General features: G+C 46.5%; 2 protein-coding genes across 2 annotated transcripts in view; both read right to left on the bottom strand.

Annotated features, from left to right (window-relative positions):
- Nucleotides 1–28,537: 28,537 nt before the first annotated feature.
- EPHX1 (epoxide hydrolase 1) lies at nucleotides 28,538–88,878 on the bottom strand. Its single transcript, XM_068232863.1, has 9 exons — nucleotides 88,773–88,878; nucleotides 72,595–72,779; nucleotides 67,773–67,953; nucleotides 49,679–49,906; nucleotides 48,998–49,127; nucleotides 44,177–44,391; nucleotides 33,426–33,534; nucleotides 32,318–32,443; nucleotides 28,538–29,023 (listed from the first exon to the last, which is right to left on the bottom strand). The coding sequence occupies exons 2-9, from the start codon at nucleotides 72,772–72,774 to the stop codon at nucleotides 28,822–28,824; spliced, it is 1,371 nt and encodes a 456-aa protein (XP_068088964.1). The 5' UTR covers nucleotides 72,775–72,779; nucleotides 88,773–88,878; the 3' UTR covers nucleotides 28,538–28,821.
- Nucleotides 88,879–112,455: 23,577 nt separating this feature from the next.
- Nucleotides 112,456–127,046, bottom strand: part of SRP9 (signal recognition particle 9) — a 21,755-nt gene continuing 7,164 nt past the window's right edge. The window contains exons 2-3 of the mRNA XM_068279681.1: nucleotides 116,844–116,912; nucleotides 112,456–112,991 (exon numbers count right to left, since the gene is read on the bottom strand). Coding sequence (XP_068135782.1) covers nucleotides 112,872–112,991; nucleotides 116,844–116,912 — 189 coding nt within the window. The 3' untranslated portion in view covers nucleotides 112,456–112,871. The remainder of the gene's footprint in view (nucleotides 112,992–116,843; nucleotides 116,913–127,046) is intronic.

Raw genomic sequence — 127,046 nt, 5'->3', positions numbered from 1 at the left:
TACCTCCTCCAAGCAGTCACAAAAATTGCCAATGTGTTTGTCAAATACAAGAAGTTTATTTACATACTCTGAGGGACAACGCAACGCGTTTCGCAGGTTGGATCCTGCTTCATCAGGCAATAACAGCGGAGCAATAGCATATGTGGTCAGTAGCAGGCACCTCCGCCTGAAAATTTGGGCGCCCATGAAATCTGATAGTAGAATATTGGTAAATTTACCACTATTCTACTATTTCACTATTAAAGTGTAAAGTAGGGTTGTAACTAGAGATGGCCCGAACCTCAGATTTTCCGCAAAAGTTCGATTCGCGCAAACGTCCGCGAACCGCAATAGACTTCAATGGGGAGGCGAACTTTGAAAACTAGAAACATTTACGCTGGCCACAAAAGTGATGGAAAAGATGTTTCAAGGGGTCTAACATCTAAGTTTTTGCATGGATGAGTGGGATAGATGCCAAAAGTCCCAGGGAATCTGGATTTGACGCAAAGCAGACACTCATATAGCTGTCAGTCATTGCTTCATTGTCATACGCTAGCCTCTTCACCGCGGCAAGGTAATGATCACGAAGGGGAATTGACACATGTACATGCCTTTAGTTTTGTTGCTGCAGCCGCAGTGCAGGCAGAAAAATTAGGCAGGCATGTACACACACCAAAAAAATTATTATAGCGGCCGCTCCTAGCAGCAGCCTTAAAAATTCAGGAATCTGCCTGAGGTCCTGGTGGACCCTGTTGGTGGTGGTGGAGAAGGCAATCAAGCGGCCTGCAGGCAGAGATGCTGTGTGGGGACCGACTTAGTCTTGGGGCAGGCAGTCACATGGCGTGCAGGCAGAGATGCTGTGTGTGGGGACTGACTTAGTCTTCGGGCAGGCCTGAGCGTGCTTTGCAGACCAGGCATCCGTGGTCAGATGGACCCTTGACCCAACGTTGTGTGCCAGAGATGTCACGGGTCTTGGTCTTTCCATGGCTCAATTTTCGGTGGCAGAGAGTACAGACGGCATTGCTCTCATCTGAGGCAGACACACAAAAAAATTTCCACACCGCTGAGCCCTGGGGTGCCAGAATCTGAGCAGGAGGAGGAAGATATGTCACGCTTCCGTGCGGAAGCTGAGAAAGATGAGGTGTTCTGTGTTAAATAGTCAACTACGTCCTGACAATATTGCGGGTTGATGGCACGTGCCTTCTTCTGAACACTGTACTTTGGTCGAAGGCCGCACGAAATCACGACAGCGTAACCTCGAACAGACCTGTCAGGTGGCCTGCCTCTGGCTCTGCCTTTTGTTTTGTCCATATTGGGGGGGGGGGGGGGATGAAGTGAAAGGTATGCACTGACTTGACTAATACAATGTATGGTTACACAGGTGCAGTGAACAGGTATGCAGTGACTGGTATTACAAATGTGCAGCTGCCTGTCACACACACACACACAGGTACCCTGAACAGGTGCAATAACTGGTGGTATTAACAATGCGTGCGGTCACGTAGGTATAGGTAGGTAGGTGCACTGAACAGTGAACAGGTGCAGTGATTGGGAACACAAATGTGCAGCTGCCTGTCACACACACACACGGACTGCAATGACAGGTGCACTGACTGGTGGTATTAACAATGCATGCGCTCACGTAGGTAGGTAGGTAGGTGGACTAAACAGTGAACAGGTGCAGTGATTGGGATTACAAATGTGCAGCTGCCTGTCACACACACACACACGGACTGCAATGACAGGTGCAATGACTGGTGGTATTAACAATGCGTGCGCTCACGTAGGTAGGTAGGTGGACAAAACAGTGAACAGGTGCAGTGATTGGGATTACAAATGTGCAGCTGCCTGTCACACACACACACACGGACTGCAATGACAGGTGCAATGACTGGTGGTATTAACAATGCGTGCGCTCACGTAGGTAGGTAGGTGGACAAAACAGTGAACAGGTGCAGTGATTGGGATTACAAATGTGCAGCTGCCTGTCACACACACAGGTAGTCACTGAATATGCTGGGCTTGGCAGTGGCACAGTAGGAATTAAGGTGCCAAAGGCCAGCTGCGACTGACTGACAGGGCTGAATATCATGCAAGTGGGCCACACAAAAAAAAAAAGATCACAAGAACAACATTAGCTCTAAAAAGAGCTGTTGAGGATGAGGAGTGCTTTTTAGCAATAAGTATCAGCAAGAAAGAGCAACCTAACAAGCCTAACTGTCGCCTAAGTAAGCTTTCCCTATAGGTCTCAGCACAGCAGCTCTCCCTTCTCTAATTACTGCAGGCACACAAGTGAGTCCAATGCCTGACGCTGCCTGCCTTTTATAAGGGGGGTGGGGGGGGGCTCCAGGAGGGAGTGTAGCCTGCTTGGCTACAATGTGCCTGCTGACTGTGATGTAGAGGGTCAAAGTTGACCCTAATGATGCACTATGGGGACGAATCGAACTTCCGGAAAAGTTTGTGGTTCTCCGCGATCACGAACCACGGAAGTTCGCCAGGAACCGTTCGCCGGCGAGCAGTTCGGGCCATCTCTAGTTGTAACATTTTGGTATTGAATACCGATATTTTACTATAGCTAAACCTAACCCTACTATCACACAGAACCCATCCCCCTGATGCCTAACCCTAACCGCCCCCCTTTCCCCACACACACATACACCCTTCCTGCCTGGTGCCTAGCCGACACCCCCCCTTCCCCCGCACAAACACCCCTACCAAACAGCCCAAACCAACCGCCCCCCCCTCCCCCCACACAAACACACACAAACACCCTACCTGACCCTGACTCTTACCACCATCCGTGCGAACACTCTGATGCCTCGCTTTAAGCACCAAACACACACCCCCACCCCTGCAGCCAATCACCGCCCTCCCCCCAACTTGCCATAAAAAAAACAAAAAAAAAAACAATGTTTTTTTGGCGCCCATTGAAATAGCGGCATTGAGGGCTATTTTGGGCGCCCTAGACCCAGGGCCCGCTATTAAATTTACCATCAACACTGCTATTTCAATGGGCACCCGTGGTGGCATCCAAACTTCAGCCGCTTGCGGGGCACCCAAATTGCCTGCTATGAATGAGCGTAGACCAAGGCCTGCTAGGAGAGTCTACATATTAACTGACACACTGGTTCTGCCTAGAAAAGACAAGCTGTTACCTACTTATTAGAAAGCTACTCCTGGTGGTTCTCTGGCCTGACAGCTGACTATCTCTGGCGTAGTGATGAAGTAGACCTCCTACCAGCACACCTCCCAGCACCAGGTCACAGGCAGGGCCGGGTTTACCACACAGGAGCCTATAGGCACAGATGTCATGGCACCCTAGACTTGACCCCCCCGGGCTGGCCCAGCTGTCACTTTTCCCTTACTTCCCTTGCCCGTCATAGGTAGCTACAGGTGCCCCTTAGTATTAGGTAGCCAGAGCTATCGTCAATATTTAGTAGCAAGAGGTGACCCCAAGTATTAGGTAGCTAGAGGAACCTCAGTATTAGGTAGCTAGAGGTGCCCCTGACTGGAGGGAGATCTCATCTGTGGAGTGAAGAGAGCAGAGTGAGTAGCCTCTCATTTACACTCTCATCAGGACACTGCATAGGGAAGGAGGGAGGTTCTTGGGGAGGGGAGCTAGCCACCTTTCCATCATCAGGCGCCTGTAGGCACGTGCCTACAATGACTTATGGTACATCCGGCCCTGGTCACAGGTGTAACCAACCAATGGACGGCAGAGTGACACCCTGCATTCACTTGCCGGTCGCTTAGCAACCTAGACACAGAGCGCGGAAGCTTCTGGAAACAGCGTGACAGGCCGCGCAAGCGCAGAGGACGGCATGGCGCGCGACAGAGGCTTAGGAAACTGGTTATAACTAGTTCTCCTCACAGCATTCAGTCAGTCAGGCAGCGGTGACCGAGGGGAGCGGAGACCTGCAGCACAGCAGCCATAGCAGCTACCTCAGGATGACAGAAATCTGTGCGGTAGACTGTGCAGAAAAAATCTGCACAGCAGAGCCATCAGAATTCGCACACCGCAAGGCTAGTGTGCGATTCGCCTGTAATGTATTTAATAGGAAATTCACCTGCGTTTTCGTTATGCGAAATTTCCATGCAAATTTGCGTAAGTTTTCCCTTAAAATCAATGTAAAAGCACACAGGCACTGACATGGTTAAAGTCGCATACTTACAAACACATGCAAATTTTAATGCGTTTTTGCGTTAAAATTTGCAAACAAATGCGTATGGATTCGCATCCGCATGCAAATTCATTTTCATGTTTTCCACAAGGGAATCGCACTGCACTAGTGGAAACAGGCCCTTACTCTGATGATTGAAAGCATTTTAAACTTTTCCTTTAATGTAAACCACACAAACTTCTTGACCAATAAACCCGCGATTGACGGTCTGTGGACCCGACTCAATCGCCAACTCCAGGTAAATTATCCACAACCGTCCATACCATACCCCCAATAAAAGAGAGGCCCGCAACAAATTATCATAAAGGGGCGGGTGTCGGGTGAGCATTGCAGCTGCACAGGTCTGCCTCAAGTGACACTGACTGCTCTGACAGGAACAGTTTTATTTCACCTCATCCAACCTGCTGATTGGCTGAGGACTTCTGGAAGGAAAGAAGCTCTGCCCAATCATATTCCAGCTGCACCTGATTGGTTCACAGCCCCAACATCTGCTTGCAGGGCCGGGCCGAGGCATAGGCTGGAGAGGCTCCAGCCTCAGGGCGCAGTGTAGGAGGGGGCGCAGAATTCATTCAGCTGTCATTCCTAATTGTGTTTGAAGCAGAAATAAATAAGAAAAGGGCATACATGGCAGTGACTGCAAGCCATATAACTAGATATTAAGGTGTTGGGGAGGTTGTGGGCCCTGTGGCGCCTCTTAGTCTAATAGCAATCAGTGTGTGATGGCTAGGGTGGCAGGGATGGAGGGGCGCACTTTGGTGTCTCAGCCTTGGGTGCTGGAGGACCTTGTCCCGGCTCTGTCTGCTTGTCAACTGCTTCTCTGAATTAAGCTACCCACAGCATCTGTAAGACAGAAAAGACTGAGGCAGGGGTCACACTTATCGGCTTTTGTACGCGTTTTCTGCACAGAAAAACTGACTTCAACTGAGAACTCATGTTAATCAATAAGCAAGGTCACACTTTAATGCAGATTTCGCATGCAGAAAAAAAACTGACATCTTGCGCAATTTGTCAGTTTTCTCTATAAATTACATTAGCTGCTGTAAGGCAGGGGTCACACTTGTCTTTCAGTTTTCTGCAAAGTGTAGAAAACTGAAAGACAAGTGTGACCCCTGCCTCAGAGTCCCACCCACAGCTTATATATAACAGTATACATAGGTACATAGCTCTATAGCAGGGATCCCCAAACGTTTTGGGTCGAGGGCCGGATGAACATACTTCAGACGTCTGGGGGGCCGGAGTATACATAAAATTATGTAGAAGTCTTTGTGGGCCAGACAGTGACAACCTGCAGTCCCATTGGAAAGCAGTGTCATCTGATGTGGAATTTGATTGGAAACCAGCGAATTACTGCTTTCTGGATTCCATGTGGAAGGGGGGTGCCAGCACTGCTATATGCGGAACACCAATATGTAAAGATGGAGCTGACCGCATCTATAGTACATTTTGCGTGGGGGGGGGGCCACATTCGGCCTGCGGGCCTTAGTTTGAGGACCACTGGTCTATAGTCTCAGCATGCCCATGTTCGCTGCAGCCCTAACCGTACTGCAGCTTATTCATAAGTTACACACAAAAAACCCAATATCATTTATGACCACTAGAGGGCAGTATGGTAACACCGTTGGGCCTTAATATTTCGGAATGGAGAGGGTCACATTATGGACTCAGGTTCTCTATATCAGTGTTTCTCAACATTTTATTGGTATGTACCCCTTTTAAAGCCCTATACTCACCAAATACCCCCTAGCAAAATAAACATTATCACAAGTACCCCTCGACAAATATATATTTAATTGTAGTATGTGATAATTGGTTTTAAACAATGTCCAAGCATTTACTATTGCTTTAAATTAGCAAAAATACTAATTTGGTGTTGTTTAAATAAGATTTTTCATTTTCTAATACTCCAAATTTGTTTTTCTTGGTTAAGTATATCAAGCCCGAGTACCTCCTGGAACCATCAGAAGTACCCCCTGGGGTACACGTACTGCATGTTGAGAACCTAGGCTCTATATGATTTTGCTGGAATATTTTCTGCATTGTACCATTTCCCTTTGTGGATATATTTGGCTCGGACATACCTCATGCTGCGATGGTGAGACAAGACGGACACTTCACGCCGAGATGTTAAGTATTTATCACAGTAATAGCTTAGCAAGTCCAACTGCCAAACATGGACTGCTCACGACTCTTCACTTAGGACATTGCAGCAATGACTGGGGACCAAATCACTCCGCCAATCAATACTGCTCACAATGAACACCGGGGTCATTGGATTAGCTCCGCCCAATTTATTATGGCTTCACGACAACACCTTTGCATAGTTCCCAACTATCCCTCTTTTGGAGGGTCTGTCCCTCTTTGGGAGCCCTGTCCCTCTGTCCCACTTTCCTCCTCATTTGTCCCTCTTTCAGGACTTTGTCCCTCTTTCTTTGTAAATATATATATATATATATTTCTCTACTAAATATGTGTTTGATTGACTCTAAACTTTATTCCCATCTTTTAAATTGATATATTACTAATTTTAAAATGTTACTATGAAGGAAAATGAACCAGGAGAGAAAGGACCAGTGTGGTTTCAATTATAAAACAACATATTTTTCTTATGAAATCTTTATGTGTGACTAGGGGTGTGCCTGGGGCGTGGTTAGGGTGTGGCTTAAGTGTCCCTCTTTCTCATCTCAAAAAGTTGGGAGGTATGCCTTTGCAGTCATTTTGTAACCCTCATAAAACCCTTATATACAAGCAATAAAAAGTTGCCCTACCCAGTGGCGTACCAATAGCGGATGCAGAGGTTGTGACCGCACCAGGGCCCTTGGGCTAGAGGGGCCTACTAGGGTCCCTCCCTCAACCACAGTATTAGCTCTTCAATAGTGCTGTGCTGGTAATGATCACTTTTATATGTGCATTGAATAGTGGTAATTATTAACATACTGTTCCCCTTCTCTGCTTACTCCTCTCGTGGTGGATATCCTTGACAGGTTTTGTTGTGCAACATGAATATGAATATTCCTTGGGGGGCCCAATGGAAAACTTGCACTGGAGCCCAAAGCTCCCTAGCAGGGCAGTTTCTAGGCTAATTTGGTCCCCGGGCGAAGCTATGAAAATTGCGCCCCCCCCCCTTGCACCCTGTGGGCTGCAAGAACGTTATTTGCATTGCAGTTGCAGTATTTAGCCCCTCAGTATAGGTATCCAGGTATAAGAGTCCCCAGTATAGGTTAGCCAGGTATACAGTAGGTAGTCAGGTATAGGTGCCCCAGTATAGGTTGGTGAGGTATAGGTGCCCCCACCCCAAATGTACTCTATAAAGTGCTGCAGAAGATGTCAGTGCTACATAAGTAAATAATGCCCGGTTCACACTTGCGGTCCGTTCGCTGAATGGATACTATACAAACGGACGCGAAAGGATCCAATGTTAACCTATGGAACCGTTCACATCCGTCTGTTCGAACTGATCCGTTCTGTCGGTTCCGCTGAAGGGACCGTAAGTTTCTCACAGCACAAATTTTTCCGCAAACCGCAGCCCAACGGACCTGAAACGGAAGCTGAAGCGCTGCATTGGGGGCAATGAGAAAACAGAACGTTTCCTCACACTAGTGAAGAAATGGACTGTTCTAAATATGGACTGTTCGAAATGGAATGGAAGCAGGGAACAAAAACGGAGTGGCAATGGATTCGAATGGCCGGTGATCAGAACCGTTTTCACAGATCCATTTGCCAATCCAATGCAAGTGTGAACCGGGCCTAATAATAATATGGTACGATATTAGACTAAGTATGACTAGGATTAGATTGTGAGCTCCTCTGAGGACAGTCAGTGACATGACTCTGTAAAGTGCTGCAGAAGATCTCAGTGCATTATAAATACATAATAATAATAATATGGTAGGACATTAGACTATGACTATGGCAGGGATTAGAGTGTGAGCTCCTCTGAAGATAGTGAACATCACCGGAGGAGGGAGGGTGGTGGTGGTAAGGATGTGTATGGCGATACAGTCTAGCGTTCTATCCACATAGCATGTTGCTGGGAGTGTGTGTATATATAGCAGGGCACAGCTGCAGCGTAGAGCGCTCCCTCTAGGGACAGGTGCAGGTGACAGCCATTGTAGTTCAAAGACAAGTGTCTGGACTGAACTCTGGGCCCCCAGGACAGCTGTGTATACATGTGCTGCCAGCACCACGACACCAAGTCTGACAGACACTGTCCTGGGGGAAGGGGGGGGGGGGCGTATGATGCAGCTGTACTGCCTTCACAATCTCCATTGCTGGTTATGCTAAGTGTGCTAATGCAGAGCTTTCCCTCTGCACAGCATAAGTCTGCCCACCACCAGATGCAGCTCTGATGATTGTGCAGGGACTCAGAGACACAGCATGTTACAATCTGCATACCTCCCAACTTTTTGAGATAAGGAACGGGGACACTTAAGCCATGCCCCTGTCACCCCCCTAACCACACCATTGCCACACCCCTAGTGACACATACCTTAAAGATTTCATAAGAAGAATATGTTGTTTCATAATTAAACCACACTGGTCCTTTCTATCCTGTTTCATTTTCCTTCATATTAACGTTTGAAAATAAGAATTATATCAATTTAAAGAGGAACTCCAGTGAAAATAATGTAATAAAAAAAGTGCTTCATTTTTACAATAATGATGTATAAATGATTTAGTTGGTGTGGGCCCATTGTAAAATCTTTCTTCTCCCTGATTTACATTTTGACATTTATTACATGGTGACATTTTTACTGTTGGCAGGTGATGTCACTGCTGCATGATTTTTTGGCAGTTGGAAACAGCTATAAACAGCTATTTCCCACAATGCAGCAAGGTTCACAGACAGGAAACTGCCAGGAGTACGTACTTTTCTTGTTTCTTGTGGGAGGGGTTTCACCGCAATATCAGCCATACAGCACCCCCTAATGGTCTGTTTGTGAAAAGGAATAGATTTCTCATGTAAAAGGGGTTATCAGCTACTGATTGGGATAAAGTTCAGATCTTGGTCAGAGTTTCTCAAGGATGGGAATGACGTTTAGAGTCGATTAAACACATTTTTCAGAAAAACAAAACATATATTTACACAGATCTATACATCAGCCCTGAAAGAGGGACAAATTAGGGAGAAAGAGGGACAGGGGGACAGGGTTCCCAAAGAGGGACAGTTGGGAGCTGTGCTATCTGTGCAGAGGCCACTTATAGCGGATGTCACACAAGTCACCTTTGGGCTCTGTGTACACCTAGGATGACCAGGTGGGTTCAGCTGAAAAGGATGCAGACAGTCAAAAATAACCACATATATTTTCCAACTCCATGGTTACCATATGTGACAAATACTCATACCTTCCAACTTTCTGAGATAAGAGAGAGAGAGATGCTTTAAGACACGCCCCTGTCAGACCTCTAGCCACTCCCCCACCAACCCCTCACCATGCATATCACAAAGAATTCAGAATCAGAAACATGTAGTTTCATCATACAAACCACACTGGTGCTCCTCTCTATCATCAGTAGTTTTTCTTAATTGTAACATTTGAAAAGGAGAAATATATTGATTTGATTGATGGGAATAAAGTTCAGAGTCAATTAAACACATTTTTCTATAGGAAAATAAATATAGTTACATAGATCATTCTGTACATCAGTCCTGAAAGAGGGACAAATGAGGAGGAAAGAGGGACAGCGGCACAGGGTTCCCAAAGAGGGACTGTCCCTCCAAAAGAGGGACAGTTGGGAGCTATGCCAATATTGGGTAATCTAGTGCGAAATTTAAAGGGAAGGTCCAGGGAGAATAAAAATAAACACTCCCCTTACCTCTGGCTTCCTCCAGCCCCTGGCAGCCGTCCTGTGCCCTCACCGCAGCTCTGGTGGCTCCCAGTCCCATCTGGTGCAGGTGCCGACCTCGCCAGGTCAGCATCTTCCTGTGCTCCAGCATGCGGCTCATGAAGTCGCACTGACGTCATCCGGGCTGTACTGCGCAGGTGCAAAACTACTGCGCCTGCGCAGTACAGTCTGGATGATGTAAGTGCGACTCTGAGAGCCACTCGCGCAGGCACAGTGAGCATCCTGCGCCGGAGGGGACCCCGGGCCATCCGCGGGGAGCGAAGCTGCGGCGAGGGCACAGGATGGCTGGCAGGGGCTGGAGGAAGTCCCGGGTAAGTCGTTTTTTTTATGTTGCAAAAGTTATCGAGCGCTCCACACCGATACAACTATCTGCCAGAGGAAAATTCCAATCCACAATGGAACCGCAAAGAATGTAATCTGTAATCCTTAGCGCTGAAAACATCACCCTCTTCTGTTGCTACAGCCTGTAGTCACCCAGTGCTCATTAGATACACAGTGTCCACCACCAAGGGACTAGGGACAAACAACAAGCCAGGCTTAGTGGTTTCCAGCAACAGGGGGTTACAAGCTTTATTCCACAAGCTTTATTCCACAATCTTCATCAAATAAAACACATTACTTACATTGTGGGTCCATGCAAACTGGACCCATACTGCATAAAAGCGCATATAAGGTTTTTGCACTGACCAGTGTCAAAGTGCACTAAGTGCAATAAGCGGCCTTCCGTGTTTCGCTTACCTCGTCGCCATGGTGACGAGCGGAGTGACGTCATGGACGTCAGCCGACGTCCTGACGTCAGCCGCCTCCGATCCAGCCCTTAGCGCTGGCCGGAACTGTTTGTTCCGGCTACGCTGGGCTCGGGCGGCTGGGGGGACCCTCTTTCGCCGCTGCACGCGGCGGATCGCCGCGCTGCAGCGGCGATCAGGCAGCACACGCGGCTGGCAAAGTGCCGGCTGCGTGTGCTGCTTTTTATTTTATTAAAATCGGCCCAGCAGGGCCTGAGCGGCACCCTCCGGCGGTGTTGGACGAGCTGAGCTCGTCCAGACCGCTCAGGTGGTTAATCATCTCACATAATAAATGCATTTATCACCCCTATACACAATGCAGCAATCACCCCACATATAAATTGCCCTAATCTACTACCATAGCAAATGCATTAATCCTCTCACATAATAAATGCCTTAATCGCCCCCATATACCATGCGGCAATCACCCCACATATAAATTGGCATAGGTGCGCCCCAGTATAGGTGCTCCCAGTGTAGGTAAGGTAACCAGGCATAGATGAACGCAGTACAGGTAGCCAGGCATAGGTGCACTCCACTATTGGTGGCTAGGCATAGGTGCTCCCAGTATAGGTAACCAGGCATATGTGAATGCAGTATAAGTAAACAGGCATAGGTGTCCCCAGTATAGGTAGCCAGGCATAGGTGCACTTCAGTATAGGATAGCTAAGCATAGGTGTCCCCAGCATAGATTTCCAGGCATAGGTGAATGCTGTAAAGTTAACCAGTCATAGGTGTTCCCAGTATAGGTAGCCAGGCATAGGTGCACTCCAGTATAGGTTAGCTAAGCATAGGTGCCCCAGTATAGGTATCCAGGAATAGGTGAAATTAGTATAGGTAACCAGGCATAGGTGTCCCCAGTATACGTAGCCACAAATCAGTTCATCTTGGCGCGTGGCTCTGAGAGCCAAGCGCCGAAGCTGGGCGCCATCATAGCAGCAATGCTATGATGCGCGCCCCGCATAGCAGTAATTCAGGGCTCTTGCGGCTGCCAGACCCCGAATTACATCTCCCTCCGAGTTGCGACAACTCGGAGGGGGAATAGTATTTAACGCCGCCTGTGAATTTAGTGGCAGTAGGGAGAGCCGTCATTCGGCTCTCCCCGCGATGAACTGAGTGGCTCCGAAATAATATGTACTCAAGTAGTCAGGCATAGGTGCACTCAAGTATAGGTTAACTAAGCATAGGTGTCCCCAGTATAGGTAGCCAGGCATAGGTGCACTCCAGTATAGGTTAGCTAAGCATAGGTGCCCCCAGTATAGGTATCCAGGCATAAGTGAATGCAGTATAGGTAACCAGGCATTGGTGTCCCCAGTATAGGCAGCCAGGCATAGGTGCACTCCAGTATAGGTTAGCTAAGCATAGGTGTCCCCAGTATAAGTAGCCAGGCATAGGTGCACTCCAGAATATGTTAGCTAAGCATAGGTGCCCCCAGTATAGGTATTCAGGCATAGGTGAATGCAGTATAGGTAAACAGGCATAGGTGTCCCCATTATAGGTAGCCAGGCATATGTGCACTCCAGTATAGGTTAGCTAAGCATAAGTGTCCCTAAAATAGGTAATCAGACATAGGTGAATGCGGTTCAAGTAACCAGGCATAGGTGTCCCCAGTATAGGTAGCCAGGAATAGGTCTCCAGGTGTCAGTGTGTGTGTGTATGTGTGCTGGAGTCCCGTGCTGCCGCCTGGGTAAACCAGCTGCACAGACTCCAAGGGCCAGCTATCAGCCCCCCTCCACGCTAACATGCTCCACCGCAAGAAGATACTCACTGCCAGCTGCCACGACCTCTGTCTCAGTCGTCTTCATCACTGCTGCAAATACGTCCTCACGTGGATTGAATCCATCCGCCGGTCGCACCAGAGGACGAGTGGGACTATTTTGTCCCACGGAGGGGGAAATCGGGACCAATCCATTCCACAGAAGAAACAAAATGCTGCGGAAACCCTTAGGGATTCTCATGGAACCCCGGCTGAAAAACCCTGCCCTAGACGGTTCATTTCTGTGAGTGGAACTCTGTGTAAACCCCCAGATCTCTCAGCTCAGGCTCACTCTCCCAGTTTCTAGCAAATTCCCTGTTCTCTGAGCTAAGACTTTCTCTCACTGGCTAGAAAATCTCCACAGTATAAAAGCTGCTCTCCTATTGGTGAGAGGAATTCTCCACCTAGATGTAGGAGGGAAAGTGCAAGCAGAGCAAACTATCAACTGTTTCAGAGCTGAATTTCATAGAACTACAAATCCCAGCAATATTATTACACAGAAAATAACACTTTGTACAGGTACTGAATAGCCATGTAGGCAGGATGGCTGCACAGTATACATATAAAATTTCCTCCACATAAATACAAGATGAGGCTCAATTGGCTTTCGCTAGCGTATAATACAATACATGGGCCACGCAGAGGAGATTGTTTCCCTGTGCAGTGCTGGATATGAACACTGCAGAGATTTTGGCAGTTTGTACTCCGGCCTCGTTTCACTGACTCTGCAGAAATGTAATGCCCTCTTTATGTCTGCCTGCCAGTAAATAAACGGGCCCATTCACCTAACGATTTTCCCACCGATATACAGCAGATTCGATCACTGTGATCGAATTTGCTGTGAAATCGTTGCACAAACGCTGACAGAACGATCAATTTCCGTCCGAAATCAATCGTTCCCGTCGATTCCCGTCGATCCGGCTGTGCGGAAGATTTTGCTCGATCGCCGGCGGGTCGGGAGTGCGTCGATAGCGGCGTTCGAATGCCAGACGACCAACGCTAGCTGCAATACATTACCTGTTCCGCTGGCGTGTGTCCCCGCCCTCTCCTTCTCCACGCTGGGCTTCGAGTCCGGCAGGCTTCATTGAACTTCCTGTCCTGGCAGATTGTTTAAACAGTAGAGCACCCTCTACTGTTCCCCGGACAGGAAGTTCAGTGAAGCTAGCCGGACTCGGAGCCCAGCGCGGAGAAGAAGACAGCGGAGACCAGGGGACTCACGCTGGCGGAGCAGGTAATGTATAGCTGGCAGGGGGGGCAGCGGCAGCTTCACAGATGGTGAACCGATTTCATGCAGAAATCGAATCACAATCTGCAGGGCCGGATTTACAGCTCAGGAGCCTATAGGCACAGATGATATGGTGCTCTAAACCCCGCCCCTAAACACAGGCCACACCCCCAAGTTACGCCAACTTTCATTATGAAATAAAATCTGTCAAGTAGAGAATACCAACAATAAGCAGTATGCCCAGCTGCCCGCAAGTATACAGGTAAATGATGGCTGGCCTGTCCCCATGCGCCTCTTGCTCTATCCCTACTGCATGTGTCCTCTCTAACTTTATTGAAGCCTGTGCATTTAGGTATGAAATATTTACCCATTCAGCAACAACTACAGGTGACACAGGCTTTAATAAAGCCGGTGAGAGCAAACGCACAGCAGGGATTGAGGAAGAGGGGCACGGGGACCAGCCAGCGTCAGCTTGTAAACAGAGGCGTAGCTAGGATTTTCAGCGCCCGGGGACAAAGACTATTAATGCGCCCCCCCCCAAAGTCAAGCGCGCGCCGCGCCAAAAAGGGGCGTGGTCACATATTAAATGTGGGCGTGGTTATGGGTGGAGCCAAATGTATATGGAGGTTAGCAGGCTCACGCTCACCCACCCTCCCTCAGTATGTACCTTCTAGCATGTTCCAAGACAAATTCAGCAATCATGAGCCCCCCCCATCAAGACAAATTCAGCAATCATAAGGCCCCCAACATAACCAACTCAGCAATCATGAGGCCCCCAACAAGAAAAATGTAGCAATCATGAGGCCCCCAACAAGACAAATTCAGCAATCATGAGGCCCCCAACAAGACAAATTCAGCGATCTTGAGGCCCCCAACAAATCATGAGGCCCCCAACAAGACAAATTCAGTAACCATGAGGCCCCCAAAAAGACAAATTCAGCAGTCATGAGTCACATAAATAGACAGCATTTCACATAAATAGGTAGAATGCCCCCTTAATATGGTAGACACCTCTCACCTGGCAGCAGTTCTCCAAAATACACTCAATCTGACGTGGTTCCCCAAAAATAGGTAGCCCCAGGTCTATAGTTGTCCCCAGAATAGGTGGCCAGCAGTATAGATGTCCCCAGAACAGGTAGCCAGGGGTAGAGATGTCCACAGAACAGGTAGCCAGGGGTATATGTGCCCAGTATATGTAGGCAGGGGTATGTGTGCCCAGTATATGTAGCCAGAGATATATGTGCCCAGTATATGTAGCCAGTGGTATATATGCCCAGTATATGTAGCCAGGAGAATAATATGTGCCCAGTATATATAGTCAGGCGTATATGTGCCCAGTATACGTAGCCAGGGGTATATATGCCCAGTATATGTAGCCAGGGGTATATATGCCCAGTATATGTAGCCAGGGGGTATATATGCCCAGTCCACGTAGCCAGGGGGTATATATGCCCAGTATATGTAGCCAGGGGTATACATGCCCAATATATGTAGGCAGGGGGTATATATGCCCAGTATATATAGGCAGGGGTATATATGCCCAGTATATGTAGCCAGGGGTATATATGCCAAGTATATGTAGCCAGGGGTATATATGCCAAGTATATGTAGCCAGGGGGTATATATGCCCAGTATATGTAGCCAGGGGTATATATGCCCAGTATATGTAGCCAGGGGTATATATGCCCAGTATATGTAGCCAGGGGGTATATATGCCCAGTCCACGTAGCCAGGGGGTATATATGCCCAGTATATGTAGCCAGGGGTATATATGCCCAGTATATGTAGCCAGGGGTATATATGCCCAGTATATGTAGGCAGGGGTATATGTGCCCAGAGTAGGTAGCCAGGGGTATATGTGCCCAGAGTAGGTAGCCAGAGGTATATGTGCCCAGAGTAGGTAGCCAGGGGTATATGTGCCCAGAGTAGGTAGCCAGGGGTATAGGTGCCCAGAGTAGGTAGCCAGGGGTATAGGTGCCCAGAGTAGGTAGCCAGGGGTATAGGTGCCCAGAGTAGGTAGCCAGGGGTATAGGTGCCCAGGGTAGGTAGCCAGGGGTATATGCCCAGTATATGTAGTTAGGGGTATATGTGCCCAATATATGTAGGCAGGGGTATATGTGCCCAGAGTAGGTAGCCAGGGGTATATGTGCCCAGAGTAGGTAGCCAGGGGTATATGCCCAGTATATGTAGTTAGGGGTATATGTGCCCATTATATGTAGGCAGGGGTATATGTGCCCAGAGTAGGTAGCCAGGGTTATATGTGGCCAGAGTAGGTAGCCAGGGGTATATGCCCAGTATATGTAGTTACGGGTATATGTGCCCAATATATGTAGGCAGGGGTATATGTGCCCAGAGTAGGTAGCCAGGGGTATATGTGCCCAGAGTAGGTAGCCAGGGGTATATGTGCCCAGAGTAGGTAGCCAGGGGTATATGTGCCCAGAGTAGGTAGCCAGTAGCCGGGGGTAAGGTATATGTGCCCAGAGTAGGTAGCCAAGGGTATATGTGCCCAGAGTAGGTAGCCAGGGGTATATGTGCCCAGAGTAGGTAGCCAGAGGTATAGGTGCCCAGAGTAGGTAGCCAGGTCAGCCAGGTGTCCCCCTCCCCAGCAGGAGGGGAGCAGCGCAGAGAAGAGCTGCTCTCTCTCCCTCGCTGTCCCCTCCAATGTCTGTCCGGTGGCTGGCAGCGGCGGGCGGAACTTACCTCCGTCTCGTCGCAGCGCCGGATGGATCTGCCGCTACTCTGGTCTGATCCAGACCAGAGCAGCGGCTGCGCACCCGAACTTCCGGCCGGCGCTGGAGCGAGACGGAGGTGAGTTCCGCCCGCCGCTGCCAGCCACCGGACAGACATTGGAGGGGACAGCGAGGGAGAGAGAGAGCACCTAAGGTGAGGGAAGGAGGGGGGAGATGGCCCCCCTTCCCCACCGTCCGCACAGCTCTCTCTCTTCTCTGCGCTGCTCCCCTCACCCCCCCCGCAAGAAAAAAAACAAAAACCGAAGCTCAGCTGGGCGCCCTTGGGGACCCGGCGCCCCGGGGCACTTGTCCTACCCCGACCCCGCCTAGCTCCGCGCCTGCTTGTAAACACATGCATGTGACAATAGCAAGGCCAGTCTTTCGAGCACCACCCTGTATACAGTAGAGATGCGAAGTTCGGATCTTTTCAATGATCCGGATGATTCGAATCGGATCATTGAAAAGATCCGGATCTTTGATCCGAATCTCGGATCATTTTACAAGGGAAGCATTCGGGGGTGAAATGACTAGCAGGACAGGAGAAGGGGACACAGAGAAGGGGAGAAGATGGACAGAGGGCAGGGAGTGGACAGAGAAGGGAGGCGGGGCGAGCAGAGAGCAGAAATGTTTGTTTGCACGCAATACCCACATGCTGCAATCATATGCTTTACATATATTTCACCTATATGTATATATATCCATCTGTACACTCCCAACTCCCATTCCCCAAAGCATTCCCAGAAGTGAAGTGCAGCTGTATAGAGCAGTGCAGGAGGATCATATTGCACAGCAATCACAGTGCCTGCCCTGTCCTAGCCCAGCATGCTGCCTGTAACGTTATTGAGCTGTGCCAAAAGTTTCCAATGTGTTCACTGTGCACAACTACGGAACAGCCTATAATGAGCAGCACATTTCAGCCAGTATGTGTGCTCTACACATATCTGGCAGTGGCATCGATGTCCCCTCTCTCTCATCTACCTGTGGCTGTGCAAGGCTGCCTCCCCTTCAACAGAGCGATCCATCTCTGTTCTGCTTCCAGGACCCCGCTGCCCGCTGACAGGGGGCGTGTCGCTCCTGGCCCCGCCCCCTTTGCGATCCGAATCACTCATTTTGATGATTCGGATGATTCGACTCACAAAATAGATTCGGATCAAAGATCCGAATCGTTCATGATCCGGACAACACTAGTATAAAGCTTACTTAAAGCCTAGGCAAGAACCCCCCCTCCCCCATAAAGCCTAACACTCCCTCCCCCCTTCTACCAAGCAGCCTCTGGCCTAGACAATGTGATTGAGGAGCTGTGCTGGCATGCACAGTAGTCAGCCTGCAGAGGGACAAAGCAATGCTTGTAAGCCTTCTTTTTTAAGTCTCTATTCCTGTTGATTGACTATGTTAGAACAAACAATCAGAAGGAGGTAGAGAAAGTTTTTTGCATATATAAGTGACATCCAGTTACAGTAATTACAAGGGATTTTGCAAGGATTGTAAGGTGTTTATGGCAAATAGATAGAACCCTTGGTTTACTTAAAGAGAGTCTGGAGCGAGTAAAAAAAAAAATCACTTTTTAGCTTATAATCAACATGGGCATGCTTGCCCCAGCTTTTTACAGACCCTATCCTGTTCAGTGTATGCTGCTGGAGACTTGAAACAGTTAACTGTATGTTACTTGAGGGGCGCAGTGATTCACGGAGGGGGCAGTGACCCAGCATGCCCCAGTGTAGCGCCACCCATGCCCAGCAGCTAAATGAGCACTTGTCGCGCAGATCAGCCTCGCAACTGCTGCCCACCGGGTGCTTTCCTGCTGCAATTTACCATGGCTGAATGGCAGAGTTTCACACACAATGTGGTCACTCAGCTGCAAGAAACCGACTCGTGTCTGACTGCGGTCATGCTCTGATGTGTCTCCATGTGATGTGTGTCTGTGACTTGTGACATCAGACAGACATGACCACCTGCGCCGATAGCTAGTATGTGTCCGACTTTTACATGGGAACAGCTGACAGATGGCGGTGGATGCGCCCCCTGCAGGTGTCCAGGCAAAATGCGCCTAATACTCCTAGATGCGCAAAAACAAATTTTGCTGCCTTGATCTCACCGAAGGCAACCTTTGATGATGTAATTTATTTTAATTTGCTATTTTTATATTGCCCAAGGGTCCCTTTAAGCCCAGGACCCTGGGGTGTAATAGATTGTAGCGTATGTGGATGAAGCATTAGGATGTGTGCTCTATGTGTAGCACTGCAGCTGCCACATAAGCAGGATCTGCACAGAACGCTCGCAGACCATGCAGTCTACAGTTACAGTCAATGAAAGACGAGAAGGCCTCTCGGCACCATATGTTTCCCAATTAGCGGGATCCGGGTTGGATTAAGTCATAAAGCTGAGAATGTGTCTATTGTACTCTGTGCTACAGCGACCCCGACTACAGAGTAACAGCTGTAGCCATACAGTTACCGCTCACAGCCGGAGGGTGCCGGGGTCAGGAGAACAGGTGTATAATGAGGGGTGTCCCCATATGTCGCTGTGTTATATGGGAGATCTTATGTCTCATAACTGTCATTGCCAATATCAGCCTCTGTATATACAGTATGTCCTCTGCAGCTGTTTGTACACACAACTCAACTTGGCCATTAACGGTACAATGTTCTTCTTAGATGGGATCATTCAATCTGATATTTAGAAGAAAGCCCACAAGGTGTGGAGAAAATAAACATGAAATCAGAAAAGATTTTATTCGCCAAGTACAGGATATCGTACAAGGAATTTTTTGAGCACAAGTACAAAAATCATATCTCCCAACTTTTTAAGTTAAGAAAGAGGGACACTTTAGAACACACCCCTGCCCCACCTCTATCTATTCACAGCCACACCCCCAGTCACGCATGTCACAAACAATTGAAAAGCAAAAGCTGTTGTTTTATCATTCAAACCACACTGACCCTCTCTATCATCAGTAGTTTTATTTCTTAACTACTTAAGCCTTTTGGACATAGCCGCTACGTCCAAAAAGCTGCCCCTGCTGCTGCCGATCCCGTGCACTCTCACACGCGTTCTTGCCGCCGCTCGTTAGCCCGGAGATCAATTAATGGAAATGCAGTTCCCATTCACTGATCTGAGGCCGTTACAATGATCACTGGCTTCTATGAGAAGCCGCGATTGTTCTTAGTTACACATCCGCTCTTTACTTCCTGTAAGCGTAACTAGTACGCTTACAGTACGCCTAGAAAAAAAAAATGACTGAGGCCAAATAGTAAAATTACACCTACAAACATATTTTTAGTAAACATACCCACACTTACATTTCTAATTAGCTACTTACTTCCCCCACTCTCCCAAAAATACCCATATAAAACTTTTAATAAAAAAAAAAAAAATTACAATTAAAACCCCATAAATAGTTACCTTGGAGACTGAACTTTTTTTAATATGCATGTCAAGAGGCTATATTACTATTTTTTTTTTAATTATGAGCTTGTAAATAGTGATGGACGCAAAACTGAAAAAAATGCACCTTTATTTCCAAATAAAATATTGGCGCCATACATTGTGATAGGGATATAATTTAAATGGCATTATAACTGAGCCAAATGCGCAAATAAAATGTGGGTTTTAATTATGGTAGCATGTATTATTTTAAAACTATAACGGCCAAAAACTTTTTTCTTAATAATCCCATTAAAATGCATTTAGAATAAAATATTTTTTAGCAAAATGTACCACCCAAAGAAAGCCTAAAGGGTGGCAGAAAAAACAAGATATAGATAATTTCGTTTTGATAAGTAGTGGTAAAGTTATTGGTGAATTAATGAGAGGTGAAAGTTGCTCAGATGCATAAGGTGAAAAAACACTGAAGGATGAAGTGGTCAATAACATTTGAAAGTAAAAAATACATTGATTTAAAAGATGGTAATTTTAGTCAATTAACTAATATATAGTTGATAAGCAAAATCACCCAGAGGTGCTCAATGAAGAGCTTCCTGCAGGGTTTGAACCCGGGTTCAGTATATAGCTATAAGTAGTGATTATAGTGATAGTAGTACCAAGTGACAGATGTCATAATGAACAAAAGTGAGATCAAAAATGTGCCATCAATATGATGCAATAGTAATCAGATGCAATATGATCAATACAAAGTGCACACAAACCCTGTGAGGCTGAAACATACACAACCAAATACTGTGACTATGATACTGCACTAGAGAGACAAGTGAAGGAAAGGCAATATACTTATCCGGATTAGGGCGCAAGCAACAGGCAGGTAGGGAAAGAGAGAGGACCCCGGGCGGATGTCTCTACCGGTTCCGCAGCAATTACGCCGCTTTATCAAGAGCAGGGGGAACTTCCTGCTTTTGATAAAACGGCGTAATTGCCGCGGAAACCCCGGGTTCAAACCCTGCAGGTAGCTCTTCATTGAGCACCTCTGGGTGATTTTGCTTATCAACTATATATTAGTGTTATTGGGTGCTTAAAGTGACACTGAAGCGAAAAAAAAAATATGATATAGTGAATTGGTTGTGTACTATGAATAATTACTAGAAGATTAGCAGCAAAGAAAATATTCTCATACTTTTATTTTCAGGTATATAGTGTGTTTTCTAACATTGCATCATTCTATAATATGTGCACATTACACAACACTCAGCATTAAAAATGAGTCTTTCAGAGCAGTCTGTGAAGTAATGACCTCTCCTCTAGCAGAGGAAAAGTAAATAGTCCAGGAACAGTTGAGATAATAAAAGTCAGATAACAGCCCTCTCCACGACTAACTTAGTCGGAGAGCTTAAAGAGAATCTGTATTTTTAAAAATCGCACAAAAGTAAACATACCAGTGCGTTAGGGGACATCTCCTATTACCCTCTGACACAATTTCGCCGCTCCTCGCAGCATTAAAAGTGGTTAAAAACAGTTTTAAAAAGTTTGTTTATAAACAAACAAAATGGCCACCAAAACAGGAAGTAGGTTGATGTACAGTATGTCCACACATAGAAAATACATCCATACACAAGCAGGCTGTATACAGCCTTCCTTTTGAATCTCAAGAGATCATTTGTGTGTTTCTTTCCCCCTGTTCTCATGCACTGAAGTTTCAGGCTGCTTGTTTCTTCCTGCAAACAGCTTTGCCATTGTCTGTAATTCTTCAGTATGTAAAAGCCCAGCCAGCTCAGAGGGCGATTTATCCAGCTTGTAAAAGATAAGAGAGAAGATAGAGGGGCCTGGAAGGGGGAGTTCATAGCAGAACCACAACACTGAAGAACTTGGCAGCCTTCCAGACACAGGCCGACAAATCTGACAGGGGAAAGATACATTGATTTATTACAGAGACAGTGATAGTATAAAGTGCTGCAGTAAGCCAGAATACATTAGAATAGCTTTTTGAACTTGTAGGATGATAAAAAACAGGATGCAATTTTTGTTACGGAGTCTCTTTAATGGCTTGTTTGCATAGAGATAACAACTGGAGTTTCTCAACTCTTCCTGTACTGGAAACAATTACACTGATGTATCTGATCTTAATGTTTTATTTCTTAGCTGTGCTACACATACAAATCATAATATCATCATTTTTTTTCGCTTCAGTGTCTCTTTAATACCTATGCAAATATTTTCATGCTATTTATAACTGATGCTACAGGCGGTATGACTGTTTTAATTGTTTTTATGTTTCTATAGTGATGTTTGATTATTGATAAATAAAACTTGCCTAATCCTTTTTCCCTTCTAAATACGTCATTGACTGTCTGAATATCTGCAGTGAAAACTGCATGCCAAAACGATTTGTAGTTTCAGACAAGGGATGATCTATTCCAGACTTACAAGTGCTTGAGTAGTATGCATAATTTCAACTTTACTTGCAAAAGTCAGCATAAGGGCTGTTTTACACGGAAAAACGGAAAATTGCCAAACGTAATTACTAGCAATTGCCAATTTTCTTTAGCAAGCAAGTTTGCCTTTTACAGTGTTTTGTTTTTGTTTTTTTACTTTTAACACAATCACAGTTGCTGTATCTGTCCGTATTTGCTGTATACATCCGGATTTCGCCAACAGGTACGGAGGCAGACACACATGAACATCAGAAGTGCTGTCTGATGTTCACATTACATGCGTTGCATAGCTTTGCAATGCATGATCGCACTGCTGTACGCATTTTTTGGCAAAACGCATGGCTGCCCCATTCACTACAGTGAATGGTATCAGCCACGCAACACATGGAAACGCAGATGGCGTGCGATCGTACCCTTTGCATTCCAATCGCATGGCAATCTGCGCATTATGATGTGAACGAGGTCTAAGGGCTATTTCACACTGAAAAATCACAATCCTAGTCACAAACACAAGGCATTTTTACAGCGATTTTGCGTTTCCATACGTATAACACAGTCGCAATCCCTGTAGAAATGCTATATGCCTTACTTTAGCGATTTTTCGTTTTGTGGAGCCCAGATCTGTGTTTGCAGCCATTTTTTAATGCAAATGGGGGTTTACTTTAATCGCCAATACCTTCATTTTTAAGAAGGCAAATTTCTGTTTTTCATAGCATTTTAGTAATAGGGCCTTTTGGGTCCTGTGGAGGCGTACGTTAAAAAGGGGCGCTGGGAAAAAAGGGCGCGGGGTTTTAAACGATAAGCATGGATAACGTTTAAAAATGTATTGTACTGTATTTCGTTTAAAATTAATGTTTTATAAAGTTATAAATCATTAAATAATGTGCATTAAATCGGCAATTGTAAAAACGTTAATCTTTCGTTTAAATAGTGAAACGTATAATAACGTTTAAAAAAAAAATTACTAAGTAACCCTCCCTGTACCTACCCCTAACCCCTAGACCCCCCTGTTGATGCCTAAACCTAAGACCCCCCTCTGTTGGTGCCTAAGTTACCCTCCCTGTACCTACCCCTAACCCCTAGACCCCCCTGTTAGTGCCTAAACCTAAGACCCCCCTGTTGGTGCCTAAACCTAAGACCCCCCTGTTGGTGCCTAAACCTAAGACCCCCTGTTGGTGCCTAAACCTAAGACCCCCCTGTTGGTGCCTAAACCTAAGACCCCCCTGTTGGTGCCTAAACCTAAGACCCCCTGTTGGTGCCTAAACCTAAGACCCCCTGTTGGTGCCTAAACCTAAGACCCCCCTGTTGGTGCCTAAACCTAAGACCCCCCTGTTGGTGCCTAAACCTAAGACCCCCCTGTTGGTTTTTTCGTTTAAAAATAATGTAAAAAAAAATTGTACTGTTTTTCGTTTAAAAATAATGTTTGAAAAAAAATATTGTACTGTTTTTCGTTTAAAAATAATATTTAAAAATGTATAAATCATTAAATAATGTGTAATCATGAGAAGCAGTAATAAAACATTAAGTCTCCGGGCGCCGCTTTTAAAACGTTATTTTTCTCCGGCGCCCTTTTTTCCTATCGGGCGCCCATTAAACGATATTTATTATAGGAGTGAATGGCGGCGCCCGATTTGTCCACTAGCCTCCTGCGCCCTTTTTTACTGTTACCCCTTTGTAGCCCCTTACACACTCCTGGGAGTTCTGGTTCACCATGAGCTTGCTGGGTATGCTGTACTTTGATAAAAGAGAATGCGATTAGGCTAAACAATGGAGGAGTGATTGGAGCAGAGCTGTATACAAATCCTGGGGTTTAATCATCATCAGTGTTTAGATGTTCCTCCGGCAGGCTGGTTAGGTGCCAAGCCGGGGTCCCAGGTCAGCCATTACATTAGGAGAATCGCTCTCTGTTTATAATTAGTGTACAGTCTCTCCATAAATGGCCATTACATGGAGGAGACATTGTGTTCTGCTAAAAGCAGGACAGCTCATCATTAACATGGGCTCTACTTCCTGTGCCAGGCAGCGCACAGAGGAACTCCGCACTAAACTGTTAGTTTTCTATAGTTTGGGAAAGGTTAAAGGGAGTCTGAAGTGTACATAAAATTAAAAACAGATACTCACCTAAGTAGAGAGAAGGCTCTGAGTCCTATAGAGCTTTCCCGGTCTCCTTGCGGTATCCGCGTTCCCCGACAGGCTTTCCGTTAGTCTTAAACCGATTGGTTGTAGACTGTCTTCCGCCTTGGCTGTGCTGGGAGGGCAATCAAGTAGACTCATGACCAGGGCTGCACATGCTCAGTTGGGGACTTTACCAGGGTAGACAATGGCAGAACGGATGAACATAGAGGGAGCCCAGAGTACAGGAGGGTGGAGGACGCCCCAGGTTAGTATAAATCATTGTTTTATTTATCTCCGGCACACTTTAACAGTGAAAAGGTGCCAATTATTTCAGGTTTCATGCAAATAATTCTGACCTGTCTTTACGGTAAATGTAATGCAGATTGTAAGCAGCTTAGAACAGTTATACTGAAATAAGTAGAACAAGTTAACCAGGTAACTTCCACTTCTGATTATCCCTTTCTAAAGTTGGAAGTGTGAATGGAGGTGTGACTGGAAGCTTGATGATGTGATTGGAGGTGTGGCTGGATGTATAACCAATGAGTGACTAGAGGTGTGGCTGCAAGGGAGACAGAGAATTGACTAGGGGTGTGGCTGGAAGTGTAACCAATGAGCGAATGAAGGTGTGGTTGGAAGTGCAACCAATGAGTGAGTGGAGGTGTGGCTGGAAGGATGAAGGAGTGACTGGAGGTGTGGATGGAAGAAAGCATTAAAGGAGTACTGAACAGGGGTAAAAAAAAAAAAAAAGTTGAACTTAATTGGGGCTTCTAATGGTTCCCCACAGATGTCCTGTGCCCGCGCAGCCACTCACTGTTGCTCCGGTCTCCGCCTCCAGGTCACTTCCAGAATAAAATAGGGCCTAATATTAAAGCAGGCCCTACATGGGTCTGTGGCAATCCTGCAAAGTTAAATTCGGTCACAATTTACTTATTCATGCAGGTTTTCTGTCATGACAGGGAATTGTATTTTCCCTCTGTGAGGTACTCTGCCTCCTGATTGGCTGAAATTTGGTGCAGCATAGAAAAAAAATTACAAATGCGATGTCAGTTAAGGTTAGAGATCTGTGATTGGTTGGGCAGTCAGGTAAGGTCATCTCTACCAGGTGTTGCATGGGTCAAAGTAGTTTATCCTGACCAATCAGGATTGAGTGAGGACTATATAAGAAAGGTCCGTCCAGCTATCTAGCTGCCTGTCACCTCCGTGGCTATAAGGTGAGCTCCCCACCCTCCCACACCCCTCTTGTCCAAAAGGGTCGTCGTGGTCAATCTTTATTTACTTATGTCATGCCTGGAGACATGGTCAGTGTAATTGGGGTCTTGAGTTTGTTACCCAATTAAACATATCTGGACTGTGGTACTCGGATATGCACCTGAATTACACGTATTGATATATGTATGTGTTAATAAAGTTGATTTACTTAAACCCAATTACTTATTAAAAAAATAAACGTTAAATTGAATATAAATAAAGATGGCCACGGCCTTAAAATGCCAGCTGGGAGTGTCCTGTGTCTTTTATTTCTAGCTATTAAGTTTAGCTGGGTAAGTGTTTTTTTTGCAGTGTTGCCTACAGTCCCATTTCCGACTTTTAAGTCGAAAAACCACTGCACCTGCTCAACCATGTCCTCGCAGTACGCTCCCGATGAGGTCAGGACGTGGCCAGACAGGCGCAGTGGTTTTCCGACTTTAAAGTCGTAAATTCTGGAAGTGAACCGGAGGCAGGGACTAGAGCATCGGTGAGTAGCTGCGCGGGCACAGGACATCTGTGGGGGACCATTAAAAGTTCAACTCTTTTTACCCCTACCCCCGACAGTAGTCCTTTAAAGAATTCAGGTTACAATCATATCTATGAAAAAAAATCTGCCATGCCCATCAATCATTTGCATTAACCAGTATAGGTTCCTGGCCATTTTTATTTACAGGAAAATTTCGGCTTTCTCCGGGTAATAAAATAATTTTTTTTATAGGCAAGTACGAAACAGAAATGAATGTAGTAAATGCATATTATTTTAAGGTTTCACCCCTGCTAATTTTCATGTTACACGTACCACTATTTCTTACCTCAAAATATATTCATTGTCTCTTCCCGGTTAAAAGACCACCTATGCCTTAATCCGTTACTAGTTGGGCATGCGGCGGACCACTATCCCTAGCCTGTGCATCCATAGCGATCGGATCTGATCGTTAGGATGAATCGCTAGGCAACAGCATCTGTACAGCATTGGGGTCCCCGAACTGTAGCCATAGCAATTGCATCTGATCGCTATGGAGGACAGAGGAGTGTATGCATCTATAAGCCAAGTACAGGTGACACAAGCAATTGATAGGCTAGGAAGGGGTTAAAAACCTCATTGTAGAAAAAAACCCCACCACTATATATTTGATAATATGACAGTATTTGCCACTTTTTTTTTTTACTTACTTTTTTAAAAAAAACTTTTAACTTTTTTTTTTTTTTTTTTTTTTTAACTTTTAAATGAATGATTGCTGCCATTTGCAATAGCATCAATAATTCGCTTTTGAAAGGGTGACATAAGTGTTACCTGCAGTCACGTGCATGTATGGAGGGGGCACGCACGCATGTACGGGACCACGCAACGGTGGCTTTCATGCCTGGACGTAGAATCTACATCCAGGAATGGTAACTAGTTAAGGAGACTATCGATAACGGGTTCATTCAGGATCGACTGCGTCCACCAGCTTCTCTACTTTTATACAGTGCGCTCTGAATAGTCTGATTGCTTAACAAAATTTGCACCATTAATGGCCCCTTTTCGAATGAGTGAACTCAAAATGGACACTAGATGGCGCAAGCTCCAATGTAACAGCCCAGCTGCTACTGTACTGTATGTGGGGTCATTCATTCTATTTCTGTGGATGGAGATACAGTTAAAGAATCCCTTTGCACAAAATTAAATTAAAAACTGGGAAGGAGTGGGGGGCGTAGGAGGAGCAGGCATGTTTAGTGTGCTCTCCTCATGCCCACCGGATAGCTCCCAACTGTCCCCCTTTCGGAGGGACAGTCCCTCTTTGGGAGCCCTCTGTCCTACTCATTTGTCCCTCTTTCTATGTAAATATACAGTATGTATTTTTCTACCAAAAAAATGTGTTTGATTGACTTTAAACTTTATTCCCATCCTTTAGATTGATATATTACTCATTTTAAAATGTTAATATAAAATGTTGAATTATAAAACATTTTTCTTCTGAAATCTTTATGGCATGCGTGACTAGTGGTGTGATGGGGCGTGGTCAGGGGTGTGACAGGGGCGTGGCTTACGTGTCCCACTTCCTCATCTCAAAAAGTTGGGAGATATGCGATCGCTCCCCCCGTCCTCCTCCAGTACAGCCCAACGACCCCCTGAATTTACTTCCTGGTTGTTATGGTTGTGTCTGACTGCGCAGGCGCTGCCCGGCAACGCACATCCTTGTTCCCGCAACCGGGACGTGTTGCCGGGCAGCGCCTGCGCAGTCAGACACGACCACCCCGATCAGGAAGTAAGTTCAGGGGGTTGTTAGGCTGTACCAGAGGAGAACGGGGGGGGGGGGGGGGGAGCGGTGGGCATGAGGAAAGCCCACTAAGCATGCCTGCTCCTCCCGTTTTTAATTTAATTCTGTGCTAAGCTATCCCTTAGTGCAAACCTGAACTAAAAAAATCAAAACATACATACACACGTCATACTTACCGTACCTCCCGCATAGTCTACTCATCAATGTTTTTCTTCTCTCCAGTGTCCTGTTTGTCCACTGTGATTTATGGCATTCTCTGTCCATTTTAAATATGGTGATGACCCCGTGACAGTTTCGGGGTCAGCACTCCATTAACCTGTAGTATTGCTTGAGCTATAGGGAAACATTGACATTACCTTGCACATCATTTGTCTTTTCAGTTATAACTGACAGCAACTGATATTGTGAAAAAAGGCCCTAAGGCCTACAGCTTCCAGAGAGACAAAAACGACTAGATCTAGTCAGAACTGGAAGGAATCATTGTAAGAAGAAAATAGTGAGCTTCTGAGAGGATCTGAAGGCGAAGTAAGTATGTGATATTCATTTGCAGGTACATCATGTGTTTATTTTAAATATTTGTACTCAGTTCAGGTTACCTTTAAAGCACTTTTTTTATTCAGAAAAACTGTTCTAAAAATACTACAGTTTCAAAAAGAATACATTTGTTTCCCAATACTTTTTTTTTTTAGATCTCCAAATGTGATATAAAGGTACAAAAAATTGCTTCTAATCTATAACGAGATAATTATTCTTATTTTTGTAGAACAATGCAGAGAGAAGTCAGGCAGACAATAGTATGAAAGCTGTGGTAGTAGGGTCTTCTGTACAGAGGGGGTCCTCTATGTGGTCTCCAGTATTCTGTTATTTAGGCTGTAGTTATTTTTGTTCCACTTTTGCTACAAATTGTAGAAAGTCTTTTGCCAGAATTTCCGGCTCTTCAAAGGCGGCGAAGTGTCCCCCTCGGGGCAGGTAGTTATAGGAGACGATGTTGGTGTGCTTGAGCTTGGCCCACATGAGAGGACAATGCAGCAGCTCGTTGGGGAAGGAGGCGATGCCTGTGGGGACCTTCACTGGTACTCTGAAAGACATCAGCAGAGCGCAGTGTTCAGTGACAGACATCAGCAGAGCGCAGTGTTCAGTGACAGACATCAGCAGAGCGCAGTGTTCAGTGACAGACATCAGCAGAGCGCAGTGTTCAGTGACAGACATCAGCAGAGCGCAGTGTTCAGTGACAGACATCAGCAGAGCGCAGTGTTCAGTGACAGACATCAGCAGAGCGCAGTGTTCAGTGACAGACATCAGCAGAGCGCAGTGTTCAGTGACAGACATCAGCAGAGCGCAGTGTTCAGTGGCAGACATCAGCAGAGCGCAGTGTTCAGTGACAGACATCAGCAGAGCGCAGTGTTCAGTGACAGACATCAGCAGAGCGCAGTGTTCAGTGACAGACATCAGCAGAGCGCAGTGTTCAGTGAAAGGCATCAGCAGAGCGCAGTGTTCAGTGACAGACATCCGCAGAGCGCAGTGTTCAGACATCAGCAGAGCGCAGTGTTCAGTGACAGACATCAGCAGAGCGCAGTGTTCAGTGACAGACATCAGCAGAGCGCAGTGTTCAGTGACAGACATCCGCAGAGCGCAGTGTTCAGTGACAGACATCAGCAGAGCGCAGTGTTCAGTGACAGACATCAGCAGAGCGCAGTGTTCAGTGACAGACATCCGCAGAGCGCAGTGTTCAGTGACAGACATCAGCAGAGCGCAGTGTTCAGTGACAGACATCAGCAGAGCGCAGTGTTCAGTGACAGACATCAGCAGAGCGCAGTGTTCAGTGACAGACATCAGCAGAGCGCAGTGTTCAGTGACAGACATCCGCAGAGCGCAGTGTTCAGTGACAGACATCAGCAGAGCGCAGTGTTCAGTGACAGACATCCGCAGAGCGCAGTGTTCAGTGACAGACATCCGCAGAGCGCAGTGTTCAGTGACAGACATCAGCAGAGCGCAGTGTTCAGTGACAGACATCCGCAGAGCGCAGTGTTCAGTGACAGACATCAGCAGAGCGCAGTGTTCAGTGACAGACATCCGCAGAGCGCAGTGTTCAGTGACAGACATCAGCAGAGCGCAGTGTTCAGTGACAGACATCAGCAGAGCGCAGTGTTCAGTGACAGACATCAGCAGAGCGCAGTGTTCAGTGACAGACATCAGCAGAGCGCAGTGTTCAGTGACAGACATCCGCAGAGCGCAGTGTTCAGTGACAGACATCAGCAGAGCGCAGTGTTCAGACATCAGCAGAGCGCAGTGTTCAGTGACAGACATCAGCAGAGCGCAGTGTTCAGTGAACAATGAAACAAGCACAGTCTCCTTACAGTATTCTAAGTACTCGTATACAGCGGTGTACCGATGGGACAATAGCTCATAGACTGATGTGACTGCAAGGCAATCCCTGACAGATATGCATGACAGGAGGGGCAACATGTACTGTATTATGGAAAGGGAAATGGGGACATGAAGCAGTCCCTGTACTGTAAGAGGAACAGCATGCAGTGTATTATAGAGAAGGAAGGAAAGGTAAAAGCAGCTTTACTATGGGGAAGGGGACAGATGATCAGCATGGATGGAGAAGCAACATGTATTGTGCTATGGAGATCGAGACATAGAGGGACAGCATATACTGTGCTTTGGAGAGGGAGAGAAGTAGCAACATGTACTGCAATATGGAGAGGGGAGGGGGAAGCAGCATGTACTATACTATAGAGTTAGAAGCAGCATGTGCTGTACTGTGGAGTGGGGGTTGAATGAGCAGCATGGACTGTATTATCTAGTGAGGGAGGAGTGTATAGTATTATGGAGTGGGGGAGGGATGAGCAGCATGCTTCTTTAATTGGAGGGGGGAGAATGCGTGGGAAGGGGAAGTGTGTAGGTGGGTTGCATGCGTGGGGAGTGGGGATGTGCGTGGAGAAGGGGAGGGAGCGTGGAAAAGCGGAGGGAGTCTCTGGTGAGAAAGGGCTGGAGTGTGCGCTGGGGAAGGGGAGAGAGCGTATGGAGAGGAGGGGAAGTATGTAGGGAGGGGGTTTAGGGGCGTGGGTAAGTGGAGGGAGTGTCTGGTGAGAAAGGGCTGGAGTGTGCGCTGGGGAAGGGGAGAGAGCGTATGGCGAGGAGGGGAAGTGTGTAGGGAGGGGGTTTAGGGGCGTGGGGAAGTAGAGGGAACGTGAAGTGGGGAGAGGAGGAAGCATGCTTGGGAAAAGTAAAGTGTGGGAAGAGGAGAAGGGTGCATGCGTGGGGATGTGCGTGGAGAAGGGGGATGTGCGTGGAGAAGGGGGAGGGAGCGTGGAGTGGGGAGGAAGAGCAGAAATCTTCCATCTAGAGTTCTGCAAGTATCTTCTCCAAGTCCATCTCAGCACTTCGAACTCAGCTTGCTGGGCAGACCAAGGCAGATTACCACTATGGCTGACTATCCAGCAGAGGGCGCTCTCATACTGGGCGCATATACAGAGCAGCAGCCCCAGCACTTACCACCATAAAGCCTCACTGAGCCAGGGGGGCGAGGCCATACCACGCGCTTTGAAACAAAGCGTCAACAGCCAGCCCAGCCAAGGCCACCAACACAGTCTGACAAAAGCCCAAATAAAAGGAATGATAGAAAGCTGCAAGGACCGATACATAGAGGAATGGAGAAGTGACATAAAGAACTCCCAGAAACTCACTATCTACCAATCACTACAGAGGGAGTACACAATGGCTCCATATCTGGAGAGGCTACACCACCACAAAGATAGACAGGCCTTGAGCCTGTACCGTCTGAGCGCCCACAACCTGGAGATAGAGACAGGACGACACAGACAGACATGGAAGCCCCGGGAGGAGAGACTGTGCAGGCAATGTGACCAGGGGGTCCTGGAGGATGAGGCCCACTTCCTGCTACACTGCAGCAAATATACACCATTGAGGACCGCCCACTTCCAGAGACTCTCCGCCCACATCCCAGATTTCACCTCCACAGATGAGGAGAGGAAACTCTATATCCTACTGGGTGAAGAGGAAAAAAAAACTGTGCAAATAGCAGCCCGATATATCACTGCCTGCCACCAACTGAGAGGAACATGATACCACATGGACTGTATAACCCCATACTCCCCTCCCCTATGGACTGTATGCCTATACCCCCCTCCCCTATGGACTATATATCTCATCCCCCCATACCATCCATTACATCCTCCACCCTCCTATGGACTGTATACCTATATTCTTCCCTTATACCTATATCCGTCCCTTATACCCACAACCCCCCCCCCCCCACACACACACACACACACGTTAATGTTTTGTTTTGCTTTGGCAATGCTAAAATGTATTCATCGCCATTGTTTCACGTTTCGCTTACTTCTCATGTTTGGCCACGCCGATTCCTCTTCCAATGTTCTCTTTGTAGAGTCTCATGGAGGTGACGATGGAGCCGGTCAGCCAGTAAATCATAACGTTGGTCAGAAGATCGTCCAAAGTGTATTTTCTGAAATAAAGCAAAAATATCACATAAGATGGAGAGGAGACTGTGACACCAAATATGGAGGCAGATGGAGAGTCTGGCCAAGCCTGGCCCAGCTCTGTACACAATAAGTGGCCAACTCTACCAAATACTGGCATGGGGATGGTTAGATCCCATCTTGGCCCTTTCGACTGCTCCAGAGCTGCTATGGAAGATTGTGAGCTTCTCTGAGAACAGTCAGTGATATGACTATGTACTCTGTAAAGTGCTGCCGAGGATGTCAGTGCTGTATAGATACATAATAATAATAATAATAATAATAATAAGGTTGGACATTGGACTAGGACTATGGTAGGATTAGATTGTTAGCTCCTCTGAGGATAGTCAGTAACATGACATAAAAATATTATATCAAATCACACTATCATCTTAATGTAGTAAGTAATACTTTATTAGGGACTTATCCATACATCACAACAATAAGTTAAAAACAATAACCCCTGACTCCCCAGGGACTCTGCAGAGTCTTTGGCAGAGTAGCGTCTCATCTGTGCTGGCTGGCAGGTAAGACACTACACTGACATAGACACTGCAGAGGTCCTACGGAGCAGTTAAGTTGGGAGGTGATTGGGGGGAGGGTCAGCAGCCAGCTCAGGGGCCCAGGAGGGAAATTTAGCTGCAACAAAGGGCCCCTAGTGACGCTTTTTGGTCGGGGGGGGGGGGGTCTGTTGGGGGGCCCCCAAGGCTAATTTTGCCCTAGGGCCCAATTGTTACTTGAACCGGCCCTATGCAAAGGAGAGCCTGCCAGTCCACTGCAGACATCACATGCCACTACCAATGAAAACAAAGTATTTCTCAGCACTTTCAAGAATCATTGGCTATGGGAATCTTACACACACACACACACACACACACACACACACACACACACACACACACACACACACACACACACACACACACACACACACACACACACACACACACATGTATTTTCTGTACGTACTTCTCCAGACCGCCATCCTCATAGTCCCGAAAAGCCGGATCTGTCCAGGTGGAGAATTTCTCCAGAATGTAAGCTGCCAGCCCAACCGGAGAATTATTCAACCCACAACCTGCAGAACAGATAGAAAATCATCCATTTCTATGTCTACCCATGCATTTTATATCAAGCTGATTTACTGTATAATGGCATAAACAGCCTCTGTTCCCACTGGTGGTCTTAAAGAGAACCGGGGGTGGGTTTTACAAATCCCAATTGCATACAGAGGCTGGGTCTGCATATAATGCCCAGCCTCTGTTGCTAGATTATCTCCCCCTGCCCCCCCTGCGCTCTGCTATGCCCCCCAAAATAAACCGCCGTGCTAGTGACACACAGCTTGTCGTCAGCAGTCTGTTTACATGTATACTGTCATTCTCGCCGCTCCCCCGCCTCCTCTATGTCGCCGCTCCCCGCCTGCGTCCCTTCCCTCCAATCAGCGGGGATCGGCGACATAGAGGAGGCGGGGGGGGGGGGGGTGCGCCGAGAATAACAGTATACATGTAAACCACCTGCTGACGACACGCTGTGTGTCACTAGCACGGCGGTTTATTTTGGGGGGCCAGGGGGGGGGGGGCAGGGGGAGATAATATAGCAACAGAGGCTAGGCATTATATGCAGACCCAGCCTCTGTATGCAATTAGGATTCGTAAAACCCACCTTGGGTTCTCTTTAAAGCAGCAGGGACAGCCATACTATCCCGGGGGAAAAAAAAAAAAAAAATCACATCTATAAGTAGATAAAATACTTGTTCTACTTACATAACATATGTATTGTACTGTCCACATTTTGATTTCAGTAAATTGAGAGAATTCTGTTTCAGGCATTTTCCATCTTTACTGCCTCTGACTGAAGCCAATCCTAATGTAATTTCCTCAGTTACTATTTTTTTTCCTTCAAGAAACTGCACTGTCATATCAAGCTTGCTTTGTAAACACGTTTGAGCTTAACATAGATCGTATTTTAGCAGCTTAGTGTATTTTAATTCTCAGCCTCCTGTCACACTGAACTGCCCTCAGCCAATCAGTGAGGATTAGGAATGTGGGAGGGGCGATGACAAGGTTCCTTCTGGTCAGCAGTGTGTACCAAATAGAGCCAGGCTGATTGAGATAAGATTTATTACAGCAGAAACGTTTATGATCATATTGGCGTGCTTGCAATGCAGAGTCACGTTACCGTATGTTCTCCTTGCGAACAAAATGGCTGTGCACTGGAAGATGGCTTGGATACCGGTCTGTTAAACAAAGCTTGTATTTTTGTGGCAATTTGTGAAGCAGATTATGAGTAGGCACAGACACTTACATAAAGATACTATATATACACACATGGAGCCAGCCAGCCATTTGGCTCACATCCCTGTTATTTCATTAATAATTGGCTTTAAACTAGAGCAGATGCCATTTAAGAGAGAGAGAGAGATCAAAGTCCCACTAAGCAAAGGATTAGCAATTAGGTGAAATAGCCAGCACTAGCATCTCCCTCTGATGACACTATTATTCAATGATGTCTCTTAAAGGAGCACTATTGCGAAAATTGTAAAATTGAAAATACGTCTAAACATACAAATTAGGAAGTACATTTCTACCAGAGTAAAATGAGCTATAAATGACTTTTCTCCTACCTTGCTGTTACTTTCAGTAGGTAGTAGAAATCGGACAGAACCGACAGGTTTTGGACTAGCTCTTCTCCTCATGAGGGATTCTCAGGGCTTTCTTTATTTACAAAAGCACTTAGTGAATGTCAGTTGCTCCCTCCAACAGCTAAAAAAAAAACCCTGTGCAGCGAGCAAGGAGGCTGGCCGGCATCTTTATATAAATACTTTTCAAAAAGTAGATTTATAAAAGAATAAAAGGCCATGCTGAGAATCCCTTATGAAGAGATGGATTAGACCAAAACATGTTGGTTCTGACACATTTCTACTACTTACTGTAAGTGACAGCAAGATGGGAGAAAAGTAATTTATGGCTCATTTTAACCTGAAAGAAACGTACTTCTTATTATGTGTATATGTTACGGCCAGAACCCGAAGTGTGGCCACTTCTAGTTCTGGCCGGCCACTTCGGGTTCTGGCCGGCCAATGCGCGAAGTGGCCGCAGCGCTGCGGCCAATGTGAGAAATGTTTTGTTGACGCCGTCTCGCCGCGGCCAAATTGATGATGCTTAATTGTAATGAAATGTAGCCGGCGGCAATGTCATAGATGAAGCCGCCGGCTTTCGCGCACTGCCTCTCCCCGATCCACCCTCCCTCCTCTCCCCGCCTCCCATTACAATACATAGCAGCCGGGCGGGGACATGCAGCCGGAGAGTCGTTCGTCGCGGCAGGGGAATCCTGCCGTTCCTGCAGAGCGGGGTGCTGGCAGAAGCGATGTCTGCAGCCTCCCCCGCTCTGCTGCCCCTGCTGCGACGAACGACTCTCCGGCTGCATGTCCCCGCCCGGCTGCTACGTATTGTAATGGGAGGCGGCGGCGAGAGGAGGGAGGGGGGGATCGGGGAGAGGCAGTGCGCGAAAGCCGGCGGCTTCATCTATTCTATGACATTGCCGCCGGCTACATTTCATTAAAATTAAGCAAGTTTGTCATCAATTTGGCCGGGCGAGACGGCTGTAAACATTCCATTTCTCACATTGGCCGCAGCGCTGCGGCCACTTCGCATATTGGCCGGCCAGAACCCGAAGTGGCCGGCCAGAACTAGAAGTGGCCACACTTCGGGTTCTGGCCGTAACATATACATCGAATTTACATTTTAAATTTTTTCGCAATAGTGGTCCTTTAAAAGGGGATTTATATTTTGGACAGCATGTTCTTAGGAGTTTTTTTTTCCCTTTTGTCTACAGGATGAAAATGGTTGTTGTATGTAAGGTGGAAAATTTACTTTTTTTTTAATAAAAGTTAAAAAAAAGTCAATATAGGGTGCATCCTCTTGTAAATGATCAAGCGTCAATTTGGCTGCTAATATGGGCGTTTGCTTCTCCTGTATGCCTGCTGAGTGAGCGCGCAAGTCTGATCTTTTGGCTGTCATGGTCCATTTTAAAGTGTCAGGGCACTTTTACGTAAGTGTTGTTAAAAGGTCTTAAAATGAGGTCATCAATGATGCAGTGTATTTGGTTTGCTGATTTGTGGATTAAAGTTAAAAGCTTGTCCCTGCTAAGGCTCGGTTCACACTGGATGGATCAAAACCGGATCCGTGGAAAAACAGATCAGCTTTTAATAGTCATTCGTTTTTGATCTGTGACCTTCCGTTCCACGTGGTCAACGTGACAAACGCGTCTATCCGGGGGAGGAAAAAAAAATTGCTGCAGACCAAAAACCTGGGTTATGCCGAACGGATCCGTTCTAACGGAGTAATGTGAACAAATCCTATCGATTCACATAGGATCTGTTCACCTCCAGTCCATTTAGCTCTGCTAAACTGACCTTTTTATGCTCAATGTGAACGGGGCCACATTGTTTAAAGGGAACCAGAGATGGAACGTTTCACACAAAATAAACATATCAGTTGATAGCTTGTAAAGAATAAATGCTCTATCTGATAATTTCGCCACTCTGGTGTGCCTTTTTGAGTGTTTTTTAACCATTATTGCTCCAGGAAATATCCAATATGGCCACCGGCTTATATTTCTTCTGCTTCCAGGTTATAAACTGTTCTGGATGTGCTGTCTAGGCTATATAAGACTATAGACAAGCAGGGCTGCTGCAGGCTTTCATCTGTCTGCTTTCATTATTCTGGTATGCTGTGTGGCTGCCTGTAGGAAGTGTCTCTCATAGAAATGAAACTGCATACAGTAGATAATGACTGGCTGCACACTGCACACAGATACACTTGTGTGTGTCAGAGCTTCTTTCTCAGCAGCAGCAGCCCCTCCCATGTCAACAGCTCTGAGTAGGGGGCCAGGAGGTGGCAGGGTTGGGCTTGAAAAGACTCAACAGAAGAGTGGCTCAGCTATAATGATTCCAGGTCAAACCTCGACTGAATCAGTCGGTGGATTCTTATCACAGTTGATAACAGATAGATTAGACTGAGAGGAATAAAAACTAAAAGCAGGGTAGGTGTTTACTGTCATGTTCCCACTGATAAATGTAATAAAATACATGAGGGTGCTTCGTCTCTGGTTCTCTTTAAAGAGGAACTCCAGTGAAAATAATGTAATAAAAAAAGGGCTTCATTTTTACAATAATTATGTATAAATGATTTAGTCAGTGTTTGCCCATTTTAAAATCTTTTAAATCCCTGATTTACATTCTGACATTACATGGTGACATTTTTAGTGCTGGCAGGTGATGTAGCTGCTGCTTGCTGTTTTGGCAGTTGGAAACAGCTGTAATCAGCTATTCCCCACAATGCAGCAAGGTTCACAGACCGAAAACTGCCAAAAGTACGCACTCAGAATTTCTTTGTGGGAGGGGTTTCACCACAATATCAGCCATACAGCGCCCCCTGATGGTCTGTTTGTGAAAAGGAATACAATTTCTCATGTAAAAGGGGGTATCAGCTACTGATTGGGATAAAGTAAAATTCTTGGTCGGAGTTTCTCTTTAAATAAATAACAGTTCAGTAGTCATATATGCCGGCTCACACTCAAAAGCTAAATCGTTTATTTACCCGTTTATTGGATAATGTCCCATCGGGTCTTTGCAGTTCGTATGTTTATATTCGGACTCTGTCAATAAAACTATTTGAAACTAAAACGCAAATCATGAATTTTGCGCAGCAATTTTGCCATGATTTGCATTTTGATTCCCGTTCAGCAGAATGAGAATCACAACGCAATCACTGCAGGCAGCGTGTTAACGATTTATGCTAATCGCAAACGCTGTAGTGAGAATGATCCCATAGGGATACATTAGCAGCAGCACTGATCGGTGGCGATCAGCAAAGTGCTCAATTGTGAACCAGCCCATACTCCTGCCATAATCAGGTTTTTCTTCCAAAGCATTCACAAGCTGTACAAATAAGCTGGTATTTCTGATGGTGTGCACCCCCTGCTGGTGAGTTTCTAAATGTGCAATATTCATAAATAATATTTCACGTGGACAGCTGTAAAAATAAATAACTGAATAAAATATAGATGCAAAAAAGGGCTGTGGAGTCAGAGTTGGAGTCAAGGAATCGGAGCAATTTTGGGTACCTGGAGTCGGAGTTGGAGTCGGTGGTTTCATAAACTAGGGAGTAGAGACTCGGATGATTTTTGTACCAAATCCACAGCCCCGGTAAGTATTATGCTGGGCATACACAGCTCGATTTTTCCGCTCGATTCTCCCACTCGATCGATTCCACTTATCTTCCGCTCGTTTTTCTTATCTTTTCCCATTGTCCTCCATGCGGAATAAAGCGCAGAAACGATCGGGCCGGAGATCGGATGTGTCGGAAATCAACTATCGAGCCATCTAAATGGCTCAGAATCGAGCCGTGTATTCCCAGCATTAGACTAAGGAGTCGGAGCAATTTTGGGTACCTGGAGTTTTGAGAGCCGGTGGTTTCATAAACAGAGGACATTTCATAAACGGTGACGGTCGTTAAAAAAAAAAAAATATATATATAAAAATCGCCGCTTGTCGGGAAATTCGCGACGTGGGTGCATACATCAAAACTGACCATTTTGATGCCCTGCAAACCAATGCCAAGTTTGCCAAAAACAGAGGAGCCGGGCTGCAGAAATTCCCTTTCAAGGGCTTTAGAAATGTTAATTGAATTATTACGAGGATATGATTCACAGGCATGCATGCTAATCAGCACTGATCCCCTATAATGGCCTTCCTGTGTATGAAAGGCCTGTAAATTGCATTTGTGTGAAGGAACAGTAAAGATGTCAGCTAGCGGCAGTCACTGTACATCGCAAAGCACTCTATTTCCCTTAAAGAGAGGACCGGAGAAAGCAGAATCCATTAACAGACTGTTTATTTGTCAAAACACAGAATGGTCTGAAACGAACGTCTTCCCAGCCTCAAGTACCTCCTAATGATCCATCCAGAGAGACGTCATGTTACGGTTTAGTATTTGCTTCATTTATCCGGCAAAAAAGGAGGAAAAACAATATGATGCACTTACCTGACTATTGTCACCTCTGAATGTAGAGAATGCGGCGCATTAATAAAATGCTAAATGTATGCGGGCAGCGGTGGTTGTGGTTCTCCATACCACCGCCGCTGCCCAAGACTCTCTGGAAGTTAAAGCGGACCCAAACAAAACTTTTTTTTTAATTCAAAATATTTTGTTGCACAACTCTGACAAATACAAAGATAAACACTCCTTTAAGCCTATGAGCATTTCAGTGCATGCTTTTCACCCTTCTCTTTTCATAACTAGGGTTATACAGGTGGCAGCCATTACTTCTGAGCTTAGTAGGAGATTGCAGATCATGGGTGTGTTTGTCATCAGATACCCTCCCTCACAGGGGCGTCGTCTATGTGAAATCTCACACAGGCTGAGATCACCTCCCCTGTGACATCAGCAGCAGCAGCCTGTGTTTTGTTTGTTTCTTATCTCCTCCACCAGTCTGCTGGATTCTGTTCCTCCATTAAATGTAAAATATTTTATATTTGTCATCATGCAGCTGAAAAAAAGGCTGCTATTTCTTATTATAATTTAGAAAATAGATTTCTAAAATCTTGTATTTTTAATTTGGGTCCACTTTTATAATCTCTACTGCAGACTCCACCCACCAACACTTAGTGTCCGTTTCCCCGGAGGCAAAATTTTATTTCATAGTCGCCGTATCATCCCCAGTCCACACTTGCATGCATTTTCCAGCATTAATACTACAACCGGGTTTTCTCATTAAGAATCATTAGGTACTGTGGAAAACCGTGCGCGTTGTTAGACAATTGCGCTTAAATGTCCAAAAATTCACGTGCAGAAACACATTCACAGTTTCCGTGCAGGCAAGGATGGAACCTGCCTAACCCATTACTTAATGTGGTGTTGAACATTTAAAAGTGTAACTGTCGGGCGTAAAATCAATTCTTTATTTTAACTGGTAAACAAGTAATAAGGATGCTAACCAGGCAATCCAAAAGTAAAAAAAAAAAAAATCACTCTTCGTTTTCTTCTCCATAAAACATTCCCCAGTTTCCACGGCTCTTATTTGGTACATCTGCCGCATAAAGGAAGTTGCTGGGCATGCTGGGTTGTCTTTCTGCTGCTTTACTTTCCCCTCAGACTCAACTAGTGCAGCCTGATTGGCTGAAGCCTCTTTCCCTCCTGTTTTACCCTCCCACGCCTCTGTTTCTCTCAGATCGGCCAATATTTCTCATGCTGAGACAATGCATTTTCTATTGCAGAGCTGGGTGGGAGTGCCTGAAGACTGGGAGGAGGACGGGCAATGCATACACAATCAATCAGAGGAGAGTAAGGGAGGAAATGACATCAGGATTGGCTTCAATAGACACAGTTAAAATGGAGAATCCTATGAAGGATTTTTTTTTTTTTTTTTACTATAGAAAAATCACTAAAATCAAAACGTGGACAGTGCAATACATAGGTTATGTAATTAGAGCAAATATTTATCTACTTATATATGTGGGTTTTTTTCTGAGATAGTATTGCTGACAGCTCCTCTTTAAAAACATACTTGAGTGACATGTGGCCTGATGAGATTAACACATGTACATATAGTATTAGTCCTACTAAGAAATTGTCTGATGTTGCTTTCTAATGCTGGGCATACACGGCTCAATACCCCCTTATCAATCGAGCCGCTGATGGCTCGATTGATAATATACGGCGTGTCTGATCACCACGGGGATCGATTCCGCGCTCAATACCCGCGGCCGGACAATAGCGGCGAATCGAGCGGGAGATAAGAAGCGCCGGCGGGGACGAGCTAGAATCGATTCGGGTGCACAAGCGGGGACACAGCGGGAGTCGATCCGGCGGCTAATCGGCCACCGGATCGACCCGTGTATGCTCAGCATTAAAGACAGAAAGAGTTGTTAGCTATTATTTAGCTATGTAAATAAGCATGTGGAGCAGCTTGTCAATTCAGTACAATGTCCTGAAAAGTAAATAGAAGGTAAAACACTTCTGACTGAGGAGGCAATGCTGATTTAATTGCTGAAAAGTTCAAAGGGTCATTACTTCAGTTTATATTGCAGCAGAATGAGGCCGTAAATAAAAATGGCAGCCTCTATATCCCTCTTGTTAAGTTGCCCTTTAAACCGAAAAATAAAAATACGATACTCTGTTCTAGGTTAGCAATGTTGTATTTACCATTAGTACTAAATATACAATTACCTTATAAGCTTATGCTCAGTTCAGGCTTGCTTTACTATGAAGAAATATTACATTGGTTATATCTGTTCTGTTTAAAGTGGTAATCTAGCCAAAAGCAAATTCTGGAAAGAGCGAGGGTTAAGGGTTAAACGTTCTGTCTTATTCCCTCACTTCCTGGGTATTACCTAAGGAACAAGAAAGAAAGAAAGAAAGAAAGAAAGAAAGAAAGAAAGAAAGAAAGAAAGAAAGAAAGAAAGAAAGAAAGAAAGAAAGAAAGAAAGAAAGAAAGAAAGAAAGAAAGAAAGAAAGAAAGAAAGAAAGAAAGAAAGAAAGAAAGAAAGAAAGAAAGAAAGCTCTCAGCATGTATAGTGAACAATGAAGCTTTGTTCATATTATAAAATCGCCAGCACTGTCGCCAGCGCTGGCGATTTATAGGGTGATCTTGAAAGCAATCGATTTCAGAGCGATTTCGGCTTGGAAAAGCGTTTTTTCTAAGCGCTTTTGCGGAGCGATTCATTTTTCACTTCCTGACATCAGTAAGGAAGTGAACTGTTTAACCCAGAAATGAATAAATACAATGTATTTATTCTCCAAAGCGCTCAGGAAATCGCAATACAAAGTGCTTTTTCAAGCGCTTTGCAATTTCCCTATACCTGCCATTGAGCCAAAACGCTCAGAAAAAGGGTACAGGCAGCACGTTTGAGATTTAAAAAAAACAAAAACAAAAAAAACGCAAAGCTCAAATGTGAACACTGTCATAGGAAATAATTACACAAGTGCTTTTAGAGCCATTTCCAAAATCGCCAGCGCTTAAAGGACAACTGAAGTGAGAAATATAGGGAGGCTGCCATATTTATTTCCTTTTATACAATACCAGTTGCCTGGCAGTCCTGCTGGTCTATTAGGATGCATTAGTGTCTGAATAATGCCAGAAACAGGCATAAAGCAAATTTTTTAGATCTGACAATAATGTCAGAAACACCTGGTCTGCTGCATGCTTGTTCAGGGTCAATGGCCAAAAGTATTAGAGGTAGAAAATTAGCAGGATAGCCAGGCAACTAATATTGCTTAAAAAGAAATAAATATGTCAGCCTCCACATCCCTCTTGCTTCAGTTGTTCTTAAAAATAAATAAATAAATAAAATAAATCAGCAAGCACTGATCGTGTGAACAAGTCCTTACTGTCCCGATCCAGGACAGGTATCACCTCCTTACTTGTGCCAGTGAGGAAAAACATCCCGTAGTAGCATGCGTCCAACTTTAATAACCGGGGACAGGGTTTACCGTCTGTGGTAAGCGATACTCCCTCAGTATAGGCTTCCAGCGGTCCACTGTATGAAAAGGCGGCATCAACGCTTCGCGGCCGCCAGCTTTCAGAGACGACGCATCACAGAGGTACTACCTCTTTCCATTAAGTCTGGGGACTAGCGTTTCACAAAGGTACTACCTCCATTCCATTAAGTCTGGGGACTTGCATTTCACAGAGGTACTACCTTTTTCCATTAATTCTGGGGACTAGCGTTTCACAGAGGTACTACCTCCGTTCCATTAAGTCTGGGGACTAGCGTTTCACAGAGGTACTACCTCCATTCCATTAAGTCTGGGGACTTGCATTACACACAGGTACTACCTCCGTTCCATTAAGTCTGGGGACTTGCGTTTCACAGAGGTACTACCTCCGTTCCATTAAGTCCGGGGACTAGCGTTTCACAGAGGTACTACCTCCTTTCATTAAGTCTGGGGACTAGCGTTTCCCAGAGGTACTACCTCCGTTCCATTAAGTCTGGGGACTAGCGTTTCACAGAGGTACTACCTCCTTCCATTAAGTCTGGGGACTAGCGTTTCCCAGAGGTACTACCTCCGTTTCATCGTCATCTAATTGAATAAGAGAACATTGATTACCTTCACCCACGCTCATGCACTGATCTTAGCGTCAGCCACCTGCCTGCCGCCGCCTAGCAACCAAGCACCGGGAGCAGCTTTGTTAAACAGTGGCTTGATGCTCGCGGCTACGCCTCTCCCTTTTCAATGAGAGCTGGTGGCCATGAAGCGTGCATGCTACCTTTTCTTACTTGCTGAACCTCTGCCACCAGTGGACTACTGGAAGCCAATACTGAGGGAGGATCGCCTACCACAGAAGGTGAGCCCTGTCCCTAGCTATTCAAGTGGGATGCATGCTACTACAGGCTGTTTTCCTCACAGCCAAAACTCAGGAAGTGATACTTGTCCTGGAAAGGGACATTCACTGTTCAGTATCCATGCTGAGAGCACTCTCTCCATTTTGTTCCTTTTTCCAGCAGATTCCTGAGCAGCATAGCCTTATATAGCACCTGATCGCACTACACTGGAAGCATATCCAACTCCCCCTAATCGTATTGGGTGTTACCTAGGCACAGGAACTTGAATCTGAGATATTTGAGGCCATCTTCTAAATCAAAAAAACTGTTCTGTGCCAACGTACATCAGTATGACTCCGCCCCAAACATATAAGTGGCGACAGTAGGGTCTTACCGCCGGTGTCCGGCTTGGTGGCCTGGAGGTGCATGTAGCCGCTCTCCTTCATAACGTGGCCGATCACCTTCTTCCCAAAAGGAAACAGCCTCCTGACGTCCTCCTCCTGGAAGCCGAACAGGCCGGGGAAATACTTGCCGAGGAGTATGGAGAGCAAGAACACCGGACTATTGCTGGATGCAAACACCATGTTCAAATGAAGACCCTTCACATTGCTGAAAGACAAGCACGTCTGCGTCACACAGGAGCTCTCACGGTGTCCTCTTCTTTACATGTACCCCCTCCTCTTGTCATGTGCTCCCTTTTTGGCCTCCTGCCTTACTGTTCTTCCTCCTAAAGGTGGCACTAATGATACAACTTATATGTACGGTTACCACTGAAAAGCCAAGCCCGAACATTAAAGAGAACCCAGATTTTCATACTTCTAAGCCTCCTCCTGCAACCCCCTTTCCCAGCCTTTCAGCAGCCTTTGCCCATCTCCCGCATGGAGGTGTGGAGGCTGTTGAACATATCCTATCTTGTGCATCCGATTTTTCGGGTGTTCAGATTACATTTTTGTGTACATTATTGCAGATGCTTTTGACTAAGAATTATTTTCTAGTAGAGGACCAGTTTTACTTACAACTTAGGGGCACTGCAATGGGCTCGAATGTGGTCCGTCCTACGCAAACGTCTTCATGAATGCATAAGAAGAGACTTGTGTATACAAGTGATATTTTAACTAAATTTGCATTCTGCTGGATGCGATATATTGATCTATTGATCCCTGGTAGTCAGTTTGAGAGGGTACGACGTAAAGTTGACAATTACCAACTTAGAGACACTAGACTAGATGAGATGACTGACAGATTTAAAGTTAGACATTATCCTGGACCACTGTTGGAGAGAGCAAGACGTGACTTAAAGAGAACCAGAGATGAAGCACCCCTTTGTATTTTACCTTATAAATTAGTGGGAACATGACAGTAAACACCTAATCTGCTCTTTGTTTCATTGTTCTCTGTTTAATCTGACTGTTATCACCTCTGATAAGAATCCCCGACTGAGCACTCAGTCTAGCTTTGCTACGGAAAGATTATAGCTGAGTCTGTCTTCTCTGGTGTCTTTTTAAGCCCAAGCCTGCCCCCTTGTGGCTCTGCTATAATGACTCAGCTATAATTATTCCCTGCAAAGCCAGACTGAATGCTCAGTCCGGGATTCTTATCACAGCTGATAACAGACACTTTTAGCAGTGAGGATGAAACAGAGAGCATGGTAAGTGTTTTCTCTAATGTTCTTACTGATATATATGGTAAAATATACAAGGGTGCTTCGTCTCTGGTTCCCTTTAATTGTAGATAGATCGGATAGGACCAATAGAAGACGAGGACACAATAAAAAATTTCCGATAGCCAATACAATGTTCATAGTGACAGTGTTGCCAAAATTATACGGACCAATTGGCATCTGGTGAAGGATAATTTTCCTGACATACCAGAATTTCAGGCCCCCCTCTCCCCCTTATGGCATACAGACGAGCACCCAAACTCCAAGATAAACTGGTACACGCTGACCTAGGGACTCAAAAAAGTTTGGTTACCTCCAGGAGACACAATGGTACTTATCCATGTTTAGGATGTATACACTGTAATAGTGTGATCAAAGGGAGTAATTTTGTTCATCCACATAATGGTACAAGTTTTAAAATTAATGGTCAACATGATTGTAATTCTAGATTTGTGATATACTTGCTTAAAGAGAATCTGTATTGTTAAAATCGCACAACAGTAAACATACCAGTGTGTTAGGGGACATCTCCTATTACCCTCTGTCACAATTTCCCCGCTCCTCGCCGCATTAAAAGTGTTTAAAAACAGTTTTAAAAAGTTTGTTTATAAACAAACAAAATGGCCACCAAAACAGGAGGTAGGTTGATGTACAGTATGTCCACACATAGAAAAATACATCCATACACAAGCAGGCTGTATACAGCCTTCCTTTTGAATCTCAAGAGATCATTTGTGTGTTTCTTTCCCCCTGCAGCTATCTTCCACTGAAGTGTCAGGCTGTTTCTTCCTGCAGAGTGCAGACAGCTCTGCCTGTATGTAATTCCTCAGTATGTGAAAGCCCAGCCAGCTCAGAGGAGGATATACCCAGCTTGTAAAAGATAAGAGAGAAGAGAGAAGCTGTCCTAATGTAAATAATACACAGGCAGTGTGCAGAGAGGGGCCTGGAGGGGGGAGATGCATCACAGAACCACAACACTGAAGAACTTGGCAGCCTTCCAGACACAGGCTGACAAGTCTGACAAGAGAGAGATAAGTTGATTTATTACAGAGACGGTGATAGAACGTGCTGCAGTAAGCCAGAACACATTAGAATAGCTTTTGGAACTTGTAGGATGATAAAAAACAGGATGCAATTTTTGTTACGGAGTCTCTTTAAAGTGAACCTCCGGACTAAAAATCGACTCAGCAGCACTGAAAAGGCCTGGTGTTTCTTTAACAGTTTCACAGCATCAGAACTTTGTTTCTCTTAACCAAGCCTCATTTTTAGCTGCACAGAAGGAAACTACCCGGGCTTTTTTCCCCTGATGCTGTGCAAAGCATGATGGGATTTCTGATGTTGTTGCTCTCGTTCTGCTGTTTTGGTGAAATTTTTTTTTTTACATTTTGAATTTGACATTTGTAGCCTAGCGTGTACAGCTGGGAGGGGTTATCAGGATAGTTGGAACTGTGTCTCATGCTCCCTGTCACCTCCTTTCAACCAAAAAGATGGCTGCCCCCATGACAAAGATGGCAGCCCCCATGAATCACAAACATTTGCCTGTTCTTTTAAAACAGGGTGGGTAAAAAATTATATTACCCATCTATTCTAATTAACATAACTAATGTAACTTAATGACAGTATGTTTGTTTAGGCTGAAGTTCCCCTTTAAATGTCCTTGTGGCCTGCTTTATATAGGCCAGACCACACAGAGAATGAAAGATAGACTGACAGCTCACAGAAGTACAATTAGGACCAAAAAAAAAGTAGAATTACCAGTACCATTTCATTTTAGTACAGCAGGACATACTACTAGTCAGCTGGGGTTCCAAATTATCGAGCAGGTTAAACCCGGGAGGAGAGGTGGCAATAGAATGCAGAAATTGTTATATCGCGAGGCGTATTGGATATGTAGATTAGATATGATTGAGCCTAAAGGTATGAATAGGGAATATGATATGACCCCTTTCTTATGATGATGTATATATCAATATTGTTCTTTTAAGGTCTATTTATTGGTCACATTATTGAGAATATTGATATTTTTTCTACTATATTAGCTGTTCTAGTGTGTATTTTATACATTGTTACATTTTGTCTATCATTTGTGTGATTTATGATAGCTTTGCTAGATGTTTAGCATACATGTGGTATGATTATTCAACACAAGATGTCCTACTTTCTATTTTTCCCTTTGGTCTGTTGACGCCTGCGTAGAGCGGGTTTTTGTCCAGACAGCAGGGCGGAAGGCGTACTTTTGTCTGTGAAGCGTACTATGACGTGCATGGGGGCGAGTTACACCCACCATTTCCCCATCAGGTCCGCCTCTGCTAGGGGCGGGTCCTGATGGACACGTCATCGCGGGAGCTCTTCCTATAGGTCGGCGGTGCGCCGAGTGGACATGGGGTGTGCCTTTCCGCCCTGTTGTCTGGTGAGTTCACTAGTTTGTGCGCATGCTGTGTACGCATATAATAGTTCTCCGTCAGGTCCGCTAGAGCGAGACGGGAGGGGATTAGTCGTCATAGGCGACAATAACAGCGTGATTGGTGGATTGTACATGGTGTTTAGTATATAAAGAGATTATTGTGTGAGGTTTTCAGACACTGACAGGAACTTGAAAAAGGAGGATTATCCTCCGAAATGTCGTTCAATATGTCATGATGTCCAATAAATTTATTTGAGCTATATCTACTGGATGGTGCCGGTCTTCATCTTCGGACAAGTTGGGTCTTGAGTGCTGCTGGACCCTTTGACCTGGCACATCATTAATTCTGGGGAGTGCTGTCTGATACAAAGTTTCTAGTTTAACATACAATTACCCTTAAAGGAATACTGTAGGGGGTCGGGGGAAAATGAGCTGAACTTATCCGGGGCTTCTAATGCTCCCCCGCAGACGTCCTGTGCCCCCGCAGCCACTCACTGATGCTCCAGCCCCACCTCTGGTTCACTTCCGTAATTTCCGACTTTGTTGGAAAACCACTGCACCCGCGCAACCGTGTCCTCGCTCTCGCTGATGTCACCAGGAGCGTACTGCACAGGCCATACTGGGACTGCGAAATACAATCCTGGTGACGTCAGTGGGAGCAAGGGTGCGGCCGCGCAGGTGCAGTGCTTTTCCAACAAAGTCGGAAATTCCGGAAGTGAACCAGAGGTGGGGCTGGAGCATCGGCGAGTGGCTGCGGGGGGCACAGGACGTCTGCGGGAGACCATTAGAAGCCCCGGGTAAGTTCAGCTCATTTTCCCCCGACCCCCCTACAGTATTCCTTTAAGTGCAGAAATCATACCACACATAAAACGTAACAATTACCCCAATATGAAATGTACCAATGACTTCCCTATGAAATACAGCAATAACTCCAAATAGGTAAGTATCTGTTTTGTATTTTTGCTTCAGCCTCCCTTTAAAGACTGTGGTGGGGACCTCAGATAGTGATCCCTAATGAGGGACAGTAAGTGATGTCACTTCTTCAAAAAACTCATAAAAACATTGTGGAAAAAGTAATGGTGCTGTATAAATGTGTAATGGTAACAATAATAATAAATAGGTCACACACAATGCAGATGTAGGCTCCTCACCTGGGGGCGATTTGGGCGAGGTTGGTACAGATCTGGGAACCCCAGTCTCCCCCTTGTGCGTAAAACTCTCGGAATCCCAAACGCCGCATCAGCTTATAGAAGATTCGAGCAACCTCCACCGTGTTACATCCTGGTAACAAAAACAAAAATAAAATGTCAAACTTAAAAAAAGTACCCTTTGTATAGCTGAGTAAAGGTGCCCACACATTACAAGATTTGCAGCATCAATATCCGGCAGATTCAATCATAATGATGAAATCTGCCACAGATTGATGACCACCCAATTGTAATTTTCAATTGATTTGTGGACAAAATGGAAAAAAAAAAAAAAAAAAAAACAGATTCGGCTCACTGGAAAGATCTCGTTTAAAAAGGGTCTCCGTAGGGTATGTGGCGGCAGTGGTGTTAGGTTTCCCCGACAATCGATGGACCCCCAGCCGGTTTTTCCCCCCCATGTGTAATATGTCCTGTCATTCCCTTAATTCTGTATGTATGTCTTAGTGATCGTGAATGGAGAGGCAATCTCTGTAGGCCACAATGTAGATGGTTCCTCCCAGCAAACGGTCAGGCTAGACTAAGTAAATTTTGAGAAAGAGGGACTCTTCTATAAGCACCAGTATACCATAGCGAAGCCAAAAATGGAACCCAGAGACCACGCCCGCCCAGTCAGATGAACCATACCTTGCTTGTGAGAAGCCTCTGAGAACCCGTAACCAGGAATGGAAGGGCAGACCACCTCAAATATGTGCTCGTCGCTCAGGCCGTGGCTGGCGGGATCAGTCAGAAGCGGGATTATCTTGTAGAACTCATAGAAGGAGCCGGGCCACCCGTGTACCATGATAAGGGGCTTGGCTCTGCGGCCAGGTGGGAGGTTCTGTGGCTTCACATGAAGAAAGTGAATGTCGAGGCCTGAGGGAGGAAAGAAGACACAGGGATGGGCCAGTCAGATTACGATAATTCCAAGAAGGTGCCAATTTCATGTAGTTTGGAAATGGACCAATCAGCTGGTGGATTTGATTGATGGGTCCATTTCCAAGCTGCTTAAAAATTCATCAACTCAGAATTATCAGCATTTCACCGACCATCCATAGTGAGACATTTTACTGTTCGAAGATTAGAATACAGTATATGGAAAACAGACTGAACATAGTTTGTGTTCTTTTGCCTACAAACTAGAGCAACAACAAATGAAAAGTAAAATTGCTTTTATTTTGTTCTTATTGTTTTTCATATGTAGGAATTTTTTTTTACCCAAAATATTTAATACTGGCAACACCTATGATGCCCGGAATATTAAACATGCTCTGGTTTCTTAGAAGGATAAAGTCCAGCAATGTCTACAAGAGATTTTGCTTACCTGGTAATGCTAAACCCACACGATACAATTTCCTGTCAGATCCATGGAGATCAGACGATGACTTCCGTCACGTCCGATCTGCTCCTGTTCAATAACCGGGTACATTTTCCAACGTTATCATGGGAAAATCTATTCAGTTATCAATCAGCAGCAGCTTGGATATGAAAACACGACACAACTTCCCGTCAGTTTACCCGTTGATCAGATGGGTAACATTTATTTAAGTATTTAGTAGTAGTTATAGCGCCGCCATATTACGCAGCGCTGTACAGAGTATATAGTCTTGTCACTAAGTGTCCCTCAGAGGAGCTCACAATATAATCCCTACCATAGTCATATGTCTATGTATGTATCATGTAATGTAGGTTTTGTAGTCTAGGGCCAATTTAGGGGGAAGACAATTAACTTATCTGTATGGTTTTGGGACGTGGGAGGAAACCAGAGTGCCTGGAGGAAACCCACACAGACACCGGGAGAACATACAAGCTCCATGCAGATATTCGTGTGTACCCAGCATTAGGAGAGAAGGACTTGGCCCCTCCTAATTAAGTCACACTGATTGGATTTCTATCAATAAAGCCAAACGCTGCCTACAAGTCTGAATGCATGCTGTGTATAGTACAGTAAGCTGCCTAAAGGTACTTTGTGTATAGCTGAGAGCTGGTTCACAATGCAAGAGCATTTTCTAAGCGCAAAATCTCTTGCTAATGTAATATTGAGGGAGTGCCGCGATTGGCCCCAATGACGAGCCCTGATCCCGCCCTTGTGACTGTCAGCACCTATTAAAAAGGAAGCAAGTAACAGTAAGCAGCGTGATTGATGGTCTGGGGCAGCGCCCCCTCCTGATTGGTTTATGGCTCCGCAAAGCTGTGTGGCAACTTAGAGATGGGAGCTGCGCAGCTGCAAATAGTTTACCGGTACGTATTTACCACACTGGAGGACAGAGGACATGGGGTATAGAAGGAACATTATGAGGGATAGAAAGGACAGGATGGGGGATAGAAGGGAAACGATGGGGGATAGAAGGGAAATGATGGGGAATAGAAGGGACATGATGGGGAATAGAAGGGACATGATGGGGAATAGAAGGGACATGGGAACAGGGGGATAGAGATGCATAGCTGCATGTCTGTATCTAAAACAATGGAGGTGCAGGTTCGAATATGTATTATTCGAACTATAAGACGCACTGACACTTTTGGGGGGGAGGAAAAAAAAGTGTTTCTTATAGTCCTAAAAATATGATAGTGCTGCTGTAATTTGTATTGATGGCCACTTGTCACTAGGGGGCAGTGTGAGACAATAATTGAGGCCTTCTGCTTTCAGTTTCTATAATTTCTGGCAGCGAGAGAGATCAAAGCATTCCAAGAACTTACAGCACAATGACTTCTGCCGACTGAGGTAAAAAGCAGCGCACTTATCTCAAAACGAAAGAACTCTATTGAAGCTGCTAATGGGTTAAATAAGGTATAATGAAAGTGCCAAAGGGGGTGTGGCCAAACAAAATAGCAAAATGTAATAAACCCTTTGCACACTTATATATACAAATGCTTTAATACAAATCAAACATCCAGGAACCACTGCTATCCCTACAGCCAAGTTAAAAGCCGGGGGCTTCGTTACTAAAAAATACATACCCTTGTGTAGTCACATATGCCGCACAGAGGCTCCCCAGAGTTCGTTTCCTAAGGCCCAGTTCACACTTGCGTTGAAATGGCAAACTGATCCGTGAAAACAGATCTAATCACCAGTCAATTGGATCTGTTTTCACTCTGTTGCCACTTTGTTTCCATTCCGTTTCCCCGTATCCACATCCCCAGTGGATTTTCCCCCTTAGAACAGTCAGTTTTTTCACTAGTGTGAAGAAATGTTCCGTTTTCTCATTGCCCCCAATGCAGCGCTTCAGCTTCCGTTTCCGTTCCGCTGGACTCAGCGATTCGAAAAATTGGTGCAGGAGGAAACTTGCGGTCTGTTTAGCGGATCATGGGGAACGGATCCACTTGAGTAGACGGATGAGAACGGATCCATCGGTTAACCTTCCTGGCGTCAGGATTATTTCCAGATTTAAGGTATAAAAGCCATGTAATTTTTTCACAAGCTTTTAGACCCTAAAAACAAGAAAAGAAAAAAAACACCACAGAGAGATCTGCAGCAGCACCTGCATATAACTCGCTCAGGCACAGGATTACCGCTCTGAGCTGCGGATTTCCTCCCCGAGCCTGATTTAGGTTTACCGCTAAGGAGGTTAACATTGGATCGATTTACATCCGCTAGGATCCGTTCCATTCCACAAATGGAACTTTTTTAAAAGCAAAGTAGAAGGAAAAAACGGGCACCACTTCTTAAAATCCCTTTATTCCGGTGGGGGAAATAGCAGGTACACAGCAGTGGGGGTATCAAGTGCCTGACAGCTGTTTTCCTGGTTTAAACCAGCTTCTTCAGAGGCAGAATGTACAAAAGTCACCATTAACCCCCTTGCCGTTCTGATTCTTTCCAGATTTTAGGGTCTAAAAGAGGTGCAATTTTTTTCCACTCTTTCAGACCCTAAAACCTGAAAAAAATCATTTTGGCAGGGAGATCTGCAGCAGAATAAAAAAAAACAAAAACAAATTTACCTTCCTGGGCTCCAGCGCTGCAGTTTTCACTTTGTCCACTGTATGGCACTAATATACATATAAACGAACTTCTCTATATTTCTCTAATATAGAGAAGTTCGTTTTACATATTAGCCCTGCCCCGATGATGTCACGCCTCTCCGATTGGCCGCCGGAAGAATAGCGGGGACATGGGGATCCTGGTGTCCAGGGAAAGAACCAACACTGCCGGGAAGAGAGAGGTTGGAGTCCCGCTGTGCAGCGTGGTCGCGCGCGGGACTCTACATTTGCAGGTAAAGCGCTGCACTCCCTACCCCGACCTAAGCTCGAGATCACCGCTAGCAGCTTCTTTTTCTACCCTGAGCTCAGGTCGGGAAAACCGCCAAGGAGGTTAAAAACGCTTCTTTAGTACTGCGGTGAAAGCCGGTGACCCCTCCTATCGCCCCCAACAAGGTAAGCCATCCTATTGGATAGTATGCGACACGGGCTGCCTCCTTGCCTATCAGAATGGTAGCCACCTGGCGCTCAGCCAACCACTGATCTCCGCCGCGGCTCACCCAGCAGGCTGTGTGTCATCGGAAGTCCAGTCACCCAATCGGCTTAGCGCGGGGCGGGATCGCGGCTTACCGCAGTCAGGAAGAGGGCGAACAGTGAGAACCAGTATGGAACGCATCTGACGCGGACATACTTCCGCAAGGGGAGACCCGCTGCTCACCATTGGCTAGAGCTGCTCATGTGACTCATTGAGGTAGGCCAACATCTCCCCTTGCGGAAGTATGTCCGCGTCAGATGCGTTCCATACTGGTTCTCACTGTTCGCCCTCTTCCTGACTGCGGTAAGCCGCAATCCCGCTCTAAGGCGATTGGGTGACTGGACTTCCAATGACACACAGCCTGCTGGGTAAGCCGCAGCGGAGATCAGTAGTTGGCTGAGCGCCGGGTGGCTACCATTCTGATAGGCAAGGAGGCAGTCCGTATCGCCTACTATCCAATAGGATGGCTTACCTTGTCAGGGGCGATAGGAGGGGTCACCGGCTTTCACCACAGTACTAAAGAAGCGTTTCTAATGGGGTCTTTTGTACATTCTTCCTCTGAAGAAGCTGGTTTAAACCAGTGAAACAGCTGTCAGGCACTTGATACCCCCACTGCTGTGTACCTGCTATTTCCCACATCCGGAATAAAGGGATTTTAAGAAGCGGTGCCCCGTCTTTCCTTCTACTTTACTAGATTACAAAGTCTTCGGATGTGCACGCTCTGTGTCCCAGCTCCTGTGCGTCTGCCCTGCTGCATTTGGTGCCAGGTACTGTCGTTTTCTTTGCACATTCCACTGGGTTTTTTTAAAGCAAGTGTGAACCGGACCTTACTCTGGCCCTGTAACATGCATAGTGCAACCATGAAAGCATATAGTCTGTCCTTGCGGGCAGAAAACTGCAAACATTCTGAAAATAGAATGAAAAAGCTTTTAATGTGAAAGGCCCCCTACAGAAACCACGCACTTCATTTAACATTATACTTCATATATGGTTCAGACACCCTTTCACTGGCAGCTGCTATGTGGGTTTATTTTCTTGTTCCTCAGCCGTGTGACTTTAAGTGCTCTTGAAGTGCTGAGAGCAGCGCCAGCGTGACAAATACACACATCAGCCGGAGATGACAGGAGGAGCGCGGCATATTAGATGTAATTATGCTTGATCTATTTTTATGAGACCAGGCCATCTCTAATTCTGGGTGAATCATGTTTAATTAAAATGCCTCACATATCCCACATGCATTATCCCCTCCTGGATGGAGAAACTAGGACGAGAATAACAGATGATAGCGGAGACAGGAGCGAGAGGATCAGCGAGCGCGCGGTCGCCTGTGAGATGTCCAAGCAGCGCCGCGCACACAACTCAAACCTTCAATCCAGCAACAGATCTCAGCTCTGCAGTTAAATAGAACATGACTTTAATAAAGTGGAGCGGAACTCAGAACTTCCTCTCTGCTCTAAACAGCATAATAACCTTTAAAGAAAAAATGTCTTTGTTGCAGCTGATACAAATCCTGCAATAAATCTGCAGTGTGTCTACTTCCCGCTTTCATGGAAGCAGACATGCCTATGGTCTCAATTCACTAAGCTCATCTCCTGTCTTTAAAAATTTATCTTGGATCCACTTTACTCATTGCATAATTGTGTTCCTTACAGGGGCGTAGCTAGAAATGACTGGGCCCCATAGCAAAAAAAATTATGGGCCCCCCCCCCCCCCCCCCCCAACGACCTTCCAACCCCATGGACCTCGGACCTCCCACCCAAACATTTTGTGGGGAAATCTGATTTCCCCACAAAGTGCAACCAGATTGTCGGCAGATTTCCCTACAATATGCAACCAGATTCTCTGCAGATTTCCCTACAATATGCAACCATATTGTCTGCAGATTTCCCAACAAAATGCAACCAGATTGTCGGCAGATTTCCCCACAATATGCAACCAGATTGTCGGCAGATTTCCCCACAAAATGCAACCAGATTGTCGGCAGATTTCCCCACAAAATGCAACCAGATTTTTGGCAGATTTCCCTACAATATGCAACCAGATTGTAGGCAGATTTCCCTACAATATGCAACCAGATTGTCGGCAGATTTCCCAACAAAATGCAACCAGATTGGCGGCAGATTTCCCCACAAAATGCAACCAGATTGTCGCCAAATTTCCCCACAAAATGCAATCAGATTGTCGCCAGATTTCCCCACAAAATGCAATCAGATTGTCGCCAGATTTCCCCACAAAATACAGTATATGTAGTTAGGTCTATAGTGGGCTAACATTAATTACCTGGAGGGAGGGTGGTTGGGCAGGCTGGTACACTATTTGCGGTGCAGGCGGCACTGCACTGGGTAGGCAGTTAGATAGCTGGGTGGGAGGGTAGGCAGATAGGTAGACCGGTGGGCAGTTAGGTAGCCGGGTGGGGAGTTAGGTAGCCGGGTGGCAGGGTGGGCAGTTAGGTAGCTGGGTGGGCAGGTAGGTAGCCAGGTGGGAGGGTGGGCAGTTAGGTAGCCAGGTGGGAGGGTGGGCAGTTAGGTAGTGGGCAGCTAGGTTGCCGGGTGGGAGAGTGGGCAGTTAGGTAGCCGGGTGGGCAATTAGGTAAACAGGTGGGAGGGTGGGCAATTAGGTAGCCGGGTGGGAGAGTGGCCAGTTAGGTAGCCGGGTGGGAGGGTGGCCAGTTAGGTAGTGGGCAGTTAGGTAGCCGAGAGGGTGGGCAGTAATTAGCCGGGTGGGAGGGCGGGCAGTTAGGTAGTGGGCTGTTAGGTAGCCGGGTGGGAGAGTGGGCTGTTAGGTAGCCGGGTGGGAGAGTGGGCTGTTAGGTAGCCGGGTGGGAGGGTGGGCTGTTAGGTAGTGGGCAGTTAGGTAGTGGGCTGTTAGCTAGCCGGGTGGGAGGGTGGCCAGTTAGGTAGTGGGTAATTAGGTAGCCGGGTGGGAGGGTGTTCAGTTAGGTAGTGGGCAGTTAGGTAGCCGGGTGGGAGAGTGGGCAGTTAGGTAGCCGGGTGGGAGGGTGGGCAGTTAGGAAGCCGGGTGGGCAGTTAGGTAGTGGGCTGTTAGGTAGCCGGGTGGGAGGGTGGCCAGTTAGGTAGTAGGCAGTTAGGTAGCCGGGTGGGAGGGTGTTCAGTTAGGTAGTGGGCAGTTAGGTAGCCGGGTGGGTAGTTAGGTAGCCGGGTGGGCAGTTAGGTAGCGGGCAGTTAGGTAGCCGGGTGGGAGGGTGGCCAGTTAGGTAGTGGGTAGTTAGGTAGCCGGGTGGGAGGGTGTTCAGTTAGGTAGTGGGCAGTTAGGTAGCCGGGTGGGCAGTTAGGTAGCCGGGTGGGCAGTTAGGTAGTGGGCAGTTAGGTAGCCGGGTGGGAGGGTGGCCAGTTAGGTAGTGGGTAGTTAGGTAGCCGGGTGGGAGGGTGTTCAGTTAGGTAGTGGGCAGTTAGGTAGCCGGGTGGGCAGTTAGGTAGCCGGGTGGGCAGTTAGGTAGTGGGCAGTTAGGTAGCCGGGTGGGAGGGTGTTCAGTTAGGTAGTGGGCAGTTAGGTAGCCGGGTGGGCAGTGAGGTAGTGGGCAGTTAGGTAGCCGGGTGGGAGGGGAGGTAGCCGAGTAGTTAGTGGGGTAGGGGCCCGACCCTTATCCCCTCCGCCTCACCTGGGGTCCCCCCTCCTTCCATCAGCGGCGAGAGAGCGGCCGGCATATACAGGAAGCTCCGGCAGGGTAATCAGCCTCTAGAGGTTCAGCTGCCTCCAGGCTACGGTGTCCCCACTGTATTGCTGCTCGCAATAAACCAGGAAGTGGTGCGAGCAGCAATACAGTGGGGACACCGTAGCCCGGAGGCAGCTGAACCTCTAGTGGCTGATTACACCCGCTGGAGCTCTCTGTATATGCCGGCCGCTCTCTCGCCGCTGATTAAAGGAGGGGGGACCCCAGGTGAGGCGGAGGGGGGGCGCCAAGGTGAGGGAGGGGGGCCCCGCCCGACCGGACGGCCAGCGGGAAAAAAAAACAAAAAAGTCCTCTCAGGCAGCTGCGGGCCCCCTGTGACGTAGCGCTGCCGCGGGGCCCCGTAGCAGCGCTATGGCTGCTATCCCCAATGCTACGCCACTGGTTCCTTACATATAGTTTATAGGGCATTCCTCAAGCCAAATACTTTTTTTGTTTTTGTTGTAATACTCTAATTCCCTATAAACTAAACAAGCCTCGCCCACAGCTCAAAGTGCCTTGGCACTCCATGTAGAAAGGGCTTATGGGAGCTCAGTGTGGGCAGGAGGAGGTTACTAGCCAGAGATTTCACAGGCAGAAGGGAGGAGGGGGCAGGAGAGGGGAATGAGCTGAGGGCTGGAGATGCAGTTGCAGCTTGCCTATGTGTAATGTGACAAACAAAACATGGCCACTCATATCACAGGAATAAATAAACTGTTGAAGCTGTTTGCAGCTAAATTTGCTGTGTAAACTATCTAAACTTTAGATAAGATATATAGACAAGTTACTCGTCATAGTTAGTTTTTCATCTCGGATCCGCTTTAATAATGTTTCTGAGCTGTTCCCACAGTGTAATATCAGAACCGTGGTCCTGACATAACACTATCACCATCGGGATAAGGCATGTAGTATTCACTAAACATTTTACCTCAGGCAAACCTAAAGTTAACTCTTCTGTCTTTAAAGAGGAACTCCAGTGAAAATAATGTAATAAAAAAAAAGTGCTTCATTTTTACAATAATTATGTATAAATGATTTAGTCAGTGTTTGCCCATTGTAAAATCTTTAAAAATCCCTGATTCATATTCTGACATTTATTACATGGTGAAATTTTTACTGCTGGCAAGTGATGTGGCTGCTGCTTGCTGTTTTGGCAGTTGGAAACAGCTGTAAACAGCTATTTCCCACAATGTAACAGGGTTCACAGACAGGAAAATGCTAGAAGTACCTCAGTACTCAGAGCTTCTTGTGGGAGGGGTTTCACCACAATATCAGTCACACAGCGCCCCCTGATGGTCTGTTTGTGAAAAGGAATATATTTCTCATGTAAAAGAGGGTATCAGCTAAGGATTGGGGTAAAGTTCAATTCTTGGTCTGAGTTTCTCTTTAAGTTAAGGAGAGATCTCTAAATTTAACGGTTCAATCCTTAAAATAACTACAGAATTCTCCATATATACTGCATATGAAAATAACGAGAGGTGATAACTTAAAGAGGAACTCCAGTGAAAATAAATAAAAAGTGCTTCATTTTTACAATAATTAAGTATAAATGATTTAGTCAGTGTTTGTCCATTGTAAAATCTTTCATCTCCCTGATTTACATTCTGACATTTATCACATGGTGACATTTTTACTGCTGGCAGGTGAGGTCAGTGGAAGGAGATGCTTTATGGCAGTTGTAAACAGCTGTTATTTCCCACAATGCAACAAGGCTCCCACAGTGTAATATCAGAACCGTGGTCCTGACATCACATTGTGGGAGGAGTTTAACCACAATATTAGCCATACAGCGCCCCCTGATGATCCGTTTGTGAAAAGGAAAAGATTTCTCATGGGAAAGGGGGTATCAGCTACTGATTGGGATGAAGTTCAATTCTTGGTTACAGTTTCAGAGATACTGAAGCGAAAAAAAACAATTATGATATAATTAATTGGTTGTGTAGTACGGATAATTACTAGAACATTAGTCGCAAAGACAATATTCTCATTTTTATTTAGTTTAGTTCTTTCTTAAAGTAATGATGGCCACTCGTTTTTCTTTACTTAGCTGCCTTTTTCTTGCCATAATACAAATTCTAACAGTCTATTCAGTAGGACTATCAGCTGTGTATCCACCTGACTTCTCCACAACGTAACTGATGGTCCCAACCCCATTTATAGGGCAGGAAATCCCACTTATTCAACCTGACAGGGCACACCTGTGAAGAGAAAACCATTTCAGGTGACTACTTCCTGAAGCTCATCAAGAGAATGCCAAGAGTGTGCAAAGCAGTAATCAAAGCAAAAGGTGGCTACTTTGAAGAACCTAGAATATGACATATTCAGGGCCGGCACTACCATAGAGGCAAAGGAGGAAGCTGCCCCAGGGCCCCAGAGCTTGTAGGGGCCCCCAGTGGCTACAAGAGGAAAAAAAAATTTCAAATCGGCCTTATAGTTTTTGAGAAAATCGATTTTAAAGTTTCAACGGAAAAAAAATACACATTTAAAAACTTGCCGACTTTAATGGTTAATAGCAAATCCACCTTAAATGCTAGAAACCCTAAATTTGCAGGATATGTTAAGGAGATCATTAGGAATAAGAGGAAAAAACAATTTTCTCAAAAACCTTATAGTTTTTGAGAAAATCAATTTTAAAGTTTCGAAGGAAAAAAGTATACTTTTAAATGCGGTAAATGTCACTTTTAGTAGCAAACCTAACGGTAGTGTAATTTTACATGCATCAAACGAAAGCGCAATACATTTCCTGACGGGGTTTCCAGGGGGTCTATACGCAGCCGCAGAGCTTTGGCCAGGGATCGCTATACAGCCGCAATATGGCTGTATGAAGATCCCTGGCATTTTTTCCTATTTTCCCAATTTTTTTTTATGTTTAGAGTGTGGGAATTAAAAAAAAAAAAAATTATGTGGGGCCCCCCCTCCTGAAACTTTTTAACCCCTTGTCCCCCATGCAGGCTGGGATAGCCAGAATGTGGAGCTCCGACCGATTGGGACTTCACACCCTGACTATACCAGCTGCAAAAAAGGTCCCCTAATGCCGATTTTTGTTCCGGGGTATATGTTGGGTGGGCCCCCCAGGTTTATTTTGCCCTGGGGCCCCATTGTTGCTTAAACCAGCCCTGGACATATTTTCAGTTGTTTCACATTTTTTGGTTATGTACTATACTTCCACATGTGTTCATTCATAGTCTGGATGCCTTCAGTGTGAATCTACAATATATGTATATGTATATCTGACTTTAAAAATACGGAGACTGCTTTATTGAAGCTGCACAAGTAACTATTTTTTGATTGGTTTATTTCATTTTTGTGGACTAAGCAGAGCTATTACTGTATATATACATTATTTATGATGACTATTATCTGAGAAATAGAACATTTTATCATATTTCTATTTTAATTACAGTTTAAACTCATTAGGAGTCGGAGTCGGTGCATTTTCTCTCGACTCCGACTCCAGGTACCCAAAAATTGCCAGACTCCACAGCCCTGTTTTTTTTTTTTTAATTTGCCCGATTTTCCATCCGATCGATTTTCCACTCGATTCTCTTATCTTTTCTTATCAATTTCGATTCACTTCTATGAGAAATCGACCAGAAACCCGATTGGAAATAATATCTGACATGACAAAAATTATCTATCGAACCATCTATCTAACACAAAATTGTTTGGGGTCTACCTAGTATTAAACAAATAAGAAACAGTGAGACAGGTTAAGATGAGTGCTTCAGAAAACAGCATTGCTCTCTGACTACATTAGTCAGAAAGCTCAGAGAAGCTTGTTTGCATAGATAACTGAAGTTTCTTAACTCTTCCTGTACTGGAAAGAATATGAGACTCATATCTTTGCTACTAAAAGCTGGGACAAGGAGCACCAGCGCCCAAGGCTGAGACACCAAAGTGCGCCCCTCCATCCCCCCCCCCTTCCCAGTCATCACACGCTGACTGCTATTAGACTAAGAGGCTCCCCAGGGCTCCCAACACCTTAATCTCTAATTAACTGGCTTGCAGTCACTGCCATGTATCATCTTTTCTTATTTCTCTCTGCTTCAAGCACAATAGGGGAATGATAGCTGAGTGAGTTGTGCGCCCCTCCTACACTGCGCCCTGAGGCTGGAGCCTCTCTAGCCTCTGCCTCGGCCCGGCCCTGTTGCTACTGATGTTCTATTTCTGTACTACACAGACAATTCATTATATCATAAGTTTATTTTCACTTCAGGTTCCCTTTAAACAGCTTGAACATCTTATGAAATACAGAGGCATCAAAGGAAAAGTTCATACATAAAAAAGGACCACTCCAGTGAAAAAAAAACAAAAAAAAATAATAAGCACTTAAAATCGGACAGGACCAACAGGTTTTGGACTAGTCCATCTCCTCATGAGGGATTCTCGGGGTTTTCTTTGTTTTCAAAAGCATTTCCTGAACAGCAGTTAAACTGACAAACTAGCACGATATCAGCCGGCCTCCCTACTCACTTGGACACTATTTTGTCAGATTTAGCAACTGCTGTTCAGGAAATACTTTTGAAAACAAAGAAATCCATGAGAATGCCCCGCAAGGAGATCGACTAGTCCAAAACCTGTCAGTTCTTTCAGATTTTAACTGCTTATTTTTTTGTTGCTGGAGTCGTCCTTTGATCCGAATTTTTTTTTTCATTTTTGCCCAGTTTACGGACCGACAAATGGACAGATCCAATGTTATTAATAGGATCCAAAAACACTCGTACAGCGCTATTTGATTGGAAATTACCGTAGGTATTACATAAAAAAAAAAAAAAAAAGCTTTCTCAGCTCATTAACCCCCTTGGCGTTATGACTCTTTCCGGATTTGGATTTTAGGGTCTACAAGCACCCTTAAAGAACTTGGAAGATACCTGGAGGGGAGTGCAGGTGGGCCTGGACCTCTCACACCCAGGCTCTGGACCTCTCACATCTAGAAAACCCACCAACACTGCCTCCATACTGAATGCTTAATTCAACACACACAAGCAATAGAACACAGCAGTACATGCATCCAGCTACATTTGAAATTGGTCAGCAGGTGCTCGTCAGCCAATCAGGATGCACTGTCATACACCCTTTACCTGCCATACCACATCCAGCAGCCATTAGCATTCAGGTGGGAGGCTTTAGTTGGACGCCATCGCAAGATTGCGTCGCTAGCAGGACCGCCCCGTGGCGGACAGGTGAGCGGTTAGGGAGGGACCCCTGTGGCAGGGATGCCTGCACGGGGCGGTCCTGCTAGCAACGCAATCTTGCGATGGCGTCCAACAGTTCTGCAAACTCCTTGGCTCCAGTGCTGCAGTTATGCCTCCGTCCTCCAGGTGGCACTGCAACTCTAAAGTGAAATTGCCGGCTGTCATCATGACAACAGCTGGCAATCTCACCAGCAGGAAGCAGAGCCCCGGAGGAGAGGAAGAAGAATGTAGGCCGACGTCGGGATCCCCCGGGAGGTAATTAAAACCGCCCGCTGCACGTAATACTCTGCACAGACCTCCCGGCCTCTAGCCCGAGCAGATGTCGGAATTACTACTCTTAGCTGCGGTTTTCTGCCCCGAACCGAGCTCGGGATTACTGCCAAGGAGGTTAACCACTTCAGTACCAGCAGTCTCTGGCCCCTTAAGGACCAGAGACTGCTGGTACAAAAAAAAACGGGCTTACCGATGACACAACATCGCTGTGAGATTGGATCACAGTAATCAAAGGGTCAGGAGCCAATAAAATCGGCTCCTGACCGGCTCACAGAGCTCAGCTGTCATACCGACGGCATGGTGTGTGAGCTGCTGTGGTGGGAGAGCGGTGTGATCAGTGGTACCTGCGGGTCCATGCAGCATGTGGAAGTTGAAGTCTACGCCTCGGCAGGCTTAGGAGAACATAAACAGGGCGTAGATTTCAGCTACGCTCGTCCGTAAGTGGTTAAGTTAGCACAAACAACAGATTATCAAGCAGTCATTCACCTAACCTTTCACACCTGGGCTTCCCCTTTAAAGGGCAACTGAAGCAAGAGGGATATGGAGGCTGGCATATTTTTGTCCTTTTTAACAATGCACATTGCCTGGCTGTCTTGCAGATCCTCTGCCCCTAATACTTTTAGCCATAGACCCTGAACAAGCATGCAGCAGACTGGCGTTTCTGACATTATTGTCAGATCTGACAAGATTAGCTGTATGCTTGTTTCTGGTGTTATTCAGACACTTCAGCAGCCAAATAGATCAACAGGGCAACTGGTATTGTTTAAAAGGAAATAAATATGACAGCCTCTATATTCTTCTCACTTCAGTTCCCCTTTAAGTCACTGTTTAATTTACAGATAAATATATCGGCACAACGGTACAATGGGGAGTCATAATAGTTAATGTTCAATCTGAAGCCTGCAGGTTGGAGGTTGCGAGCGACACACCCCCATGTCTTTCTAATGGTGGCTATACATGGTACAATTTTTTCATCCAATCTTACCATTTCTATGTAATATAAAGGGAACTGCCTAAATTATCCTTTCAGTTTATTCACTTAATAAACCCTCATATTACATAGAAATGGTAAGATTGGATGAAAAAAAATGTACCATGTATGGCCACCATAAAACTGAGTGGTCATGCCTCAATTGTTTTTCAGAAATGTGTGGGTAGAAACATGGTGAAACCATACCAGCGGGGCTTAGATTGAAAAATAACTATTGTGACTATTGTACCACAGTGCTAATACTCTGCCAATACTCTAGGCCAGGGGTCAGGAACCTTTTTGCCTGAGAGAGCCATAAACGCCACATATTTTAAAGTGTAATTCCGTGAGAGCCATACAATATGTTTCTAACTGGGACAGAGGCACTAACGCCCCTGTTGCCATGGTGATGTGTATACAGATGATCCGCCAGGCAGCAGCAGTGTCAGACACGTCTTCAGCTTCTTTTGGGTTCAGCAACATAAGCAATTTCCCAGAGAGGAGAAATACAGACTAACAGCTTGTACAATTAGCTAGCTGACTTGGGGGTTGATTCACTTTGTAGGAGCACTTTGGCCCAATAGGCTGCCTGTCAAGTGACAGGCAGCCTATTGGCCCAATCAAAGCGCGGGGGTCCAGAGTGGGACAATTGGAGCAGCCGTTCGTTTTGGGGTAGTGCAAGTTAGTAGTGTATGCTTCAGCAGTAGCGTGCCTTTGAAATTTTTACTTGCCCTTCCACACTAAGCTGCGCTGCTTGAGAAATGTAGCTTAGTGAATCAACCCCTACTGATTTGTCTGTGAGCCATATGTAGCCATCAAAAGAGCCACATCCGGCTCCCGAGCCATAGGTTCCCTACCCCTGCTCTAAGTACTTTTATTTGAATCACAGCCCCACTAAGAAATTCTCTAAGTCCCTTTGTGTTTTCCAGTACAGCAAGAGTTGTCTATGCAAAATAATTTGAGAAACAGCTTGTGGAACTTAGTTTGGTTTTCTGAAAGGTAAATAGAAGCTGAAAAAGGTTATTGTGAAAAATTTCCAAGGGTATTTACCTCAGGAGGTGGAAGCCTCTGGATCTTAAAGTGAACCTCCGGACTAAAGATCTACTCAACAGAACTGAAAAGGCTTGGTGTTTCTTTAACAGTTTCACAGCATCAGAACTTTGTTTTTCTTACCAAAGCATAATTTTTAGCTGCATTTTTAGCTAATCTCCACTTATCAAAGAAAAAAAAGCCTGGGCTTTTTTTCCCCTGATGCTGTGCAGAGCATGATGGGATTTCCTATGTTGTTGTTCACGTTGCCTAGCAACTGGGAGAGGTGCTCAGGACACAGGACAGTTGGAACTGTGTCTCACGCTCCCTGTTACCTCCCTTCAACCAAAAAGATGGCTGCCATCATGAAATCAAATCTTTTGAAACAGGGTGGGTAAGAGATTACCTATTTTAATTAACATAACTAATGTAACTTAAAGGGATACTGTAGGGGGGTCAGGGGAAAATGAGTTGAACTTACCCGGGGCTTCTAACGGTCCCCCGCAGACATCCTGTGTTGGTGCAGCCACTCACTGATGCTCCGGCCCCGCCTACGGTTCACTTCTGGAATTTCAGACTTTAAAGTCTGAAAACCACTGCGCCTGCGTTGCCGTGTCCTCGATCCCGCTGATGTCACCAAGAGCGCACAGCGCAGGCCCAGTATGGTCTGTGTCTGCGCAGTACACTCCTGGTGACATTAGCGGGAGTGAGGACATGGCAACGCAGGCGCAGTGGTTTTCTGACTTTAAAGTCAGAAATTCCAGAAGTGAACTGGAGGCGGGGCCGGAGCATCTGTGAGTGGCTGCGCCAACACAGGATGTCTGCGGGGGACCATTAGAAGCCCCGGGTAAGTTCAACTCATTTTCCCCCGACCCCCCTACAGTATCCCTTTAATGACAGTATGTTTGTTTAGGCTGGAGTTCCTCTTTAATGAGGCTTCCCCCATCCTCCTCTGTCCCTTGTTTCCAGCGCCAAACAATGGACATGTAAATATTTACCTACCGTGATCCAGAGCAGGCGCAGTAGCAGCTTTCCGATCAAGCTCAAGCGGAAACACCCGAGCCCGATCGGGTCCTCTCTGCTTCACAGTGTAGGCTACTCGTGCCTGCGCAGTACATTGGACCTGATTGGGCTCAGCTATTTCCGCCTAAGCCCGATCGGAAAGCCGCTACTGCGCCTACACTGGAGCCGGGAAAGGTAACTATTGCAGGGCCTACTGCGCCTGCACCAAAGCCGGTTGTGTCGGCTGTGGTTTTGGGGGAGCCGGCACTGGAACAGAGGAGGACGGGGGAAGCCTCATTAGAATTCAGAGGCAAGTATCCCCCATGGGGTGGTCTTACAGTTCCTCTATAAAAATTAAGCTATAAAACTGAAAATAAATATTAGACTTTTCTATACGACTAATGTTCTATGTATCATCCGTACTACACACACACACACACACACACACACACACACACACACACACACACAATTCATTATCTCACGTTTATTTTCACTTCAGGTTCACTTTAAAATGGAAGTAGCATTGTCCTTGTGTCAGTATATTTTTAGAAATGTTTTTGTAAGTTATACAGCCCTCATTTATGTACTGCTGCTGCTTTTGATTAGTATTGCTGGTAGTGCTGTGAGCGCAAAGTGCCAACCGGCACAATTTATCCAGACAAGCGGATACGTTTCCCATGGAAATCTATGGTGTAAACACATCTGCTCCAGGCTCCAAACAGATCACTGAAGTGGGTACTGTGCTGTCTGCCCCGGCTGGCCATCGGAGATCAGGCCAGGGGCGTAACAATAGACCCTGCAAGGGATGCAGCCGCAGGGGGGCCCAGAAGCCACCGGGGGGCCTGTTTTGTGAGACTGACAACTAAGGATAAGGAGAGGTGGGGAAAAAAAAACACAACTTTCTGCTCTTTGCACAGTTGTTCTAATGAGTGCATCTGCTCATCCACTGATAAGGTATCATACAAAGTTTTGCAGACAAATATTTTTAGACAGTCCCTATTCAGTGTTCAGCAGGCTCTTGTGTACAGCCTGTTCTAGGCCCCAGCCCTTCTACCCCTCTAAGTGATGTGTCCTGTAGTGATGCTTGAAAAGTCTGGGCACAAAGAGAAGGTGGGAAGGGGCCCCATACAAAATTTTGCAGGGGGGGGCCCCGTGATTTTTAGTTATGCCTCTGGCTCTAGTGTGGCCCCACACGTTACAACCAAGATTAAATTTTACCACAGTCAGGCCCGGATTTACCTCACAGGAGCCTATAGGCACAGATGTCCTGGCACCCCAGACTCCGCCCTCCATGAACCTTCAAACCCCCACCTAACTGCACTGCAAGTGTGCTGGCTGGCCCCGCTGTCACTTATCCCTTACTTCCCTTGCGTGTTATTGGTAGCTACAAATGCTCCTTAGCATTAGGTAGCCAGAAGTATCCTCAGTATTAAGTAGCTAGAGGTGCCCCCAAGTATTAGGTAGCTAGAGGACCCCGTAGTATTAGGTAGCTAGAGATGCCCCTGACTGATGCAGACAGCAGGGTGAGCAACCTCTCATTTACATGTTCATCAGGACTCTACAAAAGGAAGGAGCGAGGGAGGCACTCCTCAGGAAAGGGAGTGAGCCACCTTTCCACCATCAGAAGCCTGTAGGCATGTGCCTACAGTGCCTTATGGTAAATCCAGACCTGACCACAGTGCAATGACCAAAAAAATGGACGCAAAAAATAAACGTGTGTGGCCACCTTGCAATATAAATGCAATGGGATCCAACTTAAAGGGTACCTGAAGTAAACTGCTCGTTTTGATGTAAAATCCCCGGTTAGTTGTGGCCAGGTCTCAGCAGCTAACATCCTTTATTGGGCTCCTGCCACTACAAGTGCTTTGCGCATGCGCACTACAAAACGACTCTTAGTGCACATGTGCAGAGAGCTCTCGGCCATGAAAGCGCACTCATGGATTTGCATCACGGGGCCAACGCTTTTACACAAGGACGGAGGAACAGGGGGAGAGGACTCTTATCCAAACATGCCTGTAGCCTCCATTTGTACAAAGGAGTTCACCTCGGGTATCGTATAAGACAAGTATTTCCCATCTCCAAAGTGGGCGGGGACGCAGCCAGACTCCATGTTACTTAGATGTGAGGTGACGTTATTGTCAGACTTGCCCTACCTTCGATTTTGGTCTTGAAGTGAGGGTAGCGGTTTAGAATTTCCAGCTGCTTCCTCCAGTCAAATTTGTTCCTCCAGTAGGACACCACCTTCCGGAGATGAGTGGAGTTAAAGCCGTAGTTGAAGCGGCTGCCCTCCAGGGGCTCCGTGTAACGGGTCTGGTCGATCAGATGGAACAGATCCTGCAAGAGACAAACCAGATATCACTGCGAGTGATGTGAAGGATGGCAGCAGATTACAGCAAAGCAGGTGGTTTTGGCGCATGGTGCTCAGCGCCGAAACTAGACGTTGCCATAGCAGTAATGTTATACTGCACGGGGCGCATAAGGGTAATTCAGGGTTCCAGCCAAATTACTCCTCCCTCCCAGTTTCTTCAGCAGTTCAAAGGTGGCTGATGGCGGTACGTTTGTTTCTTGAACAACTGACGGAAATTCCAGTCGAACAGATTTAATTCATAAGTCAGTCAATTTGGTACATTTTGAAAGCACAATTATTTTACCTCAGTTTTTTCTGCAATGCTTTGGGATTGCGATGGGCATGAGGTTCGCACCAGGGTTTGCGAATTTATTTATGGCCTACTGGGAACAAACATGTCCTATGGAGCCCGGAGGGTCCATGTGCGAACCTTGTGCTTTGGAAAAGTTTAATTGATGATTACTTTTTTTTTTTATATGGCAGGGGAGAGCCTGATTAGACTTTTGGCACGGTTTAACGAGAATGGCTATAACCTCAAATTCTGCAGAGACTTTAGAAAGGTGAAAGTCAATTTTTAGACTTAGTTTGCATGCTATTTTCTTGAATATAAATTAAGACGTACAGTATTTTAAATGTTGACAGCAACAGTTTCATTTTTTGGAGAGTTGCCACCTGTTAAGGTGGTTGGGCAACGTTTCAAAAAGTCAGTATTTGAGAATGAGGAGAAACTGTTCTGAAGATGCAATATTTGAGGAACAGATGTCTCTAATGAGGAGTAGATTTCTGGAAAGTCATGAGGAGAGTGATCTGTTACAACTTGAAGAAGAACTCAGACAATAGACAAAATGAACCATCTTTAAAGGGATACTGTAGGGGGGTCTGGGGAAAATTAGTTGAAGTTACCCGGGGCTTCTAATGGTCCCCCGCAGGCATCCAGTGCCCGTGCAGCCACTCACCGATGCTCCAGCCCCGCCTCCGGTTCACTTCTGGAATTTCAGAAGTCTGAAAACCACTGCGCCTGCGTTGCCGTGTCCTCGCTTCCCTTGATGTCACCAGGAGCGCACAGCGCAGGCACAGGCACAGACCATACTGGGCCTGTGCAGTACACTCCTGGTGCCATCAGCGGGAGCGAGGACACGGCAACGCAGGCGCAGTGGTTTTCAGACTTCTGAAATTCCAGAAATGAACCAGAGGCGGGGCCGAAGCATTGGGGAGTGGCTGCGCGGGCACAGGATGTCTGGGTAACTTCAACTCATTTTCCCCTGACCCCCCTACAGTGTACCTTTAAGTGTAACCCCAAAGCAACCCCAGCACCTCCCATCTGCATAAATATGCAGTATTCGCAGCAGGCCTTTAAGGTTAACCCCTCTGCGACTGCTTATTGCAGAATCGCAGCTACAGAGTGGCTCTCCTGGGACCGCCTAACCTAGGATTGTGTCATCTCGCGATATGCGAGATTGGCAGGGAAACAGATCCCTCTCATAGGCTGATATCTATGAGAGTATTCACTTAGTGTAGCGCCCACACCTCTAAGCCGCTAGTCTGTCAAAGGTTCCCCAACCCCTTAGAAAAATGGTACATAATAATAAAAAACAGGCTGCGCTAAAAACAATGGTTGATTTATTGATATAGATTCAATTGCCCTCAAATTAATGTACATGCATGTACAATGGGCTAGGTAATGTTGTTTCTAAAAACTCAACAAATAAAAAGCTGGGCTGCTGCAGACCCACTATAGAATTAAAGTGCAGGATGCAAGTAGATTTTCACTGCTTAGTGCAAATCTACTTGCATCCTGCACTTTAATTGTACATGCATGTACATTAATTTGAGGGCAATTGAATCTATATCAATAAATCAACTCTGATTTTATCTATTAAAGCCATCCATTGTTTTTAGCGCAGCCTGTTTTTTATTATTATGATATCTATGAGAGGTGATCAGTGTGATTGGCTGTCGGGGTGAGAGGGAAAAAATGTAAAGAAAATGAATGTTTTTTAATTAAAAAAAAAATATTTAAAGAACAACCGAGGTGACATGTAGCCTGATGAAATAGACGTGTATGTACAGTGCACACTAATAACTAGGCTAGGTTTCTTTTTTTCTTTCTCTGTCTGAAACATCAGGTATGCAAGGTTGGAGTGGGTCAGACTATAGCATAACCCTCACTAATAAGTAATTACAGCCATAAAACACTTTCCTGTCAGTAAATGGCTTCCTGGAGCAAGAAAAGATAAAAAGGTTCAATAATTCACATATTTGAGCTCTAGCATACTTCAATGAAGGAGTCATTGAAAACTTAAAAACTTGATTTAAATATAAAATAAAAGGATACCTAAAAACAAAAAGTCATTTTTAGGAGAAGAACAGATACAATTGTTTTCCTTATCAGTTTATTTTCATCTCGGATGCCCTTAAAAAAAAAAAAAAAAAAAAAAAAAAAAAAACACAACATGGCAGCAGCAATCAGATGCCACCAACAGAAAGCTCTATTGGTGGCAAGAAAAGGAGGCAAGATTCATTTGTGTGCTTCGTTGTATGGCACTGCAGCCAGCTGTTAAAGCTGCAATAGCCTGAATTGTAAAAAAAAAAAAAAAAAAAGCGCCTGGTCACTAGAGGGGGGTTAACCTGTGGTCCTCAACTGGTTAAATATATACACTGTAGTCACCAAGTACGGGCATATCTTACAGCAGGATAAGACGTTGAATGTGATCATACCCAACAGACCTAAATTTTTTTTTTAGGAGGGCCCCAAACCTCAAAACTATTGCATGGCCCACAATACCAGGGACCACCAGTAAGAAAAAGGGAGAAGGGGTATTTAAAAAGTGTGCCTTCTGTGAGTACGTGAGCTGCTCCGCCTGTCACCAGTTTAGTTCAGCCACTACAGGGGAGGGATTTGAGGTGCAGGGGTCTTTATGATGTAACACTAGGGTAGTCACAGGCGCAGTACTATTTTCCACCAGAGGGAGACGGAGGAACGCACTGCTCATGCGTCAGACTGGCCTCGACTGCCGAACTAACGTGACCCTGTGAGGAAGAGGGAGAAGACTGAGGATGGCTGCGTGGGAGCGATCCGTGCAGATGGGGCTGGAGGAAACCCCAGGTATGTATAAGTCTTTTAATTACATTCGTCTCTGGTACACTAAGGTACCCAGTTTACCTTACCTGGGGCTTCTTCCAGGCCCTGAAGTCCTTCTAAGGCCGGGCTCATGTACCACTCTTCTCCATTTAGGAGCGGTCCCATGCGCAGCCCTGGGTCGGTTGCCAACTCAATCTCGCTTCCGTGGGCGGAAGCGTTCTGTGTTTGCGCAATTCATAAAAATTGCATGTGTGCCGAACGCTCTCAACTGCTGGAGCACACATGGCCGCACATGCGCAATAGTCAGCAACTGGCTCACTCGGCCAGCTCTCGCAGGGGCACAGCTGCTGAAAGAATCAGACCAGGAGTTCAGCAAAGGGCCGGAAGGACTGCAGGCAGGGATGAGCAACGGATGAATTGCAAATAGGTTTTATTTGGAATTCATCCAGGTAATTAGCACACCTGAGGTGGGGGGGGCCTGGTATGCGGGAGGGTTAAACTTAGCCAGGAGCCTTCTTCTTTAATCCGTCCCATGGCGCGTCCCACGCTGTGTTCCAACTTACAGTCATGTGACTACCACACTTCCTCCTTTCGGGTTGAAGGAGGAAGTGTGGTAATCACGTGACCGTGAGTTGGAACGCAGCGTAGGAAACACGCCATGGGACGGATTAAAGCAAAGAGCTCCTGGGTAAGTTTAATACCGAACCCCCCCCCCCCCTTCCCCTGCCCGCTCAGGTGTGCTAATTATAATTACCTGGATGAATTCCAAATAAAACCTATTCGGGATCCATCCGTTGCTCATCCCTGCTGTAGGCAAGGCCGGATTCATACTCTGTGTCCCTAGGCCAAGTATGTTGTGGCTCCCCTTTCATGTGCAGCCGTTCCCTCCCATTCCATGTGCAGCCCCCTCTTCCATGTGTAACATCCATGTACAGCAGCCTCCCTCCCATTACATGTGCAGCCCCTTCTTCCATGTGTAACATCCATGTACAGCAGCCTCCCTCCCATTACATGTGCAGCCCCTTCTTCCATGTGTAACATCCATGTACAGCAGCCCCCCTCCCATTACATGTGCAGCCCCCTCTTCCATATGTAACATCCATGTACAGCAGCCCCTCTCCCATTCCATGTGCAGCCCCCTCTTCCATGCGTGACATCCATGTACAGCAGCCCCCCTCCCATTCCATGTGCAGCCCCCTCTTCCATGTGTAACATCCATGTACAGCAGCCCCTCCCATTCCATGTGCAGCCCCCTCTTCCATGCGTGACATCCATGTACAGCAGCCCCTTTCTCTAATGAACAGCTTCTTTGAGCATCAATTTCCCTTTTTCATATGACGCTCCCAATTTTCAGCCTCCCCTTTCATATGTAGCAGCCCCTCTTTTATGTCCAGGTGCCCCTTTGCCTGCAACCACCCCAGGCCTGGGCCTTTTTAGCCTATCCAGAAATCTGGTCCTGGGGCTGGTGGAAGCCTCGGGTAAGTTTTCTGGGTACCTCAAGTTCCCTGTAAGGTTAATATGCTGCAGGCTTTTGCAGTTGGCTTACGTTTAGCTCTTCCTCGGTGGTTTCGATTTTGAAAGGCCGGATATCTTCGTTGTCATCGTCTTGTCTCTGCCCCGCCCCCCACCATCCGTCTCCCATAGGCAAAGTGTCATCTCTCTTTCTGAAAACAAAGTGATAGAGGAGCCCTCCAACCACCAGGGCGGCAATAATCTCCAGAAGCATCGTGTCTGCAAGAGAGGAGAGAGTTTACTCACACACCAGACAAAACTTTTCTAAAGATTTGTGATAAAAGGACTATAGAGGCTGCCATGCGTATTCAGAGCTTTCCTGGTATCAGCCAAACTTAGCGGTGCTTTAATCCTGGTCTGCAATCCAATCTGTCCCTATGAGTGCCCCTCCTACTTCCTGTGTACAGCCAAGGCAGAGAGCAATAATCAGACCTGACTACTGATCACAGATATGCAATGGGGCCCATACACCTAACGATTTTCCCGCCGATATACGGCCGATTCGATCACAGTGATCGAATCGGCTGTGAAATCGCCGCGCACACCGCTGACAGAACAATCGATTTCCGTCCGAAATCGATCGTTCCCGTCGATTCGTCCCTGCGGAAGATTTTTCTCGATCGCCGGCGGGTCGGGAGTGCGTCGATAGTGGCGTTCGAATGCCCGACGACCGACGCAATACAGCGGGTATACATTACCTGTTCCGGCCGGCGCGAGTCCCCTGGTCTCTGCTGTCTTCTCCGCTCTGGTCTGGTCTCCGGCATGCTTCAATTCTACCTGCCCAACTGGAAGTTTAAACAGTAGAGGGCGCTCTACTGTTTAAACTTCCTGCCGGGCAGGAAGAAGTGAAGCATGCTGGAGACCAGACCAGACCATGTATCTGTTGGTCGAATCTGATGGCAAAATCGACCAGTGTATGGCCACCTCAACAGAAAATTGTGAGAGTGTAAATGGGCGGTGGTTGGAGAGTGTAAATGGGCAGGTAAGGGAATTTACACATCTGTTTTGTGGGTGGAATGGGGGCTAAATTACCAATGCAATTCTATCAGGTTTTCAATCAATAGCAACAGAAAACGGTTTAACACAAACCTGAAATGATTTTTACATTAAAAAAAAAAAAAAAAAATAATAGATATACTTACCTAAGGAGGGGGAAGGCTCTGCGTCCTACTGAGCCTCCCCATTCCTCTCTCAGTCCCCACATTCCAGCGTTGTCTTCCCTGTTCAAATCTCTCGCCGTGGGAGGTTTTGGAGGTATTCAGGAGCCCAAATGCTCCCGACAGCAGGCGGCTCCGTACTTCCCATGCACGTGTTTGCATCGGAAGGGAGCAGTCCTATCGGTCTAAGACTGCTAACTGGGGAGCCAGCGCTGAAATGAGGGGACCAGGAGAGGAGCAGGAATGCTCTATAGGACCCCAGAGCCTTCCCTCTCCTTAGGTAAGTATCTGTTTTTCTTTCTCTCCATTTAAAAATACAATAAAAAAATCACTTCAGGCTCACTTTAAAGGGAACCTAAACTGAGAAGGATATGGAGTTTTCCTTTTAAAATAATACCAGTTGCCTGACTCTCCTGCTGATCCTGTGTCTCTAATACTTTTAGCCACAGCCCCTGAACAAGCATGCAGATCAGGTGCTCTGCCTGAAGTCAGACTGGATTAGCTGCATGCCCGTTTCAGGTGTGTGATTCAGCCACTACTGCAGCCAAAGAGACCAGCAGGACTGCCAGGCAACAGGTATTGTTTAAAAGGAAACATCCATATACCTTTCAGTTTAGGTTCCCTTTAAAAAGCATTTATAAAATACATTTACCCATCTCTCTGGGTTTACACTGCACTAGATGCACAATGGTGCGTTCAATACATATCCTCTCAGGACACGCTGGTGAGGATGAGAATTTTCAGGGAGGATTTTCATTGGTCCACCAATCAGTGAGCCAATGCTAACCCTACCTGGGGAACGAGGATTCCCATTGGTCTGTTGCAATCCAATGGAAGCCCCATAATGCTTCTGCTGGGGCTCTAATCTGCAAACAACCGAATTTGTATCAGAAAGGGATTAACATCAAATAGGGCCTTAAGCAAGATAGCAGTTTTTGCCCAATGCTGATCACCTGGCTTCAGAGGTGTAGCTAAGGAGCTGTGGGCCCCGATGCACTGTTTTACATTGGGCACCCCAAGCACACTATACATAACAATTGGTATGGTGCACCAAAACCTGCCAATGGCAACTACAGTGTCAGAGGTGCAAGAAGGGAATGGGGAACAGTTTGTTAATAATTACCACTATTCAAAGCATCTATAGAAGTGATTATTATGAGCACAGGACCAATACAGAGCTAATAGTTCAGTTGAGGGAGGGCCCCTCTGGCCCAAGGGCCCCGATGCAGTAGCAACCTCTGCACCCCCTATTGCTACGCCTCTGCCTGGCTTTTTTTTTTTTTTTTTTTTTAAGTAAGATGTGGTGTATGTGGGGGATGCGAGAGGATGGGGGGGGGGGGGGGGAGTTAGTAGCATGCAGTAGGCCCCTGGACTTTCTCCAGGGCCTAGGCAACTGCCTAGGGTTGCCTTGTGGATGACCCGGCTCTGACTAACACCCATTCGCATGTCTGTTGATCCGTTCCTAAAAGTGGAACGTCTGTTCTGCCAGCGTGGACACAGCCTTAAGGCATTAGCATACAGAATAAACAGTGCCAACACCAGCGAAATCCAAATGTTTGTTTCATGTCTCATGCTAAGAAGTCTCAATAGATTTAAGGACTGCAAAATAAAACATAACAGAACAAAAAGCACATCAAATAGCTTGGGGGCCAACACACACATGAAACACAACAACAAGGCACAAAATGTCGTGATCTCATTCTTCTCTTTGTTGGGGAATGTGGCGCTGGTACGGGGAGCAGCGTAACCCACCCTGTAGATCGGTTACGCTTCGGTTTTTACAAGCAGGAAAATATGAACATCTCTCGGCTTGTGGGTTTTATGATGTGACTCATACGACTGACATGTCCTGACTCCAGCAGGAAATGGGCACGAAGTGAGGAAATATATCCTAAAAACTAGCAGGCAAACTTCACTGTGGGATGTATAACCAGCTTTAGCAAGCAGAATCCTGCAGCCCATTGTGCCGACCAGTTTCGGCTTTTGCCGAGAGCAATCCCTGACTGAGGTTAGCAAAAGACGAAACCGGTCGGTACTGACTAGAGAGAGTGGCATCTCAAGATTTTTATGAGTTGTATGATTAGCACTTTTAGTACGTCAAGGCTTTTATTAACTGAAAGGGTCCCTGTTGTGCAGGACGCACACTGTAAGTGATTGCTTCTACTTTTGTGTTTTTACAATAGAGGTTTGTGGAGAACTTACCTGCATACTCCTGGAGAGTGGAACCGTAAGGCTCTATGGGATCCAGAACCTTCCCTCTCCATAGGCGAGTACAGTAAAGTCTTGCTTATCTGACACAGACGGGGGATCGGCTGTTGCCGGATAAGAATGCTCTACTCTACCATACTTTATAAATACTGTATTTTTTGGACTATAAGGCTCAATTTTTCTCCCAAAAAAGTGGGGGGAAAAAAGTCACTGCGTCTTACAGTCCAGATGCAGGGAGTTCCTGACTTGTGAACGCCTGCCAATATGAGCCTCCAACCCGCTGCAATGTAAGGGACTCCCTGTGCTGTGCTCATGCAGAGGAGGACACAGGGACAAATGGAGGACACGAGGGACACAAAGGGGCCTAGAGGAGGACACAAGGAGGACAGAGGCGGACATATGGGGTACACAGGAGGACACAAATCCTCCTTCTACTCTATGGGAAGGGGTGGGGGATTGAAGAGGCAAATGTGGCACCATGTTGCAGGAACTTCCTTTGATAGCTTTTACAGGAAAAAGAGATCTGGGAACGGGCGGATCTCTACAGCGACTATGGAGGAGGGGGTGTCTCCTGGCTGACACAACCAGGTACAAAATCTAAGCAGTAGCTGTGTGCCTGTGGGGTGCAGTGTGTCCCAGCAAAGTAAAGGCGCCACAGACTGTGTAACTCATTCCAGACAAACATAAAAAGACAACGCGCACACCACAAGAACATACTTGTACAATGTGTTGTAGGCATGATTTGTACTGAATTGGCCTCTATGCAGGGGGGGGGGGGAATCACAAGGGAGTAAAAGAACATATAATTAACCGGTCTACCTTTTAGATCGTGTTTTAGTTTAAGCTTATGGTAATCTGCCAGTTTGAAATTCCATATCAGCCTGTTAAGCGCTGAGGAATGCCGGGCCACACACTAACCCCAGAGGTACACAGATCAAATGATCCACTCTGTACAAACTCCATGCGCAAGCAACAGAATTCATTCACTGGATCAAATGTAAAGACCAAAATTCCTGAGACTCCATTGTTTCCCCAGCCTTGAGCAGTCCTAAGCAGGGCTGTGGAGTCGGAGTCGGGGCAATTTTGGGCACCCGGAGTTGGAGTCGGAGTCGTTGATTTCATGAACTGAGGAGTCGGAGTCAGATGATTTTTCTACAAAATGCAAAGCCCTGTTAAGTATTAGGCCACATACAGACATCAGACCATAGTCTTTGGAAAATGAAAGATCACAGACCAATCTTACCACCCTTCCTGTAGTATAAGATCCATACTCTACACAGTCTTTTCTATGGAGCTGAACTCCACATCAGAAAAAAATCATTGCAAGATGCTGCACACACAGATGCTGTACAGACACAAAAGATCAGTATCTGCAAAAGATCTGTTCCTGCCAAAAATCCATTCCTGCAAATTGCAATGATAGTCTATGAGATCTGCAGATCATCATACACACATGATTTAACTGACATTCATCTGCAGATCAGATCCACCAGGATGGATTTTCAGATCTGCAGATGAATGTCAGTTAAATCATGTGTGTATGATGATCTGCAGATCTCATAGACTATCATTGCAATTTGCAGGAACGGATCTTTGGCAGGAACAGATCTTTTGCCGATACTGATCTTTTGTGTCTGTACAGCATCTGTGTGTGCAGCATCTTGCAATGATTTTTTTCTGATGTGGAGTTCAGCTCCATAGAAAAGACTGTGTAGAGTATGGCTCTTATACTACAGGAAGGGTGGTAAGATTGGTCTGTGATCTTTCATTTTCCAAAGACTATGGTCTGATGTGTGTATGTGGCCTTAGACTAAGGAGTTGGAGTCAGAGCCATTTTGGGTACCTGGAGTCGGAGTTGGAGTCGGTGGTTTCACAAACTGAGTCGGAAGATTTTTGTACCGACTCCACAGCCCTGGTCCTAAGTGACATTGGCCCACAGTGCTCTCCCCAGAGTCTTTTAGCCAGGTGCTCCACCCGGCTTATTTTGATGAGCACCCGGCTGTCATTGGCTCGCCCCCTCATCCTCTTCCTATGCTGTAAGCAGAGGTGCACAGAGAAGCAGCGTCACTGCATTCTGCCGTCGGGCCCCACCCAGCCACTTTTTCATGCCACCCGGCTGGAAATAAGTTCTGGGGAGAACATCTGGGCCCATATGCAATTATTTTTTCTCTTGAGTTTTCTCCTAGGAGATTATTTTCATATTATCTTTAAAGGACACCTGAAGCGAGAGGGAAATGGAGGCTGCCATATTTATTTCTATCTAAGCAATACCAGTTGCCTGGCTCACCTGCTGATCCTCTGCCTCTAATACTTTTAGCCATAAGCCCCTGAACAAGCATGCAGTAGATCAGGTGTTTCTGACACTATTCTCAGATCTGACAAGGATTAGCTGTATGCTTGTTTCTGGTGTTATTCAGACACTACTGCAGCCAGATAGACCAGCAGGGCTGCCAGGCAACAGGTATAGTTTAAAAGGAAATAAATATGGCAGCCTCTGTATACCTCTCACTTCAGTTCCTCTTCTAGCACTCTGCGACCGGCTAACACAGGATGGCGGCCGCAGAGTGGCTCTCTCGTTCCTCCACCATGCACTCGTGCGTCATCTCGCGATGCTCGAGATTAGCAGGGTGCGAGCGCCCGTTCACTGCAGGAGAAACGGGGAGATGGCCCCGAACAGCCTGCCAGCCAAGATTGGAGCTGGCAGGCTGTAAATATAGAAGAAGAAGGAAAAAAAAAAAAAAACGGGCAAAAACATATGTACAGCGCTGCGATCTATTATTATCCGGGTAATTTGGCCAGTAGACGCAGGCGCAGTCTGGCCGCGAACACTCCCTTGACAGGGCATGTGCGGCCGGGCATTCGCACTATGCCCCTAGCAGAGGATCCAGGCGGCGGAGGATGAGGAGGGACCGATTAGCCTGAAGGGGGCTAGGGGGAAGCCCCAGGTATGTATAATTTTTTATATTTCTATCCATCTCAGTCTTCCTTTAAAACATGCCCCACAACTAATCATAACCGTCCTTAACCCTTAAAAACACGCCTAACCTTAACCCCCCCCCTGCCAATCTGGTGCAATTATGAAAATATTAGGGCACCACCACTGTAAATTGAGGCTATACTGTTACATTTGGGTGCCCGCTAAATATGGGGTGGCACAGACACCAAAATGTCACAGTATAGCCGCAGTTTACAATGGCGGCGCCCTAACATTATCGCCTATGGCCAGTAGTGTCACCCAAACTTCTCGCTTCGCTGTTGTCTACCTGCTGACTCACACCGGAAAAAAATTACTTTTCTCACGAAAAAAGGCTTTTTAACAGTTTTTTTTCCTCTTTTGTCTGGAATTTTTTTTTTCATTTTTATCTGAGGCCTTCTCTAGTATGGAATCTGAATCTTTCCTAAAGAGACGCTCTCCATGAAATTCCATCACACAGAGGCAATGCTGTGATGAGAAGTCTCCCCCTCAGGTGTTTAGCCGATTGGCTCTCCAGGTGGAGATTAGTAGGCCATCTGTCTTAGAGAATGACTTCAGGGATTCAGTTGCCGCATCAGGAAGGAAGGTCCCGGATTTGGACATCACAGGAAGCAATGCTATAATCTTTCCAATATAAAATAAAAAAAAAGAAGTGTTTCCTTCTGAACCAATGCCCTATGGGTCTTTAAAACTTTAGGGAAATGCATGGGGGAGGGGCACTAGACACCACTGTATTGGGAAGGGAGGAGGACCAAAAGACAGCACTACATAGGGGAGGGGGAGGGCACTAGACACCACTGTATAAGGGGGGGGCACTAGACACCACTGTATGGGGAGGGGGTCGCTAAACACCACTGTATAGGGGAGGGAGGAGGACCACAATACAGCACTGTATAGGGGCGGGAGGAGGACCACAAGACAGCACTGTATAGGGGAGGGAGGAGGACCATTAGACTCCACTGATTAGGGGAGGGAGGAGGACCCCTAGACACCACTGTATAGGGGAGGGAGGAGGACCCCTAGACACCACTGTATAGGGGAGGGAGGAGGACCACTAGTCACCACTGTATAGGGGAGGGAGGAGGACCACTAGACACCACTGTATAGGGGAGGGAGGAGGACCACTAAACACCACTGTATAGGGGAAGGAGGAGGACCACTAGACACCACTGTATAGGGGAGGGAGGAGGACCACTAGACACCACTGTATAGGGGAGGGAGGAGGACCACTAGACACCACAGTATAGGGGAGGGAGGAGGACCACTAGACACCACTGTATAGGGGAGGGAGGAGGACCACTAGACACCACAGTATAGGGGAGGGAGGAGGACCACTAGACACCACTGTATAGGGGAGGGAGGAGGACCACTAGTCACCACTGTATAGGGGAGGGAGGACCACCACTGGACACCACTGTATAGGGGAGGGAGGAGGACCACTAGACAACACTGTATAGGGGAGGGAGGATGACCACTAGACAACACTGTATAGGGGAGGGAGGATGACCACTAGACACCACTGTATAGGGAAGAGAGGAGGACCACTAGACACCACTGTATAGGGGAGAGAGGAGGACCACAAGACAGCACTGTATAGGGGAGGGAGGAGGACCACTAGACACCACTGTATAGGGGAGGGAGTGGTACACAATACTTTAGGGAACTGTATAAGGGAGGGAGGGGGCCCACTAGATACTAGGGAACTGTATAGGAGATGAAGGGGGTCACTAGACATTATGCAACTGTACAGGGTAGGGAGGGGGGCAACTAAACATTAGGGAACTGCATAAGGGAGGGACTTGGCCCCACCGTTAAGTTTCAGCCCACTTTATATTTGAGTTTGACACGTCTGATCTAAAGATAAGCTTAGTAAATCAGACCCACACAACACAACTGTAAAACAACCAGAATGTTGCATAATATAATATGTGTAGTAGCAGAATCAATAAGTCCGTCGCACCTGCGGCTGATAGTCCCTATAGTGTAGATGCAGGACAGAGGTTATGGGACTGAGTCACACAGATAACAGACAGGTCAAAGACCGAGGAGCTTTCCAAAGTCTGCAGCCGACAAAGAGAGTTACTTAACTAGGCCACATGTCAGAGACCGAATTCTGTTTCAAAACTTATGTTAAAGGCAAACCCCATTCAGAAGCAAACTTAATTTAAAGGAAACATCTGAGGGGGGGAAGAGACCTACTTACCTGGGGGCTCCTCCAGCCGCAGGCAATCTATCTGTCCCTAGCCGCAGCTTGTGTCCCCGGATCCCCTCCGCAGCAGATGACGACCTCGCCAATGCGCACACGTAGCCTGGAGCGTTCTGTGCAGGAGAAGAAGGATCGCGATCGGCGATGTAGATGCCAACCAACGGAAGGGATCCGGGACACCCGAGCTGCGGCGAGGGACAGTGTCCTATAAAGTGAAATTTCACTTTCGTCGTCAACAAAAACGCAATCCCTTCACTTCAGATTGATACCTTAAAGGAAAACTGAAGTGAGCAGAATATGGAGGTTTCCATATTTATTTCCTTGTAAGCAATACCAGTTGCCTGGCAGCCCTGCTGATCCTCTGCAACTTTTAGCCAGAGAACCTGAACAAGCCACTGGTATTGTTCCATACCTCCATATTCTTCTCACTACAGTTGTCCTTTAAAGAGAAACCGTGAGCAAGAATTGAACTTCAGCCCAATAAGTAGCCGATACCCCCTTTTACATAAGAAATCTATTCCTTTTTACAAACGGATCATCAGGGGGCGCTGTATGGCTGACAATGTGGTGAAACCCCTCCCACAAGAAACTGAGGACCATGGTACTCCTGGCAGTTTCATGTCTGTGAACCTCGTTGCATTGTGGGAAATAACTGTTTACAGCTGCCAAAAAAAAGCAAGCAGCAGCTACATCACCTGTAAGCAGTAAAAATGTCACCATGTGATAAATGTCAGAATGTAAATCAGGGATTTAAAAGCTTTTGCAATGGGCAAACACTGACTAAATCATTTATACATAATTATTGTAAAAAGGAAGCACTTTATTACATTATTTTCACTGGAGTTCCTCTTTAAGGTGTCCATTAATGATTCAATACACTGATCGACTTTCTCCGATTGTCACGGTAATCGGAAATGATCAGTCATGCCCATTAACGGCTAGAATTACCGCTAGCCAATTCAATCAGATCGACGGGACCCAATTTGCAATGTGCCATTTTAAAAAATAAAAAAAAAACCCGCACAGCATGTTGGTTTACTGCATTTTTCTGTGGCTGAAAGGGTAGATTGTTAAAAGATGCAAAGGCTTGAAAAAGTCAAGCGCAAATGTATTATATATATTAAAATAAAAAAAAAATATTAAATCCAAAAACAAAACAAAAATGCAGAACCCCCCCCCCACAGAAACGCACATAGTGATCTTCCAGCTGTGTCAGCTAGCTGCCTCGGGCAGAATAGCTATTTTGTGAACACAGGCTGTTAACCCTATGTCTGCTTACATGAAAGCAGGAAGTAGACACTGCAGATTTACTGCAGGATTTGTATCTACAGTAATAAAGAAATGTTTTTCTTTAAAAGGTTATTACGGTAAGCTGTTGCTTATCTTTTACAGCAGAGAGGAAGTTCTGAGAACAGGTTCGCTTTAACAATCATTAGTTAGGGTGATATTTAAGGTAATGACTGCTGTACAGACATGCTTAGACAGGGCTTCACTGTGATTTGCTGTGGGGCATCGATTCTCAGTCCGGATGGCCCATAGCGATTGCCAAGTTTTCTCTGGCACACGCACAAGGCTTTAGAGTTTCGCAATTTCCTTATCTTAAGCAGAGCCGGCGACATGCCAGGACATGCTATGACCTCCGAGGCCCAGAGAATGTGGTGATCGGGGGACAGAAGCAGGAGGAGGTCAGGGAGACTGCCCAGAATCCACCACCATCTACACATGGGTTGGCTTTTCTGACAGATTCGGTCACTGTTTACCCCAACATAACCAATCCATAAACGTCCAATCAACTTTGGTGCAGTTCTTCAATCTAAAAGCAAAAATCAATATACATGACATGACTATATGACTAAGGCCCAGTGCACCACGAGCGGTTTTTGATGCGATCCGCCGGCCGCATCCGCCTGTCAAACCGCTCGGTCAATGTATCAATAGGCGGTTTGAGGATTGTAGCAAACCGTAAACGTGGGTCCTGAAGCATGTTTGCGGTTTGCAGAAGCGTTTCTGCCTCAATGTAAAGGGTGGTAAAAGCTCAAACCGCTCTGAAAAACGCTACTTCAGAGCGGTTTGCCAGGTGTTTTTGTTACAGAAGCTGTTCAGTACAGCTTTTACTGTAACAATTTGTGTAATCTGCTACACAAAACCGCTAGGTATGTTTAGAAATCCTCTCTAAACATACCTAGAATCGCTCTGAAATCTGCTCCCAAAACCTCTAGCGTTTTGCAGATCTGCTAGCGGTTTTGGTGTGCACTGGGCCTAAAGTCATAATCTAAAACGTAAAACCCCAGCCAAAGTCCAGTTCTGTCAGTAAAGACTCCTCTTCATGTATATATCGTATATTTCAGCGCAGGTACTATAATCCACCACCACACCGAAGATTGGAAACTCTTACCGGATCCCATTAAGCCCAAATACAGTCTAATTAGGCATAAACAGCAGCGGACTCCATTGCTGGTAATACACAATGAGTTTTTTCAGCAGATTTACCAGCCGATTGATTTTTCAATCGTTTTTCATTTACTTCTATGAGAAAAATCTATCAGAAAACGGATTGGGACCTGTCAGACATTATCTATCGAGCCATCTATCTGCTAAAAAATCCTCATGGTATATTCCCAGCATATAGCCTGGTATACACATTCAATTTTGATTGACCAATTTTCCCACCTCCATGTAGTATGAGAGTCAACAGATATTTAATACTATAGATTGTGTAGGTAAACCACCACACTACTTGGAGGTGGTAATATTGTTCAGTGATTGGCCAATCACAATTGAAAGTGTGTACTAGGCCTATTTCTACTGGTCCCATCATAAGCCTGCGTCTCCACGGTGCTTGGCTCCAAAGAGATGGTTCAGAGTTGCACCATAAACATTAAAAAAGGAAAGCCATTTGGCCTCAAAGTGTATACCTTTTAAGGATATATTAAACTTACATATGGGCACTTGTTCCAGGGACCCAGAGGATGTATAGGGTTTTATGTTAATATACAGGACGCCGTCCACCACCAGGGCATGGCAGACATATGACGGTGGACGGCATCCTGGATTTTAAAGGGGAACTGAAGTAAGAGGTATACGGAGGCTGCCATATTGATTTCCTTTTAATCAATACCAGTTGCCTGGCAGCCCTGCTGGTCTATTTCTCTGCAGTAGTATCTGAATAACACCAGAAACAAGCATGCAGCTAGTCTTGTCAGATCTTTAAAGTCTGAAACACCTGATCTGCTGCATGCTTGTTCAGGGGTTATGGCTATGAGTATTAGCAGAGGATCAGCAGGGCTGCCAGGCAACTGGTATTGCTTAAAAGGAAATAAACATGGCAGCCTCCATATACCTTTCTCTTCAGTTCCCCTTTAACATAAAATGCTATACGTCTGTTGGCTCCCTGTAACAAGAGCCCATATGTAAATTTCTTAATTGTAATTTTATGGAATTTTGCAATGAGGTGCTAATAAAGCGTACCTATGAATTGACTGCCGGGAGACTTGGGCGCAGGATACAGCCAGTATACGGCTTCCCCCGCTCCTGCACAAGTCCCGGCGGCGTTAATTACTATTCCCCCTCCAGGTCCATGTGGATGGTGCAGAATTATGCAATTTGGCTTCCAGCTATTGCTGGCAGCTTAATTACAGTGTTATAAAAGTAACTTAAGCTCCGCCTTCTGACAGCGCCGTAATTATTCACTGTGCCGCTGCAGTGTTCTCCCCAGACATTTTTTCCAGCCGGGTGGCATGATAAAGTAGCCGGGTGGGGCGAGAGGAGGGAATGCAGGGCCAGTGCTTCTGTGAGCAACTCTACTTACAGCATAGGAGGAGGTGAGCCGATGACAGCTGGGTGGTCACCAAAACTAGCCGGGTGCAAAAGAGCCTGGGGAGAACACTGCGCTATAGCCGTAATTCCTATTACAGCCTACGGTGACGCTGGCTGCGCCCAAAACTATTGCGCTTTTTTAACAGTGCTCGCTTAATAAATATCCTTGAAAGGTATACACCCCTCTGGGTCATATAAGAACACATTCTGTATTGGCTACTGTCATACAAAATCTATATATCGTACATATCAAATTTCATCAAATTGAACTGCAGTGGCGAAGGATTTTTATATTTTTGAGCCTTATAAAAAAAACAAAAACAAAAAATCAAACATCATTACCTCACGAATGTGCGGCCTGTGTATACGTAAAAAAAAAGGGGGGGGGGGGGAGGGGGAACGAGGACCCAGAGATGGCAAAAGGTACAAAAACATTCCAATCACTATAGCGCTAAAAAAATAATAGGCCCCATATTCATTTTTCACCTATAAGTTCACAGAGGTGCGATGCAGCGTAACGGCCACTTTATAGCATCAGCTTTCCACACGGCAGCGCACACGTTCCCAGTGCGGCAGGGTTGTTGAGGTATAACTTATCATTGACGGTATGTGACATAACGTGTGGATAGCCTGCGGCGCAGCTTTCCTGTTTCATTGTGTTGCTGCTGATACAGGAGACGCAACTGTCACTGTGAGCCCAGCCTAGCATTCCCTGGGGGCAGTATTCAAATTGCTGTTGGTAATAAAGTACAGTACTTTCATAGTAGTGTTGTCCGGATCATGAACGATTCGGATCTTTGATCCGAATCTATTTTGTGAGTCGAATCATCAAAATGAGTGATTCAGATCGCAAAGGTGGCGGGGCCAGGAGCGACACCCCCCCCCCCCCCTCTCAGCGGGCAGTGGGGTCCTGGAAGCAGAGCAGAGATGGATCGTTCTGTTGGAGGGGAGCCAGCCTTGCAGGGACAGGTAGATGAGAGAGAGGGGACATCGGTGCCACTGCCAGATATGTGTAGAGCACACATACTGGCTATAATGTGCTGCTCATTATAGGCTGTCTGTTCCGTAGTTGTGCACAGTGAACACATTGGAAACTTTTGGCACAGCTCAGTAACGTTACAGGCAGCGTGCTGGGCTAGGACAGGGCAGGCACTGTAATTGCTATGCAATATGATCCTCATGCACTGCTCTAAACAGCTGCACTTTACTTCTGGGAATGCTTTGGGGAATGGGAGTTGGGAGTATACAGATGAACATATAGGTGAAATATATGTAAAGCATATGATTGCAGCATGTGGGTATTGTGTGCAAACAAACATTTCTGCTCTCTGCTCGTCCCTCCTCCCTTCTCTGTCCACTCCCTGCCCTCTGTCCATCTTCTCCCCTTCTCCTGTCCTGCTAGTCATTTCACCCCCCGAATGCCTCCCTTGTAAAATGATCCGAGATTCGGATCAAAGATCCGGATCTTTTCAATGATCCGATTCGAATCATCCGGATCATTGAAAAGATCCAAACTTTGCATCTCTATTTCATAGTATAATTCTGGGCGCTAGTTTACTTTAGCGAACCCAGCAGGAAACCTCATAGGAAAATTCCAGTAATGTGATTGGTTGAATAACACCCTCTCAAACTGCTAGGTTTCCTATAGGTTGTAGTAAAGTACGCCTACATTATTTGGCCACTCACAACACTTTGTGCTGTAGATGGGTCCGGGGGTATTTGACATAGTTAAAGGATACCAGAGCCCAAATCAATATGAGAAAGGGGGGGGGGGGGGGAGCAGGCATGTATGGTGAGCTTTCCTGATGCTCATTAAACCCCCTGTTCTCCATCAAGCCCCTCCGACCCTCCTAAATGCCCTCCGGCCCGCTCTTCCTGGTCGGCAGGGTCAGGCATCCCTGCGCTGGCCCAGCTGCGCACCTCCTACAGCGTGCTCCCACGGCTGGGAGCGTTCTGTGCTTGCGCAGTACTAATGTGCAAGCGACGAACGTTCCCAGGGTCGGGAACGCAATGGGGGAGTGCATCTGGCTGGGCATGCAAGAGAAATCGCAACTCGGCCAGGCTTTCGGCCCATAAGGCACCTGCGATAAACTTTCCTACAAGGGGCAATACTCAGCCAGCGCAGGCTTTAAAATGAGCCTACCGAAATAATGTTGAGAAACGGTGGTTTGAACACCTATCCTAACTGGAGAGAATGCAACCTACTGTACTCATTGTATATCTGCTCTGCATGCATCTATGAAACTTATTACCGCATGGCATACAGTATTACATACAGAAAAGTGTGTAGAACTTATGTTGTACCAGGACTACTTCCCAGCAAGCAGAGACTGTAAGGGCCCATTTCCACTATCGCGAATTCGCATAGCAATACAAGTGAATGGGACTGTTTCCACTTGTCAGGATTCCTTTGCGTTTTTCTGTGCAGAAAAAAAAATTCGCATGGCGGAGCCATCAGAATTCGCATACCGCAATGCGAATCGCATACAATGTATTTAATAGGAAATTCGCATGCGGTTTGGGTATGCGAATTTTCATGCGAATTCGCATAGAAACAATGGAAAAATCACACCAGCACTGCCATGGTTAAATTCGCATACATCATCATCCATGCGAATTCGCATGAAGACTCGCATAGACCCGCATGCGAAATTCGCATCCGCATGCAAATTTTTCCCACGACGATTCCCACCGCACAAGTGGAAATGCAGCCTAAGGTATAGACTAGAGCAGTGTTTCTCAACATTTTATTGGTGTGTACCCCTTTTAAAACCCTGTACTCACCAAGTACCCCCTGCCATAGTAAACATTATCTCAAGTACCCCTTGACAAATATATTTTTAATCATAGTACATAATAATTGATTCTAAACAATTTCCAAGCATTTACTATTGCTTTTAATTAGCTAAAATACTAATTTGGTGTTGTTTATATAGGATTTATCATTTTCTAAAACTCTAAATTTGTTATACTTGGTTAATTATATCAAGCCGAAGTACCCCCTGGAACCATCAGAAGTACACCCTGGGGTACGCGTACCGCATGTTGAGAACCTAGGGACTAGAGTATGCTGAGCCTTGTAGTTCCAGATCCACAGCAAGGGGCAAGCTAAGCTCACCAGGACAATACACAGTACACTCAAATGTGACAACACACCGTGCAATCAGAGATCACCAGCACAATACACCGTGCAATCAGAGATCACCAGCACAATACACCGTGCAATCAGAGATCACCAGCACAATACACCGTGCAATCAGAGATCACCAGCACAATACACCGTGCAATCAGAGATCACCAGCACAATACACCGTGCAATCAGAGATCACCAGCACAATACACCGTGCAATCAGAGATCACCAGCACAATACACCGTGCAATCAGAGATCACCAGCACAATACACCGTGCAATCAGAGATCACCAGCACAATACACCGTGCAATCAGAGATCACCAGCACAATACACCGTGCAATCAGAGATCACCAGCACAATACACCGTGCAATCAGAGATCACCAGCACAATACACTGTGCAATCAGAGATCACCAGCACAATACACTGTGCAATCAGAGATCACCAGCACAATACACTGTGCAATCAGAGATCACCAGCACAATACACTGTGCAATCAGAGATCACCAGCACAATACACTGTGCAATCAGAGATCACCAGCACAATACACTGTGCAATCAGAGATCACCAGCACAATACACTGTGCAATCAGAGATCACCAGCATAATACACAGTGCAACCAATGATCACCAGCACAATACAATGTGCAATCAGTGATCACCAGCACATCAGAAAACCAGTGTGTCATCATTACAGCACAGCATACAGTCAGCATTACCTGGAGGTCCTCAGTATCTTCTGCTTGTGACAGTTTCCCCAACAGCTCCCTGTCTGCACTGTGCAGTCCGCTCAGCTAGAAAAGATAAACAGCGAGGCCGCGGTGCATGACGGGACATGCAGTCCAGCCTGGGCCACAAAGTTTCCAGATTTCCTGATAATAATGAGGGGCTGGGTCTCTGTGCTGCTAATCCAATCTGCTTCCTCTGTGTGCTGAGTCATTCACGTGCTCAGCAGCACTGCCAGTACTATGCACAGAGCATATCATGTAATGTGGGGGGGAGGGGGGGCAGACTGGGCAGAGGATACACAGCTCCTAAGTGCTACCCCTTGGACACTGAACTCAGAACTTCCTCTCTGCTCTAAAAGATACACAACAACATAATAACCTTTAAAGAAAAACATTTCTTTGTTGCAGCTGATACAAATCCTGCAATAAATCTGCAGTGTGTCTACTTCCTGCTTTCATGGAAGTAGACAAAGAGTTAACATATGTGTTTACTAATTAGCTGCTCTTACCGAGGCAGTCAGCTGACAAAGCTGAGAGATCAAATTACAGTTGTGATTAGACGCAGATGAGGGGGGATTAGACAGGCTAAACTTTTGATACATACAGTGTGCATTCCTCAATGTTTCCCTTCTGTCCCGTGCAAGAGTTCAGGTCCGCTGTAACTTGCTTCAGTCAGGACTCGTTCACACTGGAGGCGTTTTGTGATCTTTTTAAGCACTTGTGCAATGATTCCCTATGAGAGAGTTCACATCTGAGCGGTTCGTTTCCGATACCGACGGTATAGGAAAAACACAAAACTCTCACAAAATTGCTTTGTGCAGTGATTGCGTTCGCCCTTTTAAGAATAAATACAGTGTATTTATTCTTTTTCAGGGAGTGGAGTAAAAAAACGCTTGGGAAAGGCTCTTAGAAAAGCGCTTATCACAAAAAATGCACCGCCCACGCAAGCGCCGGAAATCAGAAATAAAAATCGTGTCAAAAATAACAAAACGCAAACGCAATGAGAATGAGGCAAGGAGTAAAAACAGCCCAGGAAAGAGGCCTCATCCACTAACAGGCTTATTAGTACAATATGTATGTATTGATGTACTGCTGACCCAGTTTTCTACAGCTCTTTGTAGAGGGCATGTAACTAGAGTCACACAGGCCACTTTTTAAGGTTCCCATAAATGGTACAATATTTTCCTCAAATACAATCATTCGATCAGATTTGTAAGATCAAATCCTACAGAAAACCATGTAGAGAAAATCGACCTGAAACGATTCTAAGGTTGATTGGCATAGAGAATTTTGTTGATTGGAATGTTGGATTTTACAATCGTATCTGAAGAGAGAAAGTTCCCTAGTTGACTTGTTTATGGCAACAATCAATGATCGCCTTCCAATTGCATACGATCCCGCAAATCTGATCGAATGATGGTATCTGAGGAATAAATTGTACTGTTAATGGGCAACTTTATACTGGTAGGGATCTGCCAGAGATTTGCTTGGCATGGGCAATACAAGTGGCATCTGACCTCTGCAGGTATATCTAAAGCCGGCCATACACCATACAACTGCTTTGCTGATCGGCATCGCCAAGAACCGCCACTGCCAATCACGTAACGCCTATGTCGATAGAAAACATAATTTTTGCACAAAAAGTTGTTTTTGTCTAATCGAATGTCTAATTGGGCAAACAAAATTGTATAGTGCATGCAACAGCAGTCCCACCACATTACTAATTGAGCTTTTGCTGCGGATTAACAGCACCATGTTAACTGCTCCCCACGTGGGTAGCTAACACCTAATCCAATCAGACTAGAGTCAGATCACCTGATCTTCATGCTTGTTCAGGGTCTATGGCTAAAAGTATTACGGCCAGTGCACACCATTTCTCACATCGATCTGTAAGTCTATCATACAAAGAAAGGAATGGATTATCAGGAGACCGTTATGATTGATCCTGATTGTTTTAACACATCAGGAAGTGAGAGAGAGATGCAGGGATTGGGGAACTCTGAAATTCAGCTATTAGTGCAGAGCAGGGCGCTGGATGGCTGCGCTGCGGGACCAGAAGAGATGATTTACTTTGACATATGACCTCTTCTCTCTCCAAGTCATGCCGCCCTTCTTATCTTATCTAATTTTATCGCCCTAGGCCGTGGCCTTTCTGGCCTTTCCAGAAATCCGGCCCTGCACACCAAAAAGCGCTATCGTAATCGCAAACGCTTATCAATTTTTGAAGTGATTTTTCTAGGCATGTGCCTAGCGATTTTCTAATCATGCCTAGCGATTTTTGGAGCGTTTTGGTGTAGCGTTTTTTATTTTATTTTTTGGTGTAGCAGTTTTTATTTTTTGTTACAGTAGAGCTGTAACTGAACAGCTTCTGTAACAATAACGCTTGGAAAACCGCTCTGATCTAGCATTTTCAGAGCAATTTTCCACTTTCCTATACTTAAAGGGACTCTGAGGAGTAAATAAAAACCAAATCGGAACTTACCTGGGGCTTTCTCCAGCTCACCGTAGGTCGGGAGTTCCCCTGGTGTCTTCCTGGCTCCTCTCCCGGTCCCTCTGCAGAAATCACGACTGGCGACACCAGGACCGAGTGTGGGCTGGCACTTCCTGAATGGTGACGCTCGTCGTCATCATGCCGCCCGCTACGCGTCATCACAGCAGCCATCGTGACAGTACTGCACATGCATGGTTTTCTAACTGTAAACCGCGCATGCGCAGTACTGTCACGCCAGTACTGCGCATGCCGGCATGATGACGAGGAGCGTCATCGTTCAGGAAGTGTCAGCCCGACACTCGGCCCTGGTGTTGCCGGTCGTGATTTCTGCGGAGGGACCAGGAGTGGAGCCAGGAAGACGTCAGGGGACCTCCCGACCTACGGTGGGCTGGAGAGAGCCCCAGGTAAGTTTCGATTTTGTTTTCTTTTACTCCTCAGAACCCCTTTAACATTGAGGCTGAATTGCCTCAGAAATCAGCAGAAATTGCTCTGGTGTGCTCCATCCCATTCAAATACATTAGCCAAGCGCTTTTCAAAGCGCTGGCATTTTTAAAAGCGTTCAGAAGCGCTCTTGGTGTGCACCAGCCCTCCGTCAGGACTGGGTCAGACTACAGAGTGACCCTAACTGATAAGAAATTACAACTATAAAACACTTTCCTAGCAGAAAATGGCTTCTGAGAGCAGGAAAGAGATAAGAAGGGTCAATAGTTCATAGATTTTAGCTCTAGAATACTTCAATGAATGTGTCATTGAGCAAAAACAATAAAACTGTAAAAACTTAAGAAGTAGATTTAAATATAAAACTGTGGAATATCTTAAAAAGTAATTTTTAGGAGGCGGATAGATACAATTGTTTATTTCAGTAGTTTATTTGCACCTCGGGTGTCCTTTAGCTGCTTAAAGAGAACCTGAACTGAAAATTAAAAAGTCAAAATAACCATACACAGGTCATACTTACCTCCTGTGTTGTTTACTCCTCAATCTCTTTCTCCTCTCCTGCATCCCATGTGTCCACTGTGATCAATGAATTTCTCCATCCTCCATTTTAAAAATGGCCATTACCTCATAACAGCTTCCTGGTCAGCACACTGTTAAACTGTAATATCACCCACTTTTCTTGAGCCATACGAAAACATGGACATTATCTTGCACATTTAGTTGTAACTGACAGCTGCTGATATATAACTGACAGCAACTGGTATATTTCAGTTATGACAAAATATTGTCAGAACTGGAAGGGATCACTGTAAGAAGGAAATAGTGAGCTTCTGAAAGGAACTGACGGTGAGGTTAGGGTGTAATATTCATTTGCAGCTACGTCATGTGTTTATTTAAAATAATTTTCCTCGCTTCAGGTTCCCTTTAAATCAATCCCCTAAGTGCTGAATTGACACTGTTTAAAGGACACCTGAGCTGACACTACATTTATGCCACCGTGTGTAGTTTGCGATCCTTCTACTTACTTGTTCTGTTTTGGATGGGCTTCTCTCCATTGCGCCGTCCTGTCACCCGTTTGTGGCTCTAGCTGTGGTGAGTCGCACAGAGGACAAAGTAAGCAATGCAAGCTTTGTCTACTTGTGCTCCTTGTAATTTTACGCTCCTGCCTGGATGTGCTGAGCAACCGAGGCCGGTACAGTGTTATGCATACTTGGCAAGTGCTGCTGATACATGAGTATCATTTCTTAAGCATGCATGTCCAGAGCACTATCGGCTGCTGCACACATTCGGACAGGAGCGCAAAAGTACAGGGAGCGCGAGTGGACAGAGCCAGTGCTGCCCGGATACACCTTTTCAAAATCCGGATCCGATTCAGAATCGGATACCCAGATATCCGAGATATCCGGGCAAATTTGGATATATATGGGCAGCACGGTGGCGTAGTGGTTAGCTCTCTCGCCTTGCAGCGCAGGGTCCCTGGTTCGAATCCCAGCCAGGGCACTATCTGCAAAAGAGTTTGTATGTTCTCTCTGTGTCTGCGTGGGTTTCCTCCGGGTACTCTGGTTTCCTCCCACATTCCAAAAACATATGGATAAGTTAATTGGCTCCCCCTAAAAATTGGCCCTAGACTACAGTACTTACACTACATAATATAGACATATGGCAATGGTAGGGATTAGATAGATTGTGAGCTCCTTTGAGGGACAGTTAGTGACAAGACAATATATATATATATATATATATATATATATATATATATATATATATATACACTGTACAGCGCTGCGTAATATGTCAGCGCTATATAAATACTAAAAATAATAATAATAATAATATTCGGATAGAAAAACCGGAAGTGGCCTTTAACCACTTCCCTACCACGCTATTTTGTGCTGATCGGTGCTGCGTGGGCTCTCCAGCCCGCAGCACCGATCAGCTAGCAGCCAGGCCGATCAGACTTCCCCCCTTTTTTCCCCACTAGGGGGATGTCCTGCTGGGGGGGTCTGATCGCCGCCGGCTGCTTGCGCTTGCGGGGGGGGGCTCTTCAAAGCCCCCCTCCGCAGCGCTTCCTGGCCTCCTTCCCCTTCCCTCCCTCTCCCTCCCCCTGTGAGCGGCGCAGGACAGATTTCCGTCCTGCGCCTGATGGGATAGGCTTTAGCCTATCAGATGACGGTGATCCCCGGCCAATCAGAGGCCGGGGATCGCCGATCTCCTCTACGGCGCTGCTGCACAGCAGCGCCGTATACATGTAAACACCGGGGAAGGTCTTCCCCGTGTGTTTACATTTACCCTGCGAGCCGCCGATCAGCTCGCAGGGTGTTCATGGAGACACCCTCCGTGAGCTGACATGGAACGGCCGCTCGTACGAGCGGCCGTTTCCATGGTATACACTTCAGGATTCAGGGGCGTGTATATACGCTCCGAGAATCCGGAAGTGGTTAAATTGCTTTAAAACGTTTTTTAGAGTATATGAGGCATGTAGCATCATTATTTTGTAAAGGGGAACACTAATTGATGATGTGGGGACTTAAAATCCCCCCCCCCCTTCCCCAAAAAAATGGCCAGGACTCCTCCCAAAAATTGCCCGGCAATTGTGTTTTGGGTTAAATATAGGTGGTATCAGTGGCCTGTAGCACCCTGGCCTGGCGGTGGGAGCTGCACAGGCAGCAGGAGCAGGCAATGCAGCAGCGGCAGGTGTAATGTGTGCCAGGAGCATGCCGGACGTGGCACATTGCAATTGGCACTTGGAACTTGGAACGTCACTTGGAACGTGTCATGTGGCACTTGGCACGTGTCACGTGACACGAGGCAAGTGACACATGCCAAGTGACGACAAGTACCACGTGACACGTGCTCTGTCAAAATTTTCCTGTGTGCGAACACAGGGAAGACATCTCTGACCGAAGGGGAAACGCTTCCTGCTGCTGCTGCCACCCTCAACCTGATCACGTACTTCACGTGCTCCACCAACACCACCATCACTCCATTTTCTTTTAGGAGTGGCAGGAAATTGCTGTTGCTCTCGCTCCATTGCTTTGGGGCCAAAAACTTTATTGGGGAAGGGGTATGAGCGACAGAACCAAAGTAAAATAAATAAATAAAATAAATCAAAAACAAAATAAAGAAAACAAAAACATAAAAAATGAACTTAGAAAACAACAACAAAAAAAAACTTGCACTACACTCTCAATCACCTCTCTCACTCTGTCAAAACGTTTCCACTGTAGCGTTACATTTTCGCCTGCAAAAAATCGTATAAGATTTTTCTGATTGGTGAAAATTTGCATGTAAATTTGTACACGTTTTATACGAAAATTCGCATTAGTTACATATTCATAATCTGCCTAGTAACAGCTTAGTACTGACTGCTGACAACTTCCTGTAGCCATGGATCTAATGCGAATTTTCGGGCAAGTAACGCATTGCCTTTACAAAGCATTGTACGCGAATCGTACGCGATGTCCAAAAAAATGATACAGGACCTCAGATTTTTCCACGCGTACGAACGCGTACGAAAATTTGCATAGAGTGGAAACGGCTGCATTGACTAACATTAGTTTTAAAATCTATGCGAATTTTCTGAGCAGAAAAACTGACACAAAACGCACAAGTGGAAACCTAGCCTAAGCCTGCGGCCTGGCTGGCTCTGTCTAACCCTCTCCACCCAGCAGCTACTAGTACACGACACTACAATCTATCGCTCAAACTAACAATCTACTTTCACTCTCTCACAAATACACCTAGTTAATACTACTAATAGTTCATACTCAATCTAATTCTCTCTCACAGTCTTTTTTGGTTTATATACAATCTTCAAAAAAGACTATTGTTTTATGTTGAAATTACTAATATGGGTCTGTCTCTCCTCTCTCCAACACCAGACTGAAACCCACAAGCTTTGTGACTGTCACACCTCTCTTATATACAAAATGGGTGGGATAGCTGATGATAGGTAGCTAGGGAGCTGGTTGCTAACGTAGGATTGGTTGGTTTTTGTTAAGACTCTAATTGGTGCAGAAATTCCGTTTTTAATGCAGAAATCATCATGTTTAAGCTTCTGTGATGGGTCTATCCCTTCTGATTGGCTAATGCAGCTTTTACACGCTTCTGTTTAAATTCCGACGGAATTCCGTATAGAAATTCCGCTATTTCCGTTTACCGCTATAGCTTTTCCGTTCCGGCTCAATGGAATGGAATTGCCAATTTCTGACCGGAATCGCGGAAATTTCCACTGCGCGAACATCCCTAATAGAATCGATTTTTGATCATTCGATTCCATAGAATCGATCGATCGATGGCTGAAATCAACCAGTGTATCAGCCCCTTTAAAACGCATATAGTGTGAACTGAGCCATTGGGAAACATGGGACTTACTTTAATAAGTTATAACTGAGAGCAACTGATCAAGGGATCATTTCCACTTGTGCACGGCATGCGTCTTGCGAGACGTGATGTCGGCACAGCTGTGACGTGTCTCGCAGACGAATCCCTCTAGCTGCGCTATGCACGGCTATGGGATTCGGACGGTTGACGCGCTGATTATGCTGCAGGGCCTCAGATTTTTCCCCAGCCACAAATTCGGATGCTCTGCATAGGCTTCTATAGGCTGCCAAATTCCATCCGAAGTGTAAATGGGGCCTAAGGGGCGTTTGGCGTCAGTGGTACTTGGACGCTGGAAAGTACAAATCTAGCCCTAGTTATACATATAACATCTATTTCTGCCATCCACACCATAATCCAGGATAATACAGCTTTTTATTTGCGTTGTACACAATGCTGTCCTGTTTCTGAATCAGATATCATGTTGGTGTGAAGGCCAGATCATAATACTTTCTTGTGTCACTTCAGAGAGAAGTAGCCACTTTGTTGCAGGACATTCCATTGCCTTCCTGTGGACGGAGGATTCAGCTTAGACTGGTTCTCTGATGTTGTCCGGCTGCCAGACAAATGAACAGCCCTTATGCACGCCTTCTGAACTATGGACGTTACTACTAAATTCATTTCATTGTGCCACACCTTAAAATGGACATGAAGATAATAAAGTTATACTTACCTGTTGCTTCTGCCAGCCCCCCCTGCAGCCACTCTCTGCCTGCGCATACTCCTGCTCCTGTGGTGGCCAGGAACAATTTGCCATTTACTATTATTTAGTATTTATATTGCACCGACATCTTCCGTAGCGCTGTACATACTATATATTGTTTTGTTACTAACTGTCCCTCAGAGGAGCTCACAATCTAATCCCTACCATAGTCCCATGTCTATGTATGCATCATGTAGTGTATGAATTGTAGTCTAGGGACAGTTTTAGGGGGAAGACAGTTAACTTATCGGTATGTTTTGGGGCCCATGCACAGTTACAAGTCTGTACGGACTGCCCACGCCCAGAATGTTCCCGACATCGGGAGTACCATCGAGGAGGCATGCGGCCGGGACAGCGCATGCGCAAGTAGCAAGTAACTCAGCCGGTCACGGACTTACAGCAGCACAACAGATCAGACCGGGAGGACACAGAGGGAGCTGACTGATTACAGGGGGCTGGGAGAAGCCTAAGGCTGGGAACATACTTAGCAGAAACGCTAGCGTTGCGTAAAACGCAGTATTTTTGCCTGCAATAGTAGTCAATGGGCCGCATCAAAAAACGCATATGATCGTTCCCCGATCATTTCAAACGACGATCATTTACAAAAAACATCCAACAATTATTAAGTCAAACGATGGACGCGTTAGATCGTTAAAAACGAAAGACCTGGCTTGGCGGATTTTTTTAAACGATGATCGTTTACAAAAGTAGTACATCATTAGAAAACGGTCATTCGTACTAGGCTTGACATGCGCATTTCGTTATATCTCCATAGAGCCTTTCATTTTTATGCGCAAGCGCAACAGTTGCTTTTCGTGATGTAACGTTCGTTCTTTGAATGTGTCCTGTGACACGTTAATTGCTACATGATTATACCATAATTGTCATTTTAACAGGACAGAGTATATTTTTGTATGTTTTGTAAACGCTATATTATGTAAATGCTCTACCTACATACCTACAGTATGAAATCTTGTACTGTAATGTCATATACGTAACGTTAGTTTTACAGTGTAACGTACGGTTTGAACCGTTCGTTACGTAAGGGCGGAACTTGCTATGATGTCACTTCCAGGGACAGTATGTGCCATTGTTCCGGATCGTTCGTTAACAAACGATCAGATCGTTACACTCCTTTAAAAGCTAACTTTACTAAGGTCGTTCTTTCGTCAATTAAAAGATCGTTCGTCGTTCACAACGAACGATTGTTGTCGTATGTGTGTACGTATCTTTAGGGCTGGTTCAGACGGGCGTTTTTGTGGCGTTTAACGCAGCGTTTCAGACGCAGCGTTTTTTGGGATCTACTGCCATCCCATGCAAGTGAATGGGAGCGTTTAGAGCTGGCTTTTGCAGGCTTTCATGAAAGCCTGGCAGTAGATCCCAGCGTTGCGTCTAGTCTCAAAAGCAACATGCTGCTTTCAGAGGCAGTAAACGCGAGGAAACAATAGCAGAGACCAGAACTGCTAGCCTTGAACGCTTTTCAAAAGCCTTCAAAAGCTAGCTTTTAAACGCTGGTGTTTGAACGCAATGCCAAGCAAAAGCTCAGCAGACGCCCGTGTGAACCAGCCCTTAGTATTGCCAGAACAGCTGAGCCTGTGGGTGTGGAGCTCCACCACCTGAACAAAACCAGTCAACATGGTCCTTGACATTAGGTTTTCTCTGCAAGAGGGAGAACATCATCCTTCCCTTTGCCATGCAAAATACTCTAGTTCATGGTGAAGGACAAAGAACTCATCTACACCTTCTTGCCCAGTAGTAGTGGGGGAAACTACCCTCACAAGTAATGATAACCTTCAGGGGTGACTTATGGTGGAAGTTAGAAACCTCCTATACCACGGGGGCTACCAAATATCAGTCCCCTCCCCCAGGGGTTTGGGTGGATTCTCCCTTGACAAGGGATCAATGGTATTGCCTGGTAGAGTTGGGCCGAACGGTTCGCCTGCGAACGGTTCCATGCGAACTTCCGTGGTTCGCGTTCGCGTCCCGCAGGCGAACGTTTGCGGAAGTTCGGTTCGCCCCATAATGCACCATGGAGGGTCAACTTTGACCCTCTACATCACAGTCAGCAGGCCCAGTGTAGCCTATTAGGCTACACTAGCCCCTGGAGCCCCACCCCCCTTATATAAGGCAGGCAGCGGCGGCCATTACGGTCACTCGTGTGCCTGCATTAGTGAGAGTAGGGCGAGCTGCTGCAGACTGTCTCTCATAGGGAAAGATTAGTTAGGCTTAGCTTGTTCCTGGCTGCATACCTGTTCTGTTCAGTGAGCCCACTGCATACCTGTTCAGTGAACCTGCCACTGCATACCTGTTCCTTGAACCCACCACTGCATACCTGTACTGTGAACCCACCACTGCATACCTGTTCAGTGAACCTGCCACTGCATACCTGTTCTGTGAACCCACCACTGCATACCTGTTCAGTGAACCCACCACTGCTGCATACCTGTTCAGTGAACCCACCACTGCATACCTGTTCTGTGAACCCACCACTGCATACCTGTTGTGTTCAGTGAACCCGCCACTGCATACCTGTTCTGTTCAGTGGACCCGCCACTGTATACCTGTTCAGTGAACCCGCCACTGCATGCCTGTTGTGTTCAGTGAACCTGCCACTGCATACCTGTTCTGTGAACCCACCACTGCATACCTGTTCTGTGAACCCACCACTGCATACCTGTACTGTGAACCCACCACTTCATACCTGTTCAGTGAACCCACCACTGCATACCTGTTCAGTGAACCCACCACTGCATACCTGTTCAGTGAACCTGCCACTGCATACCTGTTCTGTGAACCCACCACTGCATACCTGATTGATGTATACACATGCAAGATGTTTTAAAGCACTTTAGGCCTGTCATTTAGCATTCAATGTGATTTCTGCCCTTAAAACGCTACTTTGCGTTAAATCCAGATTTTTCCCGGGGACTTTGGGCATGTATCCCACTCCGCCATGCCCCCCTCCAGGTGTTAGACCCCTTGAAACATCTTTTCCATCACTTTTGTGGCCAGCAGAATTTTTTTTTCCCAAAGTTCGCCTCCCCATTGAAGTCTATTGCGGTTCGCGAACTTTTCCGCGAACCGAACGTTCCGCGGAAGTTCGCGAACCCGGTTCGCGAACCTAAAATCGGAGGTTCGGCCCAACTCTATTGCCTGGCAGTACAGGCAAATATGTGTTTTCTGACACTTATTTAGTACGTCAAAAATATCTTTGAATTGGCCACCAGGGCTACCCATTGCTTCTTTGTTTTGACCAATGGAAATCCTCGGTTGAAAGAATTCTTATTGGTGCAGATCAATGGATATATGTATGGGAAGCTTCGGCAGATTTAAAGATGCTTTTGCTGAAGCTCTGGGTGTTCAATCAATTTTTTAAAGGGAACCCAAAGTGAGAAACATATGGGGGCTGACATTTATTTCCTTTTAAACATCCGCATTGCCTAGCTGTCCTGCTGATCCTCTGCCTCTAATACTTTTAGCCATAGACCCTGAACAAGCATGAAGATCAGACGTTTCTGACTTGCCTTTGAGACTGCAGAATGCAGGGTCACAATGCTTTGAGTTCCCAGGGAGAAAAGCACTATAAAAATATTATTATTATTACTGGATTAGCTGCATGCTTGTTTTAGGTGTGTGATTCAGACACCACTGACTAGAAAGATGAGCAGGCAACCTCCATATACTGTACCTTTCGCTTCAGGTTCCCTTTAACTACTTAACGACAGCGTCACGCCGATGGGCGTGAACGCGGCGGCAGCCCCAGGACCAATTGGCGTTGAGTACTGGGGCGGGGTTTTGCAGGAGATCTCGCGTGCCGTTGCATGCACATCTCCGCTTGAATGACGTAGCTTTATTCCGCCATCAGTCTCCTAGCGGCAATTGCCGTTAATAGACTGTTAGACGGCGAAACCGCCATCTAATTACACTGTACAGCGATGCAATCTACGGCAGCGCTGTACTGGGGACAGCCGTGTCACTCGGCTGTCCCCCTGGGAGACACAGGAGTGATCGGCTCTGATAGGCCGATGCCAATGACAACCGATCGCGCTGATTGGCTGACGGGGGGGGATACAAAAATTAATAAAAAAAAGTAGATATATTTTTTAACCACTTTACCCCCGGCGGTACGAATTTCTCCGTCCCTTTTTCCCCCCCTAAAAAACCAGGGACGGAGAAATCCGTACCTTCCGCGCTACCGCCGCTGTCCGCGCTCCCGCCGCTCGTGCGCGCGCGCCCGCCGCTTGTGCACGTCGCCGCCCGCTCGCCCGGAGATCAATGAACGGGAAAATCCATTCCCGTTCGTTGATCTAGCCCCCGCAATGATCTGCTGCTTCTTTCAGAAACAGCGAGATCATTGTGAGTCTCCCAGCCTCCTACTGCTTCCTGTAAGCCATCTTGTGGCCAAATAGTAAACTACACCCTAAAAGCATTTTACATATACAAACATTACATTTACACAATAAATTAACTCATTACCTCCCACACTCCCCAATTTTTATTTTATTTTTTGTAATTAAAAAAAAAAAAATACAATAAAAAAAAAAACATAAATAGTTACCTTAGGGACTGAACTTTTTAAATATTTATGTCAAGAGGGTATAACACTGTTACTTTATAAACTGCGGGCTTGTAATTAGGGATGGATGCAAAACTGAAAAAAATGCACCTTTATTTCCAAATAAAATATTGTCGCCAAACATTGTGATAGGGACATAATTTAAATGGTTTTATAACCGAGACAAGTGGGTTAATACATTTCATGGGTTTTAATTACAGTAGAATGCTTTATTTAAAAACTATAATGGCTAAAAACTGAAAAATAATAATTTTTTCCCACATTTTTTCCTATTTCCCCATTAAAACACATTTAGAATAAAATAATTCTTGGCATAATGTCCCACCTAAAGAAAGCCTAATTGGTGGCGAAAAAAACAAGATATAGTTCATTTCATTGGGATAAGTAATAATAAAGTTATAGACGAATGAATGGAAGGAGCGCTGAAAGGTGAAAATTGCTCTGGTGGTCAGGGGGTAAAACCCCTCAGTGGTGAAGTGGTTAAAAATAGATATACAAACAAACATCCCAGCAGTGATCAGAGCCCACCAACAGAAAGCTGTTGGTAGGCAGAAAGGGGGGGGGGGGGGAGAATCACTTGTGTGCTGAGTTGTATGGCCCTGCAGCGAAGCCTTAAAGCTGCAATGGCCTAAATTGTAAAAAAAATAGCCTGGTCACTAGGGGATGTAAGCCCAGGATCCTCAAGTGGTTAAAATAAACATGTGAGATTCTCTTTCAGAGCAAAGGGAAGAAACTTACTATGGTAGAGTAATTTCTCTGAATCCTCCTCCACCAGGCCATTCTAGCAATAGGACCATTGAAGCTCGCATCCACGCTTCTGTGTGGGAATGAGCAAGGCCGCACTGTGCAGGCCAGCTTGCTCCTGCACTGGCGGAAAAATCTGAGCCCGTTTAGCTCCGCGCTAGTGTCCAGGCGCACGGTCTGCGCTTGCGCAGTGCAGCTGGGCTTAGGGCCAAATTTCTGGAAAGGCCGCAAAGGCCCGGGCCTTGAGCGGCTGCAACCCAGAGGGGCGCCTGGGTGTGAAATAAGAGGGTGCTACATATGAAAGAGAAAGCTGCAAATGGGGAGCAACATATGAAAAGGAAAGCTGATGCCCAAAGGAGCTGTTCATGAAAGAAAGGGGCTGGAGCTCTAGGAATGTTGCACATGGAAGAGGGGGCGGTACATGGAAGGGGAGGGGCACTACTGCACATGGACGGGGATCCCCAACATACTTGGCCTAGGGGTGGAAAAAGAGTAAATCTGGCCTTGGCTGAGCTTTGCCGAAAAGCCCTTTGGGGGTCCCCATGCTGGATCTGGGAGAAGGGGGACAGAAAAGCCTCTACACTATTCAGAGAGGCTTCACTCTACCTAGGGCAAGTGCTGTAATTACAGCGCAGAAGATTTGGGCGCAGCCAGCGCCACCATAGACCATGATAGGAATTACAGCTATAGCGACGCTCAGTGAGTAACGTCGGCGCAGACAGAAGACGGAGCTGAAGTTACTTTTAAAACACTGTAATGCGACCTCCAGCAATAGCTGGAAACCGAATTACATCATTCCCCAACATCCACGTGGACCTGGAGGGGGAATAGTAATTAATGCCGCCGAGACTTGTGCAGGAGCAGGGGGAGCTGTATACCGGCTGTATCCTGTGCCCAAGTCTCCCGGCAGCGATTTCATATGTATGCACCTGGGGCAATTGTTTTGCTCCAGGTACACATATTAAGAAGCGTTAGGAGGATTACACTGACTGGGACAGCACAGTAAACCTAATATGGTACCCCTTACTCCCCCTCCCCCTGGAGTAGTCATGGCCACATTTGTTATATGACCTGTAGAGGTGCCGCCAGGCTGTGGGGTGTACCATGGGTAGGGTTGAGATCAATGGTAGGAGGCCCCCATCCAAATGTTGCTGGGTAGTAGGGATCTTCCAAAGTGTTTTTTTTATGGATGTTTTGGCACCGCATAAAGAGGTGTAAATCAGTGGTTTTCTACTGGCTACCGAGTTCCAAAGATCGGCGGAGGTGGGCTGGCCACGTACAGATCCCATTACACATACATATGGCAGAATACATGGCGGTTCAGGCATAATTGTGGGATTAATGCAGCTTTTGTCCTGGGTGATAAAGCTCTGTGGGAACCAGTTCCTCTGCTTCGCATTGCTGGCACCTGGCCTTGAGAATGAACCTGGTCCCGGTATTGTCTTACACCTCTGTATGGGGGCCGGGTGATGAGATGGCCCTTCTGGCCAGAGATCTCATTGTGCAGCTGCAGCGGTGGGCCGATTACACGACTCTGCAGAAACTAATACCAGCCTGGAGGGACGATGCAGAGAGTATACTGAGGCCGCTCTCAGCACTAGGTTCCCATTGTCCTCTGGCAGAACCTACTGTAAGCAGAAACAAGGGGAACCCAGAGAGGGACTAACAGGCAGACAATGGAGAGGGCCTGTCCAGTCAATCACTCAGTAGGGTTGGATGTTCATTCCAGCAAGAGTTATTTAAAGGGAACCTTAACTGAACGGGGGGTATACAGTTTTACTTACCTGGGGCTATTACCAGCCCCCTGCAGCAGTCCTGCGCCCTCGGCGCCGCTCTGGAATTCTCTGGTCCCCTGCTGTCACTTAGTTTCGTTTTTGACGACTCACCAGTCGCCGGCCGCCATGCGTATTATTGGACGCATTCACCAATGCAATTAGCGCTATTGCGGACCGCAACGCGTACAAAAATACGCGTTGCCGCATATCTACGCGCGCGGAATGCGGCAACGCGTATTTTTGTACGCGTTGCGGTCCGCAATAGCGCTAATTGCATTGGTGAATGCGTCCAATAATACGCATGGCGGCCGGCGACTGGTGAGTCGTCAAAAACGAAACTAAGTGACAGCGGGGGACCAGAGGATTCCAGAGCGGCGCCGAGGGCGCAGGACTGCTGCAGGGGGCTGGTAATAGCCCCTGGTAAGTAAAACTCTATACCCCCCGTTCAGTTAATGTTCCCTTTAAGGAGCCGTCAGCCATACAATCTCAGGAAAAAAAAACATATATAAGTAGATAAATACTTGCTCTACTTACATAGCATATGTATTGCACTGTCCACATTTTTATTTTAGTGATTTTTCTATAGTAAAAAAAGAGAAAATCTTTCTTAGGACTCTCCATCTTAACTGTGTCTATCTTGAAGCCAATCCTGATGTCATCTCCTCCCTTACTCTCCTCTGCCTAATTGTGTAATAGAAAGTGCATTGTCTTAGCATGATAAATATTGGCCAATCAGAGAGGAACAGAGGTGTGGGAGGGGAAAACAGGAGGGAAAGAGGCTTCAACCAATCAGACTGCATTAGTTGAAACCCTCCTTGCGGTAACCCCGACCTACACTCGGGGTAGCCACCGCAGAGGATTTCTCTGCCCCGGGAGGGTTTTTTTTTTAAATAAAAATTGTTTTATCCGTTGTAGCTAGCAGTTCGCTAGCTATCATTGCCCCCCAAGTCCCTCCGCTCTCTACCGATCCCCCCCGACCACCGCCGTTATACGTACCCCCAGGAATGCCGTGATGGCGCAGCCTCTCCAATCAGCGCCAAGCTTCGCTATGGGGAGGATCGGGATTGCGCATGACGTCATGACGACGTCAGACGTCATGTCCGATCCTCGCCATTGCGACAACTAAAGCACATTGGGGAGGCTGCGGCTCTCGCGGGATCGCGGCTAGGTAAAGTATAGCGGTGGCGATTGGGGGGGGGGGGGGGTATCAGAAGGGTGCGGGAGGACTTGGTGAACAATGGTAACTAGCCTAGTGCTAGCTACAAAGGATAAAACTAATTTAATTTAAAAAATCCCTTCTGTGGTCGCAGTCTCAGAAACTGAGGGGAAAGTAAAGAAAGCGCAAAAAGACAACCCAGCATGCCCTGCAACTTCCTTTGTGTGGCAGATATACCAAATAAGAGCAGAGAAACTGGAGAATGTTGTTTTATGGATAAGAAAACTAGAGTGGTTTTTAACTTTTGGGTTGCCTAGTTAACATCCTTATTACTTGTTTACCAGATAAAAACAAAGAATGGAATTATGCCCGACAGTTACACTTTCAAGGGCAACTGAAATGAGAAGAATATGTAGACTGCCAAATGTATTTCCTGTTAAACAATGCCAGTTGCCTGGCAGCCCTGCTGATCTATTTGGCTGCAGTAGTGTCTGAATAACACCAGAAACAAGCAAGCAGGTAATCTAGTCAAAATCTGATCTGCTGCCTGCTTGTTCAAGGTCTATGGCTGAAAGTATAGGGCCAGTGCACACCAAAAACCTCTAGCAGATCCTCAAAACGCTAAGGCTAGAAACCCACTATGAGAGCTTTTCTGAGCGCTTTGTGATTTGAAAAGCTCTAGCTAATGTAATGCTATGGGTGTGATCCCACTTGAGTGATGTGATTTTATAAAAATCCCCCATAGCAATGCATTACCAGGAGCTTTTTCAAATCACTCACGCTTACAAAGCGCTCCCAGTGGGTTTCTGGCCTAAAGGTTTTTGAAGAAGATTTTCAGAGAGATTCTAGGCATGTTTAGGGCTAATTCACACTACAAGAGCTTTTCCAAGGGCTTTGAGATTTGAAAAGCTCTAGCTAATGTAATCCTATGTGTGAGTTCACACTGGAGTGATGTGATTTTGTAAAAATCCCCCATAGCATTGTATTAGCAAGAGCTTTTTCAAATCACTAGCGCTGAAAAAACTCTTGCAGTGTGAACCAGGCCTTAGAGAGATTTTCTAAACATGCCTAGCGTTTTTTGGAGCGTTTTTGTGTAGCAGATTACAAATATTGTTGCAGTAAAGCTGTTACTGAACAGCTTCTGTAACAAAAACGCCCGAAGAACCGCTGTGATGTAGCGTTTTTCAGAGCGGTTTTCCACTCTCCTATTCTTTAACATTGAGGCAGAAACCCCTCGGAAATCAAAACAATGCTGCAGGACCCGAGTTTGCGTTTGTGTTAAAAACGAGCCGCTCTGGTGTGCACCATCCCATTCACTATCATTAGCCAAGCGGTTTTCCCTCTGCGTTTTGAAAAACGCTCTGGTGTGCACCAGCCCTCAGAAGCAGAGGATCAGCAGGACAGCCAGGCAACTGGTATTGTTATCTTGAGGCTGAACCAGGTACAGTGGTTTGCAAAAGTATTCGGCCCTCTTGACGGTTTCCACATTTTGTCATATTACTGCCACAAACATGAATCAATTTTATTGGAATTCCACGTGAAAGACCAATACTAAGTGGTGTACACGTGAGAAGTGGAACAAAAATCATACCTGATTCCATTTTTTTTTTAAAATAACTGTAAAGTGGGGTGTGCATAATTATTCAGCCCTGAGTCAAAACTTTGTAGAACCACCTTTTGCTGCAATTACAGCTTCCAGTCTTTTAGGGTATGTCTCTACCAGCTTTGTACATCTAGAGACTGAAATCCTTGCCCATTCTTCTTTGCAAAACAGCTCCAGCTCAGTCAGATTAGATGGACAGCGTTTGTGAACAGCAGTTTTCTGATCTTGCCACAGATTCTCGATTGGATTTAGATCTGGACTTTGACTGGGCAATTCTAACACATGGATATGTTTTGTTTTAAACCATTCCATTGTTGCCCTGGCTTTATGTTTAGGGTCGTTGTCCTCAGGGCAGTTTCTAGGCCAAAATGCACCCAGGGCGAGGGTGTAAATTGCGCCCCCCCCCCTCCCCGCGGAGCCAGGTATACGTGCCTGCAGTATAGGTTAGCCAGGTCTAGATGCACTCAGTATAGGTAGCCAGCTATTGGTCCCCCAGTATAGGTAGCCAGGCATAGGTGCCCCAGTATAGTTGCCCCCCGTATAGGTAGCCGGTATAGTTGCCCCCAGTACAGGTTAGATAGGCAGGTGCCCCCAGTACAGGTTAGCTAGGTTGGTGCCTCTAATATAGGGAGTCAGAATAGTTGCCCCCAGCATAGGTTAGGTAGGTGCATCCAATATAGGTAGCTAGTATAGTTGCCACCAGTATAGGCTAGGTAGGTAGGTGCCCCCAATACAGGTTAGATAAATAGCTGCCCCCCAGTATAGGTTAAATTAGGTAGCTCCCCCCAGTGTAGGTTAGATTAGGTAGGAGCCCCTCCCCTCCAGTATAGGTTAGATTAGGTAGGTGCCCCCCAGTATAGGTTAGATTAGGTAGGCACCCCCCCTGGATAGGTTAGTGCCCCACATCAACTCTGACCAGCTATCCTGTCCCTGCTGAAGAAAAGCACCCCCAGAGCATGATGCTGCCACCACCATATTTGACAGTGGGGATGGTGTGCAGTGTTAGTTTTCCGCCACACATAGCGTTTTGCATTTTGGCCTCATCTGACCAGAGCACCTTCTTTCACGTTTGCTGTGTCCCTCACATGGCTTGTGGCAAACTGCAAACGGGACTTCCTATGCTTTTCAGTTAACGGCTTTCTTCTTGCCACACTTCCATAAAGGCCAACTTTGTGCAGTGCACGACTAATAGTTGTCCTATGGACAGATTCCCCCACCTGAGCTGTAGATCACTGCAGCTCGTCCAGAGTCACCATGGGCCTCTTGACTGCATTTCTGATCAGCACTCTCGTGGGGCCTGTGAGTTTAGGTGTACGGCCTTGTCTTGGTGGAGTTACAGTTGTGCCATACTCCTTCCATTTCTGACGTTCAAGGCTTTGGAAATCTTTTTGTAGCCTAAGCCTGCTTTAAATTTCTCAATAACTTTATCCCTGGCCTGTCTGGTGTGTTCTTTTAGACTTCACGGTGTTGTTGCTCCCAAGATTCTCTTAGACAACCTCAGAGCAGATGTATTTGTACTGACATTAGATTACACACAGGTGCACTCTATTTAGTCATTAGTACTCATCAGGCAATGTCTATGGGCAACTGACTGCACTCAGACCAAAGGGGGCTGAATAATTACACACACCCCTTTGCAGCTGTTATATATATATTTTTTTTTTTTAAATGTTTGGAATCATGTATGATTTTTGTTCCACTTCTCACATGTACACCACTTTGTATTGGTCTTTCATGTGGAATTCAAATAAAATTGATTCATGTTTGTGGCAGTAATGTGACAAAATGTGGAAAACTTCAAGGGGGCCGAATACTTTAGCAGTTTACCACTGTATTTTAAATCACATATTGCTGCATCAATGTGGTCTCCTCCTCCTGCCTGACACCAGTTGATTCATTTGGTTATTTACAAAAAATTAGGGTCAGAGGAATGCACTGTTACATTCACTTCTCTCTTTATCTCACGTGACTGTCTGGGGAGTGAGGGGAGCACTCACCCACAGAGTTTGGGACAATTGATTTTTGTCCCAAATTGATTGATTTTGGGACAATTTTTATTTAGCATCTTGCATATAATCTATTTGCATACAGTAAGATGAAACTCAAACTTCATCTATGATCTAAATATTAAGCACAGCATAAAACTAATAGGAAACAAAAAAATAATTGTTTTAAAGCTACTGGTAGGATAAATACTCAAACATCTACTTCAATCAAAAGCCAATAGATGAAAAGATTTCCTTTGCATACCAATCATTACGGGCAGCCAGGGTAACACAGAGGAGGACCGGGGCTGCAGCGAGGCTGCTAGGGGCTAGAAGAAGCGGTTAGGTGAGTAAAGATTTTTATCCTCCCTGGCCTCGGAAGTCCCTAATGCTTAGATCTGTGCCTTTTTAGGTTTATGTCCATTTGGTTTTTTTTCTGTGTTTAATGTTTTAAAGAAAAAAAATAATCATTTTGAGTTTCATACCACTTCAATGTGGCTGTCCAGCATAAGTTAGTGTTAGGGACACTACCTCTATTGGTTATAATACATTGTGACAGCAGCAATTGTAGTCACTCTTACTCCCTAGGCCAGGGGTCTCAAACTCAATTTACCTGGGGGCCGCAGGAGGCAAAGTCAGGATGAGGCTGGGCCGCATAAGGAATTTCACAATCAGCAGCAAACTATTACCATGGAGTTAGTGTGCCTGGCATTAAAGAGGTGTTCCAGAGACCGCTGAAATGCAAGATTTTTTACTTACCCAGGGCTTCCTCCAGCCCCATAAGCGCCTCTGAGTCTTTCGCTGTCCTCTCGCAGTGTGCCGTTAAGCCCTGGTAAATGGGTCAGGCGCGTCTGTTAGGGTCTTCTGTGCATGCACGGACGACCCCGTCTGACCCAGTTACCAGGGCTGATTGCAGATGAACGGCAGACCACGAGAGGACGCCCGGGGTAAGTAAAAAAATCTTGCCTTTCAGCGGTCTCTGGTTTACTTCAACTGTAACTTTAAAGTGGACCTGAACTTTTGCACATTACAGAAGGAAAACAGAGAAATACACCCTGTATGTATTTAGAGAGTTAAAGTGAACCCAAGGTGAGAGGGATACGGAGGCTGACATATTTCCTTTCAAAGGGAACTTTAACTGAGAGGGATATGGATGTTTCCTTTTAAACAATACCAGTTACTTGTCAGCCCTGCTGATCTCTGTGGTTGCAGTAGTGGCTGAATCACACACCTGAAACAAGCATGCAGGTAATCCAGTCTGACCTCAGTCAGAGCACCTGATCTGCATGCTTGTTCAGGGGCTGTGGCTGATAGTATTAGAGACACAGGATCAGCAGGAGAGTCAGGCAACTGGTATTATTGTACAAGGAAAAATCCATATCCTTCTCAGTTTGGGTTCCCTTTAAGCAATACCAGTTGCGTGGCTATCCTGCCGTTCTACTGTCTCTAATATTTTTAGCCACAGACCCTGAACAAGCATGCAGCAGATCTGGCGTTTGACATGGACAGATCTGAAGATTACCTTTATGATGCTTGTCTCTGGTGCGATTCAGACACTACTGCAGCCAAATTGATCAGCAGGGCAGCCAGACAACTGGTATTGTTTAAAATGAAATAAATATGGCAGACTCCATATCACTCTCAGCTAGGGTTCACTTTAAGCCTGTCTAATTACCCCTCATCTGACTAATTACAGGTGTAATTTGATCTCTCAGTTGTCAGCTCAGGAATCTCCTCTGCCATAGCAGAGCAGCTAATTTGTGAACACAGGAAGGTAACATATCAAAACACACAGTGTCAGACAGAGGGTGGCCTTTAAAGGGAAGGTCCAAGCAAAATAAAAAAAAAGAAAAAAAAAAAAAAAGAGTTTCACTTACCTGGGGCTTCTACCAGCCCCATGCAGCCATCCTGTGCCCTCGTAGTCACTCACTGCTGCTCCAGTCCCCTGCTGGCAGCTTGCCGACCTCGGAGGTTGGCGGGACGCATTGCATACATTTTTACGCATTCCTGCTAGTGCAGGAACATTAACACATACATTTTTACGAGTTACTGGTTCAATACGTAAAAATGTACGCATTGAACAGTAACTCGTAAAAATGTATGTGTTATTGGTCCTGCACTAGCAGGAATGCGTAAAAATGTACGCAATGCGGCCCGCCGACCTCAGAGGTCGGCAAGCTGCCAGCGGGGGACTGGAGCAGCAGTGAGTGACTACAAGGGCACAGGATGGCTGCATGGAGCTGGTAGAAGCCCCAGGTAAGTGAAACTCTTTTTTTATTTTGCTTGGACCTTCCCTTTCATGACCCTGAGGGCGCTGCTGACCTAATCTAACAAAGGGTCAAGACAAGAAAAATAACATTTACATCGTGCTTTTCTCCTGGCGGACTCAAAGCACCAGAGCTGCAGCCTCTAAGACGCACTCTATAGGCAGTAGCAGTGTGAGGGTGTCTTGCCCAAGGTCCCCTACTGAATAGGTGCTGGCTTACGGAACAGACACAGCAGAGATTCGAACCCAGGACTCCTGTGTCAGAGACCGAGCCCTTAACCATTACACCATCCAGACACCGCTGGGTCAAACAATAAAGGGTGAGTGTCCTCTTCTATGGACATGGGGTGGTATTCATCCGAAAGTAAAGCCTCAACTGTCACGTGCACTTCAGGAAGAAATCCTAGAGAGTGAATATTAAGAGAATTTCCCCACTTCTTTCATTAGACTGTTACACAATGGGCGTTGATCCTGTGTGTTTTAATAAATGTTACATTTGTTATTATTGGAAGAGCTCCACCATATGTACACCTGATTATTTGCAGCCAGCGCAGTGTGATATTGAAACAATATGTCTGCTTCCATGAAAGCAGGAAGTAGAAACACTGCAGATTTATTGCAGGATTTGTATCGGCTGTAACAACGAAATGTTTTTCTTTAAAGGCCATTATTCTGTTGCACATCTTTTAGAGCAGAGAGGAATTTCTGAGTTCAGTTCCGCTTTAAGGGATGCAGACGCAGGAAAAAAAAAAAGAAAAATCTTAGAAACTGTCAAAATGCTTGAAAAACGTAAACAAAACAATCAGCATGAGGTATGGAGGCTCTACACAAAAGCATAAAGCAATGCTAAATGAAAGACTGTATATGCTACGGCCAGAACCCGAAGTTTGGCCACTTCGGGTTCTGGCCGGCCAATGTGCGAAGTGGCCGCTGCGCTGCGGCCAATGTTAGAAATTGATTGATTCCTGTGACATTAAGGTATCTTCTTGCCGCAGCGCAGCGGCCAAACGTATAACCACTTAGTTAATTTGTTGCAATTAAGCCGGCGGCAATGTAACAATTCAAGCCGCCGGCTTTTTCTCTGCCTCTCTCTCCTCTTATGGCCAGCCGGCGGGGACACGCGCGTCCCCGAGAGTCGTTAGTCGCACCAGGAAAGCAGAGCGGGGATTCCCCTGCCGCGACGGCCGACTCGGGGTGGGGGGGGTGGGTGGACGACACACGTGTCCCCGCCGGCTGCCCATAGAGCGAGAGAGGCGGGGGGAAGGAGGAGAGAGAGGCAGATGAAAAAGCCAGCGGCTTGAATTGTTACATTGCCGCCGGCTTAATTGCATTGAATTAACTAAGTGGTTATACGTTTGGCCGCTGCGCTGCGGCCAGAAGATACATTAATGTCACAGGAATCAATCCATTTCTAACATTGGCCGCAGCGCAGCGGCCACTTCGCACATTGGCCGGCCAGAACTAGAAGTGGCCAAACTTCGGGTTCCGGCCGTAACATATATATTATATGACATCCTGTGACAATGAAAATAAATTCATGGGAGAAAAAAAAAATCATAAGTGATGAAACAATTTAATAGTTTGGTCAAATGAAATGAGGCAAAACACTGTAAGGCAGATATCTTTCAACGTGAGATCGTTCCTCCATGGCCAAAAAAGGAAAAAACTAAACAAAAGCATTTAATGATAATAATCATATGTACATGCTGCCTGGGCATTTCTCTCTCAGTGTTGAGCGATACGTCTCCCCGGTGGAAGAAGCCAAAAATCTAGTCCCATTTCCGAAAAAATAAATAGCTTCCCAGTGAAAGCATCGAACCGTCGTGACCCGCCGGGCTCTGATTGGCCGGCTTACACAGACTCCTCTCTCCTTTCATTCACTTTCTCTGGCTGTAAAGTCTTTTTCTTCTCCTCGCTGAACCAAATAAAAAATAAAAACCATACAAATTTAGACAGAGTTGAGGCTTCTCCTATCAGTCTGTTTCCATGGCAGCACTGCGGGATTCCCTGGCAACCATCTGACGCATCAGTTGACTCTGGAATTTCTCAATCTTCTTCACATCCTGAGCTTGGTCTGTGCTGTAGAGCAGACACTGTGGGGAACAGAGAAGAGATATCAGGGGAGCACTTCCAATAACAGGCATGGCTTATTAAAGGGGAACTCCAGAGGCACAAAAGGCTGAAAACCGCTCTCAGTGTTGCTAGACTGAAATCAAGTATTTTCGTTACATCATGTAATTAATTTTCTGAGTAGCTTGTCCAGAGACGCTGGAGGTGACCGCTCAGGCCCCGCTGAGCCGATTTGAATAATTTTTTTTTTTAAACACGCAGCAAGCTCTTTGCTTGCTGCGTGCCTTACTCGATCGCCGCCGCCGATCCGCTGCGATACAGGGCCCCCCCCCCCCAGCCGAGACCCCGTGCGCCAATCAGTGCCAGGCAGCGCTGAGGGGTGGATCGGGTCTCCCTGTGACGTCACGGCGTGCGTCGCCATGGCGACGGGGGAAGCCCTCCAGGAAATCCCGTTCAGAACGGGATTTCCGGACGGGCCATTGCGCCGGTGCCGATCGGAGGGACGCCACAGGGAGGAGGGGGGAAATCATGTAGCTAGCGCTAGGCTAGCTACATAAAAAATAAAAAAAAAAATATGTGCAAAAAACGTTCCCGCGGCCGCAGGAATCAGAACGCCAGGCAGGTTTTAAAGCAAACCTAAACTCAGCCAAAAAACACTAATCAGCCATACCTGAGACTAGATGCCTGAATCGGGGGTCACCCAAAATGCAGGTCGGGTTCGGGTACCCATACTGATTTTCAGGTTGAGAGCGGGCAGCAGGGAGGCTTCACAGTTACCGATTCAGATCGCTGGATCGGCTTCTCCTCTCCTCCACATGCAGCAAGGCTGCACTCCCGTCATCCTCTTCTGGCTTCCGATCACATGATAGGACACGACTGGGGCCCAGAGGATGGCGACAGTTATACAGCGCCACTCGGTGGTGGAAGATTCTCTTCTATCACCACTCTCCCACCACCGAGTGGCGCTGTATAACTGTCACCATTCTCTGAGCCCGATCACATGATCATGATCAGAAGCAAGAAGAGGATGTTAGGAGCGCAGCGCTGCCACGAGTGGAGGAGAAAGGAAGCCAATCCAGCCGTCCGGACAGATAACTATGACAGCTCCCTGCAGGTAGGGTGCAGGTGGTTCCAGCCCCCATAATCTTAGACACCCCTCTACTCTTTTTGTCTGCTCCTTATTGCTGCTCTGGGCCTGATTTATTAGTTCCTGCCCTGCTGGGTCACCGCTACAACGCATGCACAGTAACAACCTCAGGGTTTACACCTCCCCAAATCCTCCAGGCAAATTTTAGGCAGCGCTTCCTTGTAGCGGCAGAGCTCAGCGCTATAGCTCTGCCTCTACTGTAGTCAATCTGCACCGATCGCCGCCTCTCCCCGCCCCTCTCACTCTTCCTTCAGAGAGGGGCGGGGAGAGGCGGAGATCCACATGCACATTGGCTACAGTGAGGCAGAGCTACAGCTCTAAGCTCTGCCTCCCCGGGCAGCAAAATCCACGACCAAGAAAGGAATGGATGTTTGCGCCGGGATTTGGGGGGTCTAAACCCCTTGTTCTGCTGCGGGGTTGTGGTGTTTTAGGACTATTGATACTTCTTAACATACATGGAAGGTAAAAACGAGATTTTAAATCGGCTTCAGAGCTTCTTTAAGTGAGGTTCAAGTACTAAAAAAGTGGCTTTGAGCAATTGTATACCATACACTCAACTTATACTACATTAGCAACTAGAGATGTTTAAGAAGATGCCAATATTAACCTGGAGGGAACACACCGGCAGACGATTCCCCGCAATTGTTTTGCCAGACTATTTGTGGGTATGGACACATGCGGTTTTTACAGAATAGCCAGGGATTTCAATAAGGAACCGTCGTGTGGTAAAGTAGTATAGGCTGTACCTCATTTTGAAAGCTACTCATAAATCGCAGATACCTCCTGGAAACGCAGCGACCCCATAGACTAGCATGGCATGTTTGTTCGCACCGTGGCAAAACATACTAGTGTAATTGCTTCCATAGGGCCAATGCACACCAAAAGCCGCTAGCGGAACGGATCTCAAAGAGATTCTAGGCATGCTTAGAGAGATTTTCTAAACATGCCTAGCATTTTTTGTAGCGTTTTTGTGCAGCAGATGTCATATATTGTTACAGTAAAGCTGTAACTGAACAGCTTCTGTAACAAAAACACTTGGAAAATTGCTCTGATCTAGCGTCTTTCAGAGCAGTTTTCCACTTTCCCATACTTTAACATTGAGGCAGAAATGCCTCAGAAATCCGCAAAAATGCTGCAGCCCCGGAGTTTGCGTTTCGGGAAAACACGAACCGCTCTGGTGTGCACCAGCCCATGGAAATACATTAGCCAATCAGTTTTCAGCCCAAAAGCGTTTTTAAAAATGCTCAGAACCGCTCTTGGTGTGCAGCAGCCCTTAGACGGCCATTGGAGGGTTGCAGGAGTTGGGATAAGCATCCTATGGATAGGGAATCAGAAGTCACCTCCTGTAAGGATGCTCGCCCCTAACTGTACACTCCATCATGAACCTCCCTTATGGGGGAAGTCCTTTTTTTTCTTTATTCCTTTTGCTCAGTTCACTTTGAGGGTTTACAGCTTGCATGTCAATATAATGCAAATAGTATGCATACGTTTTCCTTAAATTTACATTCAGGCCAGAAAAATTGGCATCTCACTGACCACCTGAATTAGGAACGCTATGATAATGTATAGGGCCTCCCTCCTGATTGGAGTCATGCTCATTCATTTCCAGGGACTTTGATTGGCTCAGGGAACACCTGTTTCCGTTCACCAATCCCCAACGTCTATATCTCGTCGTGAACGAGCGGCAGGCACACGTTTGCCGCTAAGTGATAGGACGTAGCATTATATATCTAGATTGAAATGGCTAGCTAAGCTACCTACACACGCTGGTTTGACCTTGGCCATGGCAGATGATAAAAAAAGATTGCCTCAGCCAAGAATCTTCAGTAAATCCAGCGTCTGCACAAAGTGTGTTAAAGATCCAGCATGCCAGATCTTCAGCAATCACCGATGCCTGACAAGCAACAAGCTCCTTGTTCTCCCCACTCACCCCGCCTGCGGTAAACTCCTCCGCCATGCGCCACTTGTTGTTTCTCTGCCCTTCTCTGGGCTCTTTCACATCTAACAACGTGTGCAGGAGCCGTTCTCCTGCACACATTGAATAGCCTGCGGCGTGTCGGGATGCCGCGGTGCGACGCAATCAGCAATGGTAGCTATTGATCCACCCGACGGGAAAAAGTCGACTCCCGGCGATTAAAAGCTCCCGTGTGCGTCGAACCACAACGTACCAAAACGCAGTGTCGGATGTGAATGGTAAAATGAGAGTCTATGAACTTTAATTTTACCTTGGTTGTCAAAACGCAGGAAACTGTCTCTGGTGTGAAAGAGCCCTCACTGTTCTCCCCAGGCTCTTTTAGCCGGGTGCCCCACCCGGCTAGTTTTGGTGAGCACCCGGCTGTCATCGGCTCACCTCCTCCTACGCTGTAAGCAGAGTTGCTCACAGAAGCACCACAGCCCTGCATTCTCATCTCACCCGGCTACTTATTCATGCTACCCGGCTGGAAAAAAAAATTCTGGGGAGAACACGGCTTTCCCATAGCAACCGATGCCTGGGGGCTAGCGACGCATCTGTATAGTATCAGCTACATGCTGACAACGGAGGGATGGAATACAGGTCCCCACCAGGAGACAGCAATTCCTTAGTGTGTATGAGGCTTTAGATTTACTGCACTGAACCAAAAGGAGGCCTTTCCTATACTTACAATGCCTATGTCCAAAAACACAGATAGAAAGACAGGGATAGCAAGATGACAGGATTCAGTGTGACTGTAAGCAAAGTACAACTCACCACAACATCATCCGTGACTTTCATCCGCAGGCTGCCATCACAGTGCCGGTACTTCAGCAGCACACGGACCTGCAGATAAAACAAGGCAAAAGAGAGGTTGTCATTCATTGGTAGAGCGTAAGATGACAGAAAACTGCACAAGACCTGCCCAACCTACATCGATAAGCTCGTCCACAGATATATACCTGCCCACCCCTCTGGTCTTCCAATGATCTCCGCCTGACCGCCCCACACATCTCACTCCCATGCACGCCTACAGGACTTCTCAAGAGCCGTCCCCATCCGATGGAACTCCCTCCCACACCCCCCTCAGACTTGCCCCTTCCTTCAACACCTTCAACCTACCTGCCATCTACCACACTTTAACCCTTTCAATGAGCACCTTTTCCACCGTCCCATTTTATGTGTCCCTCCACCACCCTTTAGATTGTAGGTTCTTCCCCCCCAGTGTTTCCTTCTTGATCTTGCATCCCCAGCTATGACACCCTTTGCATGGTCCAACTGACATGATTTGCTGGGTCTCTGTAAAATCACATGATCATGCATCTTATACCCTGTGTGCAAGTACAACCTTGTGCTTTGTTAAATAACCATGTGCTACCTCTCTGTCTGTCACCTCTGGTTTACATTTTATTATCCCTATTTACTCTACAGCACTGCGTAATATGTAGGTACTTTATAAATACAATAAATAAGAATAACAAATACAAAGCAAAGCACATAGAGTGGCAATCATAACGATGAGCAGCATGTGCTGTTCAATGGAGAGAGGAGGGACAACAGGAAGCAAACAAGTAAAATCACTCCACTGCGCAGGATAACAAAGCACTTGTTCACGCCTTTGATGGCCCAGAACGGCTTCAGCTGAAATCAGGGCTGTGGAGTCGGTACAAAAATCTTCCAACTCCTCAGTTTACGAAACTGCCGACTCCAGGTACCCAAAATGCCTCCGACTCCTTAGTCTAATACTTACCAGGGCTGTGCATTTTGTCCAAAATCATCAGGCTCCTTAGTTTATGAAATCACAACTCCGACTCCACAGCCCTGGCTGATATAACCAAGTTTTCTCTAGTGTGAACGAGGATTCCCCCTCCCCCCCACCCCACTACGGGGCAGGTTCTCATCCTCATAATTATACCCCTTCCCAAGGCTTCCTGTTCTCTCCGCTAGGGTTGCCGCGATATACCGGTATATCACGGTTTTAATGTGCATGGTAATCATACCATGCACATTTGCAAAATACCGTTTTTTCCCGCTGCCTTTCGCCGCTTCCGCATCATCGCCACTTCCGCATCGCCGCCACTGCCGCTGTTCACATTTCCCTGTCTACCTCCATGAAAAGCAAGCTCCAGAAGCTATTTCCTGGTTGCGGGAGGCTTGCTGATGCACTGCGCAGGTGCCGGATGGGATGCGCGTCCTATGACGACGCACCTGGAACGCAGAGACTGCTTCCCCATCGGCTGGAGCGCACACGCAGCAGAACAGCGAGAGCAGTGATTGGCTCAGTAACGGGGCTCTTGTCCCGCCCATCACGGCCAATCAAGAGACAGCCTTTGAAATCTGCCTCTTCAGTATTGCGCGCTGAAGCGCTGAATGTTCTCTGATATCCCTCTGCCATTCTTCGTTATCCTGCTGCCACTCAATGCCCGGTCCAAGCTCTACAAACAGGACTGGTAAGCTGGGCACATTTTAGGCAGTATTACATCGCCGGCACTCTTGCTTTCCACTTGTGCCACCTATGACTGCCTACACCTATCCCTGGCTACCTATGCTACGGCCACCTACTACTGCCTACACCCTATCCCTGGCTACCTATGCTGCGGCCACTTACTACCAGCTACACGTATTCCTGGCTACCTATGCTACGGCCACCTACTACTGCCTACACCCTATCCCTGGCTACCTATGCTGGGGCCACCTACTATTGGCTACACCCTATCCCTGGCTACCTATGCTGCGGCCACTTACTACCAGCTACACGTATCCCTGGCTACCTATGCTACGGCCACCTACTACTGGCTACACCCTATCCCTGGCTACCTATGCTGCGGCCACTTACTACCAGCTACACGTATTCCTGGCTACCTATGCTACGGCCTCCTACTACTGCCTACACCCTATCCCTGGCTACCTATGCTGGGGCCACCTACTACTGCCTACACCTATCCCTGGCTACCTATGCTGCGGCCACCTACTACTGCCTACACACTATCCCTGGCTACCTATGCTGCGGTCTCCTACTACTGCCTACACACTATCCCTGGCTACCTATGCTGCAGCCTCCTACTACTGCCTACACACTATCCCTGGCTACCTATGCTGGGGCCACCTACTACTGCCTACACACTATCCCTGGCTACCTATGCTGGGGCCACCTACTACTGCCTACACCCTATCCCTGGCTACCTATGCTGCGGCCACTTACTACCAGCTACACATGCTACGGCCTCCTACTACTGCCTACACACTATCCCTGGCTACCTATGCTACGGCCACCTACTATTGGCTACACCCTATCCCTGACTACCTATGCTGGGGCCACCTACTATTGGCTACACCTATCCCTGGCTACCTATGCTGGGGCCACCTACTATTGCCTACACCCTATCCCTGGCTACCTATGCTGGGGCCACCTACTACTGCCTACACCCTATCCCTGGCTACCTATGCTGGGGCCACCTACTATTGGCTACACCCTATCCCTGGCTACCTATGCTGGGGCCACCTACTACTGCCTACACCTATCCCTGGCTACCTATGCTGGGGCCACCTACTACTGCCTACACCTATCCCTGGCTACCTATGCTGGGGCCACCTACTACTGCCTACACCCTATCCCTGGCTACCTATGCTGCGGCCACTTACTACCAGCTACACGTATTCCTGGCTACCTATGCTACGGCCTCCTACTACTGCCTACACCCTATCCCTGGCTACCTATGCTGGGGCCACCTACTACTGCCTACACCCTATCCCTGGCTACCTATGCTGGGGCCACCTACTATTGGCTACACCTATCCCTGGCTACCTATGCTGGGGCCACCTACTATTGCCTACACGCTATCCCTGGCTACCTATGCTGGGGCCACCTACTATTGCCTACACCCTATCCCTGGCTACCTATGCTGGGGCCACCTACTATTGCCTACACCCTATCCCTGGCTACCTATGCTGGGGCCACCTACTATTGCCTACACCCTATCCCTGGCTACCTATGCTGGGGCCACCTACTACTGCCTACACCCTATCCCTGGCTACCTATGCTGGGGCCACCTACTATTGGCAACACCCTATCCCTGGCTACCTATGCTGGGGCCACCTACTACTGCCTACACTTATCCCTGGCTACCTATGCTGCGGCCACCTACTACTGCCTACACTTATTCCTGGCTACCTATGCTGGGGCCACCTACTACTGCCTACACCCTATCCCTGGCTACCTATGCTGCGGCCACCTACTACTGCCTACACTTATTCCTGGCTACCTATGCTGCGGCCACCTACTACCAGCTACACGTATTCCTGGATACCTATGCTACCGCCACCTACTACTGGCTACACCCTATCCCTGGCTACCTATGCTGCGGCCACCTACTACCAGCTACACGTATTCCTGGATACCTATGCTACCGCCACCTACTACTGGCTACACCTATCCCTGGCTACCTATGCTACCGCCACCTATTACTGGCTACACCTATGTCTTACGCCACCAGGACTTTTGCAGGAGCAGGGTGAGCCATTTTACAGTTCTAGAGGGAGTGGGGAACCCCACACTGGGGTGGACGGGCACATTATTTAATGTAAGGGGGGGGGGGTCCCGGGTCCAAATAATTGTATAATACCGTATACCGTAGTATTTTTTTTTGACGGTTATCATACCGTGGAATTTCATACCGTTGCAAGCCTACTCTCCGCCTCACATTGATACCAGGTAAAGTGCTAGAATGTGAACAAAAACATTGTAAACATTCTAATGCTGAAAAAAGGAAGGGCGGCTTTCTCTAGTGCCTTTAACCTCCTTAGGCTCCTTTCAAATGTGACGTGTGCAGGAGCCGTTCTCCTGCTCGCGTTATGGCCTGCGGCATGTCGTCGGGATGTTGCCATGCGACACAATCAGCGGCAGTAGTTATTAATTTACCAAACGGGAAAACGCCGGCTCCCGACAATTAAAAGCTCCCGGGTGCGTCGAACCGCAACGCACCAAATGCAGCGTCGGATGTGAAAGGTAAAATTTTACCGTGGTTAACACAAAGTATTGACTTTGCGTTAAACCGCAGCAAGCGGATTAAGATGTGAAAGAACCCTTAGCAGTATGACACTCATTTCTAAAAGCGGTTTTCTCTGGAAAAAAAAAATCATATGGCTAAGTATAGGCAGCCAGAGAGCCCCCCAGTTTAGGCAGCTAGTGTGTGACCTCCAAGTACCACACTAGTTTAGGACGCAAGAGTGACCCCTGTTATGGCTAGTCAGTAAGTGACCTAGTATAGCCAGAAAGATCTCCAAAGTATAGGTGGGAAGAGACTGCCCCCTCCCTTTTATAGGTAACCAGAGTGTTCACCCCACCCTTCCCCAGTATAGGTAGGTACAATATGCCCTCACCCCGTCCAGTATAGGTCACAAAAGCCAACCCCCCCCATTAACCCCTATGCTGAGAGCGCAGCGGAGCCTGCAGATCACTCATCTCCCTGGGATTCAGCCATATGCTGCAACTCTTCCTCCTGTCCTCCAGGAGGCGATCTTTATGCTGAAATCACCCTCTTCATCATAGTGATGGGACCCCGGGAGGACACAGAGAAGACTGGCTGCTGCGGCTGGATCACAGAGAGGCGAGTGACATTACACCTTCGCTGCGCACTCTGCATACAGCCCTGCCAGCGGTATCCATGAGCGGAGCTCGGGGTTACTGCTAATTGCTGCTAAAAAGTAGCCCAGAGCTACATACGGGAATACCAAGAATGTTAAAACCATTTTGCTTGGCTTCAAGGAGATGCGCTAAAGGTATAGAAAAAAGGAAGCTGGAGGCACGGTGTGAGATTGTGGCCTTCCTATGAAGCAGCCGTGTTCACACCACCTGGGACGTGTAAACGTCAGATCAATAAAGCGGAAGGATAAAACGACTCAGGTCAGACATGACCGCACACACGCGGAACACGGTCGCCGTGCTCCAGGTCCTTGCACTGTGCCAATCGCTGCTTGTAAAATCAAACATTTTATCCCATAACCAGCAGCGAGCCCATCCGGCAGCAGTTAGAGAACTGCGCGGCTACTGAAGAGACAAACCGCAACACCTCAGACATTAATTTATGACAGCTAATGGCGTGTCTCAGCAATGGCCAGAATATCCTCCCTTATGCATTAACCCCAATGAATATTTTATCTCCTGGCTCTGAGACCCGCGCTGGGTGACTGAGACACGATCGCTCGGGACAGCTGCTGCACAAGCCACAGCTAGTCTGGTGGATGGATAGTGTAATGGTTGCATGTGACATAGGAGACCAGGGTTCGAATCTCAGTTCTTCCTGTTCAGCACCTATTCAGTAGGAGACCTATGGCAAGTCAGTACTAAAATCTTCCAACTCCGACTCCTCAGTTTATGAAACCACGACTCCAACTCCAGGTACCCAAAATGGCTCCGACTAGTCGAATACTTACCAGGGCTGTGGATTCTGTACAAAAATCATCCGACTCAGTTTATGAAACCACGACTCCAACTCCGGGTGCCCAAAATTGCCCCGACTCCAACTCCACAGCCCTGGTCTCCCTAATGCTGGGCATACACGGACATGTAGTTTCCTTATCAATCGAGCCACTGATGGCTCGACTGATAATATCCGACAGTTCCGATGACCTGCCGGATAAATTCCCCGCTCGATCCCCGCAGGCTGACAATAGCGGGGAATCGAGCGGCTGATAAGGGATGTCCGCAGGGACAAGCGGGAATCGATCCGCGCGGACCAGTGGTGACACGCCGGCATTGAGCCGCTGGCCCGATACTGGCAAATAAACTCGCCGTGTATGCCCAGCATACCACTGTTACTGACCATAGAGCTCGCCCTAGTGGCTGCAGCTCTGGCGCTTTGAGTCCACCAAAAGAAAAGCGCACTATAAATTAGGGCTGCACGTTTTTTTTCGGTTTAAAACCGAAACCGCGGTTCGTGGCAAGACGATCTACTGATCGTCCCGTACCTTCGGTTTTTCAGTCCGCTGTCTGTAATACCTTGCTTCTGGCCCCGCTGTGCGCGGATTGGCCAGAAGCAGTGAATATGTATAAGTGTTAATGAGCGGGGGGCGGATCCACTCGAGCGAGCGGCCGGGCACATACAGCATTACCAATCACTGGCTAGCGATGGAATGACGGCAGTGGTAGGCGGAGCTGTATGCTCTGTACAGCTCCGCCTACCACTGCTGTCATTCCATCGCTAGCCAGTGATTGGTAATGCTGTATGTGCCCGACCGCTCGCTCGAGTGGATCCGCCCCCGCTCATTAACACTTATACATATTTACTGCTTCTAGCCAATCCGCGCACAGCGGGGCCAGAAGCAAGGAATTACAGACAGCAGACCGGGCAGTGCGAATCGTGAACTGACAACCCCCCCCAAAGTGCGAAAAGCAGGATTTGGGGGGGGAAAAAAAGGGGGGGGGGGGGAATCGAAGTTGCAATTTGAGAGATAAATCGCAATTTCGCTTTTTCCCTAAAATCGTGCAGCCCTACTATAAATGTCTTATCTTTGTCTAGTCTGAGGGCCCTTTCACACTGGGGCAATGTGGTATTTTTATCACACCCCACCGCAGGGCAATGAAAGAATATGGGGCCTTTCATAGGGACGCGATGCGATGGAGGTGACGTTTTCAACGCATCCCCAACACACGGGCAAACATATGTTACCATGGCGATGCGCAGCGGACCGGAAGTCATGTAATTCTGTGGCGACGTAGGTTTTTTTTTTTTCTTTTTAAATGCTTGCTGCAGTTTGTTGCATGTGCGGAAATGTCTTTTAGCAATACACTTTCATGCAAGTGACCACTTCGGCCACAGGAAGTGAGCGGCACTTCCTGCTTGGCTGGCTGTCAGATGAGGATTACCGCGTACTAACGTGGTAATCCCCAAAGGCTGTTTTTGGCAGTGCAGTGAGGCCCCTGCCGCCAATGCGCTGTGTGAAACCGGCCTGAGGGTACAGCATGCCTCCAGGAGAACAGAAAATGGTTTCATATGATCTTTAAAGGATACCTGAAGTGACACGTGACATGATGAGATAGACGTGTGTTTGTACAGTCTGGTATCAGAGAACAGAAAGCGTGCATCTTCCATCCAGCCATTCGGTTTATTGCAAGTGATCATCAACAATTGTAATGCAGTGAATGATGCAATCCATGTATATCTACCTTGATTGTAGTTTCTTGTGCAGGCTAGTTACATCTGGAGGTGGGAGTGAGGGACAAACGTGGCTAGACCCACTAGCCTGCACAAGAAACTACAATCAAGGTAGATATACATGGATTGCATCATTCACTGCATTACAATTGTTGACGTTCACTTGCAATAAACCGAAAGATTTCTGTTGTCCAGGATACTAGTTTGTTCTACTTCCTTCTTATGTTAAACTAGCAAAGCACACATCCAATGCAAGCAGTAAGAATGAGTGCAGCCTGTTACATGTTATTTAGCCACCAGCTTTAACTTTCTCACATACTGGACTATCTCTCTTAGGCCTGGTGCACACCAGAGGAGTTTTTCTGAGCGTTGAGTTTTTAAATCTGCTGCTGTTATCCTATGTGTCTGTTCACACTGGAGCAATGAGGTTTTGTAAAAAAAAAAAACATAGCATTACATTGGGAAGAGCTTTTGAAACCTCTAAAAGCTCTTCCCAATGTAACGCTATGTTTTTGTTTTTTTTTACAAAACCTCATTGCTCCAGTGTGCACAGACACATAGGATAACATAAGCAGCATATTTAAAAACTCAAAACGCTCAGAAAAACTCCTCTGGTGTGCACCAGGCCTATAAGGGGAAGTGCCACGCCATCCTTTTCTAATTGACAAACGTGTATGTACAGTGCCTAGCACACAAATCACTATGCTGTGTTCCTTTTTTCCTTTCTCTGCCTGAAAGAGTTAAATATCAGGTATGTAAGTGGCTGACTCAGACAGGAAGTGACTAAAGTGTGACCCTCACTGATAAGAAATTCCTTTTTATCTCTTTCTTGGCCTCAGAAGTTATTTTCTGCTAGGAAAGTATTTTATAGTTGGAATTTCTTATCAGTGAGGGTCACACTGTAGTCACTTCCTGTCTGAGTCAGCCACTTACATACCTAAAATGTAACTCTTTCAGGCAGAGAAAGAAAAAAAGGAACACAGCATAGTTCTTTGTGCACTAGGCACTGTACATACTAGGGTTGCCGCGATTTACCGGTATTACGGTATACCACGGTTTTACTAAGCACGGTAATCACGGTAATCACTTTTGGGAAATACCGGTTTTTGCTGTATTTCCGCATCTCGCCACTGCTCCGGCATTGTCCTGCTCTGTGTCTCCCTTCCTAACAAAGGCAAGCTCCCAAAGCTTGTTCCTGATTGCGGGAGGCTTGCCGACATGAGTGCAGGAGCTGGGTGGTGATGCGCGTCCTGTGATGACGCGGCCACGGCTGGAGCGCACACGGAGATCTATTTCCCCGGCAATGTATCTGCTTGTGGTTTCTTTTTATTGTGGACTGTACCACAAAGGCAGAGGGGGAGTCACCAGGTCATTCCTGCTAAATAAATATGGCAAATGAGAAAAGGCTACAGCCCGTTCTCCCTTCTGCTAGATGCACGCAGCCCCCTGCCCCCCCCCCCCCCTCCCCCTTGCAAAGCTGACATAAACACTGATACAGATCAGTGTTCAAAGGAATGTCCAGCTCTCCTCCCCCATGAAAATGAGTATGCCGCCCGCCCGGGAGAAGGAGTGAGAGACGCACTGCACTTGAGGAGCTGAAGCTTATGACACCAGATGAGCAGTGTTGCTGTGTGAGAGGTGCTGTGTTTGTATGAATGCAGCTAGTGTGTATATGTATGGCATGTGTGTGTGATGTCTGCCTGATGGATGGATGGATGGATGTCTGCCTGCCGGATTGGTGTGTGTGTGTGTTTTGTGTGATGTCTGCCTGATGTACGTTAGTTTGTGTGAGGTCACGTGTCCTCATGCCCACCGCTCCCCCCTGTTCTACTCTGTCCCCCTACTTTTTAAAGAAATCGTCCGCAGTGGCTTAGCACAGGACTTCAGCTAATTCATGTCCGCTCCACCCATTTGCATTTTATTTTTCAGCTCTGGTATCATTTAAAGGAAACCAGAGACGCAGCATAGTGAAAGTTTTATATACATACCTGGGGCTTCCTCCAGCCCAATCATGCGCACAGATCCCTCCCACGCCGCCATCCTCAGCCTTTTCTATCGCTGGTATTGAGTCCAGTAACTTCGGCCAGTCGCGGCCCATTTTACGCATGCGCAGTGCGCTCCCTCCATCTCTTGCAGAAAATAGTACTACGCCTGCGTAGTATTATTCTCCGCTGTAGAGAACGCACTGCACATGCTCAGACTGGCCACGACTGGCTCAAGTTACCGGACTCAATACCAGCGATAGAAAAAGCTGAGGATGGCGGCGTGGGAGGGATCTGTGCGCATGATGGGGCTGAAGGAAGCCGCAGGTATATATAAAACTTTCACTATGCTTCATCTCTGGTACACTTTAAGATAATAATAAAGTGTACCACCAGCATTTTTTAAGTGGACCTGAACTCAAAACGTCCTCCTCTCTGCTCAAAGATATGCAACAGCAATTTCTTTCTTTGTTACAGCTGATACAAATCCTAAAATAAATCTGCACAGTTTCTACTTCCTGATTCATGGAAGCAGACATATTAACCTACTGTGCTTTCAAATGGCCTTATTATCTGCCCTCTCTGCCATAGGCAGTCATGTGACACGGGAGAATGAGATTTACTTTTTTTTTTTGACATTTAGAAGAGTAAATATTTCAAGCATGACAGGAGGACCCTAACCATTAATGGTTTAATAAAGAAGAGTTTGTTCAACGTTGACCTTTTCTCATTTTTATAAGGGTAATTGTAATGAGAATAATTGCGCAATACCGTATACCGTAATACCGTCATACCGTGGTATTTTTTTTGACAGTTATCATACCGTGAATTTTCATACCGTTGCA

Source organism: Hyperolius riggenbachi, chromosome 4, assembly GCF_040937935.1.
Source record: "Hyperolius riggenbachi isolate aHypRig1 chromosome 4, aHypRig1.pri, whole genome shotgun sequence".
Lineage (NCBI taxonomy): Eukaryota > Metazoa > Chordata > Amphibia > Anura > Hyperoliidae > Hyperolius > Hyperolius riggenbachi.
Note: the sequence above shows the minus strand (reverse complement) of the source record. Positions and strands in the feature narration are given on the sequence as shown.

Coding starts and splice junctions, on each gene's coding strand:
- EPHX1 (XM_068232863.1), bottom strand. CDS start 72,774: ATGCTTCTGGAGATTATTGCCGCCCTGGTGGTTGGAGGGCTCCTCTAT. Junction 49,907..67,772: donor CTTCAAGACCAAAATCGAAG/GTAGGGCAAGTC, acceptor TTCCTCCCTCAG/GCCTCGACATTCACTTTCTT. Junction 29,024..32,317: donor GGCGTGGCCAAACATGAGAA/GTAAGCGAAACG, acceptor GATGTCTTTCAG/AGTACCAGTGAAGGTCCCCA.